The 115,212-nt window shown below is 48.0% G+C and overlaps 1 protein-coding gene and 1 long non-coding RNA gene across 5 annotated transcripts; one reads left to right on the forward strand and one right to left on the reverse strand.

Annotated features, from left to right (window-relative positions):
• The first annotated feature begins 13,497 nt into the window (after window positions 1–13,497).
• On the forward strand, window positions 13,498–114,316 carry ASXL2 (ASXL transcriptional regulator 2). Of its 3 annotated transcripts, XM_068679109.1 has the most exons (12): window positions 13,498–13,750; window positions 33,551–33,633; window positions 50,232–50,340; window positions 54,574–54,736; window positions 80,662–80,777; window positions 86,558–86,684; window positions 93,149–93,289; window positions 95,473–95,636; window positions 98,701–98,797; window positions 100,577–100,682; window positions 102,089–102,806; window positions 105,037–114,316. In XM_068679109.1, the coding sequence occupies exons 1-12, from the start codon at window positions 13,517–13,519 to the stop codon at window positions 107,458–107,460; spliced, it is 4,482 nt and encodes a 1,493-aa protein (XP_068535210.1). In that variant the 5' UTR covers window positions 13,498–13,516; the 3' UTR covers window positions 107,461–114,316. The 3 variants fall into 3 exon arrangements, with proteins under 3 accessions (XP_068535210.1, XP_068535211.1, XP_068535212.1); XM_068679110.1 differs by lacking the exons at window positions 13,498–13,750; window positions 33,551–33,633; window positions 50,232–50,340 and adding an exon at window positions 51,718–51,870; XM_068679111.1 differs by lacking the exons at window positions 13,498–13,750; window positions 33,551–33,633; window positions 50,232–50,340; window positions 54,574–54,736 and adding an exon at window positions 64,122–64,301.
• On the reverse strand, window positions 54,730–64,051 carry LOC137855032 (uncharacterized). Of its 2 annotated transcripts, none has more exons than XR_011095492.1 (3): window positions 61,176–64,051; window positions 55,671–55,829; window positions 54,730–54,880 (listed from the first exon to the last, which is right to left on the reverse strand). It is a non-coding gene; the product is annotated as an uncharacterized lncRNA (long non-coding RNA). The 2 variants fall into 2 exon arrangements; XR_011095493.1 differs by lacking the exon at window positions 61,176–64,051 and adding an exon at window positions 59,741–59,956.
• Window positions 114,317–115,212: the final 896 nt, after the last annotated feature.

Consider the following 115,212-nt stretch of genomic DNA (forward strand, 5'->3'; position numbering starts at 1 on the left):
TTGCTGGCATCCTGGGGGCTGAAATTCCTGCAGGGCCACAGGCTGGGAGGGAAGATGAGGAAGATGAGGAAGAGGCAGGGTCCGGGCTCACCGGGCTCCGTTTCTCTCCGCACTGCTGCCCATGAGCAGAGCAGGAGGGCAGAGTGCCCGGAGCAAATAAAAAGGGGAAAATGATCAACTGCAAGCATTGCCATGCTTCATTTGCTCCAAACGGTTTCGGAAATCATGTGTGAAAAAGGTGCAGGGAAGGTCAAAGGAGTTTTCCACACCAAGCAGAACTGCCAAAAATACCCCGAAACGTCAGGTTTGGCACCGCGCACGCCACGTATCCCACGGGGCAAGAAAAAACAAACGTGACTTGAGGCAGGAAAAAAGTGCTCCAGTCACCAAGAGCGTTCTTCCCTTGCAAATTCTGCACTGCCTGATTAAAACCAAGTCCCGGGGAAGTTTGATTTTCCCTGCAGCAGAGGAGCAGCTGCTGCTTTGGCTTGGAGACGGAGACGAACGCTTCCTGAGCCTTTGTTCCCCTTCCCTGTCCCACCCCTTCCACACACGCGATGGGGAGAGCTCAGCGAGGTTTTGTGCAGCGCGGGGATGCCCTCAGCTATCACACCTCATAAATATTGATGCTTCCAGTCCCTGCACCATTTGCAATGCAGGAAACACCCAGGAGTGTCTGCTGTGTTCTCTGGCTTAGCTGATTCTGTCTGGGGATTTGTTTGCTGCTTGTTTTTATTATTATTATTATTATTATTATTATTATTATTATTATTATTATTATTATTATTATTATTATTATTATTTATCATCATCATCATCATTATCATTATTATCATTATTATTATTATTTATCATCATCATCATCATTATCATTATTATCATTATTATTATTATTATTTTATTTTTTATTTTTACGATTGCCTACTGCCATTTATTTGACAACACACAGTGGATTTAGCAGCAAAGAAAATCTTCTTTCGGATTCAAGGTCTCTTCCCTTCCCTGGAACCATCCCCTACAGCCCTATAGGGTCACACAGCCCCATGCAGCATTCACACGAATAACGACCAGGTCATAGAGACATCGTTTTAAAGAGCCAAATCCCTTCCACTGATGGTCCAAAAGAAATTTTATTTTTTCACAAGTCTATACAGTTTAGGGCAAATTCAATATAACAATTTTGGGTTCTTTCTTATTACATTTTGTAGGCCTTTTCCTGTCATAACCCTAAAATCAATTCCTAGGGTTTGCAGGGCTCTGTGCTCAGGCATTTACATTTCCAACGACAAGGAGAATTTCCTATAAAGGAAAATTTCTCGAAGGGGCCAAACATCTGCGGCCCACCTGTGAGGATGAACGCCCGCAGGTCTCTGGGACTGCCGTGGCCGTACACCGAGGAGAATTTCAAGTACCACGGAAGTGCGGTGGCTGCAAAATAAAATAAAATAAATAAAAATAATAAATAAAATAAAATAAAATAAAATAAAATAAAAATAAAATAAAATAAAATAAAATAAAATAAAATAAAATAAAATAAAATAAAATAAAATAAAATAAAATAAAATAAAATAAAATAATAAAACCCCAGAATGGTGAAGGTTGGATGGGGTCTCTGGGGGTGCAGCCCCACCACCAGCACCTCCTGGGAGAGCTCCCCAAGCCCAGGGCCGTGGGTTTGGACACCCTGCTGGGGCAGGGAGGGGACAGAGCACCCAAGGGTGCCCCCAGCCAGCCGGGGGGGCTGGGATTTACAGGCATTAGAGGCACTTCTGAGCTGCTGCTGTGGGTCCCTGACCTTCACCACCACCCAAGTGTCTGCCGTGTGTGTGCCTTTGCGCAGGCAGCTCGCATTAAATCCCGGCTCAGATTCTCTCAGATTCTCCCCTGCAACAACCGCCCCTCCTTGGGGAGCCTCCGGCGCTGCTCTCGGGCTCTTAAAGCTGCTTTTAGTGTCCGCGGCCCAGACCCCTGACCAGGCACAAGAGCATCAGCCCCCCCCGGGCAGGGATAATTGCTCGCAGAGCCGTAGCTGATGCTTGCGGTGCAGGAGGCAGTGAGATGACAGTGACGGGGCAGTTTCAGCCTGGAGAAGAGGAGACCGAGAGGGGATCTCAGCAATGTGTATAAATACCTGAGGGGTGGGAGGCAGAGGGGTTTGGCCAACCTCTTTTCAGTGTTTTTTGGGGACAGGATCAGGGGTAATGGGCACAAAAAGGAGCCCAGGGAGGCTGTGGGGTCTCCATCTCTGGAGATATCCAAGGCTCGTCTGGACGCCTCCCTGGGCAGCCTGCTCTGGGGAACTGCTTTGGCAGGAGGTGGTGGAGCTGCTGCTGCTCTGGTGGGGGCCCCAGGAGCACTCAGAGGGCACAAAGGGCACGGAGCTCCCCCGGTGCCGTCCCTGAGTCACCATGAGCTGGCTGCTCTGTGTCCTGAGTCACCATGAGCAAGCTGCTCTCCGTCCCAGCTCGCCCGCTGCTAAAATATCACGGAGGCTTGTTGTCATCCTTGGGAAGTGCCTCGAGATCTGCTTCTCATAAGGGACTAAAAGGTTTTTACTGCTTGGTGGATGTTGAAGCATTTCAGCACAAGGGTGGCTGCAGCCGCAGCGTGGCCTTCCCAGGACAAAAGCTGGGCACAAAACCTGGATTATCGGAGAGGTTTGGGAGGGTTTGGTTTTGTTTCTTCTTTCCCATTCCTCGATGCTCTGATGACACCCTGTGGACTGTTCCCTGCACTACGGTAGCTGCGCAAAGACCCAAAAACTTCCTTTTTCTCCCCAGCGGCTTTCCTAATCTTTCCCTACACCTTTCTCTAGCGACCTCCTTTTCTTCAGGCTGTTAACTCGCTCGTTAATGGTTTTAGCAAGGATACCGATATTATTTGGCACGTGCTGTTCTGTGCATCGCTCTCTTGCTGACATTAGTTGGTTTGGAAATAGATGGAGCAGTGACTTGGACCTCTCCACGAGCCACTTTGCCCACCCTGACACGGAGCTGTGACCTTCGGATGTCCCACGTGAGCTGTCCCCAGGGACCGTGGTGCTTTGTGACCTCCTCCACGGTGACATTTCCCCAGCTCTCCGCTCCGTCTGGCAGGATATGCTTCTCCCTCATCCCTTCAGTCCCAACTTCTGTGCCAGCAGAAGGGTATATAAATTATTTATGACTGTTCTGCCTCAAAATGCGTCGCCTGTTTGCTCGCTTGCTTCGTGGGTACATCCGCAACCAAGCGCCGATTCTTGCCGAGCGGCGTAGGCGGGGGCCAGCCCCAGCCGCTGGCCTCCTACGCCATTCCACGCTCATCTGGAGCTGGGACGTGCTTCCCCTCGTAGCAGTCTCCGAAGAAATGTTAGGAGCAGGAAAGAAGCAGGAAAAAAATATATATTTCTCCTCTGAGTGCTCTGGGTGCTTTCCTCCATTTGGTTTCACACTGAATGCGAGCAGAGCCACCCCAAAACAGCTCGATGACAGCCCTGGAGGTTTCAGTGGCAAAGTGTCAGGAGCTTTCTGGCAGCAGCAGCAATATTCCTGGAGACCTCCTGAATGGCATTAGGTTCGGTTAGCATGTGGATGGAGTTTGGGGTGGCCGCAGGGCTTATGGGGAAGATGCCAGACCTAGGAGTGCTCAGTTTGGGGAAAAAAAACACAGTCGGTGTTCTGACAAGGTGATATTGAGGAAAAATCTTGGTTTAAAATGTAGGGTGAATTTTATCAGTGATAGCGCGATAAGTATAGCAACAAATAGCTTTGGAGTGCCCCCTTCATCTGTCCTTACTGGGAGATGGAGACGGTGGGTGGAGAGCCAAAGGTTTGCCACAAAGCTCAGCGGCGTGCCGGGGCCAGGGAGGGCTTCAGACCAACAGGGACCAAAAGGATGGCTCACGTTGCTCGCAGCCTCATCCTTCAGCTAAGTTCGGGACAGAAGAGAAAAGCACTGCGGCGACTTCCCCTAAAAAGGGAGAAACAATACCTGGGGGCTCTGCAGGCTGCCCTTCCTCTTTTTGTGCACTTTGAGGGCACGGGAGGAGAAGTGCAGCTGCCGGAGAGCAGCCCCGTGGTGCAGCTGCATGGGGGCTCATTGCTCTCATGGTTCAGGATCCGGACCCGTCGGCTGCAGAAACTCGCACCTGGCGCTTGGTGCATCACGTCCCACGGAAAGGGAAATGGAGCTCGCATCCTTTCCATGGAAACAGAACAAAGCGGTCTTATTGTTCGCCGTTATCGTGCACGGCCATCTCGTGTGCGTGAGCGAAAAGCCAGAGCTGCTCTCATGGCTCCCTGATTTTTAGGGTGCTGGTGCAAGTCGTGGTACAGGTGGGATCATCGCTCCGAGCTTTACTTTGGAAATGAACCCACACCCAGGACGTCCTTCTCTGTATTTTGGATAGCAGAAGTACACTGAAAGTCGTCTCAGTGCTTATCGTGCTCTGGGCTTGTGCTCAGCAAAGACTGCTGTGATTGCTGAGAGGAATGTGTGGTTACCGGGTGATATTCAGATTATTTTCCTAAACAGAGTGAAACACGGAGATTTCAGGTAAAGCCTCTCACGAGGAGTCATACGGCCACGGCCAGTTCAGTGACTCTGCACTTCCAAGCAGCTTTTGTCACTTAGAGCCTGCCAGCACTCTCTGAACAGGGTCTCACATTTTGTTTTTTTATGTTTAATGCCAAATTTGCCTATTGGAAGATAATCCTTATTGCATGGGCTTTTAACTAAGCAGAGTGACGCAGCAACGAACCAAAATCACTGCATGGGCAGATATCTTCAAGGTAAAGGGAGGATCCCAAGGGATCGTGAGGCAGCTGGAGAGTTCAAAGCTGAGTTAACAAACTCTCCCTTGTCAGTCCTAAACACCAAGTCCTTCCTTCAAAGGGAATCTTCTCCTTTTCTCTGCACCTATCTCCAGGAAAACATGAGGGCTGAAGCCAAAAAAAGCCGCTGACAGCCTCATGAGGCAACGTATGGTGCTAAGATCCCGCTGTAGGCACTCAGGGGAGACAGAAAGTAGCTGGCTGAGCAGCTGCTGAGGGAGAAGAACTGGTGGAAAACCACGGCAGGTTTTGTGCGTCTTTGTCCTGAATTCTCTGCAGTACTGCAAGCTTCAGGAGTGCGTCGTGCACCGAGGACACCGGAGCTTCCCCAAAGTCTCACCCCATAGAAAAGGAGGGGAATCAACCAGGAAAAAAAAAAACGGCAAAGGGGCCTGAAAACTGTTGAGGAGCGTGGGGAGATTTTTGAGCTGATTCTGCAAAAAGCCTGCCCGGATCTCCCTGGGTTAATGCTTTGCCTAACCAGGAAAGTCCGAGCGGACCTGAGCTGGTTCTGTACAACCACAGCTCAGGCATTTGCATTCCTGGCAACGCAGCCATCCTGCCAACAGGTAACAAGAGCCAAGAAGACAAAACACCACCCTGGTGAAGTGTCCATGTCATCGTTCTGGTGTTCATTCAAGGCTGCAGTCAGTGCTTTGCACAAAGATTTGGGTTCCTGCTTTTTGTATCACTTTCAGAACTTAAAATAACCATTGCGAAGCCCTAGCCACAGAACCATCCCCCACGACAAAAAGCCATCTGCTGGGTGTTTTCACTGAGCAGCCTGACATTTGCATGTTCTTTTTCCTGGCTGGAAGGATCTACCTGCAATCAGCTCACTGAATCCGAGTTTAGAAATAGTATTTAAACTGCCTCATCAATTCCGCTTTAATATTAATCCCCGCTTAATACGTGCTAAACATTTAAGCTTAAAGCTACATGATGGCAATAGCCTTGTTCCTGATTTTTATGACGTGGGATAGTGCTGGGTCCGTGCAGCACCAGGATGGACTTACAATGAACTGTGCCTCACTTCCTCGTGTACAGCTTCGAGAGATAAAATTAGACCCGAGGAGAATGACCTCTGAGAGCAGCTGGCCAACCAAGCTACTTGCTCGGAAGCGTCTCTAATAAGCTGTAATTTGGGCTTCAGCTGTGACACGTTCTGCCACGCTGAGATAAATAATCAATTAAAAGAAGACAGAGGAATATGTAGATTTTTTAAAAAATACCAACAGCTCAGTTCTGTGCCTGGTGCAGCTGCTTTTGAAGGACAGACGTGCCGAGAGCAATGGTCCTTGGAGAAGCACCCAGTGCAGTGCAGCTCCCACTTGGCTTCCAGGGCTTTGCTGCTTTTCCTGACACACCAGGACCAGAGAAGAGTCCTTGCACTGTCAGACAAGCTTCTTGCCTGCTGTGTGCAGAGATGTGGTGTGGAGCTGACAAAAGTGTTGCCCTGAGCTCCCAACACTGCCCACGGGGCTGCCCTGAGCTTGGGTCCAACTCCTGCTGACCAGGAGAACGGGGCTGCAGGACGGGGCTGTCCTTTGCAGGGCGTCTTTATTGCCAAACTGATTTTTATTTTATTTTATTTTATTTTATTTTATTTTATTTTATTTTATTTTATTTTATTTTATTTTATTTTATTTTATTTTATTTTATTTTATTTTACTTTATTTTACTTTATTTTATTTATTTATTTATTTTTTCTGCAGAGGAAAATAAGCAAAAATCTTTAAGAACATAAAGTCTGAACATAAAGTTCTGAACTTCGAGATTACCACCTTGAAATTGCTTCAGCAGGCATAATCGTGGCAGGGAGAGCAGGGCAGTGTATGTGCCAAGCAGGGGCTCTATAGGCTCTCTGCTACGCAGGCTGAAGCAAGGAAAAATTAAAAAAAAAAAAAATAAAATATATATATATATATTTATTTCTACTATCCAGTTTTACTAGCAGTTGAGAAAAAGAGACTTTACAAAATTAATGTTAACTTGCTAGTCTCACAACTTGATTTTGTCTTAAAACATTCCGCTGTACCTTTAAAGCCCATGATGATGGAGAATAAAACTGGATAAGAATTTGAGCTTCAATATTTTAATTTTGCACACGTAAATACGTTCCATATAAAATAACCCCAGAAATCAAGGTTGAAAAATGCGCAAAGTGTGTCCTAAAATTCCACAAAGTATGAACTAGCCACGTTTCGTTTTTTGCTAATTTTTTGTTTGTTTCTTTATCTGTAGCTGTTTTTTTGTTTGTTTGTTTGTTGTTTTGTTTTGTTTTGTTTTGTTTTTGTTTTGTTTTTGCAGATAACCCTGCTGATAAAACCTTTGTCTCTAAACAGGCAAACCCCTGTGCTGGCGGCATTTTGCACTTAGCTGGGCACAAGTGCAAATCCAGGACAAGTCGAGCTTTCAGCTGAGAGCATCGTGCACAGTTCCTGATGAACACTGCCAGAAGGAAGGTAGAACTGAAGGCACCACCAAAAAAAAACAAAAACAAAACAGGATCACTTATACTGGTTCTCTGAAATCCAGGATCGGCTGAGGTCTCCTGCCAGGCTATATATGCGTGCCTAATGCCATAGTGAGCTGTGAGGGAAATGAGATTCTGATCTTTGGGTAGAAACAAAGAGAAACAAAATTGGCTGTAAGATGGCAAAGACTGAACCCCATCCGAGATACCTCGGGGGGACGGAATTTATCTAATAGGTTCCAGGATGGATCAGTGCATCATTTCTCCTATCCTAGCCGAAACCAGGACATTTCTATAAATCCTCATCTTAATTTCTCCTGTTTGGGAAAGCGAGAGGGAAGTCTCGCCTGTTAACAAAGCACACGGAGCGCATGATTTTCATAGAATCACAGAATTCTAGAATGGGTTGGATTGGAAAGGACCTCAGAGATCATCTAATTCCAACCCCCTACGATGGGCAGGGACACCTCCCACTCAATCAGGTGGCCCAAAGCCCCAGCCAGCCTGACCTTGAATATTTCCAGGCATGGGGCACCCACAGCATCTCTGGGCAACCTGTGCCAGTGCCTCACCACCCTTTGAGTAAAGAATTTCTTCCTTATATCTCATCTAACTCTACCCTCTTTTAGTTTAAAGTCATTACGCCTGGTCCTAGCACTGGGACCAGGAGTTTTATTTTTTAATTTATTTTTTAAGTTTATCTACTGGCTGCAGTTCTAAAATTAGCTTTATGCGCCTTGGCTCTGTGTGCTTTCCATGGTCATCCGGACGAGGAAACCATGCTACGGTACATGTAGCAGTAATAATAAGAAAAAAATACATGCTGCGGTGACTCACGCCTGTTTATGTTTGTTTTTCCTCTGGAAGATGGGCTTTCAGGCTCCAGAGTGCAAACCAGACAGTGGCTACTGACTTGTACAGGGGCTTCTCCTCCCAGAGATGCCAAAACTGAGTTTGCCAAAAGCAAGCCAGATGTAAGGCTGAAGAAACACATCCTGGCCCAGCTTTGCTTCATTTCATATGCATCGCTGGGTGCCAGTGCAGGGGGGATGGTAAGGAGAGTAGTATACAAACCTATCTTTGATTTTAGACTTAGAATAGTGTGGGAATGTTGTAGACAACAGCTGTAGGAACTGTGCTTTGGTGACATGAGCAGAAAGAGTCTTCTGAAAGGAATTTTGATGCCTACTCCCATCAGTCCTGATGTTCCATCCATTTATTCCATCCCAGGAACTGGCTGGGATGAAGGAAGGCCACTAAGAAACATATCTAAGGGCTGCCTTCCTAACAGCCAGTGTCAAATACCAAGAACTTTCTACTTGTATGGCAGAATTCAGATCTCTTAGCCAAAGAGCAAAATTGCCCTGTGACCTCGGAGATACAGCACATGTTTGGGGAGCAAAGATTATCAAAGCACAAAAGAAGAGACAACAGATAAGTATGGGTGACAAAAGTAACATTTTAAGGCATAGAAATAAGTTTATGTGAAAAATCAATCAAATGGACAGTGGAGGCTGATCAGCGGAGGCTGATCTTACTGGTTGAGTGCATTTGGGGATATATTTGTGTGTTAGATGATAAGTGTGATAGGATGTGAAAGCTGCTGAAAATGAAGAGTGGGATCTCTTTTTTACATAAGTGCCTATGAGGAGCTACACGGGGAAGATCAATTTTGGATTAGAAAGTGATGGAAAGAGAACGGATGGATATAATCAGGGCATGACTGCATCGTTCACAGCTGCAGGGGGAGATTTTGCAGTACCTGAGGTTGGGTATGTGACAGCCTGGGCGAGATTTATGTTTGACTGAGAGGAAAGCTGCTACATTGGGTATTTCACACAGTCAAAATCTACAGGCTTTAGATGTAGCCTGGCTGTGCAGACCCAAGTAAACAGCCTGATTGAAGACTTCCCTGAATTTATGGTCAAGACACTGGTGATATCCATGGTGACCAAAACAGACGGCGGGGCAGAGGGCCTGAGGGTGTGTTTCAGTTGCATTGGGCCTGGTTGTTGGCTTCTTACCCATGAGGAGATGCAAGACCTGGACTGAGGCCCGAGTTAGGACCAGATTTACATCAGTGTCTGCATGTGAACAATTTGATAGTGTGGGGGTGTCAGCTCCAGGAAACAGGGAATTCAGTGACACAGTAAGTTCCAAAGGACATCTTGTTGCTAGACTTATCATCATCCAGCACCCCCAGGCCCTTCTCCTCAGGGCTGGAAGATCTTTATGACAGCAGGCTGACTTGTAGCAGACGTTGGACCAGACTGCCCTACACTTAAAGGTGTTGTCAAAGATGAGGCAATGTGGCAGTGAGACTGGCGCTAACTTATTCTTTAATCTGTTCATTGAATCTGACCTCTTTGTCAGGGTAGAGAAAGCCCTAAGTGGGCCTGTGATTTAGCTCTCACTTTTGGGGAGACATTTGGTACCTGAACCTCTCTGGTATCTTTAATTGCTGGATGCTTTGCAGCTGCTGTGTGCATGACAAGGGTACCTCTGCTTCTTGCTGGCAGCTCCCAGCCACTGGACTGTGCAAAGAGTATAACGGTCATAGGGTAAAATCTCTTAGATAAAGATTTTTTAATTAAGTTTACATATCCAGGGATAAGTGCTCAACCATCCTCTTAAAAACTTCAGGTTTTGTGTAAATTTTTGCAGAAAATATTTTTGCTGCTGCTCTGTCCTTTCCTGCACGCAGGTGCTGTCAGGGCTGCTTGCTGCCGCTGCTGTCATTTGTCAGTCAAAAAAAGACAGTGATTAATAACTTCTGGGTTGCCTGACTTCCAGTTTGGAAATGAAAAGTCCTTCATCCAGTAAGTTAAGATTCAGAACTCCAGGCTTTACATAAATGCTGAGTGAAATAACATGATGGATCACATCCTAAATTGAAACAATTGATGGATGGTTACGCTACTGCACAAAGACATATGTCCTTAGCTCACTGGATGAACGACCTATTTTTATTTTACCCAAAATGTAAGCTTTTCCTTCTTTAAGACCCTGGAAGCTGTTATTAAATAAGTGAGAGTGAAGAACAGACAGCAGCATGCAGAAAGGTGCTGCATTAGCACGGTCCACCTCCTAACTGCCTCCGGGCCATTGCACAGTTACAGATAACACTGAGCCATGAGAGATGACAAAGGCAGCTCACGCAGTTCATGGGGACATGAGGAGCCCAGATAAAAAGGGCAGACGGTTGGGTATGAGCTGACAGTGCGATCTCCTTACCGACCAGACAAGTGGCATGCTGCCCATGGTAGGAGGAGCACCGCCAGCAGACAGGGAAACGACTGATCTCCGTACGCGTGGCACTGTTGGGACATCATGTGGAATAAAGTTTTAATTTGGTGTCCCCAAAGTTCAAGAGGAATGTGGAGAAACTGGAGAGAGCCATCATGGAGCTACTGAGATGTTGCGGGCCCTGGGGCAGATGGCCCACGAGGAGAGGCTGGGGCAGCAGGGCTGGTTTGGCTGGGGAAAAGGGGCACGTGGCAGCAGCCTACACGTTCATATGAAATAGAGTATCAATTCAAGAATTCATAGAATATCAATAGTTCATAGAATATCAAGTTCAAGTATCAGGAATATCAAGTTCAAATTCATATGAACATAGTTCATAGAATATCCCGACTTGGAAGGGACCCACAAGGATCATCAGATCCAAGCCCTGGGTCCCTAGAAGACCACCCAAAAATCAGACCATGTGTCTGAGAGCGTTGTCCAAACACTTCTTGAAGGGGTGTAAAGGGACGGGGTGAAGCTGTTTGTGGTCTTGGGAGGTGTGGAACTGGGGCAGTGGCAGGACTGTTTGGAGGTTCAGGCTGGACATCAGGAAAAACTCTTCCAGAAAGTGCAGCTCAGGGAAATTGTAACTCGCTACATAAATCCTGAGGGCCTCTATAACATCACAAGTTGGTACAGAAACCATATTACATTTCAGAAAAATAAATGAGCTGTAATTTTTCAGTCAGTTTTAGATTCTCTTTAGAGGTGGAAAGGCCTGGTTTGGCTCGGCCCTCTCACAGCCTCTGTGATTTTCTTCAAGGAGTTCATAATGTAAACTTGCTCATTTCACTCGAGGCTGGTTGTAGGACCACTCGTGCCTGGTTGTAGGACCACTGGTGCCTTCACATTTGTGCCCATTGCTATGTTTTGGCTTCCTTACACAACTGCTGCCTACATGCTTGTGGCTCACTGAGCATGAAGGTGCGCAGGCACCATCAGGGATGCGGGCCTTCATTTTCATCTCTGGCAGTGTTCACTATCACGGTGTCTTTCCCACACAGACACACACCATGGCTTCCCAACCTCCCTCCCCACAGAGACGGGGACACACGGTGCTGCCCGCTGGGTGAAGCCGCTCATTTTCCTGTGAAGCCATGGGGCTGGCCGGGCAGCCATTTTGAGGTGCTGCATGGACCTGTGTCCTTCTCAGGTGTATGACAAGGGCTGGCTTTCAAACAGTGTGATTATATAATTATATAAAAATTTATATAAAGATTTTCCATCCATGTCGCTGAGATTCACATTAAGGTGGAAATAAATGTGGAAGATGGCGTGTGTTGGGAATGCCACGTGGGGTTTCCAAGGGCAGAAATGCTTCGTGTGGGTTGAGAGAAGATGGTGGTGGGTTGTTGTGCTGGAGGAAGGGGTGGGATGGGGGCACTGCGGGCACATGGAGAGGGAAGGGGATGGACAAGGACCATGAGAGCCTGCAGGAGGGTGGAGGTGATGGTGGCGGTGAGGGCAGGGTGGCTGGGAGGCACTGGCAGAGATCTGGGGAGCCTGGGATGGTGATGGCCACCCTGGGTGGAGGGAGGTGGGCTGCAGACACAGGGGTAGCTCTGAGGGCACTGCTGGTGCCGGGGGGAGAACCTGGGTGGTGGCCATGGGGACATGGGACTGTGGTGGCCACGGGGACATGGGACTGTGGTGGCCACTGGAGGCTGGGGATGGGGAAGGTTGGTGATAGGTGGGCTCGGGGGGCAGCAGGGGCTGCGTGGGGAAGTTGGCATGGTGAGGGGACACAGGCAGTGGTGGCTGTAGGGACATGGTGGTGGCTGTAGGGACACGGTGGTGCCAGTGGCTGTGGGGACATGGTGGTGGTGGTGGCTGTAGGGACATGGTGGTGGCTGTGGGGACATGGTGGTGGTGGTGGCTGTAGGGACATGGTGGTGGCTGTGGTGTCATGGTGGTGGTGGTGGGGACATGGTGGTGCCATTGGCTCCAGGGACATGGTGGTGGCGGTGGCTGTGGGGACATGGTGGTGGCGGTGGGGATGTGGTGGTGCCAGTGGCTGTAGGGACATGGTGGTGGTGGTGGGGACATGGTGGTGGCTGTGGTGACGTGGTGGCGGTGGGGACATGGTAGTGGCAATAGGGACATGGTGATGGCAATGGGGACGTAGTGGTGGTGGCGGGGACATGGTGGTGGCGGTGGGGACATGGTGGTGGCCACCAGGAGTGGGGAGCTGGTGGCCAAGGGGGGGGTGGACTAATGGTGGGGGGGGGAAGGGGAGGTGGTGGCACTTGGTGGCAGGGGGGGAGGGGACCTGCGGGGGGGGGGGGGGGGGGGGTCAGTGGTGTGGGGGGAGGGGACTTGATGGCACTTTGCGGTGGGGGAGGGGAGCTGGGGGGGGGGTCAATGGTGCGGGGGGAGGGGAACTGGTGGCACTGGGTGACAATGGGGGAGGCGAACGGGGGGGTCAATGGTGGCGGTGGGGGCGGGGAGCTGATGACAGTTGGTGGCCGGGGTGGGGGGGGGGGGGGAGGGGAGCCGGAAGCCGTTGGTGGCGGTGGGGGAGGGGACCCGGGGGGGGGGGGGGGGCAGCTGGTGGCAGTGGGGGAGGGACGGGGGGGGGCGGGGGGGGCCGCGGCCCTTGGCTGGAGGCGGGGCGGGAAGCGCGCATGCGCAGGGCGAGGCCCCGCCCCCTCCGCAAGCCCCGCCCCTACCCACGGAGGCCACGCCCCCAGGGTAAACACACCCCAGGTGAAGCCCCGCCCACACGCTGAGAAGTCCCGCCCCCTAATTTAAATACCGCCATAAGCCACGCCCCTTTCACTCAGAAGCCACGCCCCCTCATAAAACCGCCCAATGATCTTTCTCGGAAGCCCCGCCCCCACGAAGCCCCGCCCATCTCCATAAGCCCCGCCCCCTCCTTAGACCCCGCCCCCCGCCGCGCGGCGGCGCAGAAGGGGGCGGAGCCCCGCGGCGGGCGGGTCACATGACCGCGGCCCCTGGGAGCCGGGCCCAACATGGCAGCGGCGGCGGGCGCAGGGGCCGGCAGCGCTCAGCCCTAGGGCGGCCTCCGCGCCCCGCCGGCCGCCCCCGGCACCGCTCCCGGCACCCGCAGCCCCGGTTTCATCCCGCAGCCCCCCCGCAGCCCGCCGCCGCCTCAGACATGAGGGAGAAGGGCCGCCGCAAGAAGGGCAGGACCTGGGCCGAGGCCGCCCGCACGGTACGGGGGGGGTGGGGGAGGCCTGGGTGAGGCGAGGGGATGGGGGCTGGGGGGGTTTGGGGTTAAACCAGGGGGGTTTTGGGGTGTGGGGGGGGTTGGGGTTAAACCAGGCGCGTCCCCCAGGAGGGGGGGTTAAAGCTGGGCCTGGGGAGGTGCAGGGGGACGGGCAGCTGCGGGTGCGGCCTGCGAGCATAAAATGTGCATAAATAAGGATTTATTTGGGTGTGGGTACTGAGCTGGGGGCTCTCTGAGCAGGAGGGGCCGTGCAGGGAATGATTTTAGGAGTGTGAGGTGTGGCCCGCAGGTGGGTGCCAGCTCCTCTGCACGTTCCTGTTTATATTTACATATATACCCATTAATACGTCTCTACCATAATATATCTATTTTCCTTTTTTTCGTAAAGAATGGCAGAATCTCCAATGCACAGAGCAAAAACGAGTGTGAAACTTTTTTCTGTTCTTTTCTACAACTTTTATGGTTGTAACCGAATGTCTTTCCACCACTGTGGCTTGCTGCTCACACTCCATCCACTGCTCTATTCCAAAAAGCCAATCAAAGGCTAAAGTACATACTTTAAAAAGCTGCACTGAACATTTTCAAACTGGAGGTGATGTGTTACCATGGGTCGTGTATCTGGTTTCACAGCAGAGAGTGCCGAAACAAGGAAAAGTTGAGCAAATGCTTGCCCAAACCCCCCTTTTGGCCAATATTTCTCTCTGTGTCTTCAGCAGGAGTGTTAAAATATTCTGGTCCAGCTCCAATTTCACCCTTTGAAAAGTTTCCCCGTGTCTCCAGCTTGAAATAACACCTTTTGGGGCTTTCTTGTAGTGGTTTGTGCCTCTGTGCTCGTTCAGGGAGCGAAGTTCCTCGCAGCTCCGCTCGTGGGGGGTGGAAGGAGCAGGAGCGTGGCAGCTGCCGGGGGGGGGCTGGGGGCTGTGGGGGTTTGGTGGCAGCTGTCCTGGCGAGCTGTGTCACCCCGCTCAGGGGTTTGCTGAGCTCTGGGGCCGGCCCTGCTCTCTCTTGCATCACCGCGGGTAGCTCGGGGAGCTAAACCAGGCGGAAACCACTGCAGCCGTGCTGCTGGAGGGGGCTGCTGCCAGCCCGGGCTCCCCAGGAGCTAAATGGAGACAGGAGCCCCCCCCCCGGGCAGGGTGCAGGGGGTGGCAGCGTGCTGGGGGGTGCCAAATCTCCTCAATCTGCCCTGATATTTCAGGGTTTGCTTGAAAAATGGTGCTAGGTGACAGACGCGTGGCCTTTCTGTGTGATGGGCAGGCAGCAGGTACACGTGTGGATAGGATTTTTTCGGTGGGGCTTAATCTGTGCCCATTTTCCTACGTCTGCATCCATGAATTGGAGCAGGGCTGCAGCGGGAGGTGAGGGAAGCGTGCCCCACGAGGGCAGTGCGCTCAGGGAGGAAGTCACTGTTGATAAACAACCTCCTCCTTATTTCCTGGCTCATTCACTCGATGTGCAGCTGCAGTTGACTGTTGGCTTGCCACTTTTCTTGGGACAGTGGCTGCGTGGCCCTGCACTTAAAGCAGAAAGCTTCCTTGAGGGAAGCAGTGGGTGTCTCCGACCTGGAGCAAACCCTGCAGGTACAGGCAAAAGGAACTGCAGGGACACACCAGTGGCACAGAGCTGATTTACCAAAAATCAGGTGTTCCCTGCAGCGTGCTGAACTGTGCGGGCTGCTGGAAGGTGTTAGTAAACCAAATGGTTTTAGGGCTGCCCCTCAGAACCGGTGTGTGTCTGTAGGGTTACACCTCAGCCCTTCAGAGCTGGGTGATGATTTGGGGTGTTCCTAAATTGCCCTGGAAGTCGGTGCCTGGGCTCAATTCGTAGCCCCTCAGACGGATCTGAGGCAGGAACCCCGCTCCTCACCTCGTGGTGCCCGGGTGCTGCTGAGCTCAAACAGGCAGCTGCGGGGCTCAGGCAGCCGTAACGGGGGCTGGCTGAGCAGGTGCAGACATCAGAGCAAATCTGCAGCAGCTTCGCTTTGCTCTGGTTTGGCTGCGTGTTCCTGTGCTGGGGTCGAAGGGGCTGACTGCAGGAGTCGCGGCGTTACGTGGGCAGCTCAGCACCACACTCCCCTATGCCCCAAGTCGCTGTTCCTCGGGGCTGGGCTTTGCACGGTTCCTGTGCCACAATTTTCCAGGAGAGCTGAGGAGCTGAGAGCCACGGGGAGCTCCCTGCGTGCTGCTTGCATCCTCCCGGGGCTGCTGCTGCGGAGGCGACGGCGCGCGGTCAGCGAGGGCGCGGTGGCGTGCCGGGGACCCGGCCAAACCCCGGGCGAGCGATCCTGCAGCTGGCCGGGAGCCACGAGCGGGCCCTCTCCGCGCTTTGTTTGCGCAGGGGAAGGCGTCACGTGCCAGGCGTGAAGAAATTGGGTGTTTGTTTTTCATGGGAAGTCCCCACGGCGTCGTGTGGGAGCTGGCGGAACGGCTCCGCCGCACAGAGCTGGGGGCAGCAGGAGCACAGCGAGGGTGGAAGGAGCGCGGTGCCCAACGCTGCCTCCTGTAAAAGCTCCCACCCCGCTCATCATCTGCCCGTCTAGGAGTGCAAAATGCCTCGTTTCGTGCTACCTGTTAGGAGCTTGAGCTGCTCCAGCTGTGTTTTTTGTTGCGTGCTGGCTTCCTGTGCAGTCAGACTGCCTTCTGTTGGCTTCGGAGGGTGAGAAGAACGCGCTTGGTGAGGCAGGAGGAGCAGAGCCGTGGTGTTGGAGGATGCTTCAGGCACAGCCGTGAGCTCTGTCGTGGTGCTGGTGGTTGTGCTGCTGCTCACAGCAGCTCCTGCAGCGTCTGGAGATCCAGCCAAAAAGGCAGCGGGGCAAAATCAAGCGGGAAGCTGGGGGAATAAATGGGGGGCTTCAGGGAGACCGGGCCTGTGAGGGTGTGATGTGCTGGGGAGAGGAATTAGGGGGATCTGAGCACAGGAGCTGGCTGCAGGTCCGTTTGCTCCCTCATACAGAAACTTGAAAGTCCACGAAGGTTCAAAGACTGCTGCAGAAATGCGCAGCAGTGCAGAGCAGTCTGTGAAACATTAATTGGAGATGGACTGGAAGGAGCTGACGGCCTCGCAGGCAGCACTGAGGTTTTTGGGTGCTTGTCTGCCAGTCCTGGATCAACGTCCAGGGGTGAGAAATGCCTCACCAGGGACGAGAAGCCGCAGCTTTGGCTGCTCTGTCCCACAAAAACCCTCTCCTATGGACCATGGCACTCGGATGTGATCTTCCTGCATCTTGACAGGTTTTTTTTAAGACCTTCCCGTGAAGTCAGCTGCTGCCCTGTGAATCAGAGCTCGGTTTTGGCCCGGTTTACCTGTGAAATATCTTCCTGGGGAGGGTGCCGGGGCACTGGGACAGGCTGCGGGGTCTCCTTCTCTGCAGATATCCAAGGCCCGTGTGGACACCTCCCTGGGCAGCCTGCTCGGGGGAACTGCTTTGGCAGGGGGTCTCTGGGGGTCCCATCTTTGTCCCCAAAGCACTGCAATGCCATGAGACCCCAGGGTCCCCCGGGTGGCAGTGGGGACACAGCTTGTGGTGTGAAAACCCTGGGGAAATCCCCGCTGGTCGCAGCTGGGCAGGCGCCTGCCTGCTCGGCCTTCTCGTGTCCCCTGCACCAAATGGGTTCAGGCAGTGCTGTGGGAGGACCTCAAATCTTATCCGGAGAGAAACCGACAGGATTGGACCTGGCGTAAACTTCTGTGCGCTTGCTTTGTGCCAGCACAAGTCTTTCTGCTGGCTTTGAGAAGAAAAGTGCTTTCTGGTCTCGTTGCTGGTGAGGCTTTTCTGAGCCTTTTGGGGTATAACTGCATCCAGTTAGCTGTCTTTGCTAACAGAAAAAGGTATCTTAATGGTCCTTCAGGTAAATGGCCCTAAGGTAAAGGACCAAGGGATGCTCCAGGATCTCAAACATTTTTTTTGTGTTCTTATTTAAAGCCATAAATGCAGCTGAGATACTGATTTCAGTGTGCAACCTGGATATGCTTTGCTTGGTCTCTCTCCTCTAATTTCATCCAGGCTTCCTTCAGGGAGCTCGTATCTGAGGCTGGGAGAGCACCAGGACCTCTGCAACACGCGGGGGTCTCCAACCAGCTGGGGGTAGGTGTGAGAGGGCGTCCTGTGCACCCTGAGTGTGAGGCTTCTCCACGGGGGTGTTTGGGAACAGGAGGCTGTTTTGTTTCCAGATGTGAGCTGCTGCTCCTGCAGGAGGACAGATCTCCCCCTTGGGTAGCACCCAGCTCGCTGTGGCTGCCAGGCTCTTCGTGGATGTGGTTCCTTTGGAGGAATAAATGCACAGAGCCAGCACACGTGCTCCTATTTCCCTTCTCTCCCTTAAACACCGCTGTTGTGGGATCTTCGCAGAGTCCGATCCCAATTCATCTCCCAAATGGGGCAGCTTCAGTGGGGCGTACTGGAAACGCTGCTCTGGTTATTGGGGCGTGCTGGAAATGCCATCCTGGTTATTGATAGTCTTCGAATGAAATGTGAGGAGTGAGATAAGGAGCTGCGCCTGCTGCTTCCCTTCTGCTGCTCCTCCAAGGGCGCCGCGCTGCACGGGAGTGGTGAAGGGCGGCTGCTGCTCTGGGTGGAGCCCGGTGGAGAAGAAAACTTGGAGGACAACCACGTGAGCTGACGGCTCGACAGCTGTGGCAGTGAGATTACCTGAATTCCTCTAGTGGAGGAGGAAAAAGAGGCTGAGGGGAACCCTCCTGCTCCAGGGCAGGAGTCCAGGGGCGTCAGATGCCACCCACCAGCTCCTCGTTGGGGGCGCGGGAGGAGATGTGAGCTGTGGGACTTGCCTTTGCAGGGAGCTGTGGATGCTGAAGGCTTGCACGGGCTTGTGGAACTCGCAGGGTGATAAATCCCTGGAAATCCCCTCCTGCTCCGGAGGTCCCGAGCTGCTTGTGGAGCAGGGGAGAGCCGCCTCTGGGTGCTGGGGTGCTGGAGCAGAAGGTGGGCTGTTGTCCGCAGCGTGACGGGGAAGCATAGAGTGTTCCTCACCTCGCCTGTAATGAGGATTTTGGTGTGATTCCTCCACATCCCCCCATGGTGTGGTGAAACCAAGCTGGTGAGACGCAGGCGAGGCTGACTGGAGAGCCAGGCACAAGGGTCTGGGATGAAATTAGGGGCAGGGGCTCCGGCTGCTCTTCTCGTGCAGAAATCCTGGGGTCCGATGTGGTCAGGTGCTTGTACTGAGTGACCTCCAGCAGACGTTTAGGAGCTCGCTGTGTTGATGCTGCAATGGGGTGTTTGGCTCTTCCTAAGACAGACACGGTGTGATGATGATAAATGTGCCCGATAAAGCTCCTCGTTAAAGCTCCTTATCCTCCTCAGATCCGTGTGAAGTTTTTCTTTCTCTGCTTAGAGCTGGCTGTACACCTGTCAACACTGCAGCTTTTTGTTGTGTTTAAAACCCAAAGACTTCTGTTTTGATGTCGAAGTGTATCAAAGTGTAGTTGGAAGAAGATTACGATCTCAGTGCCAGCTCTCAGGTAGGTTCAGCCTGCTTTTATCTTCAGATAAGCTCGACTGGAAGAACCTGAGTGTGAGAGCTTGATCAGACCTGGGGCAGCAGCAAACTCTGCTGTGCGTGTGGACAATCCTTGGATATTGTGTGGCTCCATAGCAGGTCCATGTGCAAATATCCGAGCAACCCTTGCTCAGTGCCCCCTGATTTTAGGAGCCGCCGCTGCCAGGAGCAGCTGCTTCCAGGCAGGAAGTCCTGCGGACGTCACCTCACTGCTGCAGCTCCTGTGGGGTGGGAGCTGAACTTCCAGATCGAAACTTCATTGTCTGGAGCACGAAATAATTCATCGTCACTGCTCTGCTGCAGCTCCTTTCAGTGCCTTTGTGCATCGAACGCCGTCTTCCTTCCACACAACTGCGCTGGCCCTGCTGGGGTCTGAGTGCTCCGACCTGTTGGATTCTGGATAGAAGTTGGGTAAGACTCACAGGATTTTGGGAACCCCTGGAGATCAAGTCCTGCCCCTCTGGTAAAAGCAGGTTCCCTACAGCAGGTTGAGCCCGGTGGGTCTCAACTACCTCCAGAGAAGGAGACCTCCAGAGCAGGAGCCTCCCCGAGCTCTGGGCAGCCTGTCCCAGCTCTGTGACCCTCGCTGTAAGTTCTTACCCGTGTCTGTGTGGGACTTCCCGTGCTCCAGTTTTTGGCCGTTGCCCCTTGTGCCATCGCTGCACAGCACTGAAAAGAGCCTGGCCCTGTCCGTTTGCCTCCCGCACTTCAGATATTTATAAACATTTATCAGATCATCTGTCTTCTCTTCCCTGGGCTGAACAGACCCGGGTCACCCAGCCTGACCTCCTACAGGAGATGCTCCAGGCCCTCCCCTGGACTCTGTAAATCTTTTTTGACCATCTTTTTGAACCGGGGAGCCTGGGACTGGGCACAGTATTCCAGATGTGGCCTCAGCAGGGCAGGATCACCTCCTGGCCGTGTTTTTTTCCAATGCACCCCAGGATCCTCTTCTCAGGGATGTTGTGGGAGGCAGTGTCGAAGCCATCACCTTTGCAGGGATGGAGGTGAGGCTGGCCTGCTGATCACCACCCTGCTGCTCAAAAATCGCCCTGCTCTTTATCAGACGAGTGGTGCAACCCACGTTCTGCTAGGGCAAATTCTTCTCTCTCCCTTTCCATGTGGGGAAATCCGAACTGGCTCTTAAACCTCTTAGAGGCAGCAATAAACATTCCCTCTTATGGCTTACGGTTTTGCTGTTCAGGACCTTTTTCTGAGCCCCATCCGTTCTCTGCCCCAATATGTCATCCCCTGAGATCACCAGAGCCCACTTACTCCTTTTTTCCCCTCTTTCCTTCTGGCACGTGACGTACGAACCGAGCACTTTGAGGGATTTGTGGCTGCTGGGGAGCTGCAGCAGGCTGGTGTTCCTGCCACTTGTGGCTTCTGCAATGTGAACAGAGCTCAGCGAGTAACTGGAAAGCCATGCTCGCATCTCACTGCCTCTTTTCCATGTTCCTGCTCCCACGTAACAGGCAGTGGGCTCCTCAGCAGCCTGCTGAACGATGGCCAGGTTTGAAGGTTTCAGCTGAGATTGAAGTCTCACAAGCTGCTTATCTTGGTTTTGAGGTGTTGGTGTGAAGCATCACTTCAAAAGCCTCATGTAACATCTGGAGAATCCTGGGGAGGTTTGGGTTTGAAGGACCTTAAAGTTCACCTGGTTTAGGTCAGAGGTTGGACTTGATGAACTTGAGGTCTCTTCCAACCTAGAAATTCTGTGATTCTGTGAGTCCTCCTGCTCACCTCCTTGAGGTTGTTTCCAGCTCAGCCTGCAAACTTCTTCTTAAAGCTGCTCCCAGGGCTGCTAACAGAGTTCTTGTGTCAGAAGTGCAGTTGGAATGGCAGCAACGAGTTTATCCTTCATCAGGAAGACTTCATTCTTGCCCAAACTCAGGTTTCCTTTCACTAAATAAGCATGTCTTAGAAAACCTCCTGATTGAGCACCTGAACCTCTCCTTTTGGGCCTCCTTGTTTGCTTCAGGACGTGAAAGTAACTAACCTGAAAGCCAGGGGCAAGGCACCCACACAACCCCAGTTTATCAGCGTCTCCAGTCCTTGAGTGCCCCCTGGAAAATGCTCACAAAACTCCTTTTCCAAAAACTCCTTTTCCATTCCTGTCCTTAGCTGAGTGCATGCAGGGCAGTACCTGACCGTGCGCCTGCTGGAGGGGGCTCTCAGCTCTCTGCTGACAAAGGTTTGGAGCTGTAGGTGAGCTCTTAACCCCGTTAATTAATTGGATTGATTTACCTGGTTCTCTGTGCATATTTCCCGTTCCTTAACCAAGCAGCTGATGTGCCTCAGATGCCTTTCATTTGATGTTCCAGGCTGCTGAGGCTTCCTGTCTCCTTGAGCTGTGCGCTGCTGAATGTTTTCCAGTCTTAGAAGGAAAGAATGAGTGTTCAGGTTTCCCCTTGGCTGTAGGGGAAGGAATGTGGAAAAACAATATCCTGCAGGAGAGCTGCTTTGGTTCGGGTCACTTACCTGTGTCTTCCCTGGTTATTTGAGTGTGGAAATCCCTGTGCACGGGCTCTCAGGGTCATGTCTCCGTCCTTGCATCTCGTGGGTACCTCAGCAGCTGCAGAGACCTTACTGCAGAGGTGAGAGGGGAGGTGTCCTGTGCACCTTCTGCCCTCCTGAGGGGTTTCTGTGGTCTTAGAGAGAAATCTTGTGAGATGTTGGTGTCCTGCATGAAGCCTGGTTGTCCTTTCTCTGCATCTGACTCTTTGGTCACTTCTTTCCTGCGTAGCTGAAGGGGTATCACGGGGCCCCAGAGCCCAAATTATAATTATAATGCCTTAATAATGCCTTGTGAAGCCTTGGTCGCCGTGTTTAAAGCAAAACACACCCACCAGAGCTCAGCAACCTCCAGCTGGAAGGCGCACAGCCATGGTTTGGGGTAGGACAGGCGGGTCTGAGCGCTGCGAGCAGCTCGGGGGGTGCTGGCAGGCAGCAGGAGCATGGTGCCAGCACCCAGCCACAGGAGGCTTCTGCAGCCTGAGGTCTGTCCAGCTGGGTTTGAATGGGGCTGCGAGGAGCTGTAGGAGTTTGTTCTGGGATGTTTCTGTGCGGGGTAGCTGGGCACGTAGCCTCATGGTCAGCTCTTCACGTTCACGTGGAGGCTTTGGGTGCTTGCTTGCCTCTCAGGGCAGTGGCACTGAATTTCCCGAGGTCTCTTCTGCAGCTCTGATTGATGTGAAAGCTAAGGAGGTGGGGAAGAGAACACTCGTCTTCCAGCAAGGATAAAAGAGCATGAAGATGGTAACTCTTACTACAGGAAGATAGTTGGTAATCCTACCCTGGTCCTGGTTATTTGAGGACAAATTTTAGGGGTTAAGCAGTGCTGAGGTTCTTCTGGTTATTAAGAGTTTTACTCAGAGCAAGGTGGAGTTCTGATGTGGTGCTTGAAAAAAGAAGACTTCTCATTGCTGGCAATAAATATTTGGTGTTTCAGGTAAGCTGAAGCACCTTAAGCACTGCTCGTGCAGTGACCTTGGGGCCTGAAGATGATTTCTCAGTTGGAGGCTCTGCAGGTAGCAGCACTCTGCCTGCTGTAAGCGGTGCTGCTCAGAGGCTGCCAGCCAAGGATGTGGTCCCAGGTGATGGGTGAAGGGCCTGCGATGGCTCCACGTGGCACAAACCCTACAACGGTGTGGGATTGGGTACGGGAAGGTGGCTGGCTGCTCCCTGAGGGTCCTCGTGGTGTGTTCGGGGCAGGGGAGGTGCAGGACCATGTCTGCCTTGGTGCTGGCCCCTCTCTGTTCTAGCAGGGCCACCTGTGTGTTTGAGGCTGCCTGGCAAACTGAATCCTAAAACGGATCTGGTCCCTTAATAAATAAATAAATAGAAAAGGTATTTTTAGCCTGGATTAGGGCCCCAATCCTGTTTACCACTTTGCCCGCACACGTGTCCCTGCAGCCGGGAGGAAGGGAGATGTCACCTGGGGCGCAGGACTCCAGCATCAGGACCCTCAGCTCGCAGGACTTTGTGCGAGTGGCTCAGTGGCTTGAGACCAATGCAGTTTCTTGGCAGTAGTTTCAGTAAAAACTGAGTTTAGCAGCAGGTCACGTTGGGTTTAGCAGCCCCCTGCTCCCCTGCGTGCCCCCGGTCAGCCCGCTGTGCCTCCCGGCTGCTGCAGGAGCTGCCTGCGAGCTGCTCTTTGCCCCCCGTGGCTGTTTGTTTTTGAGACTTCCTCGTTGGGCTGCTGCACACAGGGTACTGGGACTCTGACCCGCTTGGTGTTTACTCTCCTTTTGCTTTGTGGTTTGTTTTTTGTTGGGAACCATTGACCTGCGCTGGGAGAGCCGTGCTGGCTGCCCCACGCTCCTTCCACAGCTCACAGGTACAGCACCTAAGCTCCAATACCGTGCACAAACACTTACTGGGAGCTTAGGGCCACGTATATTTGAAGATTATGTCTGCACAGATCACAGCTGTGTGATATTCTGCATCCAAACTTGAATTTCTGTGCTGTTGCAGAGGCAGAACACAGCCAGGTGCAGGTAGGTCAGCAAGGGTCTGCTTAACCACCGCGACCTCCTTGTGTCACTGCTGTGCAGCTCCTCGGCCTCCCCAAACCTTGAGAGGTTACACAGGGAACTTCTGAAAGCTGTTAGTGCCCAGTAATTTCTGTCCCTTCCCTCCTTAAGGCACATTGCTGCTGGCAGCAGGTTGCATTCAAGCCCACACCTCGGAGGTGCTATTCCCATCCCTTGCTTCTAAATTAAGGCATGTAAGTGCTAGGTCCAAAAGCTTTAAGTTTTTCTTTTTTTTTTTTTGGTAGGGAGAGTTGTTTCTCATGTTGTCTGTCACAGACTCAGGCTTCTCCCAGTGTTTGAGGTCAATATAATCTGGTGCTCTTTCCTGACGTAGAGCTGAGCTTAGCGGGCATCCAGGTGGAGGCCTGACAGGATCAGGCTGCGGCCATCTTGCTGATGGGCGCCTGCTTCTGAATCCAGAAGTGATTTACTCGCAGCACTACTTCAGTTCCTGCTCCGCTGTGTCCTTGAACTGCTCACAGACAATTTTGGAGCCAGGTTCCTGTCTCTGCAGAGCAGCACCGTGCCATTTCTTGGGTCGGCGCTCACCTTCTGCCTCACTGACCCACTGAGGACTCCGCAGAAGGAAGCCCTGCACTTCTTGGAGCTGCTTGGCCCCGTGTCCCCCGAGCTGTGTGCTCTGCACCTGCCTCACCAGGTCCTTGGGGTGAAACACGATGTGTAAATCTTGTCTCCTCTCGCTGCTGTTTCCTCAGACACGTTTGGAAGTGGGGTGACGCGCTACGGGCCTAAACGCTGTGAGAAACGGCGGTGAGCACTGGTTTGTCTAACAGCACCAGGTTTCTGATGGCACAGAATCGCCCGTTCCTTCTTGACCTCATTTCTGGTTAAAGCCTTGGGTGGTGTTTGGCTAATTGGCTGAGCGGGGAAGGCTCTGCAATGTAGGTCAGGGCCCTCGGCCCGGCCCTGCGCCCCCCTCCTTGCTGCCAGGAGTGCTCTGGAGTGACCATGGCATGGGGGCTTCATGTCTTAAGTGCCTGGTTGTCTGTAGCAGACCCATTTCTGTGTGAAATGCTTCATTTTATGGAGATCCCCCCTTTCTGAAGGGCCTTGTGAGGGCATTTTCCACCTCCCTCCATGTGGCGGGGAGGCGAGGGGCCCTCTCCTCACCCTGGGCTGAGGCCGAGTCAGCGGCTGTCACCGCAGGGCCCTCGGCGTGGGGTGGGACGGCTTTCAAGTTGCTGTGGTTTCCACGGCTTTCCTGAGGTTTTAATTCTTAAATTCTGCTTCCAGCAAGTACCAGGAAGGAGCCCAAGTTGAAGTGGTGATGGCGTTTACAGCGTTAGCGGGGGCAGTTCTCTTCCTTCCGTGTAGAAGACGGCCGATAGCAGGAATGCAAACTTGTGTTTTCAGCAAATTTTGATAAAAACACTACTGGATTAGGGTGCTTTTTTCATATTCTGAGCTTGGAGAGTGTTTAAAAACCAAAATCAAGTCCCAGACTTGGTCTCAGAGCCTCCTCTGGTCGCGCAGAGCTCGCTTCCACAGGCAGTTAGGGCCAAATCTCCCTCCTGGCAAAGGGAGAGCCCTAAAAGAAAACCCCGCAGCGTGACCCAGTAAGGCAGTGCTGGGCCGGTCTGGGGGAGGGGATGTCTTTTTTTTATTCCCTTAATGAGGGTTTTAGCTCCTTTATTCATGAATGATTCACTGCGGCCCTGGAAGGACGCCGCCTGCCCGTGGTGTAAGCGTGTTTCGGTGCGGTGCATGCTAATTCGGCGTGCCGAGGGTACTCAGAGCCATTCCTAGCCTGGTACCTGGCTGTGGATTCGCTTCAGAGCAGCTTCCTTGGACTGATGTCCACCTCTCCTCATCCTGCAGTCAGCGCTCGGTGCTGTTCTGGTTCAACAATTGCTGAATTTCCTCAAGACCTCGAGCTGAAGCTGACTGGAAGGAGCTCGTTCCTGATGTAAGCTGCTGGGAAAGAGACAGCAGTGGAAGTGTTCAGAAGCTCCCTTCCCAGCCTGTAATTTCTAGGAGTACAGCTCAGTCTGCTGCCCTTGCTGTTCGTGTTGGTGCTTAGAAATGCCGAGACAGATAGCTTGGTGGCGTGGCACTTCGAGGGGGGGGGAGAAATGGCTGCGTGCTGTTTCAACAGAGCTCAATGTGGATGCTATTAGTGCTTCTGAAACCTCGTGTTTGTTTTGTCAGTGAGATGCCAGACCATAATGAGAACAGAAGAAATTCCTTGTACGCAGGGCTGAAAGCTGAGCCGGATCAGGAACATCGTATCCTAACTTCCCAGCAGCACAAACAGCCAGGCAAGGCGGTGAGGATATTGAAAGACAAGGGGGGAACTTGCTGATGGATGAAACTGAAATTGCTTTGCCAGAACTCTTCTGCTCTGCTGTCAGTGCCAGCAGATGAGGGTCAGCTGCCCAGCTGATGCAGTTTCCCTCCCGTTGAATTTGAGGGGTTGCAGTGTGAAGCAGGTAGCAGGGAGGTAGTTAAGGAGGTGTGGACTGCTTCTGCTTTGGCTTAGCCAAATTTTGCTGTCTGGTGGCTTTAGAGAAGAGTGTGGGCATCAGGAAAGCTTCATCTCCAGCAAGTTCCTCGTGCTTTGGCAACGAAGCAGTGGAGCTATGGCACTTCGCTGCAGTGTTGATGATCTACGTGGATTTGAGTAGAAATCTTTAGCAAGTTTTACTGTTGGAAATAATATTGAAAGAATATTGACAAGGGAGTGCAGCTGCCTGATGGAGCTTTCTGCACGTGGTACACCACATCGATGTGCCTAAATGCTGGCTGGTGTGCTGTGAGGTGCAAGACCTCCCCCAGGGGCACCCCTAAGGTAACCCCTAATTGCGGTGAGCTTTCCCTTAAGCAGGTAAGAGAGGATGTAAATGTGTGGGGTGCACCCCAGAAGCTGTTTTCTGCCCCTCGTCCCCAAACAAGCCCACCAGAGGGATGAAAACCCAACAGTGCTGAGTTGTCTGTGCCTGCATTCATGTGTAGCTGATGAGCTGGCGTGATGCAGCACTAAAGCAGCCTGCTGATCAGCTCCTCAGTGCGTGCCCCAACCCAAAGACCTGCACTTCAGCCCCAGGAACAGCCTTGGCCTTTAGTGGGGTTTCACTTGTGAGGCTTCCTATGGCACGTGAGATCTTCCATGAAGTTCTGCGAGTGCATTATTCCCCTAAGGATGCTTGTTTGTTCTTGAAAGCAGATGTCCACTCATTTTGTTTTTGCTGTTCTGACAGTCAGACCAAACATAAATGTTTGTGAAGCATCCAGCAGCAGTTACTGCACTGGGCTGTGTGGTCGAGTGCCCTATTCCAGCATTTTACAGGAAAGTGCGTGATTCCCAACAGCCTGGTGCTGCTTGGGTTGCTGGGTGGTGCAGTGAAGTTGGGAGATGAGAGCTGTGGTGGCTGTGTGATGCTCCGGCTCTCCTGGGTGGAAACCTCCGAGGTGAGCAGTCGGAGCTGGAAACGGGTGGAGGAAGATGAGGAGTGGTGTGTTGGGATAATCCTGTGTCGTGTTTGGGGGCTTCACTGCAGCCTCTCCAAGCTCTGGAGGAGGGTAGCTTTACTTTCTGTAGTCAAAAGCTGTAGGAAAATGAAGAATGTAAGCAAACATGAGTCTAGACTGCGTTTTCCTAGAAAGTTTCTAGGTGAAATTACATCTGTGGAGATGCCTCCAAAGCTAGGACTGGATCTTCAACTTGTAACCTCTCCGAGCTGAGCACCTTTGCTCCTAGTGCTCCTGATAAGCTTTGGCAGAGCTGTGGCACTGAGGTTCTTGTTACTTCCCTGCAGAGCTGCTTCCTGGTAAGTCAGTGTAATAACAGCCTCGCTGTGCTCCTGAGCTTTGTTCAAGGATTCCCTTCCTGTGGTTCCCCTCCTCCTCTTCTGTCAAATAACTGAGGAAAGGAATAAAATCTGAAATGAGGAGGTTACCTGCCCTGCCTGGGGATGTGCGGGGAGGTGGGTGACTTGCCTCTAACCAGGATTTCTGCTCACTGGGAGACTTGGGAGGCAGATAAATGCCCTGCAGACCGTGGCACACTGCGCTTAGGTTTGTGTGCTCATTTCTCTAGCAGTGGCTGGCTTCACAGAATCACAGAAACCCCCACTTTGTAGGGGTTGGAAGGGACCCCCAGAGACCATCGGTTCCAACCCCCTGCCAAAGCAGTTCCCCAGAGCAGGCTGCCCAGGAAGGCGTCCAGACGAGCCTTGGATATCTGCAGAGAAGGAGACCCCAGAGCCTCCCTGGGCTCCATTTTGTGCCCATTACCCCTGGTCCTGTCCCCACAAACACTGAAAAGAGGTTGGCCAAATCCCTCTGCCTCCCACCCCTCAGGTATTTATGCACATTGATGAGATCCCCTCTCGGTCTTCTCTTCTCCAGGCTGACCAGCCCCAGGTCTCAGCCTTTCCTCACAGGGAAGATGCTCCAGGCCCCGTCTCATCTTTGTGGCCCTCTGCTGGACTCTTTCCAGGAGATCCCTGTCTTTTTTTTGTACTGGGGAGCCCAGTTTGCTTCAGCGGTGTTTGGTGTGCCTTCGGAACGCTGCTTTCGAGGCCCCGTTGAGAACCGGCTGCTTTTGTGCTGGGCGTGGGGTGAGAAGTGTGATGTCATCTGAAGGTGGAAACGAGATGAAAGCTTTGAGGTGAAGGTGATTGTTCTGCTTGTGGGGTGGCAAATGCGTGCAGTGCTGCTCCCAAAGCAGCAAGCCCTGAACGATTATATTTGGAGTTCTGCTTTGCTTTTCAGCTCTAAAATCTCTCCTGCCTGCTGATCATCACCCTGCTGCCTGCCAGCTCCTGCTGTGAGATCTTCCTGAGGGTGCTCTCCAGAGCCTGGTGCATCCCTGGTGCTTCCAGCTCCGTCCTGCTCGCTGCTCCTTGCTGCTGGGACCCGCTTCTGCCAGCCCCGTGGTCCTGGGGACCATCAGATTCAGGCTGCAGATGCTTTCCTGGGAGCTCCAGAGGCTAAGTAGCTACAGCAAGCCCTTACTGGGGGCAAACAGCTTCCCAGTTTGCCCTCAGAGCTGGGAACAGCCGCGGGCAGCAGGGCTGGTGCAGGAGCATTGCTCCGGGTCGGACAGCAAGAGCTCGGCATGGGAGGAGAACAGCGTGGACTTTGAGCCTAAGCTGAGCAGAGCTGCAATAACAGAAGTGCTGAAGCAATTTACAGGGACAAATTTGCTTTCCTTTTATAGCGTCTCTCAGAGCATCTCCCACCGAGGTGCTTCCGTGTTCTTCTCGCTGCTGAGCCAGCCCCATTTCACCCCATTTCACGGGGTGCTGCGATGGCAGGGATCCCACTGCCTGTCCTGCCTCAGGTACCCCCAGCAGCCTGCAGGTTTGCTTCCCTTAGCCGAGGAAACGGCTTGGGGTGAGGTGGAGTTGTCCTGCCAGTGCTCGTAAATCTGGGGAGCTTGGGGACAGAGAGCTGCTCTGACGAGCAGAGACGCTGGGGGTGTTTCTGTGGGAGGTTTTGTGTGACAGGCTGGTGCTTTAGGGGCGTCTCTCTTTTCCAGGTCTGCCTGGTATAGCTGCTTACCCTCTGAAATTTACTCCTTTGAATTTAATTGCAGGTAGCACGAAGGCATTTTTCACAAAGCTACTCGAGGAGGAAGAAAGTTGCCTTTCTTCCAAGGTGTAAAATTAAGGAATGGCTTTTGATGGTCCTGTTTGCTTTGAAAACTCTGCAGAAACCAGGACAGCTTCGGGGTGCAAAGCAGAATATACTGCAATAAAGAACTTTTTTTAGTAGTTTTTGCTAACAATGAGCCAAATGAGCATTTTGGCACCTAAGGCAGCATCATTTGAGGATCGACAACACTCAGGAGTACAGCTTCACCTGTGCTGCACGTTGTTTCCAGTATTAATAGCTGGGTTCACACAGCGAGGTGGCTTCCTGATACCTCGTTGTTGGTGTCTGCTGGTTTGTGCTTCAGATTGGCTCAGCTGATGCTGAGCATGGTAGGAAAGGAGCTTGTAAACCCTCCTATAAATCCTGACTCTTAGTTTCAAAATGCCACTGCCTCGGTTCTGTGGCAGATAACAGCGGCTGTATTTTTTATTGCACATGGTAATTAAAAAAAAAAAAGGCCTTGAGTGAAAGATCTAACATGGCATTAAATGGGCAGAGGAGAGGAGAAGCTACACGAGGTGCTTCTGCCTTCTGAAGCCTCTTTAATGTCCTCGTACCTGGTTCTTCTGGCTCAGCCTGTAGAGCAGCACATGGAGGTGTGCACTGCTCTGCTTATCAAGCAGAGACTTAAACACGTCTCTTAAAAGAGCACAAGATGGCTTCATGGAGCAAAACGTGGGGATTTGAGTGCTCCTTCCTCACCTCTGGGATACCCGTGGAGGTGGGCGTGCTGCCTAAAGCTGCATGCCCTGGGGAGCCTCCCGGAGCTGCTCGCTCCTGCCGTGTCCTTGGGCTGGGCAGAGCTCAGAGTTTGGAGGCTGCTGGGGAACAGAGCTCTGGGTTGTCCTGTAAACAAGCTCTGGGTTGTCCTGTAAACTCTCTGCTGCTGGGCTGGAACGTGGTTTTTCCAGATGAGCTCGTCTAGACCGAGCTTAGGCACTGGGCGTGTTTCCCAAAGCTGGACCCTTCCTGGGACTTTGTTCTCTTTAAACCATACCTAATTGCGTAGCATTCATGGATAAAGTGTTTTCAGTGATCCAAAAGCCTTTGGACAATGAATTGTGTTCCTGCTCAAGCTTTTTCAGCGTTTTCTTCCCCCTGTTAGACGATGCCTTTGTGAACTTCAGATGCTGGAAGGGTTTTCAGTGCTGATTCTGTGGTGCAGGAGCAGTGCTTCTGAGGAGCCTCCTCCTGTGTTGTGCCTTGTGTGTTGGTTACAGGTAACTGCTGAGAGTGACTAAAATCCCTCAAACTTCCACTTTGTGCTTCTCTTCTGACTGGAACTTGCTTTATGCTGTCATAGCAGAGGCAACGTGAGAGTGCAAAGCGTTTTGAATGCTTCTCTCCTCTGACTTGCTCCTGCATCCTTGTCTCCATCCTCCCCGTGTCTCCACTTATCTTTCCCCGTGTTTCCACGTGGCTTAAGTGAAAGTCTGAGATCTTCTGATTCTTGCCGTGAAGTTGGTCCATGGGACCCCAGCTTCTATAGGAACTGCCTGCAGAAAGAAGTCATTCAAGACTGGCTTGGCATTAAAAAAAAAAAAAAGGCCTTATAACATTCTTAAACAACAAAAAAAAGGCAATTGTGATGTTTTTTCCCCCAAAATTTTCCCCAGAGTATTCTCCCAGCTGCTTCTGAGTGAAGCTCCTGGAAGCGTTGACTTGGCATTGCCCTCTGTGTTTGCCCCTCTTTGGCACGTGTTGGTCAGTGCTCGCAACAGCCTCTGGAGAGTGGTTCCTTTCTCTGAGCAGCACCATAATAATTTTTTTGGTGTCTCCTCCTTTCCTAATGTATTGAATTCTTCTTTTTCTCCTTAGACATGGTTGTCCAGAAACATTCCGGTTTCTGACGGCTTTTTCTCAGCAGAGGAGGCCTAGCTTTTGTGGTTTATTTTTTTTTTTTTTTAGCAACTAAAAAGGCATCTTGGGACTTAAAGCAACCAGCAAGCTAGCTCAATGTGTTGGGATTTAATGTCTTCACCGGTGTATGTGGGGAGGGGAGAGATGCAAAGTAAAGATTCTCATCCTTCTGTTGGGCATCCTGCTTCGGGTCAATGAGTGGTCTGGCTTCAAGGCTCCTTGTGTGGTCCTGCGTCGGTGCGGTGAGGCTGGCATTATTTTGAAGTCAACATTAATGCTTAACTGGGGCTTAAGGCACTCTTCTCGTGGGTTTGGGCACAGGCCCTATTGTACTGATTGGTTTTTGCAGTACCCCACCAGTGGCTCCAGCCCGGTGCCCCGGGTGCGTACTCAGCCACCTGCGGCGTGTCCTCAGATGAAGAATGCTCTCATGCGTCCTCCCGAGTCATTTTCCACTGGAATTTGCACTGTGAGCTGGCAGATCAAACTGTCTTTCGAGTATAATGCCAGATAAGAATTTTATGGAATCTCTGAGCAGAATCCCGGATGATTTAAGTCCATGAAACCTTGTGCTGGAGGTGTGCAGTTACCCACGCGGAGATATTGAACTGCACGAGATCAGCAGTGCATGACCCTCACTGCCGTGTATTGGTTCTGCTGCTGTGCTCCCGGCTCTCCTGGGCTCCCCCATGGCCGTCAGTACCCGCAGGGAGGTTTTAGGATCCTATGGGGACTGAAGGAAGTGAGGAGAAGGATAAAAATGCCTGGCCCTGGCTTGTGCAGGGAACTGGTGTGTGGGATCCTACAGGACCCCTCCTGACAGCTGGTTGATGACCAGCAGCTTCTCAAAGCACAGGTGGTGCTTTGAGGACATCGTGGTTCACAGGCAGGCTCCAGGCTGATCACCCTGCTGAGCTCAACAACAAAAAGCCAAAAGCCCCGTGGAGGGAAGACGTGGGGCCAGGCTACCTGCAGGAAATATGTAGAGGCACTGAGGTGGTCAGCAGCTGGACTCGATGATCTTGGAAGGACCCGTCCAGCAGAGCTGTTGTATTCTGAGCTTTCCGTGGACATACGAGGTTATAATTGGGAAAAGTTTTTTCCTTTTTGTTTTTTTTATGTAATTTTCTGGTCAATCATAACATTTCACTAAGCATGAATGCAAGTTAAAGTGGAAGTAAGGTATCTTTCTTTGGCAGTCTTAAGCATCCGTCTGTCTCCTGGTGTGAATTACACTTGCCTCTTGCTCCTCTTGAAAGTGGAGTGAGAGACAAAGCCACTCGGGTGTGCTTAATGAGGGCTGGGAAAGGAGGGATGGGTATGTTTGTCACTTTTAATGCAGGAGATATTTTCTTAGCCCATACTTCTGAAATTTAAGTGTGAGTTGTCTATGAAGAACCCTAACAGTATTAGACATCAAACTTCCTTAAACTTCTTAAAATCAGACAATCAATAGTATTACAGCTGTCTCAACTTGATCTGTTTTTTTTTTTTGACATTAACTGATGTAGTGCAGGCTCCTTCGTCTTACACAGACTTAACTGGTGGAAGTTCTGCAGATGCCCCATTTGTGCCTTCATTCATGCTAAGATGAGAGATTGCCACTGGAAAAAAATGCCCGAAGTGAAAAAAAATCATTAAGAATCTGACTCCTGGTAGGGACTTAAGCTGCAGTTGATATTATGCAATTATATTTTAAAGAACAGATTTTGTCCTTGGTGCATCTGATAAATCTGTATGGCCGTGAGCAGGAGCTGTGATGGTTCAGAGCACGATGGTTGATTAAAGCAGTGCTGGGGTGGGTGGCTGTATGCAGTAGCTATCCACTGCCTCAGCTGTGTCTGGCTTTATTTTGGTACCTCAGAAATTTGCAAGCTTTAAGGATCTGTTTTTTCACAAGTTCTGTATCTGCAGTACTTCAGTGGTTGCTGAAGAGCTCCCAAATGAAGGGGGTGGTGATAAAGCTCCTCTCTTACTGTAAAGCATGGCTTTCCTTCTCTTTAGGAAGTGTTATCTAGGGGCTGTGCATTTCAAATAAAATTTGGGAATTGCACTAATGCAAGTCTCCTAGAGTCTCTTTGCTCTCTGTTTTTCAGATGAGAGGGCTGGTTACGAGCTGTGAGGTAGTCAGGAGTGTTAGTGGTTCTTTGGTTGTATCCTAGGAGATGTTTAGATCATTAAATGCAGCTTTCTGGGCAATAGAACGCTAACACGAAAATACAAATGAGTGATGTACTTTCAATTTACTTTGCCAGGTCCTGGAGAAGTATCCTAATACACCTATGAGCCATAAAGAGATTCTTCAAGTTATCCAGAAAGAAGGACTTAAAGAAATCAGGTAAGTTAAGCATCCATAGCAGTGAAACAGGATAACGCTTTGATTCCAACTTAGTTTACTGTTAACCCCTAACTCGTGTATCTTTGGGACTAAAACGTTAAATGTCTTTAGAATTGGTGTCCAGATCCCAGGTGCCAAAAAAAAAAAAAAATCCCCAAAGTCACTGATACTTCTCACTGAGGAAGCTAGATAATGGTCATTCATTTCCAAATACATGCTGCATGCCTCTGGTCTGCAGCTTTTGTATGACATGAACAGGGTCTGATCAGGTTCAAATTCCAGTTGCATAGGTAATTTTAACTACTTTTTATTTAATCTTTATTAAAAAAAAAGCAAACAAGTAAATAGATAGTTTAACGGAAATGACCCAAAACAAGACTTAAAACTATTTAGGAAGGGAAAAAAAAAAAAGGCAGCTTCAGTTACAATTTATTTGAAAACTGTCCTCTGCTATTTTTGGTATTCATCTGCAGGATCGTGCTTTTCTGCTTTAGTGATCTTACTGTCCTGCACAAGGATTGTATTGTGCATTTGAGTGCCCGTTTTTCCCAGTACACAACTCAGGTGTTCCTGATCTGACCTGCTGTAAAAGTAATTCAGATGACAAATCTGGAACTGCTGTTACCAGAGCTTAACTCGTGAGTCCTTGCTCATAGACATCTCCCTGAGCCGGACAGGTTTAGTTGTTGATATGCAGAGCTACTATGAAGCAGAAAATATTTATTTTCTGAGAGGGGAAAAAAAAAAAAGAGAGGATTGGATGCCAGCTCATCTATTTTGGAATGACACAACCATCCTGAATTAGACTTAATTATCTTCCCCATTCCCCTTTGCCAGCTTAATACAGCAATGCAGATGCTTTTCAGGAAGTACAGAAGGGCCCAAGTGTAGATAACAAGATCTTCCACACAAGTTATGGACAACATAATGGTATTGTCCCCTCTGGAAATTTGTCAGCTTATTTTAAAGTGAGGAATCCCAATTGTCCTTATTTAGCTCTAAAGGATGTGACAAAAGCAGGGTATAATTCCTGTCCTGACAGTGCACATCATCATGGGGCAGTACCACGTTTGGTTGTATCAGAGGCTCACCAGCCTTAGGACAGCTTCAATATCAAACAAGTTCTTTCCCTTTCTAAAAGCTGCTGCTGAGCATCAGGAGACTGCAAACTCCACAGTACCTCAAATAACAAAAGGTGTTGGTGGGAGCTGTCAGATCCCAAACTTGATTTCTCTAGTTCAGCTACTCATCTTCTGATCCATCCACGTTTGGATGCCATGCAGTGGTCTTTCCTCTTAAGTATTAGTGATATAGTAAAGCTTCATTTAGGTTAAGACTTAACAGTTTTTAAGCAATTCAGCTTCAGTTCCTAACAGTGATGTTTGTCCATTGGTGGCTGCATTGAGCTGCTGCTAAGTCAAAGCCTGTGACAGACAGACTTAGCACAAATCAGCATTTTTAAAGGAAAAGGCATGTTAGATAAGATGTAAAAATTGTCAGATGAGCGTGTGTAGCTCAGATCTTCAGTCTTTCATGTGGAAGTTCTGGCAGGAAACCATGGCAAAGCCTTCAAGAGCAGATTACAGCAATTTCCCCGTGCTGTTGTCTTGAGATAGCAAGCAGCTGCGAGACTCCCAGGTTGGTGGAAATGGTGCATGAGTTTGCAGGCGGGGCATAAGCTCTCCTGTTCGTGTGTACAATTCAATTTTTAAACTTTCTTGGTGCTATTTGCTTTTAATTTAAAGAAAAACAATTTTTTTTAGCAAACTCTGCACACCAGAACCTCTTAAACCATGTCAATTTTGACTGCCATGATTTTTTTATTTCACCATCTATTTCTTTTATCTGTAGATACATCTGTCTTTTAATCTCAAATTCCAGGTAGGAAATTAAGTTTTAGAAGAGACAAATTACTTTCCTGTGGGTTTTCTGAAATGAGGCAGAGAATGGGGAGCCCACTAGTGCCCAGCAGTCATTTCTTTGGCCACGGGTCAGGTCTCTCTTGCTTTGATTCCTGTTGTGCTGCTGCTTGGTAGGAAGCTTGAGGGCAGGTTGGCAAAGTTCAGAGGACTCGAAGTGCTGGCCCTCTTGTAGGGGATTTGGAATTGTAGGGACAAAGGCTGGGAGTTGAACTGAATGTGGAGAAACTGGGAAGAGTGACTTCTCTTATTGCAGGACAAGGCTGGTTTTTTTGTTTTTTTTTTTGGGGGGGAAGAGGCTAGGTATTTTGTAAGATGTTTTTCTGGATCAACACAGATACCTTGAGTGATACTGACTGCTGATCTTGCCTCTGTTTGTAATTTTATCATAGTACTTGAGTAAGCAATTTAAATCATGATTTTAAAGGCCAGCCCAGGACCAGTACTCTGATGAGACTCTTTTGGAGACCTTAGGCATCCTGAAGCCAGACTTGTCTTTCTTGTGTGATCTGTTATCCTGATTTTCTTTATTTGCCTATTTTGACCGGCTGTCTTAATCATTTGAGGTCCTTTCCTACAGGTCACTGCTTGTAAACTGCAAAAATAGAACTCATGAAAAAAATACTCGATGAATTGGCAGTGTAACCACATCTGGCTTTGGTTTCCAGCATCCTATGTTGCGTTATCTCTGTGCTGGCAACGTAGCTTGGACGAGTCTGAGCTTGCTGGGACGTGCTTTCACACAAGGCTTTGAAGATGCACAGGATTGTGGTGCTGACCCAGCAACACCAGCTGTTTAAGTTCCCTAAATCTGAGTGCGTAGGATAGGAGGGCAGCAAGAGGCAACGACAGAATCATGTTTGTTTGAAGATAAGTAGCTGTTGTTTAAAAAACTGTTAGCTTGTCTCTGAGTTCTCCTTGGGTCTGTTAGTGTGAGTGCCCATAGACTTGGCATCTTTGGAGGCTATCTTCCTTAGACTTTTTCTCTTAATAGTTGTGAAGGTTCTGTTTTTTGGGAGTTTACAGAGGAGGCTGTGTAAAAAATACCAGTGTGAGCCTCAGTCCATGCTTTGCCTAAATGCTAATGAGGGAAGTGCATCTAATCTCAGTGAAATTAAAAGCACGGGGCTCTGGTACTCTGGCTGCTGCTTTTGAATATTCTTCTGAGTTTGTTACATGAAGAAACCCAAGCAAACTCCTGAATCAATTTTGGAAAAAAGCATAGAAGCCAAATTCCCCTCTTCACTGGTCCTGCTTGGACTAGACATAAATGTGCTGTAACTGGAGTGGTTTCAAGTTTCTCCTGCCCTCCAGGTGGTGCTCAGTGTGTGCCTCTCATTGACACGGCTCCTTCCAAATCCCCTGCAAGATGCTCTGCACATCCAGCTCGGGGCATCCCTGGGGAGGTGACTTCCATCCTGAGGAGGTGGAAGCTCTGTGAGCAGGCTCTGAGTGAGCTGCCAGCTCTGTAGCTTCAGACTTCCATAAGGGTTCTTAACTGGTTTCCCTTATTTTTCTCCTATTTTGCTATCTGCAAATCAAAGCCTGCTGTACTTCTGTGGTTAGTCTGTCCTCTGTGGGCTGGTAATGTGAGCAGTGCTTCTTCCTAACCAGTGAGGAAGACAATATTGATTACTCTCCTCCAAAGTGAACACAGGCTTTTAGCTTTTGGGTAGCTCAAAGAAGTGTCAGGCTTGTGTTATTTTTGCAGTAGCCTGTGCACTACAAAGTGAGCATCCCTCTGACCAGGGAAGGATCCTCTACTTGCTCACTCTCTTGCAAGAGAACTGAGGAGGATGAACTCGAGTGATCAGCTCTCTCATCGACTGGTCTCAGAAACGTGCTGGTGGCAGGAGGAGGGAAGCTGTTTGCAGAATATTCTTGTCTCAGTCTCGTCAGCTAAGGAGCAGTGAAGTGACTCTCCTCCTTCTTGGCAGAACACTTTGCCACTAAAATATTTCACAGCTGTTCTCCAGTGCTTTGTTGATGTCCTTATCTTCTGCTGCAGAGCTAGGAGATAACCCAGGGCTGGGGGAGCTGAGCTCTATTGGGGCTTGGTTCTAGTAGAGTCTTCCTCCAGCATCACCCTTCTCCGAGAATTGAACCCAGGTACACAGACAAATACACGCCCCTGGGAGGGGAATTCTGAAGGATGCAGGGTTTTTAAAAGCTTTTAAATTTTGGAAAGGATGAAGTTCCTATTGGATCCCACTGATGCTGGTTGTGAGGACAAATTCTCTCAACAGGGAAAGGGATCTCTGTAAAAGCTGCTTCTGTCCAAACTGCTGGATTTACCTCTCTGTGAAAGCTGCTCTTTTAAGCCGTTGTGAGCCTAGAGTAGAAGTCTAGGCAGAAAGTCTCCTATGGAGAAAATGTCTTGGGGAAAAAAAAATCATTAAAAAAAGTAAAACTGAAACTATCCAACAACGGAAGAGATGTGCATCCTGTGTCTGGCAGATAGCGTGACGGCCTCTTGTTCGAGCTGGTGCCTGGCCCTTCTGGAGAGGGAGCTGCACAGAGCTGGGCTGCTCTGCACAGCCACTGTGAGGGTGTCTTGGACATGATTACGTTGATCATTTCACCTCCCAAAAAGCAGATCTTACAACTCATTTCCTCTGTAGGTTCTGAACTCCTCCAGTGTTGTCACAAGTCCAGAGGGTGGTCATTGTAGGCGGAATCCTGCAAAACACTCCGGAATGGCTTTGGACACTTCTTGCTTTCAAGAAATGAAGTGTTTCCATCAGCTCAGTCTGGTTCTTGTCAGAACTGTAGTTGAGAAACATTTATATGCACTCGCCCACCTTTTAGACATGCCTGGCTCGTGCAGGATTATCTTGGTAGAACTTCTGATAGTCCATGTGGTGATTTCTTGGAGGAAGCATGCCCAGAGAGAAATCCAGTTGTTATTTCAAGTTAAGCAGTAAGTTAGATTCACAGCCCTAAGCACAGAGTGTGGCCTGCGTAGTGCATGATATAACCAACTAATTAAGCTCTCTCGAGAGGTGGGAAGTAGCTTTTAGTTATAGGCATGTGCAAAAGAGACTTTGGGATGAATGTCTTCATCCTTGATGTCCGGTGCCTCACTGGACGTACATGTCCATAGTCAAAACACCAAGGAAAGAAATCGCTACGCTGTCTGCTTGCCACCTCTCTTTAATGAAGGTCTGCACACTGACAGCTTAAAGCTGTTGATATTTTGAAGAGCTATTTGTACCGATGAGCTGTTACAGAGAGCTCAGCTTCTGACAGAGGAAATCTGCACAGGTCAGAGCAGCCTTTGCTGTGGTGCTCCTAAAATTGTTGTTCTTGAAATGGCTCCAGGCCGTTTGATATGTTGGTGAACTCGTATCTAGATTTTTTTTTTGTCCTCTGATCTGATCAGAGTGTTGAGAAGTACCCGGGAGGCAGTACCTGAGAGGAAGCAAGGACCAGGAGGTTTGCATCTTCTGCTCCTGTTTCTTGCCTCAGTTCCTTGTGGCAGCAGGAAGCTGGAAAACTGGAAAGCGATGTGCTGAAGCCAGGAAGCTTATTTAAAGTGTACTTTCCTGCCTCTGCTCTGTCAGGGGCTTGGCTGGAATGGGGTAAATGAGGTGGGAATGGTGTGTGCCTGGGAGGACCTTCCGGACCTGCTCACAGGGTGCAGCAGGCAGCAGATGTGGCACACTTGGTTTGTTTGCTGTAGTAATTTATCCAAATAAAGCTTTACACAACTCCATAAAATCAGATTTAGATCTAAATTTGCCTGGTGATTGCTGCAGCATCTCTCAATGTGAGGGCCAGGTAATATAAAGCTTGCAAAAAAACCCCAAATTTTTCTCTGTAGACTACTCTGAAGTCTTTGAAACCACTCGCTGTTGGTAACCACACCAGGAAGCTTCTGGAGCTCGCTCTGCTTGCACCGCAGCACATCTCAAAGCTATTTTATCCAAAGCTGCTTCTCAGAATCTGGTGGTTTGCATTCTGCTGTGTTTATTTCTGCTGATAGCTCACATGTGGAGGAGCCCAGTGCTAGACAGAGGCGATGAGCACAAACCACAGGGTGGGAGACTCGGACTAGATAGGAAAAAATCTTCACTATGGGGTGGTAAACCACTAGAGCAGGGCCAGGGAAGGCTTCTCCCTGTACGGGAGGTGTTCAGAGCTGGGCTGGACAAAGCCCTGAGACACTTGGAGTGCTCCTGCTTTGAGCTGGAGGTTGGGCCTGTGACCTCCAGAGGTTCCTCCCAACCTCCAGAGGTTCCTCCCAGTCTGAATTACTCCAGTTCCTGATTCCCAGCCTCGAGCTCTGGGGGAGAGGTGGCCTTTTGGCCTCAGTGCCTCTTGTAAGTGAGTCATTGCAATACCTCAAGGCCTTTACGGGCTTCTTTGTGGAAAGAGTGCAGTTAAAAGTGCTGTTTCTCATGGGTGACCGGAGGTATGATACTGCAAATAGGTGGTGCTGGGTTAGTACAAAGCAGCTTTGCTTTTCCTCCCTTTATTTTTCCTCCCTTTCAGTGTGCAAAGCTGCAAGTTTTGGGCTGGCGTGGAAGGCCCTGTAGCTAGCTGAAGCTGTCAGCTGACAAACATTTAAATTACTTTACAAAATCTTTAATAATTAAAAATTTGAATTTAATCTTCAAATGAGCTGGAACAATCGGGGTACAAGTTGTATAGGTTTAGTAATCTTTAGTAATGCTGTGTGGCAGGGCCTTTCATGCTTCGTTCCTGAGAACCACCAGGGCTGGGTCATCTCCACCTCTCTGCTGTTTCTGGTCAGGTCGCTTTCATTCAGCTGGAAGATAACTATTATAAATCTCCATAAAGGTATTGCTGACCTCTCTACATCTGAACTGTGGGAGCCTTTCCCGATGGGAAATGGGCATTTGGAAGCAGGTGCATTAGCCCAGCCTTACCGGCAGGCTGGCTTTAATTGCAAGCCCCTTCATCAGCGTGCTTCTGTTAATTGCTGTAAGTGCTTGAGAGGAGGGCTGGAGCAGAGGGCAATAATTGCTGGGACAGTAAGGTCTTGTATTTTTTTTAGTCAGTTACAAAGCTGGATTTGGCTTTTTCTGAAGGAAATAACCAACTTTCAGCTTATTTTCAGCTGAAGTTCACCAGAACATCACACTCTTTGAGGTACTCGTGATGCCTTTTCTAGTGAAGTGGAATTTGTGCGTGAAACCTCTGGTATAAAGTACAGCCTAAAGCTGTTCTGGGTCAAGTGGCTGTCAGCATTCATCGTGTCTGAGGGCCGCAGGTGGTGTTTGGTGGAGGGAGGGTGTTCTGGGCTGTGTTTTCAGGTAGCTTTTCTCTAGGGCTAGCAGCACGTGTGGCAAGAGGCCTTGTGGCCTTCCATGCCTCCTGTCCTTTGGGGTTCTGCTACTGGGGTTCCCTCTGAGGCCCAGCTGAGTGCTCGGCCTCTACCAGCCCCAGGTGACCTCAGGGTGCTTATAAAAAGCTTTCTTAGTGCTAGAACCCCCCGTAGCTCGTTTCTGTTCATCTGCAGGGCAGTGGGAATGGCAGCCTGCAGGCCACCACATCTTTCAGGTGTGTTTTGTGAATCTTCGCAGGCAGTGCCCGTACTTCACCTGGAGCCTGCCTTGGTGGCGTGTAGGCCGCAGAGTGAAAAGTTGTTGATCCTGAGGGATGCCTTGGGTCCAGCAAACCCCACAGGACTTGGCCTCGTTAGCGTTTAAATGTTGAAGTCATCAACTCTGCACCACTAAGTATCTGCAGAAGGATAGAGATGAGTTGGTAGGTGACGTAAATAATGCATGTAGGGAAAAATGTTGGTTTGAAAAAGAGTAGTTTGAAGACTTGCAGAATCATAGAATGGCTTCAGTTAGAAGGGACCTTAAAGATCATCTAAATCCAGTCATAAGATTGGAATTCAGGAGGATGGCTATATAGAAAGAAGTTGAAGAGGATGAAGGAAGAATAGGAAGAGGTGAAAAGGATGGTTATATAGAAAAGAGGTAAAGAGGATGGTTATATAGAAAGATTGTGTTACCATTAGCAGGAAACGCCTTCATTATGTTAGGAGAAAGTCCAGCTAGGTGACTTTCCAGAGCAGTCACTTATGTAAAGGTATCAAATCCCTGACCAACCACATCTTCCACTTCTCTTATCCGGAGACTAGAATAGTAGCAGGTTTTGCTGGCTCCTCAAAATAAAATTATACATTCATTTTTATCACGTGAGAGCGTAACAGCCATTGCAGGGAGAAATGTGGGGTGTAACGCTCCACTGATGAGTGCTATAGGAATCCAACAAGTTGGCATTCTCTTCTGGAAAACACTGGGGCTGAGATCTCAGCAAGCAGCTAGATGTAGGATTTACCTTCAGTTTGAACCAGCCCACGGCCCTGTAGCAGAGAGACAAAGAGTGGGGGACACCAAAAACTTTGAAGTCTTAATTCTGTGCCCCAAAAGCCTTAGAGAAAGGTTTCTGTACATGAATTTGCCCTTTAAAACCAGAAAGTGCTAATTATTACTGCATAGGCTCTCAAGGGGCACACAGATGAGTACCTTACCTATGGACACTGCTAAGGTGAAGCTAATCAAGTGCTGTAAACCTGAAGCTTTTGCTTACACATGTAAACGATATCTAAGGGCTTTTTGACCTCATTCAGGACTCAGTGTATGATGTCAGAATCTAGTAATGTTCCTGTAGGTCAGATCCAGTTGTCATATCAGTCTTAGCAGACCAGTAATTAAAGCTTATAAAGAAATTCAACTTGAGTGTGTGCTGAAGAGCACTGCAGCATTCCCCAGGCTGCTCCTGATCCAAGGGTCTCCAGTGCCCTCTGCTACACCCAGATACAAATGCAGCTCCATCCCAGCTCACTGGCACCACCCAGGTTTTCAGGGCACCTTGTTTTGATCTTGCACAAATTCTCAGGAACTTCAAGTGTTGGCGTTTAATAATTGGCTTTATCACATGAAAAATCTTGTAGCCAATTCTACCCCACCAAAAAAAACAAACAAAACAAAACAAACAAAAAAAAACACCAAAACCAGCCCCTCCCTCCTTTCCTCTGCTCTCCCCCACCCCCCATCAGTGGGAATACTGAAATGGAGCGAGCATTGTATTAGTTTGCATTATTAATGACTTGGCCAGCCCATGGATTTACCCTTGGGAACATGGCTGAGATGATGCTGTACATGTGGCACAACCAATAAATTGCTCACAGACTATCTTGCTCCTCTGGGTTGTAGGGCTGCTGCTGTACCCACAGCTCTGGGCCTAATTTGGGAAAGAAAAGTGAACTTCTGACAACTTCTGTATGGTGCCTGGCCACATATGGGACCTCTAAAGGGTCAACGTGACTTCTAATAGAAGTTCAGTAACCCGGGGGGTTGAAAGTTACCTGGGGTTGGTGCATCTATGCCAGTTTCTTAGCAAGTAAGCTGAAAAAAGCCTGATGGGTGCACATCTTCCATACTTACGTGTATGATAGAGCCTAGCTGTAGTATTGCTGCACCTCTGCCCAAAGCTTTCTTAATTTGGTTCTGGTGGATGGGGAGGAGGGTTCGTATTAATGGTTAGATGATTGTTTTGCTAAAGTTTTTAAAGGGGTGTTTCTCTCCTTTTTTTGGGTTGCACTCCAACTCCAGAAGGTAAGAACCACTGCTGATTGTTCTAAAGCTACTGTTCTGTATTAACGCAAGCTGCAAAAGCCTTAATTAAAGAGCAACTGCTTGTTTCACACAGACTTAGAAACCAAGAAATAGTAGTAAAACTAGTGTTAATGCTTCTCTTACCTTAATCTACCTTTCCTGCATGCAGTTTGCATTAGCATTTGAGTGTAATGCAAACGTGAAATCTTAATCTGCTTGCAAGTCTGTGGAAAATACCAGGCTAATAGCATGTGAATGCTTAATGTCTCATAAATTAACATCGCTGTCCGGAATTTGTGGGGATGGGGTGCTTGATTTGCATGATGTTTTTGTGCATCTTTGTCCCGGGGTCATTTGGCAGAGTATATGGGCTGAAACAATCTAATGCATAGAATAAAACTGCTTTTCTAAATCATAAATGTGTGTTAACACGCTTCAAGTCGGTACTGCGGTACCTGCTTATAACCTCTCTCTCCTGTGACACTTCAGTAGATCTAAACCTATCATTTTTAAAAATCATATTTTAATTTACTAATAAGCCAACAGCTAATTGTGTGAATGTCTGATTCAAATGGAACGTGGGGAAGAAGGGATGCTCAAAAGAACAAAACGGGGAAAACCCTCACCCTTAAACACAGCCGAGCCCGGGCCTTTTATCAAGTTCCGTGCACTTGCAGTGACGATGTGAAATGGAGATGCTCCCTGTCAGATGCACTTTATATTAAGCTTCCATTTACAGCAGAGGATAATTAACTCTTCTGTGGTGTCCGGGTTGCTGAGTGCTACCACGCTGACCTGGTGTAACAGCACCGACTCCATGCGATGTTCCTGCACGAGCCACAGCAGCAGGTGCTGCCTCTGTCTGCAGGATGCTCTGGAGCCAGAGGTGGTCCTGGGGTGGGAGCTGCTGGGTGTGCACACAGAGGAACAGCGTAAACAACACCTGAAAAATGGAGCTTTAATGTAAAAGTAGCCTCTTGACAGATAAATACACCTTGCATGACGTTCTGAGTGCAAGTGTGAGGTCAAATACTGCACGGATGAAAATTTGTCAGGGTTTCAATCCAGTATCCCATCCATAGATGACTGGACAAAATGATTCAGTCCCATTTTGTTTTTCAAATCAGAACAAATCCCCTTGCTTCCCGAGGTTGCAGGGGTAAGGCTGATTGGAAAGGATTACGCAGTGGAATTGGAAGCAGGGAAAGAAAAACGCTCTCACCTCCTTCTCCCATTGAACAGGCAGCTGCTCGCAGTAGGGATGTCTCGTCTTAACCTTGTGTGCATTTACCATTTTCAACCCCCTTTTTCCCTGCTCAGTCTGAAGAAGCTTTGAATGTAATGTGGAATGTAAAATGCCATGATTTAATGAAGGCTTAAGTTTGGCAATTCTCAGAAGGAGGACCTGGTATGTACGCGGCCGCTGGAAAAGCGAAGTAGCTTAGAGAAATGCTCGGAGGGGTGGCAGCTCGGAATGTCTATTTCGTATGCCATTGGCCTCATAAACTACCTTTTAGCTATAAAGATTGTTATTAACCTGTTTTAGCCCTTTCAGCAGTCCAATCAAGTAAGAGGAGCATGTGCCTGCTCTGCAGGCAGAGCACCTGTCACTTCTGCTGGATGATTAATTGAGGTGAAATTTTAATTCGTTAATGAGATGAAAGTGCACATATGGAAAATGTTAATATTCAAAATACAATAAATATTTAGAAGTTACCAGAAACCCTTGTTTGGTCATCAATATACAAGCTGTAGTTCATGTAGCAGCCACAGGTTTATAAATATGAACACTTTATAAGTATAAATAGATTTGTAAGTTCCAATAAGTCTGTTAAATTTTATATTTCTAACAGGGAAGTTAGTGTTAGATGAGAATAATTCCTAAAATATGATTTTCAGTGGAAAGTGCTGCTGAGAACAGCAATAGGAGGAGAACGGCTGGGAGCAAGGTAACAGAATAGACACTTTACAGGCACTGATATTTGTCCCAACACAGAGGAATGAAATGGTTCTAGAGAGGCTCATGGAGTACTGCTCCTTGGGCTGACAATAAGCGTTGTATGTAGCTGTATAGCTAAAAGATCTGTGCCTGCTCTGATAATAATAAATAACACAGATAATAAATAATACAGAGTTTAAGAACATGTATTTGCTCAGCCTGTTCACTGTGCTGGGTGGTCACTGGGTAAGTATCGGTGAGTACTTGCTTTATTGCAGCATCTGTAAGTGCCAATGTTTTTGGTGCTGTATTTCAGTGCCTATGCGTGTGCTGAAACCGTGTCTCCTGCTTCTCATGAAGGTGTCTTTGCCTGGGTGGATGTGTTACTCCCTAGTTTTTCCCAAGCTGAAATATGCTGCAAGGAAGGATACCACATAGGATGTGGAAAAGTACAGTGGTTTAAGGCTTCCAGCAGCAAACAAGTTGGCGTTGCTGTTTTATGATAAAGCTCTGAGGTGTAAGCATGGCTTACGGTCCCTGCTCTGACACCATGACTTTGCTGCCAGTCTGTCTTTGCAGCTGGGTGATCAGAGAGGCAGGGACTGGCGAACTGAAGTCGTGCTCTTCCCCTCCCTTGAATTAAGAAGTAAAGCAAGGACTGAAGGCAGCCACTGCAGTTGCTGAGTGCCAGGAGCAACAGAGGCATGCCCCAGCTCAGGCTGGAGCTGGCTGTAGGCAGAGCCCAGCCCTGATCCTCTACCTGCTCTCCACAAAACCTGCCAGCTGGATCACTGTCGTGCAGCCTCTCAGCTATGTGGAAGCCTAATGTGAAATGTTATGTTTTTTTTCAAGCTACCTGGGTAGTACATGTGATGTAAAAATCTTTATGGACTGAAAAACCTGCTGGAACAAATACTGGAACTGCTTATTTAGCTGTAAAAAAGAAAAAAAAAGTACATATATGTAGGCTGCTTAATGTTTTAATAAAAACATCCTGTGTAACTTCTCATATAGTAACTACTTCTTGGGGGAAATTCCACAATTTAGTTTTCCAGTTCAGTAAAATACTAAGTGTGCCCTGTCTACATCAAGTATCTTAATCCATGTGCATGGATTTACGTTTAAAAAAACCCCAACACCTCATTTAAAAAAAAATAAAAAAAATTAAAAAAATAAAATAAAAACACACACACAAAAAAAACAACCACCTCCCTTCTAGGTCCTCCTAGGTCAATGGCATGAAAGTGAGTTTGGCATTGTACCAACTTGGTTGTTAAACAGCACATCTCACACACCAGCTAAGGATGCTGCAGATGGAACGAACAGAGACTGTCACTTGGGTTCATAAACATTCCCGTTTCCAGAAACAAACAAACCCCCAAAAGCCATGCCCTACACGTTGGAGCAGCAGAGGGGTTACAGGACCCCATGCTACATTCAGAGTGTGTTCTTAAACTGCTAATGTACAAAACACCTCGTGTGAGAGTGGCTGTGTGCTTTTAATAGTTCACTTTCATCAGATTGCAGCATCTGGACAAATACTTCCCCGTTGCATTTAGGCATTTAGCTGACAGCAGCATCCCTTTGTTACCAAAAGGCTGGGCTGGGCTGTGCTGCCCACCAGCTCCTTGGGGTGCTGTTCCTGTTAAGTGAACGCAGGGGGGTCTGTGGGGATGGGGAAATATGGGAACTTAACACATGAGAAAAGCAAAAATTAGTCTTAGCTCATTTTGGAAGATTATTTGCGTGGAAACTTTAAAACCTGGTAAAGAGGGCAGGTAGGAGGGGAGAAGCAAGCCTCTGTGTTTCCTGATCATCAGCTCATCAGCAGGTGGTGGAGGGGAATGCTGTTGGAAGGACAGCACGTGACTAAACTTTGGTATTCAGTATGGATGTACCTTATTTTCTCCTTTCCCAGTAACTACACATGTTGTCCATGAGGCAATGTACTGTGTCAAGCCAATTTTCTGTAGCTAACAGATAGAACAAGAGCTTGCAATGAGCCTGTCCTCAAAGCAGTCATGTAAGTCCTTTGTGAGCAAGGAACATTTGAGCAACAGCACCTCAAAGCCCTGATCTTCATGCCACAACCACGGCTTGAGCTTGGTTAGAGTCCAAGGTGACCGATGGGAGCGAGAAAAGCTGGAGACTGCTTCAGGTCAGAAGATGCAGAAATTGAGTTAGGGGCTTGCTCTCCAGAAGAGAAAGAACACAGCAGTAGGGACCTAGTCATGTAGTAGAGCTGAGGTCTTCTGAAGGCTGAGTCCTCTTCTGAGACCTCTGAAATGCCTTGCACGTTAACAGCACCTCACGGGCAGCAGTACCCGGCTGACTATGGCTCCATACGTGCAGCAGGATGGGGGCAATGGGAGGGACTGACGTGAAATAGCAGACAGTGATGCCTCTGGAGCAGCATCTTCCCATTGAGATGCTTCTCTAACCACTGTTTTTGGGGTCAAGGGAACCTTCAGAAGTGGCTGATGAGCTGGTGTGTGTTCCTGCAAAAGGAAGGGATGACCTTCGTTTAAAAAAAAGGCAAGACACAAAAATAACAGTGTAATATCAGCTGATTCCTAAGGGCTCATCACAGAGGCAGGGAGGATGCAATATGACACGAGGGCCACGTATCTTATACCCAAACTGAACCCAAACTTCTGAAAGTTACGTGGGATTTGTTGACTGATCTTAAAATTTTCCCAATAAGGTGCATGAGAGGCTCGAATAATGTTAGCTTTGTGCCAGATCTCTAAAGAGAGTGTGAGGAAGGCAAGTGCCTGTAGACAGGTGAATGTGAGAAGAATGAAAGCAGAAGTGATGGGTAAGCTGTTAAACAATGGAACCGAGCAGGAGCAGTATAGATGCCAGACAAGTATAGCTTTTGTAAAGATAGGTCCTGCCAAGACTTCATTCCTTGGTGAGCTTCCAGAGCACAGCTTTGCCTAGACTTTTGTAAAATGCTTGGCTTAGCGTTGATTTTCTGCCTTGATCCAGTTTTTAAGAAGAATGTACTCAGATGAAGGAAAGGTCAGGTACGTGGCAGGCCTCTCGTCACCGTCTGAGGCCTTTCCTGAGTGCGGGCACGCGTCGGCACGCTCGGTGCTATTCAGTGTGCCATCAGGGATCCAGAAATATGAAACTCTGGTTGTTTTCTAGATGCAGCAGCGGGGAGAAAGCTGATGAGCCGTGGTGGAAGAAGGATGGGAATGGTGTTTGTACTGCCACATAGAGCTGGGCCAAGCTCGGCTCGCACACAGCTATGTCACGCAGGCAGCAGGGCTGCTGTGTGCTGAGGCACTGCTCTGGGGAGCCAGAGAGCAGGGCCTTTTACATGGAATAATTTAGGTTAGGAGGTGGCCATCTGCTCCCACAAACCACCTGATAACGCACGGTTCGTGTCCGTGGCTCTGAATCCTCGCCCCTGCCACCAGCACGCGGTGCCCCCTCCCTGTGTGTCCCACTGGCTGGAGCTGTGCTCCCCCATCAGGGGCTGAATTCTCAGAGCCCTGCAGTCAGTGCGGGTGGGATTGGGTCTAGTAACGTAAATATTAGGTGTGGTCCGGGGATGGTGATTGTCCTGTGGTTTGTGAGCTGCTTTATCTCAGCCCTGGGCCCCCCTCAGCACAGAGAGAGATGGGCCCAGCAGGGAGAGCCCAGGCCGTGCCCTGGGGGTGCTGCCAGGCCCAGAGCCCCCGTGCTGTGAGGAGAGGCTGCGAGAGCTGGGGCTGCTGGGCCTGGAGCAGAGGAGGCTCCGGGGGAGCTCCCCCATGGCCGTCAGTACCCGCAGGGAGGTGCGGAGAGGCCGGAGCCGGGCTCTGCTCAGCGCTGCCCAGGGCCAGGCCCAGAGGCTCCCCCTGCCCCTCAGGCAGCACTGCTGGGCCCAGGGGTGCCCCGAGAGGGGCCGGGGGCTGCTCCTGGGAGAGCTCCCCAAGCCCAGGACAAGGGGCTGGGCACCCTGCTGGGGCAGGGGGGGGACAGCAGCACCCAAGGGTGCCCCCATCCAGCCTGGGGGTGTTGATGCAGCATTCCCTGTGTGCCTCCAACTGCAGGTTTATACCCCTGTGCAGAGGAGCCCTGGAATCTGTTCCAGGATATCAGCCTCCACTCATGTTAGATTTCAGTGACTGAGCTAAGCTTTGTGCTGCTGTTTTGTCTAACCTGGAGTGAGCGTGAGCTGCCTGAGCTGCCAGAGGTCTGGGCTCTGCCTCACCTCCACCTCGATTTCCTCCCAGGGCTCATTTCCCTGCTCTCAATGCAGTTTCATTTGAATGTTTATAGCAAAGCATACTGCAAATGAGTAGCAATCTCGCTGTAGCTCCCACGCAGGAATTTTGGCCATTCAGTCACAAATTTAGGATTTTAGTCAATGTCATGTTTCCAGTCTGATCCTTTGTGACAAGGTATTGGGAGGTGAAAACTTTGCACTGAATCTTGCATCTCCCGTGCAGGGGTGGTGCAAGATACCAGCGCGCTGCACAAGCAGTGGCAGCTCTTCAATAGTCTGTGTGATCTGCCTGACCCAGCAACGGGAACAAAAGTTACCTGTCTTCTGTGCCCACTGATTCTGCTTCTGTCTGCAGTGGGAGAGCTTAAAAAACAAGCAAAGAAACCCCCACCAGTACAGGGAAAAGGATGGAGCTCCTGTCCCAGCTCTTGGGGCTGGGATTGAAGATCTCAGCTCTTTTCAGGGAGTTGCTAAAATTGCCAAATTGGTTTCCATTCTCTATCCCACAAACCTCATTTCACCACGCTGCAGTTTTTTTTTTTCCAGAAAAGTAAATATCTCTGCAGTCAGTAGCTTGCAAGAGATGTGCTCAGAGTTTCAGCTGAGCAGCTTTGAGCATTTAGAGCTCTAAGAATGAGTGACCATCTTGACGTTCTGCAAAGAGCTATTGGAGAGCCTGAACTTGGGGGTTTTTTTGGTTGTTTGCCTATTTTCTGGAGCTGGAGCGTGGGTTCGTTGGACTGGTTTCACTGTTGCTTCTTGTGGCAGCTCCAACTTGTATTCTGGGGAATACAGGTTGGATCTGGGCTCTTCTGCCGCTGCATGCTTGGTGGTCAGGTGAGGGACCGTGATCGTCTCCCAGCAGAAGATCAACACTGACCAGAGAAATACAAAAATTAATCCTGTGTTTTTATTTTCAGTGGGACTTCTCCTCTTGCATGCCTGAATGCTATGTTACATACAAACTCCCGAGGGGAAGAGGGCATTTTCTATAAGGTCCCGGGGCGGATGGGAGTGTACACTCTGAAGGTAAGTGCCTCAGCTGGGCAGTCTTGTTTGAATGCTAAGGTGACTTTTATTTGTTTAAGACATGTTGTATTAGGATAATCCTGAAGAGGGAACTGTTCCTCAGTAGCATGAATTGTAGTGCAAACCATCCCTCCAAATGCAAGCATGGTCTCTCATGCTTGCCAGCAAACACCTGTGTGCCGAAAATAAAACCAAAGTGCTCCTTTTATTTGCAGTACCGTGAATAAAACTATCAGTTTGCTGATATTAATCATTAACCCGGAAATGAAAGAGTAATTAAATTTGTAATACAATTTTAGCCACATAAAGGTAACGCTACCTTCACTAATCTCAATTTATATCTAGAAATTCAAAAGTCCTTTATCCTTATTCAGTTAACAGTAGGCAGAAAATACTTCATGGGAAAAAGTGAGGAGTCCTTGATTTAGCTGATTGGGTATTTAAAAAATAATCTTTATTTGAAACTTTTTTCCCCAATTAAACTACTAGAATGAAGCCTGCTGACACTGTTCTCAGTTCTCTGTATATTTGAAACTGATGACTGTGAGATAAGTTAGGGTTCCTCTCACTAAACACAGACCCCCTCAGTGTATGTCTCTCTGTTGGAGCTGCTTTCCTCATCTCACCCCAGCAGAAGTAACTTCTAAGATGAGATTCATCTCCTTCTAAAATATTTAAAATGGAATAGAAATGCTTTAGAAGTGCCCGTTCAATTACCAAGGGAATGGACTAAGAACCACCCAGAAAACTATGTCCTTGTGATCATCATCAAAAGTTTAGCTATGTTGAATCCTGTTCTCACCCTCATCTGCCTCCACCCTGTAAACTGGAAGGGCACGATTCCGTGAGTACTTGTACATAAGGTGACACCAAAGGTTGTCACCTGGAGCTGTGTGCTGGTGCCCGTGTGCCATCAGAGTCTTCAGAGCTTCCAAAATTCCTTTGCAAGACATCCCACAAACTTCTTTCTTTGCACATTGTTGTGCCAAACAGAGGCTGGCCTCATTTCAATGCACTGAAGTGGAAGTATAAAACGTCTTGTTGATAGGATGTACGTTTAAGGTAAGGACTGTCAGAGACACAGCCAACAGTGGAGGGAAGGTAGCTGTCTTTTTGGGTCTCACACAATTTGTTTCATTATGAAAACGGGTAAAGTTTTCTGGTTTAGGCATAAGGAATGCCGACCTTAAGTCGAGAGCAGGAAGAAGGTGTTTTGTCAGAACACTATGACTCAGGAAAAGATTGTGATACTGTAGAAGACAAGTGGTTGAGTAATTGTCTGTGAATTCTGTGTCAGGATGTGGCCAAGCCATGCTGAAAAGTTTCAAAGAACAAAATAGTTCTAGATATGAAAAAAAGATCTCTTTTCAAAGATTGCGAGCGTGTTTTTGATGGGATAAGTCACAGGCAGGTCCAGCGCCAGGAGCTTAAATCTAAGCAAAGTCGGATTGGAAGTGAGCAGGCATTTGAACAACAAAACCCATCAGAGCTGCTGTGGGTTTGACTCCATTTGTCATCCTCATGAGAACTGTAAGTTAAAACTGGTTATTTTTCTTAATTTTAAGCTTCAGCAAAGCTCCAATATTACTTAACTCAGCATAGGAATAAGTTCATTAAATGTAATGAACTGCGTTAGGCAGGAGGCTCGACCAGCAGGTTGAGTTACTCCAGAACCCTGTTGTTCCCTGCATGTCTAAGGACACAGCAGTCTTGTTGTTGTTTTTCCCTTTTTGGGGCTTTGTGACCCAGAGGTGGTAACATCAGTGGAGTGTCAAGAAAGCCACCGTGACAGCCAGCCACATGGCACCATCCTCGGGTCCCCATTCTTTGGTCCCAGTGCGATGCCAGGAGGAGGAGTTGTGAAGACGATGGGTTCAAAGAGAAATCCTTCGGGGGATCCATGATCAATACAAGGTGCTGGCTTATCCATTAGAAAGCTTTGAGGAGCAGGGATGGCCATTGCAGCAGAGAGAAGGAGAGCCAGGTATCGGGTAAATCGCACTTCTTAAGAGAGAAAGCTTCTGATAAAAGCCCTGGCGAGTAAAGCGAAGTTGCACTTGCATTTTTGCTGGCTCCCTGGACCGGATCACTGTGTCATGGATCCAAGTAGGAAGGAGACTGGTAGGCTGCCAGGATCTCCCTTCAGTTTTGTTTTTTTTATTATTATATTTGATTGTAAAGATCTGTAAAACCGATTAGAGAACCATAACAAAGGAGTGTGTCAGTTCTGTGAAATGATGTTTTAAGGATCTGCTGTTTCTGGTGGTGGCTGCCAGGAGGTGCTTCGAAGGAGAATTCCGAAGGGCAGCAAGAAATCAAACCAAATTCTTCATTAATATTTGTTAATAGGATTTTGTTGTTGCTCTTTTTTGTCCCTTTGCTTCTGGTTCTGTTATCAAATACCTAATCTTTTACTTTACCCAAATATTGCGTAATTCTAGCAGCCAGCTGTGATCCAAAGCACACCAAGCACTCCATGCCTGGGAGTGCCGAGTCTGTTCACGGTGGTGAACAGGAACCCTTTTAAGACAGAGCCCATCAGACATGGTTTATAGCTCTCAAAAATGTGGCTACACATTTAATCTGATTAGAAATGCTGAGATGCTGTGGGGCTGAAGTGGCACAGAATGGCACGGGTCAGCCAGCAGCGCTCCTCTTAAAGCTCCAAGATGCACGTGCCCTGGTAAGGACACGTTGGGTGCTTCTCCTACAGTCCGAACACTCTGCTTGGTCCCCTGGGGAAAATCAACTCCAAGCACTCTCAAATACTAAAGAATAAACCAAGTTACACCACCTTTAAATACTTGTAGCAAAAGTGCTGAATTTCTAGTAACTTCTGGTATTTCAGTTCCTTGTCATATTTTCCAGTTTGCAAGGGCTGCGTGTGCAGGATGAGCTTTCAGGGGCTGATTTTGTTTCAGGCTGTAGAGGTGTACACCAAGGTTTAGTCTTGCCTGGGAGGATTCACATTTTAAGTGAGCAATTGACATATTGATGTCGATAGAGAAACTGAAGGTCATGTTGTTAATTAAAAGTCAAAGTTCTTGGGAAAAACAGCTGCCATCCTTGGAAATCAAGACCAAGGCAAACAAGCAGAACCCTCATTTTCCTCGATTTCCCCATCTTATTACTTAAAAAGTTCAAGTTGACTCTCCACAAGATTGGAGTGTTTTAATGGTCCTTCAGATAGCAGCTGGAGCCTTTCTGTGGTCGGCATCGTCCCAGGAACCCTCTGTGCATCTGGTTGCTACCCCTTGCATTGTTATTTATTGCTTCTCCCATGGTAATTACAACATTGCATCAGAAAGGCCCAGGACTGGATTTTCTGTTCACCGGTAGCCTGGGAGATTCCAGTCTGCAGGAATATTTCTAATGCAATATTTGGAGAAGTTTGGCCAGTTCAGCTTTTACCACACGTGATAAAGACAGAGCCTTACCAGACACATCCATAGGAATGGTAGCTAGACAACCAGGTGGAAAACTTTAAAAGAGACTTCTTGAAAAAATGAGAAAATAGGTAAATGTCCCAGCTTGCTAAAATCATCTTTCCAAAAGTTATGACATAAGGAAGGTTCGCAGAAAGAAGTGTGAGCATTAGGAGTAGGCAAGCTTATTTTTTACCAGCTTTGGTGACACTTGGTATAAATAGAAAGGTTTTTCTCTGCTTCTGGTGATGTCTTCTCTAGGACTGTGGTTTATAGGGAATTCTTTATGCCCATTAATTCTGTGTCTGCAACTGCCCTGTGTGTGCTGCGTGCATGGCCCATTGGCAAAGGGTGCACCGAGGGGCTTCAGGCAGTCAGGAAGGGGTAATGGCCACGAGTGAAGTCCCTTATTAACAGATTTCAAGGTGCTGTCACTAATTAGCCCTAAGTAGGTTAAAATTTGAATGGTGCTGATCACTAGAGGGCAGCCTGGGCTCAGGTGTGGCTGGGCGAGCAGCTGCTGGTGCTTTCTGCAGCCTCAAATCCTGTGGGTGAAGTGAGTTAGAGATGGTGATTGAGGACAGAGAAGACAACTAAAGGGGTGTGCAAGGAGGGTATGGGTTTTATGTGGACTGGCAAAAGGCGGCGTGCTTCAGAGGCCGGCAGCTAAGCAGTTCTGACATAGCTCTCAAGCGTAAAAATCAACAATATGTGCTTGGTAAATAAAGCAAAATGCTCCTTTTAAAAGTTGTGTTAATTGGAGAGCTTGTCGTGCAGTGGGTAACCTGCCTGCGTGCTTGGTTTGCAGAAGGACGTTCCGGACGGGCTGAAGGAGCTCTCTGACGGCTCGGAGGAGAGCAGCGATGCGCAGTCCGACTCGCAGAGCTCGGAGAACAGCAGCAGCAGCACCAGCAGCAGCAGCAATGGGTGCACTAACAAGGACGGGAAGAAAAGCAGATGGAAAAGGAAAGGTAATTTTCCCTTTCAGGAGCCGTCTCTGGTGAAGGACGTTGAGGTTTTTGCCAATCCTTGTCCAGACAGGCCGGTACAGTAGCCTGAGGCCTGTTTTTACTGCTTGTGCTCCTGGTGAAACTCATGTCACAAGAACAGCTTCACTGTCGAGGGACCAAAAATATCTTTAATTAGGTGCCCGTACTTACTGCTTGGTGCAGGTCAGCGACCAGCCTGCTGTGCTTCAGACCTAGGAACAGCGGAATCGTTTTCTTTCAGGTTTTCTCTGCCATCCCCCTCCTTTCCTGAGATGACTGCACCTTTTGATTCTGGCCTCTCTTGGTGATGTTTGGATGCAGCACTGGCTAGGAGTGAGCACAGCAGCTCTGAGGTTACGGCCTGTTGTGGGAACCGAGGGGTCCCGTAGGGTCTGGGCTTCAGCCCTCCTGTGCTGTCCTGCTTTGGACTCTCTTCCCTCATAAAATAAACGATGTTTAGGTATTCAATTAAATATTAAATGATTTACAACCTTAAGTTATACAGTAAATTTCAGCGATGTTTTGAGGCTATCCAGATTCTGGATTTTACATGAAATGATATATTTGGTATTGCAGGGGAGTACCAAGTGGAGGTAATGCATGCATTTCACTCTGATGAATTCTTCTTCATCCTGATATCTTTGCCACTCTGAAGAGGCAATGTATCTTGTTGGATATCAGGACCAGCAGAAACGAACAGCTCTCAGCCAATGCATTACAATAATTACATCATGTATTAGTAATAAACTTGAACTGCCCCCTTTTGCCCTCCTCTAGTTCCCATGCCTGTTCATTTGACAAATATTGTATGAATTTTCATTCTTCCTTCAAAATTCTGCTCATAAATCTGCTTATCTGTTTAGATGTCACGTGCTGAATCAATAAAAAAAACTCAAAATATGAGGATGCAACTTACATTTATCAGGAATTCTTTGTTCTCTCTTTCCTTGGCTGCCCCTCTCCCATCTGGGTGTTCCTGCAGAGCTCTTGGTGCAGCTGTTCATGTTAAAGCTTTCCCTTAAATCTGATCCTGTCCTTTTTTCTTTTCTACTCAGTCATGCACAGAATTTCCTGGCTGAAATGAAACAAAATCAAAAATGTATTTCCAATATAGTAGGATAGTCTAGTGTAAGTGATTTCCTAAAGCCACTGAAGCCTTACGATAGAGCAGTGGGGTCCACCAAACCCTTCTGTCCATGGGATGTGTGCAAGGCTTGTGGGGACCAGACCTTGCGTGGGGCTTCCCATGTAGTCACAGTGCAAGCAACAAGAAAGGAAATTATCAGATAGGATTTGAGCATTTAAAACACCAGGAAAGTGCACGTTAAAAAACTTAGAAGTAAAACTTGACTACAAATTCATCCTTTTAAAGGAAAGCTATAGGTAGTCTGGCTGAAATATTTGCATTTCTAACAAAGCCTCTCAAAATATAGTACGGGCTTTCTTGGGTACATTGTCTACACCTCCAATGTGATGATATTATGTAAAAATTTGAAAGAGGAATGTGAACTTGCAGGAGAAAATGTATCTTACAGTAAGATCCCAACGCTTGTGTAGCTATATTTGTATACATCTGTATAAAAGTTTCACATACCCTGTTACCAAATGGCTGAGTAGCCAGGACCCTGTGTGCCTTGGGAACCAGAGGAAGAAGGGAGGGAATTTGTAGCCTGAAACGTGCAGCAAAAGCTACCCACAACTCAAAGCAGAGAATTTGAAAATAACAGTTCCAGGACAAATACAAAAATGCAATTTTGAACTTCTTTGTTGTCTGATACCGAATTTTTTTTTAGAAATGACATTTTGACTTCCAGCAAAAAGATCATGTTTTCATGTGCTGCAGTGCACTGGAGGTCAAGAACTCCAGCATTAGAGGTGTCATTCTGGCCGGTGGTGGTACTGGGTGTTTTCCTTCTGTTCCTCTGAGCATTGCGTTCCTTTGTCTGAGTAACTCTTAATTATTAATTAACTTGCTGCATAGTGTCACGCAATGACCAGGCTTTGAGGGGAGATGGCTTTATCCTTAAGCTTCCCTTCAAGAGACTTGTGAACAACAACGTGTGTTTGCTGAGCCAGGGGTGGCGTTTCTGTGCATGAATTGTTAGGGCTGCGGGTGAACTGAGCCTCTTCCAGACCCAGGGGAGCTCCGTGGAGCCTGGATTTCACCTGTGCTAACCCGGTACTGCAGGAGTGAAAACTGAAGCACAGTCATCCTGTACGTACAGCCCAGTTTAAATCCCATAAGCTGGCTGGCAGTGTCTGTAGCCAAACCTTTCCGAGTCCGTGCATCCTGCCTCCTGCCCACAAGTGCATCCCGTATTTCAGCCGTTATGGGTCTGCGATGGATGCAGACGGAGGTGCCCCACCTCGGCTGGCTGCTTCTCTTGCCTCTGGGTTTCGGGTCTTACATGGGGGTGAGCAGCAGTGGTGGAAGCTGCCCGACCTTTGTGGGACGCACAGATGCCCTAATGGGGGGCGTTTGTTTCACCATCTAGGTTGGTGAAACAAACATAAAGGGAATAAAGGGCATAAAGGGAAGTCTGCCCTAGGACATGTAGAGCCACTCATACTTGGTTTGAAATATTGAAATGCTGTGCACAAATAGGAGTGAGTTCCCCCAAAAGGTGAGGCTCCTCTGTGCAGGGGAATGGGTTGGAAAGCAGCGACAGGCGGTGTCTTTGTCTGAGGTCTTGCCCTGGACAGAAGCTCGGCCTCCTCCATCATCACGTATTGAGGCGCACCTGGGGGACAAAGCAGTCATTGGTCCCAGCCAGCATGGGTTTGTGAAGGGTAGGTCCTGCCTAACTAACCTGATTTCCTTTTATGATAAGATCACCCGTATGGTGGACCAAGGGAAACCAGCTGATGTGATTTTTTTGGACTTCAGCAAGGCTTTTGACACGGTTTCCCATAGGATCCTACTGGACAAAATGTCCAGCATACAGCTAAATAAAAACATCATACGATGGGTGAGCAATTGGCTAACGGGCAGGGCCCAAAGGGTTATGGTGAATGGGGCTGCGTCAGGCTGGCGGGCGGTCACCAGTGGGGTCCCTCAAGGCTCCATTTTAGGGCCGGTACTTTTCAATATTTTTATAAACGATCTGGATGTAGGAATAGAAGGCATTTTGAGCAAGTTTGCCGATGACACCAAACTTGGAGGAGTTGTGGACTCTGTTGAGGGTGGAAAGGCCTTGCAGAGGGATCTGGATAGGTTGGAGAGCTGGGCGATCGCCAACCGCATGAAGTTCAATAAGAGCAAGTGCCGGGTCCTGCACCTGGGATGGGGAAACCCTGGCTGCACATACAGACTGGGCGATGAGACGCTGGAGAGCAGCCTAGAAGAGAGGGATCTGGGGGTCGTGGTAGACAGCAAGTTGAATATGAGCCGGCAGTGTGCCCTGGCAGCCAGGAGGGCCAACCGTGTCCTGGGGTGCATCAAGCACGGCATCGCTAGTTGGTTGAGGGAGGTGATTGTCCCGCTCTACTCTGCGCTGGTGCGGCCTCACCTTGAGTACTGTGTGCAGTTCTGGGCACCACAGTATAAAAAGGACATGAAACTGTTGGAGAGTGTCCAGAGGAGGGCTACGAAGATGGTGAAAGGCCTGGAGGGGAAGACGTACGAGGAACGGCTGAGGGCACTGGGCCTGTTCAGCCTGGAGAAGAGGAGGCTGAGGGGAGACCTCATCGCAGTCTACAACTTCCTCGTAAGGGGGTGTCGAGAGGCAGGAGACCTTTTCTCCATTAACACCAGCGACAGGACCCGCGGGAACGGGGTTAAGCTGAGGCAGGGGAAGTTTAGGCTGGACATCAGGAGGGGGTTCTTCACAGAGAGAGTGGTTGAACACTAGAACAGGCTCCCCAGGGAAGTGGTCACTGCACCGAGCCTGACTGAATTTAAGAAGAGATTGGACTGTGCACTTAGTCACATGGTCTGAACTTGGGTAGACCTGTGCGGTGTCAAGAGTTGGACTTGATGATCCTTAAGGGTCCCTTCCAACTCAGGATATTCTATGATTCTATGATTCTATGATTTTCTTGGTTCCTAATAAGTTTAAGAAATGGCTGCTTAGAATTCTGCGTGATGCATTGGGAAAAGAAAGCGATGTTTCTGGAAATACTTAGGTCTCAGAGGCCACTTGCCAAAGATAAATTTCATGCTTCAGAATGTAAATCAGCCACAAGTCCCTTTGCATCAAGAGGCTTCCCTAGGAAAATTAAAATTTCTCTCAACATACTGACTTCCAGATTCAGCACATTCCTCAGAACCAAGCTGAAACCCCCAGGGGCTGGCTGTGGGGCTGGAGGGATAGCTCTGGAGGAAACCTTCCTGCTCTGCTGGAAACGGCTGCAATTGCACATTCTTTGTGCTGCCTTCTTCTCCAGAAAAGACCCAGGTCTATGACGACTTCTTCTTGACTTAACTCGAACGATGCACTGTGCCTTCCTGCTGCTTCTGTTACAAGCAAGGAGTTAAGCTGACCGAGAGAGAAAGAATCCTGGATTTATCTGACTGCTGATGGTAACAAAGCTGACCTGAAACTGCTTTTCTTTGCAGTCAGCTTTGCTCACTTGGCCGTGTTAAAAGGACGTGCTTGCTTTCAAATGCTGAATAACAGAAGCCACTGTGAACATGAAGAACATGATGGACAGCAAGACGTGTTTGTTTAGTACCATACCCCACGTTAGTTTTCTTTTGAGCATTACATTGATTTTTCTTTTCTTATTTTCTTGGGAGCCACCAGGGACTATCCAGAAGATGACAGGATAAAATAAATGTTCTGGCTGGTAGGGCTCCTGCAGCAGCTCAGAATTTGAGGGCTCTGACAGGTGCTTTCTGTTACATCTCGCTGCTGTGATACGAGCTGGTACTACTTGATTCTGTGATTCTGGGATTTCTGCTTCTCCCTGTTTTCAGCAGAGCAGGATGTGCTGCACATCTTAGAGCAAACCCAATGTCATTACAAGCCACTGCATTTCTCTTACTTAACCTGCATGAATTTTAAAAGCTGCAGTTGTGACTGGGCCAGAAATCGGGATAGTTTTGTAAAGGAAACAACGTGTGGAGGCTTATTCCAGAGCAAGACAACCTCGGTGCATCTGCCAGCAGCGCCCGCAGCACCTGGAAGCCAGGCAGGAGAGTGCATGGAAGGCAGAGCCAGGACGCAGAGGTCATCTTCACTAAATTGATGAAGTCCAAATTAAGATGATGAAGTCCAAATTAAGATTACAGCTCATACAAATGCATATTTACTACATTTCAGAAGGACAAGATAAAGGCACAAGCACAAAACTAGGAGATCTGGCAAGAGTGCTGTAATAGCACAAACCACGATCGAGTCAGTCCGTGGCAGCACTGCAGGAAGGGTGAGGCTGATGTGGGATGGGAATACACAGCCAGGAGAACAGCTTGTAGGGCAGGAACTGCTCTGCTGTGCAGCGAGCACTGACGATGCTGAAACTCTGTGTCTGGTTTGGGACTTCAGCAATACTGGCAAAATTCAGCTATTAGGAGAAAAAAAAAAAGGGGGGGGGGAATGGCCCACCAAGGAGTGGATTTCAGCTCTGAGCTGGCCCTGTTGAACAGTCTCTGCTTACTCCTCTGAAGGAATATCTATGGAAAATCTGTTTCCTGATTTCAACCTGTGCCTGGCGTGGATGATTTCTGATGGTTAGCCGCAGCCAGGTCTGGGTGTGCCGGACCGCAGGAGGCCGTCCTGCCCGGAGCCTTCGCTCCCTTCGGAGAAGCTGGAGGTTGCTGGATGTTCCATCGACCTGCATCTCATTTTGAGGCATTTTTCAGGTTTTTCCTGAGCACCTTAGGACTATCACAGAGTATTTCTGTGTTGAGCAGCACAGCCACTTGCCGAGGCAGTGCCAGCACGCCGGGGTCTTCCAGCAGCTCCCCGTGCATCCCCACAGGCACAGCGAAGTGTGCTGTGATCCTTTTGGCCTTTGCCATTCTCTTTTTGTTGCTGTTTTTTCACTTACTCCTTCTGCGACCCCTCCAACCACCCTTCTTTCATTTGCTGAATCTTTCTCAGTTTCACCGTATCCTTTCTGAGGTCAGAAACGCACAAACGGTTCAAAACATTCGTGTTCTGTGAACACACAAAGCGATGTCTTCCCTCTTATTTCTAACTTAACGTTTTATGCTTATTCCTTTCCATCATATCTTGAGCCATGTTTGATGTTTGATAAACATTTTCTTTAGAAGGCTACAATGGTTAATTTAAGTGATGCCTTTGCCCCTGGCATGTGTTTTGCCCTTATAGGCGGGCTGTTTAATTTCCTTTTAACTCGTTTCTGTGTTTCGGCGCGGTTCTTCTTTTTATGAAGTGCTTAGGATTACCGTGACGTGGCATATGAAATATTTTTAGAGATTTCCCTCTAGATGTAAAAATAAAAAAACTGTACTCACCAGGAAGTCAGAAACTTCTTGCAAGAATAAGATTTCCTGGCCTGCGTTGCACAAGAGAACGTTCAAAGTCAGAAATAAGTTCTTTACTCTTTAAAAGGCTTTTTGAAGAGTTTGAGTTTTTTCTTACTCGTTCGGAGTAACGCTGCAGTTGGAAATACATTTCACTATTACATTCTGAGAGTGAATGAACAACCTTTTCGTTTTATGGGGTATTGCAGGAAAATGAGGATATGATGCCCTGAAACCCGTGCTGGTGGGTGCTGGTGGACGTGTGTTGTATGGCCACGCGTTATCCTCTGTGCAGGCTCCAATTCACCCACACTGACAAATTTGCCGTTTTCGGTGACTTTTCATGCTGCTGTGTCAGTGATAAGCCGTAGGAAGTGAGCAACCACACCAGGGGCTTCCCCTGAGTGCTTTTTGCTTTGCTGGTGATTTCTTGAGTTTTTGTTTTGCAGTGCCTGTTTCCTTTCTCTGTTATTCTCCCTTTCCTTCTCCTCGTCTCGCTGCCATCCACTGCAGCCCCTCATCGAGGAGCCCCAGGAACCTGCCAGCCCCGCTCGCTTGGAGGCTCTGAGCCCCTGTGGGGTCCCTGGGGACACCGCAGCACTTCTCACCCCTGAGCTTATCCTTTTGGTATCCAGGAAAACTTAGGACAGGCAGCAGGAACGTCTGCTTGCTCGCTCCTGCTTCCTCTTCCCCCCATAACATCGGTTTTCTTTGGAGATAAAAATGGAAGCACTAAAGCCGAGAGAGCGAAGCACATGTGGTGCATTTGAATAAATCACTGACATGAAACGTCGCTGTTCTCTCTAAATAAGTTGTATCTGACAACTCAGCCGTGAGCCCCCTGGTAGGCGTTACAGGTCTGTGTCAGCCCGTGTTTCACGAGGGGGTTTGGAAACGTTTCAGGAAGGTCAAAAGCAAAAGATATTCCTTCAGGTAAAATGTCTTTAAAAGAAAAAACACAGAAAGTGCACTAAGCTTCCAACTCCTGGGTTTCTAGTGGTGTTTTCCCTTCCAAGCTGTGACTCGGGAATGGGAGGCAGGGGCAGAATCGCAGCTCCCTTATCTGCCGCAGTGAGCTGAACATCGTGCAGCTCAGCTGGCTGGCCAGGGTGCCCAGATTCACCTGGATTCACTTTTTTGGGGGGCTGTGAAACAAGGCTTGTGCTCGTGAGGTTGATCTCTTTTAAGCCCCAGCTGTCAGCTCGTGGGGTTACAAAGATAATCACGTTCCTGCGTTTCCAACCAGTGGCTGGGTGGAGAGAAGAGGCACTGCTCCTGCTGCAGGGGTGCAGAGAGCTGTAGCAGGACCGTGTGCTCCCCCAGGCACGGGAGAGTGCCCGGCAGGGCGATGCGACTGCCCCAGCTGCGGGAGAAACTCGTGAAGCTCACTTGGTTTCAGACATTCAAATCAATCAGTGCCAGGGCGTAAATGTGCAGCAAGTGGGACTTTGCTAGGTCTGGGTCTCAATACTTCATTTTGGTGTGATAGCTGTCGGTCTTCTGTCCCTGCGTAAGGCACCTGCTTTATCTGCCCAGCTCCGATTCTTGCCCGTGACGTAGCTTTGCACCGAAATGAAACGATCCAAATCTGCGTAATGAGATAGAATAAGGCACTACAGCGGGAAATGGTTCAAAAAAAATCTTTGCACAAAATATTTTTAAATTCTGATACTTGGAAGGCTTCTTTCCTCAGTCACACGCTCCGACTCCTCGTTATTGTTCCTTCAGAGGCAGGAGCTTGCACCGAGCAGAACCCCTGCTCGTGCCAGTTGCAGTTTCTCAGGGCGCAGAGCAGCTGTGCTGCAGGGAGCTGCCACTCCCGGAGACATGCAGAAAGGAGCCGTGCCACGAGCTCCACGGGGACGAACAGTTTCTTCAAGTTTTAGCACTTCATTTACTTACTGCATGCCTCTGGAAGGATTCTTTTGGTTTCCTTCAGCAGAACCCACAGTTTCGTTGTGCTGTTACCTATAAAAGTAGCTTGCATTTAATATCCCAGAAGTTGCTGTGAAAAATATAATGAAAGTAGAAAGTGCAAACAGCCTCAGCTCGCTCCCAGCTGTAGTTTTTTTGTCTCTGGTGGGTGTTCTGCAGCCAGCACTGTGCGAAAGTGGAAGTGAAGGAGCGTGCAAGTGGCAGTGCCTCCTGGCAGCGACAGGGGTAAGCTGCGGTGGTGCTGGCAGCGGTCCTCGGAGGTGCCTCCGTGTGCTTTGCTGCTCTTCTCTTCCACGGGAGTAGAAGGATTTCTGGATGGAACCAAGCTTGCAGTTGCACATTCGTTTGCTCTGCCTTAAAATAAGCAGAAAGACATGAAATTCCAGTTAGGATTCCTTTGGTGTTGTGCTCTGCAGCATCAGCTCTGGAACGCAGCTCTCCTACAGCGCCACTTCCTGCACTGAGCGCGTACACCAGACACTCAGAAGACTCCTTCCTGGTTAAAAAACAGTCACCCTGCTTTAAGGATGGCCCAAATTCAGGCAGAGTTTCTCGTGGCACTGGCTCCTTTTTCACCTGTGCAGCATTTGAGGTACAGATGTCAACTCAGGCGAGCCTTTGTGATCCGAACCAGCCGAGAAGCCATGGAGGCAGCGATGCTCAGCGTGCAGCTCCGTGGCCAGCTCACGAGGAGAGCTCTCGGTGGGAGAATGCAGATTGCCGAGGAGAGGCAGCGAAGTGGATGCAAACTGGGGTAGACAGCGAGCAGATGAGATGTGCTCCCATTACCGTGTGTTGCTTGGAGGCTTCGGCTTGAGCTCTCCGAAACTGCAGCTTAGCTTAACGTGACATTATTTTTGCTCATATACATATAAAACAGGAAGCACGTTCAGATAAGATCAACAGCCACTTCCTTATATGTACAAAAATAAAGTGCTCTGACAGCAGCAAAACTGACACTTTGATTTGAAAAAGGATAGAAACCTTGCATTGTCGACCCACATGGGCATTGCGCTGAGCCAATCAGGAGCACAGAGGAAAAAATTTGAAACAACCCTCATGCATTATTGCCTGTGCATCTGTGCATAAGCGGAAGGCTGGAGGAAGCCAGGAGCATTGATTGCAGATTTCAAGAAGAAGAAATCATGCTCATGGAGCAGCTTTATGCCATTCCACTCGAAGGTAAGATGAAGCTGCTTCAGCAGGCAGCTGCTGCAGATTTGCACTTTAGGGGAAGAAGTGGGTGCTTTTTGGCTGGGATTCCTCGAGCAGCGGTGAGACAGAGATAGCTTTTCTTTGGCCTTGAAGCGAAACAGCTCCTCAGCTGCCGTCTTCTGAGTCTGACAATAAAAGCAAAGCCTTTTTGGATACAGTACAGTAATCGTAAAGGCTACGGCCAAGACTCTTTGGTGTCGTGTTCTTTCAAATCATCTTGAAACTTGAAGTGTAAATGCCTCGATTCCAGATGCTTTTATCACCTTTTCACCGAGGGCAACTTGCAAGTCCTTTGTTGTAAGGCGCTGCATGAGTACAGTAACGCAGTGTTCGGTCTCTGGGCGCACCTCATTTGTACGTCTGGGGTTGTTAAGCTCAAATTTACTGACTTAGTCTGTGCTTACGGTGCCTGGAAGTAGATGTGTGTGACTTAGTCTGGTTTCTGTGGCCGGCTGCAAAACTTCAGCGGGCTTGAGTGCAACAGGAGCAGTGCACAAACTTGGCTTTGCGAGCTGGTACAAATAAATAAAATCCACTTTGTTCCAGTATAGATCCGCTCAGGCTTTCGTGTCTTCTAACAACAGAAACAGCTGCCAAAATGGGATTTTCCTGTAATTCCTGACGTGTTGGATGTTCCTGGTGCACGCTTTCTAATCAGAGGCATCCTGGAGAAGGATCTTGTGTGGCTTCTGCAGCTGGCACCTCCTGGGGATCACTGTGATCACAGGGCTCTGCAGCAAAGCACAACCTGTGGTTGCTGTGTTAAAAAGGAAAAAAAGATCAGATGTTAAAATGAATGTTAAGGGAAAAGGAGGGAGCAAACGGCACAATTATGGCCCTGCTCCGTTAGCCGGTTACCAGCTTGTTGGGTGTTGGTGTGCAACACACTCTGGTGGAGCCCTCGTGGCTCCAATTTTTTTTCAACCAGATTACCGTTTAGTACTAAGTTTGTCTCACTTTCATTTACTGAGAATAGAATATTTTAGTGAGGTTCAAATAGGGTTTCACCAGAAACTCCTTAAATAGGACAGTGGCCAAGAATACCTGCCGTAATTAAACCCCTGCACTTGTTGTGGTCACTGCCGATGGTCTGTACTTGGGGAAATAGAAACACAACTCTGTTCCATACCTGAAATTCAGCTTTTAGGACAGAGGAAAGTCTCACGTGTCCTGACACACAGAAGGCCAGCTCGCAGTTGGAGGGCGTCACCGGCTTGTGCTGTGGGAGCTGTGCTCTGGCGGTGGCTCTCAGCTGCCGTAATTAACACTGCCGTAATTAACACTCGCGGGCTGCTCAGGGCGCTGGCTTCAGAAAGGGCTTTGCTGCCGCAAAGCCTTTAGCACTTGCAAAAAAAAAAAAAAAGCAAGAAAGATCTTTGTTTGGGTTATGTCACTCTGTTTCTTCCTGTCAAAGATTCGGTTGAAATAGCAGCTTTTGTGAATTCAGCCAGTTCCTGCTGCTGCTCGTGACTCACGAGGAAGCAGTCGCCGAGTGTCACAATATACAGTTTAGCAAGCAATCCGCAAATTCAAAGCCAAAAAGTGCCTTTTCCTTTATTTTGGTTGGCGTATCCTTCGCTCGGGCTGTCCTGCGGTACCGGATTTGGGGTGACCCGTGGATTTTCGTAACGGGCTGTGAGCCACCCGAGGCTGATTGCCCCCCACTACACGGTGTGTGAGCAGCCAGGTTGTGGTTGTGGCTCTTCCACCTGCCTGCAGGTTTGGGGGCATTCGGGTGTGCCCGGGGGTGGGTGCACCAGCAGCTTCTGTGCTGCCATTTCCTGGGGCAGATGCTGCCGCGGGGCTGCAGGGAGCGAAGGGGTTGGAGGTGCTCGCCCCAACCTTTCAAACCCGGCCCTGCTGGCTTTTCTTTGTACCCTCTGGGCTGAACAATCCAGCCCTCGCTGTACGTGCTTTGAGGCCAGTGTGTAGAAATTCAGGTAAAATCACTGCTGACACCTTTTAATCCCCAACTGAAAATCCCAAGGCTTACTGAAGCTTACTGTTTTGGGGTGCCCTAAAATATTCCCGTGGGTGTGATATTTCTAAGGTGCCGCATGGCCCCAAGATGTTTCCACTGAAATACAGGGAAATGTGATTTGTAAGTCCCTAACCTGTTCTTCAGAAAACTGAAGAGTGGGCAGCCAGTTCTTACGGCAAGCACTTTTTAGGAAAAGAGCCTGTTTGGGCAGGGCGTCCCATGGCTGCAGAGAGGCAAGGTCTGACCCCAAAAGCTGCCGGTTGTGATGAATGGAGGGGTTCAGAGCTGCCGGGGGGAGCGGGGAGGAACTGAAAGCTGCTGCCTGTGGCTGCAGCTGCTCGGGGCCATCAGCAGAGCCCCAAAACCACTTCTGTCTGAGCGCGGAGCCGTTGCTGTCCTAGTGGGCTCCGACGTAGGTCTCCAGCTGATGAGATGGATGCGGACTGTGAGGGGCAGCCCATTCAAACCCCAGGAGCCAGGCTGCTGTCGGCACTAAATCCAATGGAAGTGCTCTTGCTGATTTCTTTCTGAAATCTCTCCCTGTGGCAATCTGGCAGCGCGTGCTGGGGGTGCTGGTGCAAGACCCAGGCCGAGCAGGAGGGGTTTTGCCATCACTACCCTGGGGCAGAGGGGCACAAACGAGCCTGTGCAGCACTGCCTGGGGACAAGGACTGCTTGCACAGCTGCTTTTCGTGCTCCTTGTTGCTTCGACTTCTCTGGCTTGCCTGGGAGATGTTTGCAATCACTTTGTCATTCCGTGTCACAGGAGCGCACGGAACACGGGATTGCAAACAAAATCTCGGTGGCTTTAATTTCAGCTCCGTGTCCCGTGTCACGTTAGGTTTTTCCGGGCGGACAGACGTGCCAGGTGCCTTTCCTCTCTGGAGGAGAGGCGTGTTTGAAGCTGCTCTGCAGCCTGCTGTTCCTCCGAGCTCTGCCCTAGGAGCAGAGTGGCTGAGGATCAGTGGTGCCCCTAGACAAGAAAACCCCAGCCTGGGCTCAGAGGTGCTCAGGGAAGCCCGGCGTGCTTCAGGGTGGCAGCTGCATCATGCAGGAGCGTGACAGGCGTGGATTTCGCAGTGCCTGGCAGCCTGAGGCTCAGGGACTCGGAGCAAAGAGGCTGTCCTTGTGCTTGGTGGCCTGGTCCCATCCCCTGCTGAACCTCTGCTCAGTTCTGGCCCTCACCCTGCCCCGCAGTAAGGATTTATTTGCTCAGCTCAGCGTGCCGGTGAAGGAGCATCTCCCTTTGCTTGTTTTGGTTTTAAACCTGGCATCTTCTACGTCCATTTGGTGCTTTCCTGTCTCATATTTGAGCCTGAGCAGCCGTCCTGTTGGCTCTGCTGTGCAGGGTTTTCAGACTGTCCTCCCGCTGCTCAGCTCTGCCAGCCCGCATGACCCTCACTGCTCATTCAAGGGCCGCTCTGTCCTTGCTGTGCTTTCCTGGGTTATATTTAGACCTGGGATGGAAACGGCACAGAGTTGTCAAGATCAGGTACAAGGTTTAGTTTCCTGTCATTCTGCTTGCTCTGACCCCTGTTGACCGGAGGCTTTCCGAGGAGCGTTTGTCCTGGTGCCAAGGCCGCGTGCTCGCTCGGGTCTGCAGCTGGCACAGCTCCATGCAAATCATCTCTTGTGGGACTTGGCCATGCCGTGGTTGTCATAAGCACACTGAATCTGTTGAATTTCCTGTTCGGCCCCTATTTAAAGTAGGAGAGCTGCGTTTGGGCTAAATATGCCTGCACTACTGACCTGTAGGACTGCGAGGAGTCTTTGTAGGTGTTGGATGCTGTGCAGCGTTTGCCCTGAGTGACTGACAACATCTTGCTTCACCAAGAGAGGACACAAACGTTTCAGCCTTACTAAAATCTAGCTTTTAGGAAACTCTTGGTCATCATCTTCAGCTGTGAAGGTGTCATAGCAATATATAGCACATTTTTTATTTTTAACTTTCCTTCGCTTCTCCTCCCTGTTCTGTTTGTCCCACGTGCAGTGTGGTTGCAGATGGCTTATTGGTGTCTCTGTAACAATCCGCAGTTTTCATTCTTGTCACTGTGCTTCCCAGCCAGATCTGCTAATGTTTTCATCACTTGTGGGAAGTTAAACCTTTAAAAAGAGAAATACACAAACCAGGTCCTCAGACCGTCTCTGTTCTTAGTGAGAGCGGTACGGTCGCGCTCCCTGCTCTCAGCTGATGACATCTTTTAGCCCAGGAAAATTCTTTTCCTCTCAACACACACCCCACGGTAATTTCCTGATTGTCAGAGCTGTTAAAGCTTTTGCTGGTAGCCACATAGGGCTGCATGAGCCGATGTCTTCAACACTTCCCAGTTCCTTTCCATATCGTGCAGACAGATGCGTAAGGGGATTCCTGCTTCCGAAGCAGCCGGTGGCTCAGACCACAAACACCTCAGCAAGTGCAAAGCGAGCGATTGTCCTTGTGGATGTCCCGTGAATGCTGTCCCTGCCTCTCGTGCCCATCCTCTCCTCGCTGTTGTCGTACCGGTGCATGTAGCAGGTGGGCCATGAAGTGGCAGCGGCAGGAGTTCAGTCTGCCCGCCCGTCTTTTCACTTGCCAAACTTCAATTTGGGGGTTGGTTTCTCTATTTTCAGTGTCTGTCTGGAGAAATGGGAATGTTTTTTTATAGCAGCAAGATATCTTCAGCTGCAGCTGAGAATAAAGCGTAGGAAAATTGATTTTCTGTCCACTTAAAGGCCTCTTTTTGCAAGTGTAATGCATTGCCATGGCAGCGCCTCAGCCCAGGGCTTGAAATTCGACTGTGCAGTTTCTTGCTATAAAAAAAAGAACAGTTTTTTGTTTCCATGACATTACACCTGCTTTTCCAAGCCTCCAAGACACTCAGCTTAGCTGATCTGCGGAGCTGGGCAAGGGCACGGGTCACAGCAGCAGGAGCGGGGAGATCTCGGGGCCAGCAGTGAGACTGGTTCTTACACGCTGTTTGCTCTCCAGGAGAAATTAGTTTGGGTGTGAGCTGGAACTGATGTTCACAATTCTTTCTACATGTGGACCTTTCTGTTCCTGAGCGATTGTTTGCATCTGGAGTGAATCAGGAAGAGGAGTTAATCATGAACAACCGCATGAGGAAGAGCCGAAATAGCTTTATTTTGACGTTTTTGACAGTGGTCTGTAGAAAATGGTCCCTAAATAGCAGAGAAAAAAATAAATTTAATCTTAGCTAAATTTCCTGCTCTCCGGTAGAAAGCCCCAAGCTGGACACGTTGCAAACCCGACTGGATCTGCACCGTGCTGGAGGCTACAAGTGGGACTCCTGCCCCTCAGGACCTCACATTCAAGTCACTTAGGACAAGTGACAGTAAGTAAAAACAGATAAGGGAATACATGGATACAGGTTACGTTCATCTGTACAGCTACACTTTGACCCCTCATTTGGGATTCCAAGCCACGGGTCTGCCAGCCAGCTGTGCTCACCCCATAGCCTGCGCTGGTGTTACCCAAGGCGATCGCGGGGGTTGTCATCCTTCTCCAGTTTCCCCACCTAAAAGTTACTTGGAGAATTCCTGAATCGCCCAAATCAGCCGTGTGGGGTTTCACCGACCAAGAAAAAAGGTACTTCACAGGGTGAAGATGAGGAAGCTTCAGTGCAGTGAGTAATTTATGGTTCTTCAAAGCGTTGGATGCTTGTGGTAGCGCCACCTCAGCAGCGCCACTGTCACAGCCCAGGCGTGGCTGCTTGTTGCTCTGGTGTGTCCATGAAACACAAAGAAATGAAACAATTCCCTCCTGGCCCTTGCACCATCCTTAGAGGCTCGTTCTCAGGCTCGTGTGTCTTCAGAGCTCCCTGTGGTTCAGCGGGTCAGGCGGTACCTCCCTGAGCAGGGTACGGGATTTTAAAGCTGCTTATTTTCTGCTCTTGGAATGCGTCTTGACAGAGACAGGCTGCAGCAGAAATGATCAAAGAGACCTGAGAGTTAATGAATTAATTGTGTACGATGTTCCTGAGGAAGAGGGTAGCCGTGCTGGCCCCCCTCTGCACTCACACGGCGGCGATGTGCAGCGCACGAAGCCGGAGGGGAGTTCAGAGAAACGCGACCACATCTTCCCTTCTTCAGACGCCTACGTCTGCTTCCTACACGGCTCACGTTTGGCCACCTCTGATCTGCTCTGCGTTTGAGTCAGCAACCTAGAAACGTGCTCTGGTGTCCCGTAACACAGCACCTGAAGCTCACGGTCCCGTTACGTCGGCCTCCAAGCAGCTGCTGCAGAGATGCTCAGGGCCAGCAGAGCTCTCAGAAGACTTCCTCCCCTGCCTCTGGGCCCTGTGCTCTCTTCCTTAGCCCTGGGTAGGGGTGGGCACTCGTGGGGACCCCACCGGGAGCCAGTACGCCTCGGTAGCCCTCCAGCAACAAAGCAGTGCCCAGAAGGCTGGAGCCCTGTGCCTGAGCAGCTCACGGAGGGGACTGGTGGAGGCATCAGACCTCATGTGTGTGGATGTCGGCTTCTTCAGAGACTCCTCACAGACTTATTGAGCTATGGAGCAAGTGGATTCTCTTAAAAGCAGACTGTTATTAAAAACATAACCATACCAATGATGGCAGCCGACACAAGTTCCTTTTTCAGCTCCCCCTGGAAGCCATGCGGGAAAGCTCTGGGTTCTGGTAAGCTGCTCGGGGCCCTGGTACTGCCCCCAGACCTGCCTGGCAGCGAGTGCCACCAGTGCCCTGTGTGTGCTACAGTTTCTGCTGTATTTTTTTAAAGCTGCCCATTCCTGGGCATCAGGTGACTGCCCTGCACAGGTACGTGCTTTAATACAGGCAAGTGGGTTTCTGTGTTTTCCCGTGATGTTAGTCGGCTGTCACTGAGCCGAACTGGTGAGCTGCGTGGCAAGGTGAATAAATATTTCAGGGCAGGAAGGTGCTGCGTGTGTGCTCCTTCGTGTTTCCCAGCAGGTCTGCCTCAGTTTCTGCTTCCACAGTGCCTTGCCAGTGCTGTCCCACTCCTCCGAATATTCCTCCTAAAGGACTCAGAAGTTGAGGAATAACCTATCTGAACGACACTTTCTCTTTGGTTGCTGCACCTTGACCAAGATCCAGAGAATGAGAATACCTGCAAAGAACAACAAGGGCCATTTCAGAGGGTCCTCGGGGCAGGCCCTGCGTTCACATTGAGCAACAGCAGGATACTGGGAAAGAGAACAGTTGTTTGGGGTCAGCCACATCACAACTGTCCGCTTTAGGAGTTGAATATCAGTGCTAGAAGCTTTTCTGCTGTGAGAGAGTAACATGATGGCCTTTTTCAAAATAAATCTGCTGACGTGCTTAGGTGACAATTGTCCTGTCTTCCCTCGTTTTAGTTTTATGAGCCTCGTGTGTTCATGTCTCAATGTCCCTACCTGACGTTTAGTGAGAACACCAAACCTGCAGGTGAAATTCCCTGCAGGGTGGGCTCCAGGCTGCAGTAGTTACTGTGCTTAGTGAAACCACAAATCCGTGTGACACCGAGAGGAAAGCCATAGGACCGTGCAGACGTTGGTTTGCCAAGCCCCATTTGCTCTGGGGCTGGTGAAGGTGTGGGGCTGGCTGCCCCGCTGGGCCGTGCTCACGGCTGAGTGGCGTTCCCCTGCCAGCCAGAAACGGGGCCAGCAGCACCAAGGCCTGCCTCAGCAGCATGTGCCATTCCCAAACAGGCTGCCCTGCCTTTCTGCTGCTGTGTGGGATCGAGAAGGGGCCGGCTGGGTTCTGGCAGCCCCGTGCCAGCCCCGTGCCCGCTGAGGCCCTGGAACTGGCCTCAGGAGGCGCCGAGCCGCGCTAGGCCTCGTGCTTCCTCCTCCCTCTTAGGTTATCACATGAAGTGACAGGATTTGAGAACAAGTCCTATGAGGAGTGGCTGAGGGAGCTGGGCTTGTTCAGCCTGGAGAAAAGGAGGCTCAGGGGCGACCTTATCGCTCTCTACAGATACCTCAAAGGAGGCTGTAGCGAGGTGGGGGTTGACCTGTTCTCCCACGTGCCTGGTGACAGGACGAGGGGGAATGGGCTTAAGTTGCGCCAGGGGAGTTTTAGGTTAGATGTTCGGAAGAACTTCTTTACTGAAAGGATTGTTAGACACTGGAACGGGCTGCCCAGGGAGGTGGTGGAGTCACCATCCCTGGAAGTCTTTAAAAGACGTTGAGATGTAGAGCTTAGTGATATGGTTTAGTGGGGACTGTTAGCGTTAGGTTAGAGGTTGGACTCAAAGATCTTGAGGTCTCTTCCAACCTAGAAATTCTGTGATTCTGTGATTTCTTCCATGCTCTCTCCTCGCTCTTCGTTTCAAGGCCATCAGTAGCCACCAGTGTCAGCTGTGTTCATGTGCAGACATCGCCGCCGTGTGCGGATTTGGGCCACACAGCGCTGTGAAGGCGCCCGCCAGCCTTCCTGGTGACTCCTCGTCAGCACTGCTCCTCTTCTCAGGCTCTGCTGGTCTTAACGTGGAGCATTACAGGTGTCTTTTATAGATTTTGGATGGCTCTTCTCTCCTTGGGGCAACCTGCAGGTGCCTGTGTGCTGTCAGCAGGAAGTACAAAGCTGCAGCACCTGCATTTTCTGCATCAGGAAGCCTGGGCAGGATGGGCTGCTACAGTCAGGTCTTGGTTTTACACATACCGGCCTGGACCTGAGTGATTCCATTTCTGCTTTCCAGGCTCTAGAAGGAGAGGAGCTAAGGGGTACTGCTGAGTTATTTGAGCTTTAGAGGTGTTTTTTTAGGAAGAGGGCAGTGCTTGTGGCATGGAAACGAGTAAGAAGAAAACGCTGAAATCTTTCCGCTGATGTACCACATGCTCCTTGAGAGTGTAGCGTGTTCAGACTGCAGGAAAAATGCAGCTGGACAGAACTGTAGTGCTGGCAAAACACAACCCTATCCTCTCGGTGAGATCGGAGAGCAGCAGCAGCCCAGCTCAGCTGCCAAGTGGCTCCCAGTGAGCGCTGGATATTTGTCAGCCATGGCAGTGACAGCCCCTGTCGAATACCTGGGCTGCCAAAGTGCATGGCGTGAATAATTCCCATTTAGCAGTCACCCTTACAAGTCCTCACTTTTTCCTAAAGGCACACGTGCTATAATACTAAAAAAAAACAGTTCGGAACAACTTGCTGGTGTTGGCTGGTGTCTGCTGAGTGTCATTTTTTAACATGTATGTAAAACAACTACCTGACACTCCAACAGATGAAAAAATGCTGTTTGGATCAGCAAAATATCTCTAAATTCAGAGCATTTTGGTGATCATGATTTTATTTTACAAACATGCAGGGAGTGACATGGTCTGCCTCTGTCATCGCCGTGCATCCTCCAGGAAACGTGGTAACGCTTAACTTTCAGAATTGGTAGGAATAGAGATTGCCTTTTTTTTTTTTTTAACCGTTTCTTTTAATTTAACTTGTTTTATATTGGGGAGGGGGCTTCTCATTCTCTTGTACATGCCGTCTGCAGCAGGGCCCCAGTCTGGAGCTGGTGTTCCTAGATGCGCTGCGTGCTCTGAATAATGAAGGTGGTCCCGTGCCCTCCCTGTGCCCCGAGGCTGAAACCAGAACTACTTCTGTGTCATTTAGGCAAGCCTGGGGTTTGCTTAGCTGGGAGATCTCCGTAGTTGATAAGGCTTTGTGACAGCGATGTTATCTGGCACTTCGATAGCGCTGATGGGTGATGTTCTGTCCCGGAGAGCACCGCTGCCCAGCGGGGCCCCGAAGAGCACATCAGTGACCTGTCCCTCTGACACGAGGCCTCGAGTGTTTGATGTGGGAATAGGAATGTGCAATCCGTGTCACAGCACTCGAAGTTTTAACTTCACCCAGGGCACAGCGCAGGAGCGGGAGTTCCGGAAAGTTGCAGTTGGGTGATATTTTTGGTCATTTCTCCCTCCTTAATTTTAGCAAGGAGCAGTTGTGTGGTGGAGAGCTTTTCTAAAATGTCGTCTCGCTTGTAGGTTTGGTCTTGTTTTGTTATGAACTCAAGCTGGAGTTCCCGTTCTTGCTCTGACAAACTGCATACCTGTAAAATAAAGGCGGCGCTGGGCGAACAGGAGACGTTTCTGTGCTTCTCAAAACGTGTTTCAATGACTTTCACTGGGAGTTTTTCATGTAATACATCTGGATCCCATTAGCTGTTTAAAATTGGGTTATTTTAAGCTTGTGACTGCACATAGTTGAAAGGGGGGGAGTATTGTATTTTTAGTTCAGCCTGACTGTACTTTCTTTCCAAATGAGTAAAGTTCAGCCTTTTCTTTCTGAATGTGTAGCTTTCAAGGCAGAAAACCGCGTGCAAATGCACGCAGCCCCTTGAGCAGGAACTCTGGATCTACTATTTTAATTCTTTTCACGTTATACTCTCCCAAGCCCAAACAAAAGCAGAGACAAAGCCCCAGTAGAGTCCCTGCGTCCGAGCTGCAGCCAGGAAGCAGAGGTGAGTCCCTCGTCCGTGCGCCCACGTGGCGCTCCCCGAGTCCTGCAGCAAGGAGAGCAGGCGTAGGGCCGGTGCTGCTAGGGCTGCTTCTCCTACTGAGCCTGGACCACGCTGCATTTGGGTCCTGTTAAAGGTGGGATAAGTGTCTCGTGCCTGCAGACCATCCAGAAGAGTTCTTCTTCTGTGCCAAGTAGCAAACCAAATTTACCCTGGCAGCAGGTTACAGATTTCAGGTTCCTGGTGGGTGGAGTGGGGTTGGAGTTGATCTTTAAGGTCCCTTCCAGCCCAAGCCATTCTGTGGTGCTCTGAATGGGTTACCGGGCTGTGTGACCCGTTCCTAAGGCATTGGTTTCTGTGGTGCAGGTAGGCAGAGCAGTTATCCAGCAGAAGGCTCTCTGTTTTTTATCCAGAGTTTTTATCCGATGCTCTGAGTTTAAATTTAGCAGAACGGTTTCACTGCTCCAAAATAGTTTGATCCCACTTACCAAAGATGAGAGTTTCTTTTACGGGATGGTATATTTGAAACGATAATTAGCTCTGATCTTTAAAAGCTGGAGGATGAGACACCCAGTGAAGGGTCAGGAGGTGGCACCCCTGCTTTCATCACGGAGCCCGTTGTGGTATCAAGATACAGGGTCCTTGCACTCATTTTGCACTAGGAATACTTGGCTGGATTTGTTTTCATTGTCTTCCTAGCTCATGTAAAAAACTCTTGGTTGGGATCAAAGTTTATCAATCTGTTAGATCTTTCTTTCTTCTGAACTGAGAGTATTTTACCTCTCAAACTCTTCCAGCAACTGCAGTTTTTCCTTTATTTCCAGTGCATTTGTAGTAGTTTTGCTTCCTTTTGTGCTGTTAAATGGTTTGCACTTAAGGTATCCATGTGCCAAAATTTGGTAAAGTGAACACCCGAGGCTGACCTTGAGCTGACTGCTCTAAGAATAATTTTCTTCTGGAGTCACTGAAATAAAACTGCTGTATGATGCAAGGTCATTCTTCAGGCTCGCTTTCTTCAGCAGTTCCCACTGCTCTCTTCTGAGGCAGGCAGCCGGTCATTTCTGCAACATCAGTTTAAGAAAATCTTACTCTTGATCCTGATTTTGGAATTACCCGAGTGCCTGCCAAAAAAGCGTGACTTCTGCCATCACCCCCAGTGTGACCGTGCAAGCTCTCCCTCTGCGTTTCTGGTCCCTCCTCTCCAGCTCAGTGCTCCTCCAGGTGGTTTCCTGCATTGGTTAAGCCGCCGTGCTCTCAGCAGCCCATTTCTGCAGCAACAGGGGAGGGTGAGGCAATAAATCAAACAGTAAATTAGTGGCTGAACGAGCTAAGGTCCGTATAGCTGAGTTCCAGAAATACTGAGCTTAAAGGCACGTTGCGGTCAGGCACTTCATCTGCTCACACAAAACAGAATCGGCCGCATCCACGTGTTTTCTCATTGTTTATCTGGTGCTGTTTGTGAAGGACAAACATTAGCTGCAGTATTGCTGTTAAGTGTTCCTTTAAGCCAGTGAGCAGATGTATGCGGTAGGATTTCCATCCCAAACCATTCCATGGTTCTGTGATCCTGTTATTTCAAACGGGCAAGTATCCCTCTAACTTCACACCCTAGAGTAACCAGACTAAGATGAGATGTCCAAGAAAAAGGAAAAGAAAAAAAAAAAGGTAAAAATAATTCAGGCATCTCCACCTTTCCCTATTTTTCAGTAGTGAGCCAGTGCCTTCCTTCTGCACGGGGGCTCAAGCAGAGGACCTTAGTGATGTCTGAACAGGGCTCTACAAAGCAACGACATGAGGCAGCATCTTGATGAATCCATACCTGTCCTGCTGTTTATGTTAGGAGGGACTGGCCTTCGTTTACATCCCGAAATTTGCAGTATTTTACTGCAGTTTTTCCAAGAGGATTAATTATCTGTTTTCTTCCTCAATAAATTGCTATTAAATAAATCTTACTCTATCTCCCCATTGCTGTTAGCAGTTTGTAAACATATGGAAGAGAATAGACTGACTGAAACTTTAGGGTTTGCAAACCTTAAAGGAACCTGATACCTTGTAAAATGTCATCGGGTTTTGCCAGAGTGAAAATTTGTCCCTTAACACAATTAAATTTCTATTGCAATGCAGTTTCTCAGAAGAAATACTTTTGTGTCAACTACATTAAGAAGACTGAAGTGTAAGGGAGCCTCTGTCCCACGTTTTGCAGCCGTAATTGACTGCAGATGTACCTTCTGCAGCGTTTTTTTCTAGCAGCTGGGACACGGGACTACACTGGGTCCATTCTTAGTTTATCTAAAATTGGGTTTCGTGAGCTTTGGCTGACACATGTTCCACTTCGTCTCATCTACTTTAATCTACGAGAGCTGTTAAAATTTCACCTGGCACTCCCCTGTCCCAGCCAAACCACCAGCGGGAAGTAATAAACCCTTGTGAACGAAGCAGCTGGCTCAGAACTTGGGGCTGAGCGTGCGGAGCTGTTAGTGCTGGAGCTGTCCTGGCTCTGCGTGCTTAGGTTTAACTGCTTCTCCAGGCCAGCACTCTTGGATATTTGAGGGTTTTTTGGCACTGCCCTTCAGCCGTGTTTCTGTCCTTGTCTCCTGTTATCCGGGTGACATCTCCATCCTCTTTGGGACAGGTTGTGTTCACTGTTTCTAATGCACAAAATCGACTACAACTCTTTTCTGCCAGGTGCTGTCCCACAGTCTTCCCTAATCTTCAGCTGATGAAGGACAAGCTGTGCAAAGCAGCTCACCGAGTGTTTTAAATGGGTGTCTTGCAGGGTTCAGTGCTTTCCCAGGTGCTGCTTTCCGTTCTGCAATTAGTTCTGCAGCTTCCCCCCCCAGAAGTGCTCTTAGGATTTAAGGGCATCGAGAGGCATCAGCTCAGCTCCGCATATTTTTCCAATTAAGACAGCTTGAAGTGAAGAGAGAGCGCTCTTCACTTAAGTCCTTTTTAAATCTAAAGGAAACAAGCTCAGCTTGTCGAGCCCTGTCCTCGGGGGAGTCAGAGCATTTCTCTGTACGTGCACGTCCTTGCGTTACACCTCCACTTGGCTGCATGCTGAGTTCTTAAGAGGCTGTAAACTTTCTGAGAGCTTCGGGCCCAAGGGCCCAGGGGTGTATTCTGCCGGGTTTATCCCCTCGTCCACCCCCCTTCGCTTTGGGGCCCGCAGCTGAGCTCAGGCAGCTGTGACTCGCTCGGCTTTGCCGAGTTCTCCTCTTTGTTCCCCCGAATCTGCCGTGGTCGCAGCTGTCGGCCGGAGCTCGGCGCCCGTGGTAGCACCCGGGGCGTTCAGAGGATGCGCAGAACCTCAGAGCACAGCTTTTTGGGTCAGCTCCAGGGGTGAGTCCTCCTCCCAGGCGGGGATCGCAGCCCGCACCACCACCGCTGGCTTCGGCAGGTCGCTTTCGTGGTTACAAAGCAGCGTGAAAATTAAAACGTGAACAGGACACGAGACCGGGGAAAAGGAGCCCGCTTGGCTTCGTGCGTCTGCTCCGCGCAGAACCTCAGGTTTCTGCAGGGACAGGCTTCAGAGAGGATGTGGTTTCTGTTCCATTCACGTGTCTCAGAACCAGCAGCAGCCAGCCAGTTTCGGTGCACGGGGTGCAAATGTTGAGCGGCACTTGGGTTTTCTTTGTGTGTAACAGCGACAAACGCTGGTGGTCTGGGAAATGGGAACTGGGATTTGGGAGCTGGGAGCTGGAAATGGGAACTGGGAGCCAGGAGTTGGGAGCTGGGATTTGGGAGCTGCCCACGGACATGAAGCTGCATCACTTGGTTCATGCTCCAGTCCTGGCCCTTCCTGCAGAGTAACAGCAAATCTCAGTGTTCTTGGGTTTTTTCATGTCCTCAACCATTTTCTTTACTTTCCTGAAGCCTGTCAAACTCTGTAATATTTTTTTTTGATGTTATGTGATCAGCAATACAGCACGCAGGTGAGACAGCCAGCATAAACAGCAGTGAGACCTGCAGACACTGCATCTCTCCATCCTTACTCGTTGCATCACCTTGCAACCCATTTTCAAATACCTGTCAGCCATCTCTCCTGAGCTGACAGGGTTAATTTGGATTACTACAGGTTCTTTGTGGAGCTTGTTTGTTTTCCTCCGAAAATGTACTTGCTTGCAGTCTACCCCTCAGCACTGAAATGCGCCCTGCTCAGCACGTGACCTTGCAGAACATTTGTTAATTCCTTGCCTGATTAACATTGGACTCCGTTTTTTCCTTCTATCCAGCATCAGAGTAAGGCCAGTTCTGTGTTTTTTAAACAAGTGCCAAACAATTTTTAGAAACCTTTTTCAGGGGGCGTGTTGAACATCTCTGGAAGTCTGAGAGACTCTCGGCAACAACCTCGCTTTTTTCCCCATTCCTCCTTATTGATGCATTAAAAGAATTCCTGCGAGTTTATGTTCTCATGAACTCTCTCCAGGTGTTACCAGGCTGTGGTCTTTCCAACACCTTTTTTTTTTTCTTCTTGAACTCTGATTTCAACCAGACTGAGAGACAAATGCGAGTTCACAAAGGCAGTAGAGGCAGCGCGTCTCTGGAACTTTCTGCTGTTTTAAAGTACAGATATAACCTTTGCTTTCCAGGGCTCAGCTTTTTTTTTTTTCTTTCCCCTATTTAAGTGGTAATTACGCTTGCTGTTCAGCTGTGTCACCTTTATTATATACACCTATCCACCTGGATATGGCAATCTCATCAGTGACTTAAATTACTGTTTTTTTACTATGTGTGATGGCCTGGGAGTTATTTTTAATGGCATTTCAGCCTGATACAGCCTCATCTCCATTGCATGTGCCTTCTAGGAAGCTTGCTGGTGACGTTTCGTTCCCATGCCACACATGCGAATTTTGCTTTGTATAATTTGCTGTTACTAATTCCGTGCCTTTTATTGAAATTGCTCTCTGGTGTTTGCAGAACCACAGCACACCTTTCGTTAACGAAGAGCTGTTTTTATTATCTCTCACCTCCTTTCTGCTAGGAAGGGATCCTAGTTTAGCCTCATGCAGGCTGCATCTGATTGCTTCAGGAAGCAGTAGGTCAAGCAGTTAACGGGGAGCTATTCGTTATCCCTTATGATTGGGGTCACACTTGTCTCTGGGATCAGACATTCTTTTGCACTTAGTTTTTTTCCTTGATCTTCCAGCTGGCGTGATGATCTGTGCTAATTTATGTGTAGATACACATACAGACCCCGAATTTGCTAACTTACGCTGCTTTTTTAACCTGCTGCTCCCACACCCCGTCAGTCTCACGGCTTTGGGGTTCATTACAGCTGTTATCTCACTGATGTTCTTGGTGACACGGGTGACAGCAAGCTTTAGGACTTCACATGGCGAGGAACAGATTTATTTCCACTCTCTAGGCTTGTTCAGTGAGCTTATTTGTTCATGTACTGGCATATCCAGTATATTCCCATATTTCTTTCTTAAGAAGGAGCGAGTGATAGTCACGTTCCACTTTGTTTCTGTGTCATTTATCTTCCCACTCTTACAGTAGTGGAGTTAATCTGGTCAGAAATGCCACCAGGCAGGCAGGTACCCGACCACGGGTCATTCCGGATGAAGATAACCATTATCTGTGTCTGTATTTTTATTTGGACTTCAGGTAGCTAAACCTGTGTGAGGCTGAAGCCTTTTCAGGCTGCAGTGTTGTTTGATTGCATGATTAAAATCATGAAAAAGAAATGGACGAGAGGCGAAAGGTCTGAAGTCAGCCGTAGGAATTGCTGTTGGCTTTCCGAGGAAAACAGCTGCCTTGTGGATACAGGGCTAGGAAACAGAAATGATTCTTCTCTTACACAAGTCACACTTGCTAGAGGTGCAATTTTCATGAGCCTCGTGAGATGGTCTGAAATGGTGAGGACTGGCTAATGTGCTGCAGGCAAACGTATAAAGGTTGGGCTGTCCGGTGTGCTCATACGTATTTTTTTCTTGCAGTGTCATCTAGGCTGTCACAGACGTCCTCCCCCCAGTCCAGCTGCCCGTCACCTTCCATCCAAACAGGCAAAGTCATCTCCTCGTCCCAGAAGCACAGCAAGAAGGCACTCAAACAGGTAAGCAGCACGGTCTGGAACCTAGTTTAGGGATTGTTGCAGTAATTTTATTTCTCTGGTAAATCATCTGAGTGGAACTGCACTCTGCGAGGAAGTAAGTCAGGATTTCCTGCCTGTCTCATAGTAAACAGGGCTTTGTTAAAACATCCCTCTCTCCTAAAGGAGATTGAAAGTACTGTGCTGTTTAGTGCTTTGCCTTTTCCCTAAAAAAGCAGCTGGAAATTTTGTTATTTTAGATAATGGATAGAAGACGTTGTTTATTTTCACCCAACCTTTTGTTGAGTGTCCTTAGCTTTCGACAGCCTGTTTTAGAAAATGGAACAGCTTTTTGAGAAAAGAATTAAGTCCTCTGACTTCATCCCCTAATTAGGGGCGTACTTCCCCTTCCAAGGAATTCTGTGGGCAAAGTGTGCATTTATTGAGGGATGAAGGGGAAGGATTGCACACTGACTTTGCACTGCACTTCTGCTGGGCATTGGGAGAGAAAGAGGAGGACTGGTTATTTTCCACGCTTGGGGAATGACTGTTCTGTAGGTAGTGTTTATTGCAGGCACTCAGGATGGAACGGGTAAGTGTTTGTACCTCAAATGATCTGTTTCTTTTAATGAAAAATGCAAGATGAATTAGTCCCCTGAGTTCCTTGTTTGCAGGTGTTTCCCCAGCTGCATGGTTTAGTTTTCCATGAGCCTTAGAAAGGAAATGCTTTAACAGGGTTAGATTTACTCCTCAGTTGAGTAAAATCTGTAAGGAGTTATGAATCAAGCTGCAGAGGAGGTGCTAGTCGAGGGATTACGGAAGCTTGTCACAGACTGATGAAATCAGGATGTGTTCCGGAGAGGATTTACCTCTACCAGCCCAGCCTGCTTTCTTGAATTTGCCAGCTGGGAAACAACGCTCAGAGTGGTATTCAGCTGTCAGAGATGCCTGCGGTGTTTGGAAAAGGATTTGCAGTGAGAGAGAAGGATCTAATTAGGGCATATTGTTGAGGAGAATATTACATGACAAGATAAGGAAACTGAATAAACTGGAGCTTTGTTTCCAGCGAGTTAGGCTGATGTCAAAATGAGATGCCTGCTTAAGGGAATCTTCTCTCTTTCATTTTCCACTTTGCTGTTTCTCAGCAGAGGCAGCAATGTTACTATGGCATCGCTTGCTGCTGTTAGGTGAATTAAAGGCGTGAGATTGTGTTGTCACTTCAGGCAGATTTTCTGAAGTTAAGTCAAGCTTCTACTTTCATTTGAATCCTCAGAATGTTGCTTCTCACTGATTCAGCGTGATATCAGCTATACTCTTGGCCATCCCTTCCTCATCCCTCTTTAAGCCTGGCTGGCTGTCATTTGTCTCCAACATCCACAAAGTCCTTTCTCTTTTAAGAGAGTGATCAAACTCATGTAGGGTTTGTTATAAACAGTCCTTTTCCCACTGTTGTTTCAGCAGTTCCTCTTCATTTTCCCTGTTCTGTGGGCCCCTATTTCCAAACTCCATCTACTCCATCTCCTTTTCTTCTCTCCTCCCAGCCTGACATTACATGACATGAAAATTTTCCCCTTTTTGTGTCCGAATTCCTTCTGCCCCTGTTACCACCAGCCTTCTCACCTTTACATTTGCTCCTCTCTGCCTCTGCTCTCTCCCTTCTCCACTCCCCAGCTTTCATATTCCAAGATGTGTACATCCTGAGCATCCTCGTTCCAGCTCTGTCTCTGTATGTAGTAAAATATGTCAGAACCTGTGAGTTCCAATCTTCAGACAGCGTCCTCCATTTCGCTGTTCAGAATCTCATTGGCTTGGGGAAAAAAATCAGAAACCCAGAAAGAGAAATGGGGAAACAAATTGTGTCTGCATAGCATAGCATAGCGTACCTGATTGTACTTCACAGTTCTGCAGCTGTCTGTAGGTCCAAAAGCAGTTTCTGATGGTTAGCATCTAACATCACAGCAGCTCTTCTCCCTGAACTCTTCTGTCCCAGCGTACAGCATCAAATTGTAGCATCGTGGTAACTTATCTGCTTGGCACACGGGTAACTTATCTTCAGGGCACAGAGGTGTTGCTGAAGAATGCTGTAACCATTCAGACATTCTATCTTACCTGCCTAAAGTTTGCTCTGGCTTTGGGTCAAATGAAGATCATTGCATGCCCGATCCATTGCTTAATTTTGGTTCCAGTGGAATTCTGCCATTTTGACCAAATATCACACCCTCCACCTCTTCCTAAACAGGATTGCTCCTGTGGGCAGGAAAAGTCCTAAAAAATAACAGAATGAGTAAATGCTGATAGCAGGAAGGAGACAGAAGTGTTATGAGTAGGGTAGTAGGAAAAACATAATTCTTGTTTCACTCAGTATCTTAAGGAAAGCGTTCTCATTTTTAATTACACCCGGCTTATTTGCTAGTGTGCACTGGAGGAGACAGCTGGCTGGATTCAGGCTCCTGTCTTAAGCACTAAGTAATTATCACTGGAGGGAAGAGAGCAGATTTGCAAGTGAGGACATTTAACCCTTGAGCACCGTGCTGCTGCTATGCTGACGATAAGTATCAGGTCCTTTAAGGAAGAAGAAAGAGGAATTAGTTCATAAGCAAATCAGAGATAAAACTGTAAAATACATGTAAATAGCACGGCGTACAGCGGTGTGCCGACACCACGCAGCGCAGTAAGCGAGCAGATGGCTGTGTTCAGCACAAGCCACGTGTTCCTGCCAGTCCTTGTGAAAAGAATCCGGAGTTAGAGGTTTGCAATATCTGAATCCAAAGTGACAGAGGCAAGTCAGTGCTCATCCTGCTAGAATGATGAAACAGGCATGGGGAAAAGCTCCTTACAGGGATAGTTTGCTGATACAGGAAAAAAGTAATTGAGATTCTGAAATGTATGGTCTGGATCCAGACTGGTGATTTCTGACCCTTTGATGGAAAATGCAGGAACTACCCTAATTCTTTCCTCTGGTCCTCTCCAACCCCCTGACCCCATCTCCTCTCCTTACCTAGCTTGAGCAGCTGTCCCAAAGGCATCAGAACTCAGATATCATCGGGGTTTTGGAGACTAGGAGTCACAACCTCTGTTCTGATGAGGTTTATACTGTTGGCTGTTGTCTTTTTCCATTTTTTTTTATCTGTTGTTGTCGTGCACCCACAGAAGGAGTAAGGTCAGGGACTGGGGTGGGCTGTACCCTACAAAAGCTCTCGGTAGGTGAAGTCTTTGTTGCCTTTTGCGTGAGGAAGGGAGCAGCACAGCACAACTTCTCCCCGTTAGGTGTGTCCCCGTACATTTTTACCATTGCTGTCAGAGGCCGTAAGCAGGTCCGGAGCAAGAGATGGGAGCATTGGACCAGCTCCTGGTCCCTGCTGCCATCGCTGGTGGCATCCGTGGTGGAGCTGACAGCGAGGAACGTGCTGCTGCTGTGAGGTCTTTGATCAGTGACAATTCAAGGAGATGCTGCTGATACTGAACAAACTGTATGTTTATACTCAGCTTCGAGGCTGGCTACAAGTTGGAACTCATCATGGTTTTATCCTGGCACCTTTCCTGTTAAATATCTTTTCTCAGTGTCCTGCAGGAGACGGGATGCAGAGGACACTGGTGATGCACTCAGGGGCATGGCTGCTGGTCAGCAGGGACTGGACAAGCTGGAGGAACAGGCTGAAAGGAACTTCATGAAATTTAGCGAGGACTCAGACTCGTAAGGGGCAGGCTAACTCCTTGCCATAGCACCAAGAGCAGCTCTGCTGAAAAAGAGCTCACGGTCGTGGTAGACACAAGCTGTAGGTGAAGCTTGCAGCGTGCCCTGGCAGCTTTTTGGGCTATTACAAACAGGAGGTGGAGGGGAGTGATGATATCTCTCTGCTGATTATCATCATTATTATCACTCACTATTCGACCTCTTCTAAAATGCTGCGTCCTGTTTTGGGGCCAACAGAAGCCAACATTGAACTGGAGCACGTTTAGGGGATGCCATGGGATAGTGCTGGAGCAATGGGGCTCCTTCAGCCCAGAGGAGAGGAGGCAGAGGAGAAAACCAGACAGCAGGCTCCGTCTGCCCCCTGCAAGTACTTCTGAGGAGGTTATTGATGGAGCCAGCCTTGGCACAACAAGCCCTGAATTATTCTGTGATTAGGGCAGGACTCAATATTAAAGATTTATAAAGAACCAGAGATGATTCTAACAGAACATCAGTGTGAAGTTGATGTGGAGTTTAAAAAGAGATGTCTGATGGATAATTGTTTCCTTCTCTTCCCCCACTGGCGTGGGCACCTGAGACACTGCACAAGCGAGAGCTGTGGGGTGACAATGAACAGAAGCAGAATTGTTTTGCCTAAACTAAGGAAAAGGCAGCAGTCAAATGGTGTACAGAATAGAGGTGAATTGAACATATGAAATCTGAAATATTTGAAGTGATTTGTGTAGTAGAAGTGTGGGATTCACACAAACACTTGAGCATACTGGCGGTCTTCATACTCTTAATATTTCCCTGACAGTCACTGTTGCCTGCAGTTCATCTTCAAAAGAGAAAAGAGTTTGTCTTCAAATTGGAGAAGATTTTGTAAAAGCTTTCTTGAACTTGTTTAAAGATTTTTGTGTTACTTGTAGGAATACCAGGTCTCTCGAATACCAGGTCTCTCTCTTGTTTTCTTTTTTTTTTTTCAGATCTTTTGACCTCGGTAACAGGAGATTAATTGTGATAGCAGAGGATATTTCCTCTTAGCAATTTTCATTTTTTTTTCTCTTCAGTTATTATATTCTTATTTTCAGTCATTATATTAATATTGTATTAATATTCAGTGAATATTTTTTGCCCACGGTACAGGTGGCTAAATAGGAGCTATTTAACAGATAGGAAAACAGAAATAGGAGCTATTTAACAGATAGGAAAACAGAAATCTAACATGCCACTTTGTGACTTGTATCCTGTTTTTAGTCTTTCTCAAGTTGTGTCTGAAGGTCTGCCTTCTGTTTTCGTCATGGGGCAGCTTCTCCAGACTCCTGCATATTTTTATTCTGACTCCTCGTTCAAACTGTATTTTATTATTATTTGAGTCCCACTCATTTGTATCTATAACAGCATATTACTTTCTGTTACTTCCTATTTTGAAATTCAGGTGTATACTTTATCTGTTGCAATTTATTCTGTCAAATTTATTTGGGTTTTGAGTTCATTTTTGGAAAGCAGACAGTTTGGTTTGGGTAAAAGCTGCAGTTTAACCAAATTGCCTTCTTACTTCCTTGTCTTAGTCATTTGTGTATTTTAGGCAGAACTACAGTTGCCTTAACAGTCTTTTCTGAAACAAAGGATGTCAGTGTTCTATTCTTTATTATTTTCCTAATTAAAAAAGTCTTTCTTACTAGGTATCGTCTCTGCTGAATGTTTTTAGTAAGTTGCTACTTGCTTCTCCAGGAGATGGAAATGAATTACTTTCTGGAACTTTTACTTTGAAGTTATTTATATAATTACTTCTTGAACCAACTCCAGATTTGGAATACTTTCTCTTTGCCTTCTCTAGAGATCATTTTTTCACGAAACACACAACTTAAGAAGTTCTGCAACCATTAGCTTTTTGCTTTAAGTGCAAAGGTAGGAAATGTCTCTACTTGTAGAACTGTATTTAAATAGACATTATCAGTGTCCCCTGCAAACTGAATGTGTTTCAGAAGTCATTTTAAGCTTTTGATGGACTTACAGTTAGAATCCAGCTATTGTTTGCTGTAAAACAAGATGTTTAAACTGTGTATTAATAATTCCTAAGAATATTTTTAAGATCTATTTGCTCACGTTCTTCTGTCCTCTTCCCCAGGCCTTGAAACAGCAGCAGCAGAAGCAACAGCAGCAGCAATGCAGAGCAGGCATGCCCATGTCGTCTAACCAGCATGTCCTCCTGAAGGCTGTCAAGGCAGCCAGTGACTCCGCACCTACAAAATCCGGTACGTGGCAGTGACATTCCTGTCTTTTCTTTTAAGGTCATTTTCTCTGCAACTTGCTTTTTCTTGTTCTTAGGGGAGGAGAGGAGAAAGTCCCCTTTCCATATGGTATTCTTTTGGTTTCTGAAATATTCCAGCTTCTTGTTTCCTGGCTTTGATTTTATGAGGAATGCATTCTGTTAGGAACAGATCGTGAATAGGTCTGGCTGTGCCATTGTCTAGTTAAAAAGCTTCTTTCTGTGACAAATGTCTTCCCCCATAGCTGCCTATACACTGTAGTCAGGTCCTTCTCATGGCTAGGCAAATTAGATGGTGTTCCTTTTTTGTATTTATTTCCCTTCAAACTGTCTTTTCATTCTGTAGTGTGGCTTTCGTGTCTTGTTCCAAAGATGTACGTTGTTGTCTGAAAGATCCTCAGGCGCCTTCCTGCATTTATGCTACATCAGAAATTAAAGAGATCCCCGCTTTTCTCTTGCTCATTCAACAACATATTTGCTTCCTTACCAGCAGAAGGTTTTCACTAGTTACCATAAATTCTTTGTAGTTATTTCTAGACAGTTGCCTCCAAACTCTTCTCAGCGTAACTGCTCGTTCCAGGATGAGCTCCTGGTTCTGTAAACATGACTTAAGTTGTTTTCTCTTGGACGCAGCAAATGCTTCTGTGTTTGTATTGACTGATTAATACCAAAACCAAAATGCCGAAGGGTCTGGAGCCCCTGGGACAGCACTGCTGGGCCCAGGGGTGCCCCGAGAGGGGCCGGGGGCTGCTCCTGGGAGAGCTCCCCGAGCCCAGGACAAGGGGCTGGGCACCCTGCTGGGGCAGGGGGGGACAGGGAACCCAGGGGTGCCCCCATCCAGCCTGGGGGGGCTGGGATTCTGTGATTTACACATTGTACAATTAAATTACGTTGTAGACCAAGTCCATAATTATTTTATCAATCCACAGTTTGTTGAGTCATCTGGAAACATTACCAGTAGTGCCTCTGTGCCATCTCCCAGATGACCAATTGCTAATTTGTTCGTACTTAAGACAGAAACCAGAACAATGTGCATATAAAATCAGAGGCATTTGGCCTCTGTTCAGCACGCAGTACGAGCGGGGTAGGCACGTGGCAGTGCCCTCGGAGAACTCCGCAGGTTTGTGCCTCAGGGACCTTCCAAGCAGGAGGAGATGCCTTTGTATTTCACGAACTCAATGGCATTTTCTTCACAGCATTGCCTAATCTGGAGGATGAGTACGTTGACTCTGTAAATGCCTCATGGCAAATATTACAGTGTAAAAAATATATTTTGTTTTGAGCCAGGCTCCTTATAACTTTAATTGATTCCATTTAATTTGAAAAAGGCAGTGAACAACCATTGTTTTTCCAGCAACTTCTTGCCAATCATGACTTTAGTAGACGTCTCTTTCAATTGGAATAACCCTACTGTTTTTTCTCATTGCTCATAAGGAAAGCTCTGTGCTTATGGAGGCTGAGAATGAAAACTGTACATGGTAACCAGGGTGCAGATGCATTGTGAATTTGTATAGCATTTTGCTATTCTAAATTTTTTTCTTTTTCTAATAATTCCTAGCGTTCCATTTACTTTTTTAGCCTCAACCAAAAGCAGGCATTTTTCTAGAACTGCTGAAATTCTGAGACTCTTTCCCAAAATGTTATTTTCTATTTTAGGGCCTGGCACTGCATATGTATGGTTAGAAGAGTTGTTCTTTTTGTACATCACTTCATGTTTCTGTGCAGTGAGTCGTGTCTGTCCTATTGCTCGTTTATTCACTGGCATGAAGGATTTCGGCAGCTACAGGGAGCGATGTGTGTGGGGACCTAAGTCAGGAGCACCGTTTTGGTACACAGGGTTGGTATATGTTGTGTGGAGCAGGGAAAAGAGGGTTCACTTTTCGAGGCTGGGATCTCTACCAAAAAGCAAGGATCTCCTCCTCTAGTTCCCAGTCCCGCTGATTTTCATCCTACCTCACTGGCCTCTGCAACACATCCCGTCCTCATCGGAAGTCCCTGCGCTTTTACACTAATTGTTATGGGTAAAATGCTGTGCTGTCAGACTCAGACCCTTCTGTGAGATGGCAGTTCCCTCCCCCTCGATGATTACCTCATTTTTTCCGTCCTTCACCCTTGATCTTCTTGACTCATCTTGATTCGTCTCAGAAAGATGATGACCAGAAAAATGATTCCACTGAGAAAAAGGCAGCAAGGGTGCTCGCTGTAAAGGGTTTCTGCCAGGTGTCCCCACACAGATGACGTGGCTGAGCCTGGCAGTCGTGAAGCTTACCCCAAAATGGGAGAGAAAACGTTACACAAAAGATCACAACAAAATTGTATCTCCAATCTCAAATCCGAAGCTATTTTTAGTCTTCTTAAAAATGTCTTTTTGGCAAAGCCTGATAACCAGGGTAATACCAAACCATTTTCAAAAGAAGGAGGCTGTGCCTTTATTATTATTATAGCATCTGTTATCCTGATTCCAGTTCCAAACAGTCGGTCCTTCAGCCAACAAGCCTGTGCTTAGAACACGAAGCAACTGCCTGTGGAGAAAGAAACTACATCTCTGCATCTCTGCTAATCATTGCCAAAGTCCTGGGCACAAGAGCTGGAACTCAGTCCCTCCAGTCTGCTACATCCCTGCCTGGTGCAGCCTTGGCTAGCAGTCAGGATGAGCTAGCAGTCTCTTAGGCAGTCCCTGCATGGTTTGGTGGTTAGCACAGGCCAAGCATCACTCCCAAAAAGCAATCAGTGCGGCCACCCTGCCTGGGGAGACAGAAAGCTTAAAGCTGTGAACATGGCCAGTGTGTGCCAGAACGTGCCAGTGTGTGCCAGAACGTGGCCAGTGTGTGCCAGTCGTTCCAAGGGCTGGGGGGATGCCCAGTGACACCATTTAGTTTACTGGCATAGAAGCAGCCAGAGAGGATTACACAGCGATAAGGTAATAGCAGCATGAACAACACTTTGTTGTTGGACCTTCTCGGTGTGATTATACGAATGACACGTTTAGCTGAAATTCACTGGCTAGGTTAAAAACTTTGTAGTCATTGGAAACCAGCCCCTCGAGAGCTCATCTAGTCCACATCCTCTCCTCGGGGCAGGATCTCGTGTGCATTCCTGACAGATGTTTTCTTCAGCCTGTTCTCAGAAACCCCACTGATGCAAAGGCCAAAAACTCCCAGCAAGTCTCACCCTTCCTGCTTTGTTAACTTTATCCTTAAATTGTTTTTATCGGCCGCCAATCAGAATCTTTTCTTGTTTTGGTTTAAAACCAAGATTTCCTGTCCTATCCACCGTGGACATGCAGATTATTTGATTTCTTCTCTTTACAGCCTTTTGCATAATTGGAGATGTTTCCTCATCTCTTCCTGATTTTCTTTAGTATAAAATTCTTTCTGTGTTTTAGTGTGTTTGTTTATTCTCCCTTTCCAAATAGCCCTAAACAAATCCAAACCCAAACTAGACCAATCTGTCCTGGCTTGCTGGTTGTGTACTGCTGGAATGTTTCTTGTAACATCTGTTCAGACATATGAAGGTTGCAGCTATGCTCCATCCATCCATCCATTTGAAAGAAGCAGGCGTGCTTATCGACAGTACTGCATGCATCATTTCAAAGCGGAGTAAGGGAGGTGGGGACTGAGCAGCTGATGCTGTTGCCTGTTGTTCCCAGGCAGCTTTGTAGTTCTCATCCTTTCAGAAAAGCCCAGGGGAAAGCAGTTAATCTCACTGTGCTTGTCTGAAAATCAGTCCTGAGCTGTGCTTGTGTCCCTCACACCTCAGCTGGTGTGGTGTGAAAAGGAAGTCAAAATCAATCCATTAGAAAATGACACATTTCCAGTGACTGTGTGAAGAAGATGTAGTGCCAGGTGTATAAAGCCTTTGGTAGAAAATGATAATTTAAAAGCCTTTTGCAGTTTCTCTGCTTATTAGGATTAAACCTGAATGCTTCATTAGCACAACTCTCAGTGCTGTTCCTGCAGGAGCACACATCTGAGCTCCCTGCCCCAGGAGGAATTGCATTTTCTCCTAGGGAAGTAGGAACAGGGGAGAAGTAAAAGGGCCCAGAGCAGCTGGGATACTCACATAACATTGTTAGCTAACATGGAGTAATTATTAAAATAGACTAGTAGAGTTAGTAATCTAAATTTGTATTACACAGAGTGCTTAAAGTGTTTTCTGTCTTAATTCTTTGTGGTCCTGGGAAGGCTTTTGCCATTCCTGCATATGGCCAGGAGATCCTGCTGCCCTGCACAGGCAGCACATCGGGCCTCTGGGACAGGAGGTCACAGCACATCAATTTCTCTCCTTATTTTGGTTTCACACATCCCACATCCACTTTCATCATGGGTGAAATTAACTATTTTCCTCCAGCATTTCTATTTTTTGTTGTTTTCTTTTTCCTTCTCTCTCTGACTTGCCATATTTTGCTGCTACCTTGCAGTTTATAAGGTGTGGTACATTCTGCCTGTCACCCTATGCAGCCTTTCTGGCACTACTCTGAAAACGTTAGAACTGTAGAATAGATCAGTAACTGTGAATAGTTCATGTGTGTGGGGAGCTCAGGGAGGCCTGTAGCCCAACCTCCTGCTCCAAGCAGGGGCAGCCTGGCCTCCATCAGGTTGCTCAGGCCTCTTTCCAGTCAGGTCTTGAAAACCTCCAAGGATGGAGATGGCATGGACTCTCTGGGCCCTCTCTCCCCTGCTAGACTGTCCTCATGGGCAAAAAGCTTTTCCTTATACCCCTCTTTCTCTCCACCTCCTGCTCTGCACCTCTGTGACAGCCCTGGCTCCATCTTCCTGATGGCCCCCTGTAGGAACAAGGTGGCCACCCTCAGCCCTTTCTTCTCTAGCCTGAGCAAGCCCTGGTCCTTCCGCCTCACCTCACAGGGCAAGTGCTACCTCCCCTGAGCATCTTGGTGGCCCTCGGCAGATCTCATTCCTGTTTCTTCATGTCCTCGTTGTACTTGAGAACCTGGGCCAGGACACAAAATGGAGGTGAGGTGCAATGAGTGCTGACTAGAGGTGCGAGGGCACACTGCTGCCTCAAGTTGAGCTGCTGTCCACCAAGATTCCCTGGTTCCTTGCAGCAAAGCTGCCCCAGTCTGCCCTGTTGGCCCTTCTTCCCTTTGGGCAGGACTTTGTGTTTGTCCTCATGAGGTTCCTGCTGTCCCCTGCCTCCAGCCTGGCTTGGCCCCAGTGGGTGGCTGCTCTGTCCTTGGGCTCAGGGAGCGCTCCCCACAGTTTAGTGGCACTTGCAGACTTCAGCAAGTCCTGTGTCCCCTGAATAAAAATGTGAAGCAGGCCAGGAGCCCAGAAGCACTCACTTGTTGCCACTCTCCAGGCAGCCATTGTCCCGTCCCTTTGTCCAACCACCCAGACCCCAAAGTCTCAGCATGTATCAGTATTTCAGGACACAATGTCACATGTCTTGCTAAAGTTGAGGTAATTGGCATCCAGCTGTCTTCCCTCATCCACAAATCCAGTCATTTGATCACAGAAGGTAATCAAGCTACTGAGGCCTGATTTACCCGTGGTAAGTCCATGCTGACCACCTCCAGTCACTATCGTCTCCTTCGTGCACACACTCCATTATTTTCCCAGGGATGAATGTGACTATCCTGTATTTTCTCAGATCTTCTTTATGCCCTTTTGAACGTAGGTGCAACGTTTGCATTATTGTGGGGAATCTGCCCCAGTCTCCATTTCTTTTCAAAAATGGTAGAGAGGCCTTGTAAGGACATGGGATTCGGCGCCGTTCCATACCTGAGTGGATACCTGCTATTGCATGTACACCTGAAGAGAGCACAGAAGACCTCGTTTTCTTAACTTGTTACCTAGAAAGATGAAAGGAAGGCAGGGAGAATCTAGGGAAGAAGCTCTTCCCACCAGCAGCAAAAAACACTGCTACAGAAAAAAGGATGTGGGTGGCTCTGCTTTGTAAGGAAAAACCGTGGTGGTAAAATCACTGTTTCAGATAAGTGCTGACTTGGGATGAGGACATGAAAATATCTCTGTTTGAAAGAGGAGGAGGAATTACCGAAAAATAATAAAATTTAGAAAAATGGGTAAAAATTTAGAAAGCACGTAAGGTATGAAGTTTTTTGTGACACTGAAGTCTAGTAGGAACTAAAGCTGCTTCTAAAAGGACATTTTAACAAGATCATCACTGGGTTGGGTATGGATGGGAAATCAGATGGGACCAAATGGGAAGTAGACTCAAACCAGAGGTGGAATGGGTGCCTCTCTATTTTGTGACAGTCTGATAGCTACAAAAGGCTCTTCTGCTTTCGGCCTGTTGGGAAGTAAGTGAGTGCTACACGAATAAAGGCATGTAAGTATCACAGAAGTGCTTGTCCCAGGGCTGCCAGGATTAGGGGACGTGTGTTAAAGAATCTTTATTTCAGTCCAAACAGATGTCTCGTAATATTTCTTTGTACATCCCCGTGTTTAAATGTTTCAATTTCCTGTGCAGCTTGGGAAGGAAAGCAGTCAGATGGACAGTCAAGCAGCCCGCAGAACTCCACCTCCAGTTCCTCTCCCTCTGTTAAGCTCGATAACTCCTTGCCAGGGCTGGGGAAGAAGCCATTCCAGAGATCTGACAGGCTCCATGCAAGTAAGACATTTATTTTTCTGCTTACAGAGATTTAGTTATTCTAATGACAGAACAAAAGCCTAAATAGCAAAATTGACTAAAACGTGCATTTAATTCCATTGCTAAAGTGATTTCTTGACAATCCTGGAAGGCGCTCCTAATACCTTCTGTATGAACCAGGATAAATAATTCAAACTTGCCATATACAAATAAGCCTTGGCTTACTTCTTATCATCAGGGGTTTCTGCCTTTGAATTTGCAGCTTACAGTTTGAGAAGCAAAGAAGGATTTGCATTATTTATCAGACATTTTTCATGTGCTTAAGATACTTTGGAAACGTTAAAAAATAAAAATGAAATAAAAAATTCCTTCCTAGATCTTTATAGCTCAGCCCCCAATGTTATTCGGCTTCCTTTCAGTTCAGTTGAGTTAGATCTTTCTCAGCTTTCATGACCTTTTGTGGTTTCTTTTGCATATACCAATGATGAAATTAACCTCAGTGAACATAAGGCCATGCTGAGGTCTCCATCTATGCTAATCATTCAAGATTTCCTTTATCACTGGTGAAAAAAGGCATTTTGAGGGCATGTTTCATTTGTCCTCCACACAGCTAGCTGATGTGCCAATGCCTGCATTTTAGACATCTGTATACATTTGGTGGAATAAAATAGGATATTGTTATTTAAATGGCACCTTGCCCTGCCTCTGGAAGTCACAGGAAAAGGAAGAGAGTATGTTCTCAGCCCATAACTCCTCATTGCATACCGTCCCCAAATCCCATCAGTTCAAAAGTTTCAAAAGTTTCACTCATCCGTGAGTCCACTGGGGTTTCCCTAATCCCCCATCTGATTTGCTGTTTTGAGCAGCTCATTCTTTGACAACAGATAGCCATAATTTAATGAAGAGCTACTGATTATTTTTTAGTAATTTTATCAATGAGGAGGATGTGGCCTTGCTTCTAGTTCTGTTGTTTCTATTACACTTATTAGTATCACATTTGGCTGATTTGTCAAATTTTTTGTCTCCTCAGTTCTGAATTCCTTCTCTCCCTCCACTACCTCAAGGCTCAGACACATTTACAGTGCCATGTGAGATAAGGTTGCTTTTGCAATTCTTATCTTGGCCATAAAAAAATAAAAGGATTGTGACCCATTGAGGTAAAACAATTTCCAGGTTCTATGTTCATACAAATGAAATATTGGGAGAAAAATGTCAGGCAAAGGAATGCTCAGGTGCCACTTAGGGCACTTGTATCAGTGAACTCTCAGTCAGATGGGAACAGTGCAGCTAGCTTGAGATGCCTGCTCGACAGTCTAGCTTCAGCTCTCACTGTGAATAGGAAATTCTGCCAGTCTTGATAAGTTATAAACCTGCAGAGCCATTTCCTGAACAACTTCTGAGAGAGCAGTCTTCCAAAGGGAACAAGTCCTCATGAATTTATTTTGTTAGGTATGTTACCTTAAAATAATTGCTGTGATCCCTGAGCTCAGGTGGCACAGGGTCTGTCTTAACATTAGCCATTTTTCTATTAATGCACTTTTAATCTAAGCCTCCAAGCATGTGGTATTTTGCCCATAATAGACAGTAGATGAATCCAAAGGAAATCGTGTACATGGTACAAATGCTTTCTTCAGTAATAGCTTCTGAATTTGCAGTATGTACACGAAGCTGGAAGCAGTGTAAGGGTTAAGGCTGGATTTCCTGGCTTTCAAACACAGAAAAGGAAAGAGGAGAATTATTGCATTTTTACTGCTTTGTCTAGTGTTGTGCTTTCAACACGAGCAGAATGAGCTGATGATTTTTTTTCTGAAATGCTCTTGCTGAGAATAAGGTAGTAAAGTCCAAGAAGAAATCCAGAAGAACAAACTGACCTTGACTAGAGGCTTAAAATAGAAAACTGATGTGGCTAAAAGCAGTTCTAGAAACCCCCTTGAAAAAGAATCCTTGATAGTCCCCAGATAGATACCAGGATTCATAGAAAAGCTTGATTAACTGACACAGAGTATGATGTATTAGGTATGGAAATTTTCTGTGCCAGAAAGGACCTCCCACATTTTGTTGTTAGCTATATATAACCTTTTACAAAGGTAAACCATGTAAGATTTCAAGTTAAGGTTTAAAATGCTGCTTTAGAGTGAACTCTAAAGGAGCATTTAATCCCCACTTAGGTAAGATGTTACTCGGGTCTTTTTCATTCTTTGCAGGGCAGCTGAAGAGAACAAAGTGTGCTGAAATTGATGTGGAAACTCCTGACTCCATCCTCGTGAACACAAACCTGCGGGCACTGATCAACAAGCATACGTTCTCTGTTCTGCCTACGGAATGCCAGCAGCGCCTGCTGCTGCTGCTGCCAGAGGTGGACAGGCAGGTAGGTTATGTGTTCTGGTGTGATGAGAAGGGGGCAGTTGGGAGCATCTCCAAAAGTAATTCAGACTTGTTGAGTCTGAATTCAGACAAATACTATGTCAACATCTAATGGGATAGACATTTTTCTCTGTGTACAGTGCAAAATACTGGAAAATTCTTCACTGATTTGTTTGGGTATTTGTTGCTACCAGATAAAATAATTCCAATTTGATAAACCAGTGGCTTGATTCCATTCAGTCAACTGCAAATTTTCAGCTACGGTGAGAAAAATGTTTCTGTTACATTGGACTTGATGAGGGCCTGGAGCCATGGTTTCAGCATCTTCCTCTCCTGTCCTCCCCCAGACTCATCAATACAGGATTAACCCTGCAGCCCTCTGTACAGGTGCCTTCCCACAGGATGCCTGAACGGATGGAGGAATTTAGTTCCATCCTCTTCTGTTTCCCGTTATGTTGTGTTACTGCTGTCAAATTCTGGATTTGGTAGAGTGAAAACTGAGTGAGTTCTCTATTGCATTTTAATATTGTCCAGATTGCAGAGTAGACTGCAAAGAGCTTGTGTCCTGACCTGAAACACACTAGAATCGAGGTACCAAGCATGAAAAGTGAGTCAGCTTTGGAGGCCCTTTATATTTTGTGGATTGTCTGCTTGAAACCTCTTTGTGCAGGAATAGAGGGATTTGAAAAAGTAGAAAAGTACTCGGTGGGGAGGAATGGGTGAATATTTTCTGGCAGTGGCACAGAAGAAACAATGAAGGTTTTCACCCAACTCTTCACTAAACAATTTATGTTAACTGGAACAATTACCATTAGTGACAAGGGGGTAAGGACTCATCCTTCAGCATTGAAAACTGCTGAGAGAACCTACTGATAAGTTATTTTCATCTCAGATGGATCTGATAAATTTCATCCTAAGGGATAAATAAAATCTGGCTGAAGCAGTCTCAACACCACAGCAGTTTTCTTCAGCAGCTTGTGGAAGACAGGGATGATACCAAGAGAGGAGAAAAGAACAAATGTTGCACTTCGTGTAAAAGGAGGAAAAACCAGTGAATTCAGGAAGTGAAGTTAAATCTGTTCACGTGGAATACCAGAGAAGTTATAGCTAAACCAAGAATACTTCCTTCCTTTTACCTTAATTGTGTGTTATATTTATCATCATCATTCCTGCCTCAACTGGCCCGGGATCTTTAGAGCAAAATGGGCTTCTGCACTGTGCTTCCACTGCAATTGTAGGGTTATTAGTTCAGATGCATTAAATTATGTGCCTAGAGCTGTTCCGAATATCCTTTAGATATCCAGGCTGGCTTCAGGATGCCACTCCAGAGGGATGCCTTCTGTATCAGATCTGTGAGTCCCTTGAAGATGTTTTACTGTGCGCTGGTCAAACCAGTACCAGCTGCTCTCCTGAACAGATGCTGTTCAGTTGGCGTTAGGAAGAGCTGTAACATTTTTTGCTGTCTCACAAATTCTTATCTTCAGTCAGCATTCACTGGGGACTTGTTAGTCCAATAAATACTTGAAGGAATTGTTCTCTAAGTCCAGTTGCCTTTGCAATAATTCGGTATGTGTCAAAATACGACGTGGTGGAGTTTGCAGCTGCAGTTTACTGGCAAGACGCTCACAGCAGATGGCAAGACATTGCTGTCCTGACTTTTAAGTTTAATTGTCCTTAAATTCAATTAGAATTTGACTGAGAACAACTTTATAAATAATATGCTTGGCTCCTGAGAGGAGCCAAATTCTACATTTCACTGTGGTAAATGTCTGAGAGCAGCCGACCACATCAAATTGTGATGCGTTCCAAAAAAAAAAATCAGACTTTGCTGTAGTAAACAGGAGAAGAGGTGAAATGCAAAAGGGCACATAACTTGTGTTCTGCGTGGTAGTGACTCCCTCCGAGTTATTCCAGTGGGTGCCTCTGTGAAACAGAAAGGGGACACTCTGAGACACAACCCAGTCAGCCCTGTAGCTGAATAATGAAGGTTTGGATTAGAAAATAAGCTTCTGCTTCTGTACATCTCGATAGTGGCTGGCTGTGCAGCAGCTCCTAACTTAAGTGTCTAACTCAATCTTAACTATGAAACCTCCTGTTATATCCTGGCTGGCATTTTAATTACAAATGCCTCAGTACGAGCAGTGTTTCTTTTTACCAAATCCTGCACCATTGCAAGTTCTTCCACAGATCTTCCGTTGTAATCAGATATATCCCAAATTTGGACAGTAAGATTTTGCTTGTTTGCTCTGATTTATTACCTCTTACTGTGTTACTTATCCAAGAAATGGAATCGCATCTGTTTTGCCCATAGCAGGTTTTTGTGACTTCCTGACTGATACGTGCATTTTTGTGTTTCTAACAGAGAAAATTCCACTTTTATTTGTGATGATAATGTCCCACCGTGCTATGTTCCAGTCTTAGCCTTATTTCATTTAATATTTATTTATATTCATTTATTATTTATTTCATTCTCATTTATGCCCTACGCTATAGCTTGACTGTCCTATTCGGTTAACCATATTTTGAAGACTGAATTGGTTTTGAGCTTCATTTGTCTCTTTTTTTTTTTTTTTTTTTTTTTCCTGAGGCATTTAGGGAAATGATTATATATGTTTCAGATTTGCTTTAAGAGGGTACCTTTTATGTCCTTACTTTTCCCAGAAAACAGCAGAGAGCATCCTGTTGCTCTGGATGGTACTTCAGGCAATCTCCTGCATTGATTTTGCAGGGCAAAGTGGATCTGAAGAAGCTTTTCAGCTTTTCATGCCACTCTGTTTCCCTGCAATTCTCCTTGCCACCTGTATCGTGTGCTGCTCACGTATGTTTGTGCAGCAGCCAGGTTGGAAACAACTGGGCTGAAGCAAGGAAGAGGAAAATTTATCAGAACCTCCTGGATCCCAAACTTGGCACAGCCTTCAAAAGCCTTTTTATTTTCTTCCAAATGAGATGAAGACCAATTCTAGCAGGATTTGTGGCAAAGTTGCAACTCCTGCTCTGTTTTCAGACGACATAACATGACGTTTGCCTTTTCAGTTAATTAATGCTAATTGCTTTGTTCCGTATTCCAGGTTGGGGCAGATGGTTTGATGAAGCTGAGTGGCTCTGCATTGAACAACGAGTTCTTCACGTCAGCTGCCCAAGGCTGGAAGGAGAGGTTGTCAGAAGGTAAAACTTCCCCTGACAAAGAAGTAAAATGCTAGAAGGCTTTCGGCTAACAAGTGTTTGGGGGAATTTGTAAAAGATATTTGATGGAGGAGTTGAAACACTGGAGTAACTTACTAGGCAAAGACTGTAGTCAGTATAGCTCATGAGACCAAATGCAAGCCTACATCTTTGTAAACTACAACTCATAGGAGGGGCTGCAGGAGGGAATTACCTTTTGAACTGGTGTGGAAAAATGAGCAAATCTTTGGAAGAAATGACAAAAGAAGGAAAAATGCTTTTAAAATGTTGGTCAAATGATAGCAAAGATGTGTTATTCTTAAATCGTAGTAGCTAAACATAACCCACTGCTAAGCTCAGTAGGGAAGGTAAATTATATTCCTGGAGTAATGCACTTCATCATCAGTGTAGTCATCTAGTTGGGACAGCCAATCCTTTGAGCCATAATTTTTGTATACTGTAAAGACAGCCCTTTACTAATATGTAGGACACCTGCACCTTCAGCGATCATTTGCATCTTGAACTTAGAGGTGCTAATTCTATGATTTGATCAGATCATCAGAAGTGCGCTCATTCGTTGGCAAGGGACCATTTCCTCTACAGAATTCAGCCATGAAGCTGAGTTTTTATAAAGACAGCAGCATCAATCAGGACTTGTTTCAAGAAGGGAATGCCATTTACTCATCACAGGCAATTGATTTTTAAGAGGCTTTTCCATAGAAAATGTATCCTCTTCTGGGTCACCCTTTATATTTTGTGGATTCTGGATGTATCTGTGCCAGTAGACCTCAGCTGTCTGTACTGCTTAATTGTTGAAACTGCCCCTGGTCTGGCTCCCATCATTTAGTGGTTTTCCTTTGATGTCTTCTATAAAGAAGACCTTTCGTCCATTCATGAGTACACATCCAGAGGGTACAACAATATTTACACAAAGATCACCAGATTGAAAACAAAACTGCTGTAGAACCTGCTTGCAGCAATCAGGGCGAAAGCTGGAGATCTCCACTGACGTTCTCACTGAGCAGCACATCACTGCCCAAGCATCAAAGCTCGGTGGCACTGTGGGCAGAGCAGTCCTGTTCCTTTCTTCAGCTACTCTTCAAGTTGCTGATGATTCATAAGAAGGCTGTTTGGAGTCAGCCACAGTTTAATATCACACATGCACGTGTCCTGGATGACAATCGGGGGTTACCTGCCATGTTTACGTTTGGCACCCATGCTGACACATCTTTTTTTAGAATTCCACCTTTTTTCCCCGAGATTGAGGAGACTTAAATGCTGTGCACCACAAACTGTCTATTTATGGTTGCACGCTAAGCAAAAATCTTTTGATGTTCTCGCATACACACTGAACCACAGCCACCCATGGCTGTCACTTCACAGTGCCATACTGCTTTGCTGTCTGCCTGGCAATCTCTTCTCAGCCTTCAGAAAGTGGCAGTTACGTAGTGCATGCATACATCCAACATATTTTTGTGTATATATTCGTATTTATTTAATAAGCACCGTTTCACACAAAGCATCTATTGGCAGCCAGAGCTGACACTGACAGCGAAAGCAGCTGGGACTGTCTGGCAGAAAGCTGTTGCCCACCCACTGCAAGGAGGAGGCAGCAAGGAAACACCTTGCAGCTCCAGAAAAATGCTGAGGTGTCACAGGCAGGGATAGTGTCACAAGCTGTGGAGGGGACTTCCATGAGATATCACTCTGATCTGGAAGTGTGAAGGCTTCTGTGGTTATCCTGGTTCATTTTATGCAGATATCCCTTATTGCATTTTGCAGGTGAGTTTACCCCAGAAATGCAGCTAAGAATACGCCAAGAGATAGAAAAAGAAAAGAAGGTTGAGCTGTGGAAGGAGCATTTTTTTGAGAGCTACTATGGCCAGAGGTAAGACCTTCAGCTGTCTGTTTTATCCCACTCATTGCCTGTGTAGACATATCTGCTCCTGTGCTGTTATTGTGCTGCCCACCAATACACGTTGCTCTTCATCAGTCCTGAAACCTGAACAAGGTTTAGCTTCATCCATCTGTCACAGAGCTGAGGAAGTATCTTGAGGTGTGTAGGTCAGAACTGATGTGTTCGCCATCGTAAGATTTCTAATGGTTTAACTGGTGTAGCATTGTTTTCTTTACATGAGCTATCCCTTAGATCCTTACATATTAACCTTTCCCTCTCCTTACTGTGATGCTTTGAGATGTTTCCCCTCCTGTGGTTCTTCTAGTGTCAGTATTTTGGAGGATCCACAGGTGTGTGGTGTTTGAGTGTACTGTGAGTCACCTTCTGTGTAGAACCTTGTGTTTTCCCCACATCTTCAATCAGACCTACATTTGATTAAATTCCCAGGTCTGTAAATACACGTATTTCATTCTGGTTCTTTTTGCTTCAAGATTTTCCCTTTTTTGAGGCTTTGGAAAGGATCTCAGGTTTCTGTGTGAATAACTGTGCTAAGAAACTTGGAAATTACAAGCTGCACATAAGTAGCTGATGCTGAATTTCTCATCCTGAGTCTTTACTGTTAGCTTTTATGCTTCTCGTTGGACTGTCAGCTAGTTTCTCTTCCATTTGTCTGTGGTGTTTTAACCCTTTAGAGCATTCAGATTATTGTAAGCCCTATTTTTGTCATTCCCTGGATTGATAGTTTGGGGTTGTATGAGTGAGTAGGAGCCTGGTGTGTATATGTGGAGTACTGAGTAAAGGAATAAGTATTTTTAAAATAACCAGGTTGAGAATGCAAGTGATCTGGTGGCATTTCACAAATAAATATGGATGAGCAGTACAGGGAAATACTCCCAGATTTTTGATGGTGGGGAAAGGCAGCAATGTTGGTTCTAACCTCAAGGTACTTCAGCAGTTCTGGCACTAGCCACGATATTCTGGAAGAAATGGTGGGACACTTTTCAGGAGCTCCCTTCCAGCAAATGTCACCGTATGAGCTTAAGTCAGATGCAGGCTGTGTGGGGTTGTTTGCATGTGGCAGAGATCTGGCTGTGGTGGCTGGTAAAGGAAATGTTTACTGGTGGGCAAATTCTTTTGGTTTTCAGCTTGGAAAATTAGTATCTGGATAGAGGACTAGATCTAATGTATGTTCCATATATCTCATGTAGTTAGTTTTAAACATTGTTATTAAATTCTGTTTCATTTGGAAGTACTAACAGTAGCGAAGGATTTCAAAGATCATGGCATAAAATTAGGTGTTAAATGTATCTTGGGTATCATAACTAGAGAATCCTCTCTGTTCTCGTACTTTTTTGCAAGAACGTTTCATAAAACAAAAATTCTGTTTTTCTTGCTAGTTCTGGACTAAGTCCTGAAGAGTCCAAGAGACTGACAGCAAACACCAGCCCTGCCGAGACAGAGGTTGAAAATCCAGCAACTGAACAGCCAAAATGCATGCCAGCCTCTCTGGCACCACTCAAAGAGGAGATTACTCCTCCAGCAGAGTCTAAAGCACAAGCAGCCCAGGCAACGCCCGCAACAAAAAAAGGAGGAGAGGAAAGAAGAGAGGACACGCAGCCAAAACCAGCCAAACCTGCAGAGGCCTCAGTTTCCCCAGATGGCTGTGCAGCAAAGCCTAGCGACCACCCTCTCTCTTTAAAAGAGAAAACACAAGGAGAATCCACTCAAGAGAAACCACAATCTGCTGTCAGTCAAAAGCCAGAGGAAGAGAAGAAGCATGCTGCATCGAAGGAAGTGCCAGTGAAAGAGACTGTGAGTACCTCAGTTTTGGCCCTGAGCAAACCAAAGAGCCCTGAAGCAGGTGAAGTAGTAGCAACCACGGCGAGCCCGGTGATTACTCCACAAACACCAGAAAAGAAGTCCCCTGCAAATGAGGAGATGGAGGTCAGCGTTGAAGGCCATAAGAGGAAGTCGGAGAGCCGTGAGGAAGGTGTAACCACTCCTGAGAAGAAGCCCCGCATCATGGAGAACTGCCAGCACCACCAGTCGTTTCGGAGCCAGCCACAGTCCTTTCCTGCAGCTGGGACCCCGGTGCCACGGGTACCCCCACTCAAGGTAAGGAGAAACAAGGGCAGAGCCACAGAGTGGCTTTGTTTCCATCAGCTCAGGTGGGAGCTTCAGTTCTGGCTACGAATGTGAATTATTATATTACCTCCTTATTACAGTGATAGAAATAGTTGGTCCGAACCCACAAAAGCTTGGCTGTTTGATAAAGGGAATCAGCTGGCTGGCTAATCGAGTTCAGCTAAGCCTCTTGTACACATGCATCTGTTAAAGGGTCTGCTGGACCAGAAGCTCTAGCAATTGCATGCAAGCCCAAGACTGAAAATAATACGGAGCACTGCAGGTCACGGTGGGAGCTGGGGAGAGCTGCAGAGGAATTACAGGACTGTAATTACAAAGGAACTTGTAGCCCGAGAGCACACAACTTTGTAGATGTGTGAGTATCCCCCTCGGTACAATAACAGGGCTAGAGAGGATGCTGTCAGCAGCTCGCTAGATTTTATCAAGTCCAAAAAGTAAAGTATTTGCCCGTGCTTAGAAAGACCATCTAGAAATGATACAGTTATCATTTATACCACCTGAATGCAGGGGAGTGTCAGACTAGGAAGCAGGGAAAGGCTATTTTAGGGAACACCTCAATTCCAAAAGTCATTTAGTGCTGAGTCTTAGCGAGAATGAAATTAATTTGGCAATAAATCACTGAAAAGACACAGAAAACAGGAAGGAAGCATGAAAGGTCCCACACTTTGGCCTGGACAATGCAGTTCTCTTGCACTTGAGATCTAGGTCATAGGATGGATGAGACACCTGCTGCTAAACTTCCAGGGAATTTAGGGAGGTGATTGTCCCCCTCTGCTCTGCCCTTGTGAGGCCCCACTTGGAGCACTGCGTCCAGGTCTGGAGCCCCCAGCACAAGAAGGATGTGGAGACGTTAGAGTGGGTCCAGAGGAGGGCCACAAAGATAATCGTACACTCTTTACTTGGGTAGATAATCATAGGACAAGGGGGAATGGTTTTAAACTACAAGAGGGGAGATTTAGATCGGAGGTTAGGAGGAAATTCTTCACTCAGAGGGCGGTGAGGCACTGGCACAGGTTGCCCAGAGAAGCTGTGGCTCCCCCATCCCTGGAGGTGTTTGGGGTCAGGCTGGACGAGGCCCTGAGCAACCTGATCTGGTGGGTGGCATCGTGCCCGTGGCAAGGGGTTGGAATTGGGTGGTCTTTAAGGTCCCTTCCAACCCAAGCTATTCTATGATTCTATGAAATTCCCGCTGGTAAGTAACAAACACTCCCATTTCACACATTTGATACTCTTTCAGAAAAGGATTACAAGATTACACACGTACAGATAACACTGGCACTTCCTTCAGTGCTGTTATGCTCAATAGGAAATAGTAAATGGGTGAGCCAGCACAGATTTTTTTTTTATAGTTGTGTGCAGGAATACAAGTTTGGTTTTTGTAGAACAGGGCCTCATTTGGGGCCTTAGGCAGAAGTGGAAAACTGCAGAAGTGCTGTGTTTCTGCATGTTCCAAGAATTGTCATCTGCTATTAAGATTGTTCTTACTAAGAAATGTACAAACACAAAAAAAATAATTTTTAAAGCGGTTCATTGTTCCAACTAAGTTCATTAATAAGTTCGTTAATAAGTACGGCGCAAAGGTAGGCAAGTATTTATAAAATTTGTTAATAACACAAAATTGGGAAAAAACAAATACACAGGGTGAGCGATTGACCTTCCACTGCGATGTACTAAACATGGGATTTAATTTAATAATACAGAGTGAATTTATGGGTGATTGAAAATAGTTTCCTCTGTAAGGCAAAGACATGTCGGTCCTCAGGAAAGAAGGAAGTAGGGAGCTGGTTAATCAGGAGATGACTGGGAGTCCACAAGGGGTTGCAGATCTGTGAAGAGAAACGTTTACCTTGTAAGATACTAGCTTAAGTCCCTACAATGGAGACAGAAAAGCACCAACATTAGTGCCCTGTTCTCATCATTTGCATTTTAGAAAGAAAGAACTTAACACAAATAAAGTAAACTTTAATGGTATGGGGAGCGGAGGACATATTTTAGAAGAAAGGACTAAAATTTGGCATCGTACTTGAAGACACGGTAAATAGGGAATATTACCAGTTTGCAGAAAGACACAGAGGGGGTAGAAGTATAATTCAGAATTTTTTCAGATTTATCTAGGATTGCACATGTAAACGCTTCTGTTCTTAAATATGCGGGTCAAACGTTCCCCATATCTCAATTCTACTTTTCTCCTCTCTTTCAGATTCCCGTTTCCAGAATCTCCCCAATGCCATTTCCTGCGAGCCAGGTCTCTCCCGGGGCACGTTTCCCAACCTCGGTCACCAGTCCGGGAAGAACAGGGGCCAGAACTCTGGCAGACATCAAGGCCAAAGCCCAGCAAGTCAGGGCCCAGAGGGCAGCGGCCGCCGCCGCAGCCGCCGCCGCCGCCGCGGCCGCATCTTCGGGGGGAGCAGTGCCAGGGCCCGGGCCCGGCGGTGGCGGGGGCCCTCCGGGTGGTGGAGGAGAGAAGAGTAACGCAGCACCAGGCGGAACCAAGGAAACTGGAACTGGAGGAAACGCACTGGAACTGGCAGGAACTGGAAGCGGGGGAAGTTCGAGAAGGTTTCTTCCCCATTGTCCAGGGCCCCGTTCCCAAATGGAGACCCAGGCCACGGACCAGCCACCAGCTCACAATCTCTCTAGAGCACAACTACAGCAAACTTCCACATTGCAACCCAGAACTCCAGGCAGCAATACGGGCACCGCCTGCTCCTCATCAGCGCCATCAGCACTAGAGAAAAGCGACAGGATAAAGCAGAGCCCCCCAAACGTGACTGTAACCCAGGTGCCAGGCTCCCCGTACGCTGGCAGCAGTGACAAACAAGAGAAAGCACCTTCTGCTCCAGCAGGTCCGAGCCAGGCCAGCGGGGCATCGGCTGTCAGGGATGGAACAGGCGGTGTCACCGCATCCACAGTGGGTACCAACACAAATGTCACTAAGGTAGCGCCTGCGGCCTTAGGAGGGACCAGCCCAGATGTCTCCAAAGGCACAAATCCTTCCCCTCTGATGTCTTCGTCTTCACTTCTGACACCCACAGGCTCAGAAGCCCCGGCTGGAGGCGCGGTAACGTCTGCTCCATCTGCCCCTTCCTCCAACGCTTTGTCAGCAGCACCTAGCCTTAAAACTCACCTAAGCTCGAGTGGGGCCCTCCCCAAAACGAGCTCCAGTATCCCTGCTAACAACCCTTTGGTCACCCAACTGCTGCAGGGCAAGAATGTCCCTCTGGAACAAATCCTGCCGAAGCCTCTCACCAAAGCAGAAATGAAAACTGTCCCGTTGGCTTCCAACGAAGAAAAAGGGGCAGCAGCACCCAGTGCCACGAGTGTAGCAGGGAACGGGACTGGAGCCGAGGGTGGTGAAAGACAATCGGGTTTACCCACGCAGCAGCTCGGGAAGATCTTTTGCCAGAGCAGGCCCCTGCCTCACATTCCAAGGACCTTTCCAGTCCCCTCGGGAAAGGACCCCGGCGTTGAGCAGCACCCGTGCCCGGAGCCGCTCAGTAAAACAACCCAAGAGCAGATCCTTCAGACTCTCATCAAGAGGGTCCAGAGGCAGAATTTGTTCCCGGTCCTTCAGCCTTCACAACTGAACCTCTCTCACTCAGGTTTCCAGTTAGAAAACAGCTCCACCAGCCAGAGGTTTGTGCTGGGTTTCATGGGCAGGAGGACCTCCAAGCCTGCTATGTCTGGTCATTATCTGCTCAACATTTCCACCTACGGCCGCGGCTCGGAGAGTTTGAGGAGAGGCTTCTCCTTGAACCCGGAAAACCGCTTGTGTCTGAACAGTCCTGCTGAGGCTCCGAAAACAGAATTTGGGGAATGCGAGGAGATGGCCGGCCAGGGCAGCAGCAGCAGCGAGGAAGGAGATGCAGATGACGAGAGTACCGGTGACGAACGCGAACGTGTCAGTGTGAAAGAGGAGCCCCAGGCTTTGCAGGTGTCCGGCCAGTGTGAAAAAGAGCAGGGGTCACATCACACAAACCCTTCAGATTACGGCATCCCTGCTAAGAAGGGCGTAAAGACGGAATCGGCCGCGTCTCAGCAAGCAGCAGGCAGCAGGGAAAACGTTCCGGGGTTTGACGGAACAACGCTAGCGCGAGATTTTATCCAAGCCGCTCAAGAGCAAATGGCACATGCAATGCGGGGAAAGATGCACGGCAGCCCCGAGCTTTTCAGTCCTTCTGTGCCGTCCTCGGACTCTGCTCAGCAGCAGCCTCCCCAGCTCCCTCCTCCAAACCCTCCGAAGCTGGGCGGAGATGCTGCAGCACAGCTCCTGGGGCCCAGTTACAGCGGCACCATAAACGTCTCCACCTCCCCGGACGTCAACCAAGGGTCTCTGATGACGGGGCTGTCGGAATGCAATCAGCTGTCCAGCAGCATGGGGAACGTCATGTCCTTCTCGGTGACTGTCACCACCATCCCCACCAGCCAAGCGATGAACTCGGGCACCCACGGTCAGACCATCCCGGTCCAAGCCTTCGCTGAAGACCACGGCATGGAGGACTCCCCTTCCAAATGTTACTGCAGGTTGAAAGCCATGATCATGTGCAAGGGCTGCGGCGCCTTCTGCCATGACGATTGCATCGGCCCCTCGAAGCTCTGTGTCTCCTGCCTTGTCGTGCGGTAACCGGGAGGTGAAGCGGGGAGGAGGATGGCTGGACGTTGGTTTTGCTTTCGGAAGTACGTTGGGAAGAAACAGGAAATTTACTGCCTTGCACAAGAGACACGTTACTGAATCAGGAATACAGAGTAGAGTTCTTCTTTCATTAAAGAAAGAGCACCTTCTTGTACAGTGAGTCTAAATTGAGCTCAACTACGTGAATTGTGACAAGAGTTTGCACTTAAGGAATTATGTAAATATGTCACATTATTTTGTTTAAAAATATTTTTTCAATCTTTTAGGAGATAGTGGTTGACTTGTACTGCAGTTTCATTAACCCCAGCCTGCTATCCAGCATGTTTGCTGAGCTCTGCTCTAGATGGGGGAATGAACCCCCGGCAAAACATCAGCCTGGTGGGCTTCTCTTGGAAAGAGAAGAGCCGGAGAATACGAAACTAAACGCTTGTTCTGACTGATGACAGAGCACTGGAGCAGGAAGCCCTGAACGGGCTTGCTGCGTTGCTCTAAATTTTAGTTCAATTTTTCAGAATTGGAAGGCGTTAACATCACGCAGGCCTTTCAAGTCCTTGCCTCTCCCTTGTGACACGGCTGTCTCCAGAAGGCATACTGGGTTGTGCAATATTGGCTGGTGTTTTTGATTCGCATATCCTCTCCTCTCCAAGGAGGCAGTTGCAGTAACCTTCTTTTAGGGACGGAGGTATCTTGGTTTGCTACTGGCAAATACCGAAAAAGGGCAACTGTGCTAACCGTAGGATTCAAGGATTTAAATCACTAAAACAACTCAGTAACTGTGAGTATTGGTAATTCCGGGAACCATTTAAAGCAGAGATCGCAAATATGAACTGCATTTCATTTCTGGACTGTCAGGACTCGGCAGAAACCTGCTTTTGTTAGGCATTATTTCAAGGGAGCTGGGGAGTGCGGCCCCCGGAGCTGAGCACCGCCGGTTGTTGCAGCACATTATGCAAGTGAAGTGCACTAAACGTCACCCTCTGCCCTACTGTTTTCTAGGAAGCTTTTTGTGGCTCATTAAAAACTCCACAGATAGTCAGACTTCTCCAATTTCTATAGATTTTTCTATTTAGCTGAGCGTAGGGAAAGAAAGCAAGGACCTCGCTGGGCCTCGCGTGTCCGTCGGAGGACACCGAGCCGGTGCGCCTTGGTGCGTCGGGGCGAGCTCGGGAGGGGCACAGCTGGTGGGACGTGGTCCTCACCCCCAGGAGCCGGTGCTCAGCCTCCGTGCGCTCCAGGTGGTGGGAATTAAGCGATGCAGAACGGTACTTGGTGCTGGACGAGACGGATTGACGACAGGCTGGCTAATAAAGCACTCGCCGATCTGCGTGGTGACAAATCGCCGCGTGCCCACGCCACACGGGGGACGTGTGGGTCACTTCTCTTCCAGAACAGCGTCAGGTTCGATTGTCACATCCAGTCCCATGGTGTCACTGTGTGGGGTGGGAGGGGGGCCATCCTGGAGCTTGGTCAGGTAACAGATCTATGTATCTTTTTTGATGGAAAAAGCACTGAATTCACTTTGAATCCAAAGGCCTTTTTAAGATGAAGCAATATTAACAAAATAGGTGACAGCTGTTTTACGAGCTGGGGTCCTAAAGCCTTTTTTTCCTTCTTCCCGTTTGACTATACTACTGCTTTCCCCGCTTCCCCCTCCCTCGCGGTAAGCTCAGGAGCTCTGCCCGGGAGGCGCCGTGTGGTTCTGCGAGGAGCGGGTGTTGGTTTGTGTGTTAATGGTTGCAGAGAGTTGCAGACTTGATGGCTTCACAATAAAAGTGTTTCCTTCCCTGTCCAGCAGAGCGTGGTGTCCTCCGAAGCAGGGTCAGCGTGCGTGAGTTAACGAGAGCGGCCGCGTGTGCACCGTGCTCGTAGTTCTGCCCGTAATAAATTCACCGGGGAGCAGTGCCTCCTGCTTCCCAATTCTGCATCGCTCCTCGTAGACATCCAGCAGTGGATGGGATTGAAGGGTTAGAAATACAGACTTTACGCTTAACATCTCAAAAAAAAAAAATAAGAAGAGAATGCAAGACGTGCTCCCAGTTCTGTCGTACCGTGCGGCCCCGCGCCAGGGCTGCACCGTCCCACGGCTGGCTCCGTGCGTGCCCGGGGAGCCCAGGAGGGTTCACTTCTCCTGCTGCAGCTGCTGTAGCAGGGATGATTTGTTCCCCGGGTCGGTTTGTACGTAAGTGCTCGTTTGGACAGCGCCCCATCGCTGCCTGCTTCCCTCTTTGCTGCTGCACCAGGAATTTCTGCCATTCTTTGAAATCGTAGGACGCGGCGTGAAACGGCTTCGCGCGGCGTACCCCGGGGAGAGCAGGATCTTCCCTTCCCTCATTAGCTCCAGCCTTGTCTAGACATGAAAGCAAAGTTACGGCAACATAATCCTCAGCGAGACACCTTCGTTCCCTCAGCATAATCCAATTTAAAGGTTGTTCGGGGTTAGAAACCAGGCTGAAAAAAGTCATTTTAGCCTCAAATAAAAGCAAAGAGGCTTTGCTGGCGTAATTGGCTCAATGCTGTTCACACCTCGACATCCATCGGTGTGAGTTCTGCCGGCTGACAAGGCTGCTTCAGAGGGGGAAGGGGAGGATGCTGAGGGAGCAGCACACGGCTGCTGCCTGCTGTTGGCGTCCCCAGGCTGCTCCATCTGTCGCCGCTGTCGCGTTGGGACGGCTTCGGTACCCAGCGACTTCTAAAACAGCAGCCCCAGCTGCGGTTCCGACGGGTCGCTGCCTTTAAATTGCACGAGCTCCCCTGCAGCCTGGGGGTTGGGTTGTCTCCAGGCCCATTTCTGAGAGCCAGGAGCTGCTGTGCACGAGCAGGACCGCAGGAACCGAGCTGAGGGCGGCCACCGAGTGTCAGCGGCTGCCGGGCTGTGCTGGGCCCTGTGGGCATCCCACTTGGAAGTTTACAACTCTGTTCAGTGCCTTAGTTATCCTTTAACAGCTGAGCACTTTTATTGGGCTGCTTTTGTTCTGTTCCTGTCTCAGATAATAAATCCTTTTAATTGCATGTCTTTGATTTTAGCAGACGCTACGAGCGACAAGGTGGAACTCGAGGAATCGTAGCCACGGGTTTGCAAGAGGGCATTAAGAGGTTAGGAACCTGTTAGAAATAATGGGGCTGAGTGTAATGATCGATACAAGTACAGGTCTGTATAAAACCTTGAGAGCTTTGCGTGTTTTCCAGTGCTGGTTATTGAATAATGCGTTTTAGAAAGGGAAAATCCTGGGGCGCCCCTTTAGGAGCGCTCCCTGCGTGGTGTTGCCCTGCTGCCCTCCTCTCCCCATTTGTCTCCGCTCTTCCATCACCTGCCCTTCCTTGGGTCTGTAATTCAGATCGTGACACAGCTTAAAACATTGGGCTTTGGTGGGTAGGTATTAAAAATATGCCATTCTCCAGTAAATCCAAGCCCGGCAGCGTGAGAACGAGGAATGCAAAGAGACCCGTGGCTTTTAACCTCCCACCTCCTGCAGGTGATTGCGATGGAGGAGTGAAGGCGCCTAGAGACGGGTTGAGGTTTTGGGGTGCAGATGGGCAGTGTGGGGAGGGAAATTTGAGATGTTCGTGTCTCAAACCAAACGGAAAGGCAGCAAGCTGTGCTTTGTCAGGCAGTCACGGGGGTGATGGGGAAGGCAGTGCTGGCCAGGGCCCTGATGGCCAGGAGGTCACCGCTTGGCCAGGTCACCCCCTAATCCTTTTGGGGACCCTGGGGCAGGAGCAGGTGCCTGGGCTGGGGCAGGAGCTTGCATCTCAGCTGAGGTGGACGGCGCTCGGGTCGCTGAAAGCAGCTTGGAAAAAGACTTTGGTTTTGCGGGGGGAAGTGCCTGAAAGAGCAGCGTGTTCTGTGCTGGAAGAGCCTCACCTGGGACGCGTGGAGCCCTGGGGAAGCTGCTTTGTTTCCCTCGGGAGCGTTGTCCCAAAGCCACCGGCCACGGGGGCTCTGCTCGCCCCAGCAGCGCTGTGCTCAGCTCCAGCGGCCGAGCAGCAACAGTGGTGGGGAGCAGGGTGGTGGGGAGAGCACAACGAGGGCCCTGGGGCACCTGCACTGGAACGGGGACACTGCTGGGATGGGAGGGAGGGAGGGGACAGACGGGGACGGGGCTGCAGTGGGGGTCCCGGGGGCGTGGGGTCCGTGCCACCTGCAGGGAGGTCACGATAGCCAGAATTGTCTCGATGAACTAAGTTTTGTTTGTTTTTGTTTTTTTTTAATGCTATACGTTTGATATAACTGAAGATCAACTTTAAGAGCTTACAGTAATATATTTTAAGTAATATATATTTTAGTATCTAAAAAAAAATAAAATAAAATTGACAAAGGATGATTTATGAACTAGATGAACAGGGTATTGGGAGCATGCAGTTTCTCGGCAAGGCCAGGAATAGTTTTACTAGCAGGAGAACTGAAAAGATTCAGTTTTTTCCATTAATGCAATAAAAATGGGAGTTCTTAAAAAGAAGAAATCCAATACTGTTTACCACATGCTTTTCTTGTTTTGACAACAGGCCTGTAAACACAGTTTAGAAGATACTAAACCTTTGTCTGTCTTTCGCCTTTTTAAAAGGGACTTAAATTGGAATAGAGGGTATGTACAGAAAAATCAAGTTGACACCATTTTAAAATGTATTTTTACACAAATAATATAGAAAAATCATATTTTACGTAAGAATTTTAAGTATTTGAAATATGTATATATATACTGTATGTACTTCATATATTCTTTATTTTACATTTTCAATGTATTAAAAAGTATTTGAGCTGTTTGGATTTGAGCATGTAATAATGTTAAAAAAAAAAAAAAAAAAAGAGGAAAAGAAGAAAAGAGGGAGAGAGGGTGTGGGTCCTGCATGCTGCAGTGGCTGCTGTTAGCAGCCTGCAGGGAGCAGAGCACCCAGAAGTGCGGCAGTGAAGGGAATTCGGAAGTTTAGCAGTTTCGGGTAGAGCATACAGAACATTTCCCAGTCCTGTGTCCTGTCTGTGTCTCCTTTTGGATCCGTTCATTTTGCCTCGTAACCACCCAGAATCATCCTTGGTGAGAAGACAAAGAGGTGGATCTTTTATACAAGCAACGCTACCTTTATAGCCAAAGAGACGTGCTGGTACAGAAGCTACTCAACCAAAACAGAACCAGAAGCCACTCAGTTGTGCTGTGCCACTGGAATTTCCACAAATAGGTTAATTCCTTGTTGTGAGCATCTCATGGTGCTTATGGGGAATTCAAACAATACCAAAAGTCCGATGATTTCAAGGAAGCACTGTCAAAGTGGATTTGTTTTGTTTTGTTTTGTGGGAATTATGGGGAAACGCTGGCTGCAGAGATGCTCCGTCTGCAGAAATTAGGGACTGAGTGAAGTCCGTTCCCCTGGGCTGCTGGAGATGCTCCCCGCCAGACTGAGATCTGCAGCCCCTGCTGGTTCTGCACTGAGAGAGAACACAAATCTCCCCACGGAGAGGAGGGTGGAAATGGCTCCACAGCGTGCAAGGCACAGTACCTGCCTCGCCCCCTTTTCTATGACGCCCATTTTGGCTTAGGTGAATCTCAAATCGCATTTATATTCCCCTTTATTCCTGCAAGCAATTGCAGGACTTGTATAAATTGGAGGTGTTCAGAGCAATTCTGTTGCTGGGACTTAGGGGGAAGGAAAGTGGGGGGGGAAAAAAAAAAAAAAAAAAAAAAAGCATTAACAAGTTAGGTTTTAAAATACAAATTTAAAAATTTAAAAACTGAAAAGGCAGGCAATGGGTGTTTGTATATACTGCTGCGATTATTATTGGAATCCCTTGGGGAAAAAAAATAAAAAAATAAAAATAAAATAAAAAGAAAGAAAAAAAAGACAATAAACGAGGCACCCAGTGACTGCCAAAAGTTGCTACCTACATGGGTAGGGCTGTCGCTCCCCAGAGTTGCACTGTAAGGGTGGGGGGCGCGTACAGGTCGGGTCTGGATGCGGGGGGCTGCACGGGGGTGCACAGCGAGAGCGGCTTCATCTCAGCCTTCTGGTGACGTTACCCCTTGGGAAGTTACCGCAGGGCTGGGACGGAATTACAGCTTTTGTATTCGTTTTCCTATTTAAGGTGTATGGGTTAGATGAAATATATGCTAGTAAGGATGTCTTTTGATCTGCTGCACTTTTTAAGAAACATTCCTTATTCCCCTGGTACTGCTGCATCTCCCATCTCCTCCCACCCCCCTAGAACTTAAACCCGGTCGGGGGCTCCGGTGACCTCGCGGCAGAGCCCGGGGCCAGCACCGTGATTCCCTCCCCGTCCATCCTCTGTGCCCCCGTGAGCCCGTGCCCCGTCACGGCCTGTTTGCAAAGCCAAATTTAGGCAAGAAATCCGGCAAAGTTTGCATGGGAAAAAAAAAAAAAAAAGCGATTATAGTTGAGTTTTATTATAACGCCTGGGCGTGTAAGAGCTCCGTGGGCCAGTTCCAGCAGGAGCAATACATCAAATACATCAGGGACAGCGCAGTCCCTCATGCTGCAGCCATGCATTTTGGCCAAGGTTGTTTTGCCACCCGGTCTTCACCCATTTTGCTGTGTAAGATTCCACCTTAGCTTCTCACCAGCATTAAGAGGAATCTGAGGAGCGCTGAGAGCGGCTTATTCCTACCCTGTCACCCGAGGCTCTGTGTGCCCGTAGGAGGTAGCACTTGGACAAGCAAAGCCTGCCCCGTGGCTTCTGTCTCCTTGCAGATTCTGTTCCTCTTCCTCTCACTTATTTTTGTCATGTAAAACTACCTGCTTTATAAATGAATGTAAAATACCGTAGTTCTTCAGCACACGGACAAATGTGTATTTTATCTTAATGTTTCATTTTATGTTAAATAAAAGGCATATGATTTTATGGGTGTTAGTGCTGCTAATGTTGATTTTTCAGTGATTGCCTTCTGTCTTTTTCATGGACCCCGATAAACAATACTGCACTACATTTTTCTGGCTTCGATATCTGTAAAGTCTTTTCCATACATTTCATGGGGAAAACTCTGGTTTAATAAACACTTTGCAGTTCCCTCAAGCCTCACTTCTTGGGGTGCTGAAACACTTCAAGGGCTTTGAGCTGTAAATTTGGGGAAAGGAAGGAACAGGAAAAAAAAAAACTGTATCACATGATAGCAAAGTCATTTATTATAAAGGGAGGAGTTCGGAGAAGTAAATCTGAAACCAACTTTCCTGATTTGTCAGGTAAACTTTGGATACAATTAACAACTTAATAAAATCAGCAGGATTGAGGTGCCTGAGATTTCTTTTCACTGAATCTGTTACAAGCACCAACAATCTGTATTTCAAGCATAAAAAGGAAACGCGAAGGGGCTGTGAACCTACCGAGTGAATAATCACAACAAGAGTGTAAATACTTAACACAGAATGGAGAAGGAAGGCTCAGTAAAGAAATGAGTGTCTTGCAGTACAAAGTGAGAATACAAGGCCAGCTGAGTTGGAGTTTGCAACTAGTGGAAAAAAATAAAATAAAATAAAATAAAATAAAATAAAATAAAATAAAATAAAATAAAATAAATAAAATAAAATAAAATAAAATAAAATAAAATAAAATAAATCTACCACCTCATGCAGAGAAAAAAAAAAAAAAAGGTAAAAAGTAGAAAAGGTGGTGATTAAAGATGGTCCACAGGCATGACCCAAACCAAAAGTAATGCTATTCCCCTATTTTAGCTGAGGACATTGTTACACGTACCACTTCAACCAGATGACAAGGGTTTCCTGAAAGAGCTGACACAACGC

The sequence above is a fragment of the Anas acuta genome, chromosome 3 (genome assembly GCF_963932015.1).
Source record: "Anas acuta chromosome 3, bAnaAcu1.1, whole genome shotgun sequence".
NCBI lineage: Eukaryota > Metazoa > Chordata > Aves > Anseriformes > Anatidae > Anas > Anas acuta.

Coding starts and splice junctions, on each gene's coding strand:
- ASXL2 (XM_068679109.1), top strand. CDS start 13,517: ATGACCGCGGCCCCTGGGAGCCGGGCCCAACATGGCAGCGGCGGCGGG. Junction 54,737..80,661: donor AAGCAGATGGAAAAGGAAAG/GTAATTTTCCCT, acceptor TTTTTCTTGCAG/TGTCATCTAGGCTGTCACAG. Junction 93,290..95,472: donor ATCTGACAGGCTCCATGCAA/GTAAGACATTTA, acceptor CATTCTTTGCAG/GGCAGCTGAAGAGAACAAAG.